Source organism: Eumetopias jubatus, unplaced genomic scaffold (genome assembly GCF_037043125.1).
Source record: "Eumetopias jubatus isolate StellerSeaLion01/CBP00866 unplaced genomic scaffold, mEumJub1_p1.0 scaffold_1, whole genome shotgun sequence".
Lineage (NCBI taxonomy): Eukaryota > Metazoa > Chordata > Mammalia > Carnivora > Otariidae > Eumetopias > Eumetopias jubatus.
Window position 1 is genome coordinate 158,647,104 of NW_028274807.1, and position 144,179 is coordinate 158,791,282.

A 144,179-nucleotide genomic window follows, 5' to 3' on the forward strand; every position below is an offset into this window, starting at 1 on the left:
GCTGAGCTAATCCAAGGTCATGTCCTATTTAAGAACCTTCAATGGCGACCTCCCCCCTTAATTCCATCTGTGTAATCTGCCTCCGTGGCATCTCTATGTGGATGCTTAATAAGCATTTCAAATTTCACACATCCAAAACCAGCCCACTCAACCTTCCTTCCCAACTTGCTTCTATGTCCTTTCCATCTCACTAAATGACACTTAGGGATAAAAACCATCCTGCATGGCTGGAAACAACACTCATTTATTTATCTCATGATCCTGTAGGCCAATAATTCAGATTGAGCCCAGTCGAGTGGCTCATCTGTTGGTCTCCTCTGGGACTTATGCATATGCCTGCAGTCAGCTGCTGACCATCTAGGTGGCTGTGCCTCCGGGGACCAGCAATGCTGAGCCACATGTCTCTTAACCTTCACCAGGCTGGCTCAAAAGCTAGTTCACAGGGTGGGGGTGGTTCCAAGCACAGAGGGAGTGAAAACTTCATGTCCTCTTGAGGGCAAGGCTTGGACCTGGCACAACATCATATCTGTCACATCTTATTGGTCAAAGAAATTCACAAGGCCAAGCAAATTCAAGAGATGTAGAATTAATCTTCATTTCTTGATAGAAACAGTGTCACACATTGAACAGTGTCCTACCTCATTCCCATTCCCTTCATATCTCTGTTGAAATCCCACCTTATCAGAAGGATCTTTCCTGAGCACCCCATAAAAATAATACCTCTCCGATTCCATTCTTGCCCCAAAACAGCATTCCCAATTCTCCAAATGCTTATCACTACATGATATATACTAGACTTATTTACTTGTTGGTTTCCTGTTTTTTTGCCTACTAGAAATTATGAAGGCAGAAACTTCCTCTTGGAAAGTGTCTGGTACATAGTAGGTGCTCAATATATATTTGTGGAATAAAGAAATGGATAAGTGTCTGAATCAGCTATTGATTCAGTGTGATGATAATAATAATGGCAATAGAATCAGCTGGCATAGAGCACTGACATCGCACACAAACACGTGCTGAACTCTTCAGATTCATTGTCTTCTGACTCTCTCAATTACCCTGGGAAGTAAGGATTGTGAAGATTCCACTCCACAGATATGAAAAACTAAGGGTCAGAAAGGTTATACACTTATCCAAAGTCACAGAGTTATTAAGTGACAAACTGAATTTTTGAATACAGGTACATGAAAATGACATTTCATTGTTAATGGAGGTGATTTTATTTTCCTTTAAACCATCTTTGTATTCCTAGGATGCAGACAATTTGGTCATAACGAATTATTCTCTCTATATAGACAAATTCAATTTGTGAGCATATTATTGCAGATTTTAACTATCTTGCCATTTGTGTGTTTGTTCCATTCATTTGGTTCCATGTCTTTCTCAAGTTTGGATACTAGCAACATGATAGTTCTGTAGATAGAATTAGAAAATGTTCATCTTTTTCTATGCACTGGAACATAAGTATGAAATTATTTCTTAGCAGTTAAAGAAAAAAACTTTCCTGATCTGAGCTGAGAGCCTTTGTTGGGGTTAGTGATTAATGCTGGCCCTGGTCCTCAGTTCCCCCACTTCTGGGCACATTGAGACTGAACTTCCTGCTCCCTTGGTTGGGTGAGTCTCTGTGGCTAGCCTGGACTAGATGGTTAGGAGCAGAAGTGACATGTCATTTCCAGTGAAGAGCACTTAAGTGCTGACACAGACTCTCCAAGGCTGTTGTTCCCTTTTCCATGCAGATGCTATTATCTTGGAACAAAGAGCCCCTGGCAATCTGTGATGGACACATAACATAAGTAAGAAACAAGCTCATTGAGTTGTTAAGCTAACCAATCCTGAATGATACAGAAGTAACTCCTTGGTGGCTCTTCTATGTTTTTCTAAAAGTAAACAAATCTGGCCAAGTTCTTTACTACTTCTTGAAAGAATTATAGTAATGTATTTTTTTCCCTAGAAGATAACCCATTGCATTTAGAATTTAGAATGATCAGCATACAGCTTTATTCATTTCGTCAATAAATATATATTGAGCACTGTATTATATATGAAGACTGTACTGGGAATCATGAAGTAAACCAGCTGTGCATTCTGCCCTCATTTTTTTTGCATCCTTTTTTTTATGTTATGTTAATCACCATACATTACATCATTAGTTTTTGAGGTAGTGTTCCATGATTCATTGTTTGCATATAACACCCAGTGCTCCATTCAGTATGTGCCCTCTTTAATACCCATCACCAGGCTAACCCATCCCCCATCCCACTCCCCTCTAGAAACCTCAGTTTGTTTCTCAGAGTCCATAGTCACTCATGGTTCATCTCCCCTTCCAATTCCTCCCCTTCATTTTTCCCTTCCTACTATCTTCTTTTTTTTTTTAACATATAATGTATGATTTGTTTCAGAGGTACAGGTCTGTGATTCAACAGTCTTAGACAATTCACAGCACTCACCATATCACATACCTTCCCCAGTGTCTATCACACAGCCACCCCATCCCTCCCACTCCCCATCACTCTAGCAACCCTCAGTTTGTTTCCTGAGATTAAGAATTCCTCATATCAGTGAGATCATATGAAACATGTCTTTCTCTGATTGACTTATTTCGCTCAGCATAATACCCTCCAATTCCATCCATGTCATTGCAAATGGCAAGATTTCATTCTTTCTGATTCTGCCCTCATTTTTTATAGTAGGCACTCAACAATTTGTTCAATGAACTTTAATATAAACTAGATCTTGAAATTGATTTAATCCACTCCATGAGTCATATGGGGAAGCTAATATTTATCTTGTCCTCACTGAGTGTTAGGCAATTTTCAAAACACTGTGACATTTTATGGATGAGGGGATTGAAGCACAGAGTAAGTTTAGTAACTCATCAAAGGCCAGGATGAGATACATTTATCAAGTCATTCATTCCTAGGTACTTATCAAATGTTACTATGTACCAAGACTGTGTTCCTAAGTGAATTGGTCTTATGCATATATTCTGGGCAAGATTGCTTACTGTATGGAAGGATTTCAATTTGATGCTCTTTGTAGAGTAATGTGTACCCTCATGTCTTTAACAATATATTGTTAAACTCCTTTACCCATTTGAAATGCAGTTTATAAGGGCACTTCACTCCTTGGCCCAGCCCAGAGGACCCCACTGGGTTGTGGTTAGAGTGCCCTCCAGGGACTCTCTGCCCAAGGCACCTTACACATTCCTTTGGGAGAAGCAGTGTTTTTGAAGGATTACTGATGGATGTACAACCCAACCTTGTACCTAAGTGTGTACTCACATAACCAGTTGTTCTCTGGAACGTTCTTTGCTCTTACACTCTCTTCTGCCTGTCTCCTTGGGTACACAAACCGTCTCTTCTTTAGGGTTTGCTCAGGAAGAGCAGTTCACAGGAAAGCACAGGGAATAGTGATGAATTGTTGAGCTTGGAGGGAGAAGGGAAAGGAGTTTCCACCACATACTCTCACATATCCCCCAAAGACCATTTGCCTTAGCCACCAGGGTTCACCTTCCCTACCTTCCCCCTCTAGCATTTGCCAGGTCCACCCACCTCCTCCCTATACATATTTCAAAGACCTCTTCCCTGTATCTTATAGAGCAAGTCTGTGGTCATCTTCTGATCCTGAACAACCCCCCCCAGCCCCTTTTTACCTCATCAGAACATTTCTTCTGAAGAAGTACAAGGGTCTGCCTGAAATGGCTTCTGGTGAATTCTATTTCCTCTTACTCATCATGTTTAGATCAAGTCAGATCAACAGACAGCTATAACTGAGCTTCAGAGTTCATCCACCTCTCCACCACACCCCACTTTAGTTGGAGGAGTATGTAGTGTTCCAACCATGCCACCATGTTGGTCGCCTGGGCTACCAGTGGGTCGACATGTGCTCAGTCTACCTTGGGGGAGGTCATAAGATACAGCAATCTGCAGCTTAATACCCTACTATAAAATAGTATAGGGCAGTGGTCATCACATGATAAAATGTTTGTTTTTTGTTTTTTGTTTTTTTAGGAGGACTCATAAAATGGGTTTCTTTCTGTACTCCAAAAAAACTAGCTGGTTTCTTCTCTCATATGGACTCTGTGAGTTAGATCACAGGTCCGGTTCCCTCACACTCTTGTCGGCTAGAAAGCTCTGAGCTAAATTGTGGTCCAACTTTAAAATGGCATAAAATTTCACAGCATGCAGTTTTGATACGAACCCACACCTGATTTTATCCTTCTGCTGCGTTCCTCTTTGCCCCAATTCACTCATGCATTTTTTTATTTTGTTTATTATATTTCTAAAATGCCTCTAACTCTTCTGTTAACATGGAGAAAGAGAAATGCAGTAAAAATCACAAAAAAACAATCCTGGAGCAAGATGGTGGAGGAATAGGAGACCTAAATATCATCTGGTCCCAGGAATTCAGCTAGATAGTTATCAAACCATTCAGAACACCTATGAACTCAACAGGAGATCAAAGAAAAGAATAGCAGCAACTCTCTGATCAGAAAAATGACCACTTTCTGGAAGGTAGGACGAACGGAGGGGTGAATCCAAGGCAATATACGGGAAGATAGACAGTGGGGGAGGGGGCCTCCGCTGACTGCTACTGGCAAGTGATAGAGCAGCAGAGCACAAAAGTGGAACTTTTAGAAGTTGGCTCCGCTGAGGGACATCGCTCCAGTGGCTAATTGGGGGGTGGAACCCTTGCTGGGACGTGTGGTCTCAGGACCCACAGGGTGAACACTGGGGGTGCCTGAGTGCGGCAGAGCTCCCAGGTATCAGAGCAGGGAAGCCAGCTGCAGAGACAGTGCTGAGGAGTGGGCTGGCAGCTCGGGGTTGCCATAAACCATGATCTGTGGCAGTCGGGCCACTGCTCTTCCAGTGGGGACCCAACAAGCGGCAGATCTGGGGAAACTCCCCTTCCTCCCCCGGGGGGAGCGGTGCGGGAGTGCACTGCAAGGATCTACTGGGTTTGGAGACTCCACGTGTGTCAGAGATAGAAATGCTTGGTCACAGGCTGGGTGAGCATGGAGTGCGGCCAGAGACCAGGGAGACGGGAGTGATTGGCTGCTTTTCTCTGGGGGCTCAATGAGGAGGGGGGCCCCAAGTTCTCAGCTCCTCTGGGGCAGAGATTGGGAGCCCACCATTTTCACTCTTGTCCTCTAAAGCTGTATGGAAAGCTTGCAGGGAACAAAAGCTCCTGAGAGCAAACCCGAGCAGATTACTTAGCCTGGACCCGGCAAAGGGGGGCAATTCCACCTCCAGCAGACATTTGAGAACCACTGCAACAGGCCCCTCCCCCAGAGGATCAGCAAGAACAACCAGCCAGGACCAAGTTTACAGATCAATGAGAACGGCAGAACTCCAGCACTAGGGGAATACCGCACATAGAATTTATGGCTGTTTTCCCCCTGATTCTTTAGTCTTTCAAGGTTAATTAAAAATTTTTTTTCTTTTTCTATTTTTTTAGTTGAATTTTTCTTCTTTCCTTTTTCAACCAACATCTTTTCAATTCATTTTTTAAAATCTTTTTTAATTTTTAATTTTTACAGTCATATTCTATCTCTTCATTGTATTTAACCTTAATATATATATATATATATGAAAGTTTTTTGTTCTTTAAAATTTTGGGATACAGTTTCTTCTAACAGACCAAAATATACCCTAAATCTAGTGTATGACATTGTCCTAGTCTCTTGCTTGATCACATTCTCTTTTTAAAAATTTTTTTTTCATTCTTTTTTCAACCAACTTCTTATCATTTCCTTTTTTAATATTCATTTTTACAGTCATATTCCATTCCTTCATTGTATTTACCCATATTTTTGCATATATATATGTTTTTTTTCATTCCATTTTCCATCCCATTTTCCATTCCATATTCCATTCCTTCATTGTATTTACCCATATTTTTGCATATATATGTTTTTTTCATTCCATTTTCCATTCCATATTCCATTCCTTCATTGTATTTACCCATATTTTTGCATATATATATATACATAACTTTTTCTTTCTTTAAAATTTTGGGAGGCAATATCTTCTACAGACCAAAATAAACCCAAAATCTAGTGTGTGGCTCTGTTATTTTCACCAACTTGACCATATTCTTTCCCCCCCCTTGCTTTTCCCCACAGTTTTGGGTCTCTTCTTATTTGTTTAATGTATATTTTTCTGGGGTTGTTGTTACCTGTTAGCATTTTTTTTTAGCATTTTGTTCTCTCACTCATCTATTCTCCTCTGGACAAAATGGCAAGACGGAACAACTCACTTCAAAAAAAAAAAAAACAAAACAAGAGGCAGTACTGACTGCCAGGGACCTAATCAGTAGAGACATTAGTAAGATGTCGGAACTAGAGTTCAGAATGACGATTATAAGGATAGTAGCTGGGCTTGAAAAAAGCATAGATGATACTAGAGAATCCCTTTCTGGAGAAAAATAACTAAAATTTAAACAAGTCGAAATCAAAAAGGCTATTAATGAGGTGCAATAAAAAATGGAGGTTCTAACTGCTAGGATAAATGAGGCTGAAGAGAGAATTAATGATATAGAAGACCAAATGATGGAAAATAAAGAAGCTGAGAAAAAGAGAGATAAACAACTACTAGATCACGAGGGGAGAATTTGAGAGATAAGTGATACCATAAAGCGAAACAACATTAGAATAATTGGGATCCCAGAAGAAGAAAGAGAGAACGGGCAGAAAGTACATTGGAGCAAATTATAGCAGAGAACTTTCCTAATGTGAGGAAGGAAACAGGCATCAAAATCCAAGAGGCACAGAGAATTCCCCCTCAAAATCAATAAAAATAGTTCAACACCCCAACATCTAATAGTAAAACTCACAAGTCTCAGAGACGAAGAGAAAATCCTGAAAGCAGCTCGGGACAAGAGATCTGTAACCTACAATGATAGAAACATTAGATTGGCAACAGAACTATCCATAGAGACCTGGCAGGCAAGAGAGGACTGGCATGATATATTCAGAGCACTAAACGAGAAAAATATGCAGCCAAGAATACTGTATCCAGCTAGGCTGTCATTGAAAATAGAAGGAGAGATAAAAAGCTTGCAGGACAAACAAATGCTGAAAGAATTTGCGAACACCAAACCAGCCCTACAAGAAATATTGAAAGGGGTCCTCTAAGCAAAGAAAGAGCCTAAAAGTAATATAAACCGAAAGGAACAGAGACAATATACAGTAACAGTCAACTTACAGGCAATACAATGGCACTAAATTCATATATTTCAATAGCTACCCTGAATGTAAATGGGCTAAATGCCCCAATCAAAAGACACAGGCTATCAGATTGGATAAAAACAACAACGACAACAACAAAACAAAGAAACAAAAACAAAAAACAAGACCCATCAATATACTGCCTGGAAGAGACTCATTCTAGACCCAAAGACACCTCTAGGTTTAAAGTGAGGGGGTGGAAAACAATTTACCATGCTAATGGACATCTAATGGAAAGCTGGGGTGGCAATCCTTACATCAGACAAATTTGATTTTAAACCAAAGACTCTAATAAGGGATGAGGAAGGACCCTAAATCATACTTAAAGGGTCTATCCAAAAAGAAAATCTAACAATAGTAAATATCTATGCCCCTAACATGGGAGCAGTCAACTACATAAGCCAATTAGTAACAAAATCAAAGAAACACATTGACAATAATACAATAATAGTGGGGGACTTTAACACCCCCCTCACTGAAATGGACAGATCATTTAAGCAAAAGATCAACAAGGAAATAAAGACTTTAAATGACACACTGGACCAAATGGACTTCACAGATATATACAGAACACTCTATCCCAAAGCAACAGAATACACATTCTTCCCTAATGCCCATGGAACATTCTCCAGAATAGATCACACCCCAGGTCACAAATCAGGTCTCAACTGGTACCAAAAGATTGGGATCATTCCCTGTGTATTTTTGGACCACAATGTTTTGAAACTAGAACTCAATCACAAGAGGAAAGTCGGAAAGAACTCAAATACATGGGGGCTAAAGAGCATCCTACTAAAGAATGAATGGGTCAAACAGGAAATTAAAGAAGAATTAAAAAAAATTCATGGAAACCAATGAAAATGAAAACACAACTGTTCAAAATCTTTGGGATGCAGCAAAGGCAGTCCTAAGAGGAAAGTATACAGCAATACAAGCCTTTCTCAAGAAACAAGAAAGGTCTCAAATACACAACCTAACCCTACACCTAAAGGAGTTGGAGAAAGAACAGCAAATAAAGCCTAAACCCAGCAGGAGAAGAGAAATAGTAAAGATCAGAGCAGAAATCAATGAAATAGAAACCAAAAGAACAGTAGAACAGATCAACAAAACCAGGAGCTGGTTCTTTGAAAGAATTAATAAGATTGATAAACCCCTGGCCAGACTTATCAAAAAGAAAAGACAAATGACCCAAATAAATAAAATCATGAATGAAAGAGGAGAGATTGCAACCAACACCAAAGAAATACAAGCAATTATAAGAACATATTATGAGCAACTCTATGCCAGCAAATTCGATAATCTGGGAGAAATGGATGCATTCCTAGAGATGTATCAACTACCAAAACGGAACCAGGAAGAAAGAGAAAATCTTAACAGACCCATAACCACTAAGGAAATTAAAGCAGCAATCAATGATCTCCCAACAAACAATAGCCCAGGGCCAGATGGCTTCCCAGGGAAGGGGAATTCTACCAAACATTTAAAGAATTAATACCCATTCTTCTGAAACTGTTTCAAAGAATAGAAATGGAAGGAAAACTTCCAAACTCATTTTATGAAGTCAGCATTACCTTGATCCCAAAACCAGATAAAGACCCCACCAAAAAGGAGAATTATAGACCAATATCCTGATGAACATGGATGCAAAAATTCTCACCAAAATACTAACCAATAGGATCCAACAGTGCATTAAAAGGATTATTCACCAAAACCACGTGGGATTTATCCCTGGGCTGCAAGGTTGGTTCAACATCTGCAAATCAATCAACGTGATACAATACATTAACAAAAGAAAGAACAAGAATCATATGATCCTCTCAATAGATGCAGAAAAAGCATTTGACAAAGTACAGCATCCTTTCTTGATCAAAACTCTTCAGAGTATAGGGTTAGAGGGTACATACCTCAATATCATAAAAGCCATCTATGAAAAACCTACATCAAATATCATCCTCAATGGGGAAAAGCCGACAGCTTTTCCCCTAAGGTCAGGAATGTGGCAGGGATGTCCACTATCACCACTGCTATTCCACATAGTATTAGAAGTCCTAGCCACAGCAATCAGACAACAAAAAGAAATCAAAGGCATCCAAATCGGCAAAGAGGAAGTCAAACTCTCACTCTTTGCAGATGATATGATACTGTATGTGGAAAACCCAAAAGACTCCACCCCAAAACTGCTAGAACTCATACAGGAATTCAGTAAAGTAGCAGGATATAAAATCAGTGCACAGAAATCAGTGGCATTCCTACATACCAACAAGACAGACGAGAGACAAATCAAGGAGTCGATCCCATTTACAATTGCACCAAAAAGCATAAGATACCTAGGAATAAATCTAACCAAAGAGGCAAAGGATCTGTACTCAGAAAACTATAAAATACTCATGAAAGAAATTGAGGAAGATACAAAGAAATGGAAAAAGTTCCAAGCTCATGGATTGGAAGAAAAAATATTGTGAAGATATCAATGCTACCTAGAGCAATCTACACATTCAATGCAATCCCCATCAAAATGCCATTCATTTTTTTCAAAGAAATAGAACAAATAATCCTAAAATTTGTATGGAACCAGAAGAGACCCAGAATAGCCAGAGGAATACTGAAAAAGAAAAGCAAAGCTGGCGGCATCACAATTCCGGACTTCCAGCTCTATTACAAAGCTGTCATCATCAAGACAGTATGGTACTGGCACAAAAACAGACATATTGATCAGTGGAACAGAATAGAGGGCCCAGAAACGGACCCTAAACTCTATGGTCAACTCATCTTTGACAAAGCAGGAAAGAATGTCCAATGGAAAAAGACAGTCTCTTCAACAAATGGTGTTAGGAAAATTGGACAGCCACATGAAGAAGAATGAAACTGGACCATTTCCTTACATCACACACAAAAATAGACTCCAAATGGTTGAAAGACCTAAACGTGAGACAGGAGTCCATCAAAATCCTAAAGGAGAACACAGGCAGCAACCTCTCTGACCTCAGCTGCAGAAACTTTTTCCTAGAAACATTGCCAAAGGCAAGGGAAGCAAGGGCAAAAATGAACTATTGGGATTTCATCAAGATAAAAAGCTTTTGCACAGCAAAAGAAATGTTCAACAAAACGAAAAGACAACTGACAGAATGGGAGAAGATATTTGCAAATGATATATCATATAAAGGGCTAGTATCCAAAATCTATAAAGAACTTATCAAACTCAACACCCAAAGAACAAATAATCCAATCAAGAAATGGGCAGAAGACATGAACAGACATTTTTCCAAAGAAGACATCCAAATGGCCAATAGACACATGAAAAAGTGTTCAATATCGCTCGGCATCAGGGAAATCCAAATCAAAACCTCGATGAGATACCACCTCACACCCGTCAGAATGGCTAAAATTAACAAGTCAGGAAACGGCAGATGTTGGCGGGGATGTGGTGAAAGGGGAACCCTCCTACACTGTTGGTGGGAATGCAAGCTGGAAAACAGTATGGAGGTTCCTCAAAAAGTTGAAAATAGAGCTACCATATGATCTAGCAATTGTACTACTGGGTATTTACTCCAAAGATACAAATGTGGGGATCTGAAGGGGTTCGTGCACTCTGATGTTTATAGCAGCAATGTCCACAATAGCCCAACTGTGGAAAGAGCCAAGATGTCCACTGACAGATGAATGGATAAAGAAGAAGTGGTATATATACACAATTATGCAGGCATCAAAAGGAATGAGATCTTGCCATTTGCAACGACGTGGATGGAACTGGAGGGTGTTATGCTGAGTGAAATAAGTCAATCAGAGAAAGACATGTATCATATGACCTAACTGATATGAGGAATTCTTAATCTCAGTAAACAACCTGAGGGTTGCTGGAGTGTGGGGTGGGGTGGGAGGGATGGGGTGGCTGGGTGATAGACATTGGGGAGGGTATGTGCTATGGTGAGCACTGTGAATTGTGCAAGACTGTTGAATCACAGATCTGTACCTCTGAATCAAATAATGCAATATATTTTAAGAAAATAAGAAGAAGATAGCAGGAGGGGAAGAATGAAGGACGGGATATCGGAGGGGGAGATGAACCATGATAGACGATGGACTCTGAAAAAGAAACAGGTTCTAGAGGGGAGGGGAGGGGAGGTGGGGGATGGGTTAGCCTCGTGGTACGTATTAAAGAGGGCATGTTCTGCATGGAGCACTGGGTGTTATGCACAAATAATGAATCATGGAACACTACATCAAAAACTAATGATGTAATGTATGGTGATTAACATAACAATAAAAAATTTAAAGGAAAAAAAAAGAAATGACAGATGTTGGCGAGGATGCGGATAAAGGAGAACCCTCCTACACTGTTGGTGGGATTGCAAGCTGGTGCAGCCACTCTGGAAAACAGTATGGAAGTTCCTCAAGAAGTTGAAAATAGAGCTACCCCATGACCCAGCAATTGCACTACTGGGTATTTACCCCAAAGATACAAATGTAGTGATCCAAAGGGGCACATGCACCCCAATGTTTATAACAGCAATGTCCACAATAGCCAAACTGCGGAAAGAGTCAAGATGTCCATCAACAGATGAATGGATAAAGAAGATGGGGTATATATACACAATGGAATATTATGCAGCCATCAAAAAAATGAAATCTTGCCATTTTCAATGACGTGGCTGGAACTAGACAGTAGTAGGCTAAGCGAAATAAGTCAATCAGAGAAAGCCACGTATCATATGATATGAGGAATTTGAGAAACAAGACAGAGGATCAAAGGGAAGGGAGCGAAAAATGAAACAAGACGAAACCAGAGAGGGACACAAACCATAAGAGACTCTTGATCTCAGGAAACAAACTGAGGGTTGTTGGAGTGGTGGGGGGTGGGAGGGATGGGTGGCTCGGTGATGGACATTCAGGAGGGTAAGTGCTATGGTGAGCACTGTGGATTGTGTAAGACTGATCAATCACAGACCTGTACCCCTGAAACAAATAATACATTATACGTTAATAAAAATATTAAAAAAAATAATAAAGCATCCCTTCTACCACTGTAGGTAAACTCCGAGGGAAAAAAAATCACAAAAAGACAAGTTTATTTCCTCCATGTACCAGTCACCTCCTTGTACCAGTCACTATACGCACCGCCATGATGTTGGGTATTTAGGTGTCTGCCACTGTGTGCCACTTATCCCCTCCACAGATGTTGCCATATCTGCATGGTTGGAAAATGCTCACCACCCTGTCTCCTAGGTCTGCTTCCAGCCAGCCCAGGGGTAGGAGAAGAGGGAGAGCAACAGCATGACACCCCCTTTAAAGGGCATGTTTCTTGGAGTGGCAGGTATTACTTCCATTCACATTTTGTCTGCTAGGTTTAGTTTCATGACCATCACCTAACTGCAAAGGAGGTTGGGAATTCTGTCTTTCTGCAGGTCAGCCATGTGCCCATGTAAAATTTGGGGTTCTATAACTCAAGAAAGAAGGGGATAAAGGAAATGAGTAAACTAATAGTTTCATCTTTGATACTGTGAGATAATAGAAAATGCATATTGGTCTCTGCCCTTGGTTCCTGGCACAGAGCTCCTGAAACCCTTGTAATTTCCTAAGTAAGAACACTAATATTGTCTCTGACCCCATATTTGACAGAGGGTTCCCAAAACCCTTGTAAATTCCTAAATGAGAAGAGCACTAGGAGCATCTTTTATTCTGTTGAGGTGATTGGGGGGGGGCGGTCCTAGATGGCAACTGGTCACCAAAAAGATGAAGCCATGATTAGAAGCTTGGCATTTTCAGCCCCTGCCTCCAACCAATCTCCAGATACAGGAGAGAGGCTAGAAATGGAGTTAATGACTGATCATGACTATGCGAGGTAGAGTCCATAAAAATCCCAGTAGTATGGGGTTTGGAGATCTTCCAGGTTGGCAAAGACATCCACACCCACCCCAACTCCATTGGTACAGAGACTCCTGTGCTCAGGACCCTCCCAGACCTCACCTTATGCATCTCTTCATCTGGCTGCTCATCTGTATCCTTTATCATATCCTTATTATACTGGGAAACATAAGTGTTTCTCTGAGTTCTCTCAGCCCCTCTAGAAAATTAATGTAACTCCAGGTGGGAGTCATGGGAACCTCCAATTTGTAGCCAAATCAGATAGAAGTTGTGGGACAACCTGGAGATCTGCTACTTGTGACTGGCATCTAAAGTGGGTGGGAACAGTTTTGTGGGACTGGGCTCTTAACCTGTGGGATCTGACACTATATCTCTGGGTGGATAGTGTCAGAATTGAGTTAAATTGTAGGACACCCAACTGGTGTCACAGAGAATTGCTCAATGTGGAAAACAAACCCCACATGTGATGACCAGAAGTGTCAGAAGTGAAGTGTTCTGTGTAAAAGTAAAGGAGTCACAACAGGAAAGAAATAGGAGGGGAAAGCAGGGTGGCTTTTCTTATATACTACCTTATAGTTTCAGGAGAATTCTTGAATAGAGGGGAGGCTAAAAAGGTAGGAGCCCAGCCCTGCACATCTAAATCAGAGGTCTCAAGTGGAACTGTAGAGAGGCACCCTGGCTGAAACCAAGCTCTGTGTGTGTGTCTGAAGAGGGAAGAAAAGTGTTTCTTGGCTCTATTTGGGATCACATGTGCCTGTGCTCCACATGTTGCCTGCTCTTCTGCTGGGAAGGGCTGTTTGCAGATGAGCAAACAAATGAGCAAAGCCTGGGCCAGGCCACTCCTAGCACAGCCAGGGAAACTGCAGGGGGAAGAGAAGATCTTCAGATGCCGTGGAGCCCAGAAAGGCAGAGCAGGTGGGCTGGGGGGTTGAAATGCCAACCAGAGAGTGCCATGTGGGGCAAAGTGAGGCAACAGCAGGTAAGTGGAGGTGTAATGTTTGGGACATAGTGGGTGGGGTGAAGAAGGGAAGGCCCCAGCGTCCTGCAGGGTGAGAGGAGAAAGAGAGAGCAAAGTGGAGGGATGGGATGCTGGTTCCAACCCTAACCCTAACCCATCCTGCTTCCTCTGCTCTGCATTTCCCAAGAGTCACCCCACAGATGTCTCTCACACCTAGCTTCATCCTAACTGATGCACACCCACATTTCGCTGCTGCACCTCTCCCCAGGGCACCCTCCTTGGGCAATACACACGAGTGCCTGGACCTGCAGGGCCACCCAGGAACACCCACAGATGGAACGGAGAGACACAGGGTTGCCACTGGCCATAACTTTTATTCACCCTGGGGCCACCTTCTCACCTAGCCAAAGGCCACTGTGATCAGACAGGGTTGGGGATGTCCCAGCGGGGACAGAGGTGCAGGCAGGGGGCTTCCACCAGTGCTTCCAGTGGAGGTGTTGCTTGCTCAGGAGGAGATGAGAGGGCAGGAACTCTGGGGAAGCAGCCTTGGCCTCCCCCTGAGAAGGCAGGCTGGTTCAGGCCTGGTTGTGGAGGGCAAGGACACATTGTGGAGAGGGGAGTTTTCTCGCAGGAGACCTTTCATCAGTACTCGAAAGTAACCGTCTTGACCCGCAGGTACTCATTCAGGGCTGCCTCTCCTGCAAGACAGCACGTACCATGGAGAAAGGTCACACTCACAGCAGCTCCTAGGGCGGGTCCCACACTGTTGCAAGCGCTGCAGCCCTTTTATCTCACAGATCCCTGTAGCAACCGTGTGGGGTCCGCCCAGGCTCAGCCCCAGTTACAGAAGAGAAACCAAGGTCTTGGCAGGTCCTGCATTAGTTGTAGGGTTGGGGGTGATAAGGATTCCACCACAGGCATCGGAATACAGACTAATTGGGGGCAACTGTTCCACTGTTCCAGAAACTTCCCTGCTCTGACTACCTCCTCTAGAGGAACGGCAGCCCCATCGCCCCGAGGGCAGCCAAGAGGCTCTCTGGTGCCCTCCTACTCACCCAGAGGTGCCAGTCCATTGCCTGTCCCCACTGCTGCCCCCCAGCTAATTCCAGGTCATGCTGCTCCTGGGAAAGGGAGTCAGAGGCACCCAGAGTTTGGCTGTGTTCCACAGCTGGTGTGTTTGGCCCCACAACCAGTATGTGGGGCCTGCGGTTGCCTGACATCTCCCCCACCCGCTAAGGTTGACCCCAGGAGCCACGCTTCACCAGCTGGGGCCTGCTGAGGGCTCTGGGCCAAACCCTGATGGGTTACTGGGGGTGACTGGTTTATGTGCACAGGACACAGGAAGAGGGGGCAGCAGAGAGGATGAGCTGGAGCAGCTCAGGGCCAGGGTCATAAGTGACAGACCAGATCCTGGGGACCCGGCACCCACAGCCTCCTGAATAACAGTGGCCCTTGTAGATTCCAGTGGAGGAACCAAGAAGGGGTGGCAGACAGGGAAAAGGGAGCAGGACTGTCCAACATTGTGTACATGCATGTGTGTATGAGTGCGAGTCCCACCTCTGGGTGCTCAGTGTAGTGTCGGGCTTTGGGGGGTGTTGTTGGGGCTTCTTTCACAAGCATCTTTGGGGTTTTCTGCAGGGTATGAAGGATGGAGTGGGGGGAGAAAATGAAATAGCAACCTCTCTATGATCAAGCCTCAGCTCAAACCTCCTTGAGCATCCTGAGCTGGGTTCAGGGATGGAGGCTCTCGGAAACAGCTGCTCTCCCAGACCCTGCCCTCCCTGCCACCACCACGGCTGGGCATCAGAGCTGGGATCCCCAAGTGGAGCCAGTTATCAACTGCTGGATTCCATGGTGGCAGGATGGGGAGAGCAGCGCTCATCCTAAATCATGCAATAGCCCAGTGCCAGATCAGACCTCCACTTCTCCTGGCAGGCCAGGCAGGGCTTGAGCTTGGTTACCCACCTGAGTGACATTGTCTCTACACTGGGGACTCACACTGCCCCACTGCCCTCCATACTCGGCCTCCACAGTTTCCCCTCTTTCTGTGGATGAAGCTCTGACTGCAGCCCCCAGGGCCCTGCTCTCTGGTCCGCCGCCTGCCTCCCCAGCCTCCTCCTCTCCGGACTTCCCCAGCCCTGCCCTCAGGCCCCTCGCTGCAGCTCCAAGACCAAAGCTGGTTCTCTCAGGACCTGCTGTCCTCTCAATTGGGAACACATGTCTTTATATTGCCTCCTCCAGCCACTCGAACCTCAGTGCAGGCGCCACCTCCTTGGAGAGGCCCACCCTGGTCCCCTCTAAAATGACCCTCCTGATCTTCCTGGACAGATCACTCTGTCTTACCCACTTCCTCCACTCTTCACTTCCCAGCTGGATCTTGTTTACTGCCTTAATTATCCCCTGTCCACTCCCAGTGAGAAGTGAGCACTGGGAGCCATCTTGTCAACGCTATACCATCGGTCCCCAGGACAGGGCCTGGCACCAAGGGGCCTTAACAGATGTTCAGGATTAGGTTACCGAGGTCTTTGCCAAAGCCAGACTGCTTGAACCCTCCAAAGGGAGCGGCCACATCAGTCTTGTTGTATGTGTTGACAAACACGGTGCCGGCCTCCAGCTTGTCGCTGACGTACAGGGCCTTGTTGATGTCCCTGGTGAAGATGCCCGAAGCCAGGCCAAACTCCGTGGCATTGGCCCGAGACAGCACAGTGTCCACGTCGCTGTAGGGAAAACCCAGGAAGAACTCTGTGAGGAGCACCATGGGGCCACCCTGGGCATGGGACACAGAAAGACTGGCACCCCTTCCTCCAAGGGGGGTGCCTGGCCCACTGCAAGCTCCCCACCACATAGGACCCTCTGAGCAAACGTGCCAGGCCTACAGCAAGTGTGGAGGAGATAGGGCAGCCAAGCAAAGAGGAAAGAATGACAGAGAGGAGGCAGAGCAGTCAGACTCTTCTGGTCATCATGGGTGAGCCCCTCACTGTGTAGACAGGGGGATGGGAGCCCAGGGAAGGGGGCAGGCTGGGGACCCACCACACATGGAAAGGCATTCCTTGGGCAGCTACACTGGGGGCATCCACAGACATCACAGGCTTGAAACTGAGCACAATGCTTGGTAGATGGGAGAAAAGTATCTCATTCTAATACAATCAGCATGTAAAGAAAATTTTGGTAATTTTTTGATAGTTGGAAATATAGGGTATCTAGGATGAGATGCCATTCTGTAATCTGCTCAAAGGTGCTACTCTGAAAAATAATAGTCAGGAAAAGAACCCATGGTAGAACAATTATGGCCAGCCCATTTCCTCTCCCTTTAAGACAGGTCTGGCCTCAGTGACTTGCTGGACCAATAAGACAGGTGGAAGTGGGCTTCTGGGCTTTCTGAGGCCAACTGATGGTTCTTGAGGAGGCTTGCATCTTCCACCTGCCTTCTTTGAGCTGGGTGCCGAGGAGCAGCTGCCCCGACATGGTCCACAGGAGAGGCGGCCAGCCCCATGGAACCCTGATCAAATTGAAGACTCACAAGTGAATTAAGTAACTTGCTATTCTAAGCCACCAGGGTTTGGGGTGGTTTATTATGCAGCAGTGGATAAGAACAGAACCCAGAATGCTGTGAGAGGCATCAGAGAGACAAGGAAGACACTCTCAGTGGGACACAGCCTTGCAGGTCCCCTAGGGCTCTCCTAACTTCAGTGGTTGAAAAGGACTTGGCAGGAAGCTAGGCTGTATCCACAGCCCCCACCCCATCTGCATTCCCCTTCTGCACTCCCCTCCACAAAGCTCAAGCAAAGACCCCAGTAAGGCAAGCAAGAGGATCAGGCTCTCAAGAGATATAAGCAGGACTCCCTACCCATCAGCAAACCGAGAGATGATCATGATGGGCCCAAAGGACTCCTCCTTGGCTATGAACATGTGGTCCTCCACGTCCGTGAAAACAGTTGGCTCGAAGAAGAAACCTACAGGGGAGACAGAGGTCCATGGTGTGCAGGTGGGTGGTCCTCTCCCCAGCCAGGCCTGGGCCCCACCAGCCACCATGCACACATCCTGCAGTTTGTGACACCTGTGTGGTGGATGCTACAGACGGTGGGTGGCTTTCCTGCCCCAGGCGTATGAGTTCACAGCATCCTCACAACAACCCTTTCAACTAAATACCGCTGAGGAAGATGAGCCGCTCAGTGTTGGTCTGTGATACAGTGGAGATTCTTTACCTAGTGCAGGCCCTCAGATGGCTCTCGATCAGTCCCTGTGGAGTAGGTTGAGCTGGGGGTGGGAGATCCTTGGACATGGGTTTTGATGGACAGGACCTCTCAGGACTGTCTCCCTGATTCCTGGCCCCTCAGTGCAGGTACACGCCCCAGGTGCAAGGGTGACTACTTTCAGGCAGGATACAGCCTCCTGCTATCCTGTCAACACAAGCCCACCACCTCCTCCCATCCAGACTGCTGCCCCTACAGGCCCTGGTTGTAGATGGAACCACCTCTGACAGCAGAAATGCTTCCTCTATTTCTCCTCTAGACACAGAGCCCGGGGACCCGGAGACCTTAATGGACTGAGATGTAATTTAGCCTGACTAAGGGAAAATTGAGAGACTTGAAATTTTCTCTTTCCAGTTTTTAGGAAAGAAATTAACTTTAAAAACAACTTAATAAAGTATTCCATACTTTTCATACATTTATAAATTATATTTTAACATTAACTACAGTTTTTAAAAAGCTACGCTAGATATGAACGCATGTTGATTCATGTGGTATGGCCTGTATTCTCTCAGTCTGCAAACGAGCTGCTGCCTACCAGGTGCTGGAGGCTCTGCACTGGCCGGGCTCTGTCCCTTTTCTATTCTTTCTATACTCTTCCCCTCTCGATGAGGCTCCCTCATCCTCTGATGTCCAGTCGGGTTTGTAGCTTACAGCTCTGCTCCTCACCGGGTTCCAGGAATTCTGCTCCCTCCTCTGGGCCCTCAGGCCAGGGGGTAGTGATAGTGGCTCCCCAGTGTCCTGGTTTTTGGGGGCTGCATCCCCCTAACTGTTCTGCAAACCATGCCTTTACTTCACTCCTTCCCATCAGACCCTGAACTCTGGCCTTATGGAGCCCCTAGTCTACTGAGGGCAAGGAAGTGGGTAGCTGTCAGTGGCCATCAGTGGCTATAAAACTGTCACTGTATGAGGTGCCAGGGAACATCTGTGACACAGGAACACCTATGGTCTGGGCCTGGATGTTATTTGAGCTCGTTGATGAATTTGCCAGTTGAGGAAATGGGGAGGTGTTTGTTAATCAGAGGAGCAGCAGAAGCCCAGGGAGCAGGAAAACATGAGATGTACTCAGAGAGAGTAAAATGTGGCTGGAGCATGGGTCATGGGCAAGCCAGTTAGCTTAGGACCATGGAAGACCCTGGGTATGAAGTGAAGAGTTTGAGCTTGCTGCTGTAGGAGGATGGGTCACTGTATAAGTTGCTTCAACATTGGGGGAGACATAATCAGAATTCTGGCAGCTACCATAGGTAAAGGGTTAGCATGGTACAAAACGTTCCTCAGGAAGCAGATATGATGGCGCAGGCAAAACAAGCTGCAGAGTCAGCAGTATGGCAACAGGGATGCAGGGAAGGAAGACAGATTTTTAATTTAAGAGAATGAGGCAATTAATTTAAAGTAGGGGGTCAAGAAAAGAGAGGAGTCTAGAATTCATTGTTTCCTTCCTTCCTTCCTTCCATCAAATTAACTCAGGTTTGGTATGAGTCTCAGTGCTGGCATGAAGGACCTAATAGTGTAGAAGACAGACATGGTGCCTGTCCCCATGTGGTGGGCAGTCTGACAAGGAAGCATCTCAAACAGTCCATGCCACAGCCCCTGCTCCTCTGGCTCCAGTGACCTGACCAAATGGAAGATTCTAGAGAGGCAAGTGTATGTCTGGGTCAGGACAGTCAGATGATGTGATGGATTTGGTACCCATTCAGTCTGAAGGGCCTGGGGACATGCGGGTGGAGGTGTCTAGGTGGTCAGGATTTCTGGATGAGGAGGAGCCAGGAGACAGATACTTGGGAGGGTGTGAGCCACTGCGGGGGGTGAGATCCTTCAGGGAAAGGGTCTGCCATGAGAATCGCTCCAAGCTCAGGAGAGACTTGGGGATATACCTCCATTTAAGGCACAGGTGGAGAGGGAGGTTCAGCGAAAAGTAACCGCTGAGAAGTAATGCCAAAGACAGAAAGACATGAAAGCCAGTGCCACGGAATCCACGGGAGGAAAGAACTTCAAGGATGCGGAGATGTTCATGGCAAATCAAAGTCCACTATGATACGCATTAAACCAGCACTGACTGGATTTCAGCTCTGGTGTCTTCACCTTGCCAGTACCACACCTGGTCTGGCCGGGGTCCAAATAGCCAAGGCCACTGCAGCCAATGTACCAAATGAGTCCTGAGGTCTGGGAGCCTAACCGTGGCCTTCACATACCTCCAGTTAGAGTGGGGCAGGAGACCAGAGGCCATGCTGCCTGCCCTCCAGGTCACCCCAGTGGGCCATGAGTGCTCTGAGGTGAGCCAGGAGTGCTCTGACTGACCTGGTCGAGGGACTTGACTCCCACCACAGACCAGCGTGGCCCCTTCCTCCACACCACGCTGGCAGTACTCCACCAGCTTCCGCAGGTGGGCTTGGTGGTTCTGTGGCCCGTGGTTGGTGTCCCGGTCTAGAGGGTTGCCGATCTTCATCTTCCTCACCTCTTCTACCTGTGGAGAGTCCTCCCAGTCAGGTTCTGCTCAGGTACTGTGGTTTCTGATGATACTCCCAGCCTGACCCACCTAACGTGTTTGCATGTTCGGTGACCAGCTACTGGGCTGTGAAGAAAGTCCACATGTCCTCAGGATGGTCTCTATTCTGGTTCCAAATCTGCCTCCCAGGCTGAAACCCCAAAGGTATCCAATGTGCAAGGAGACCCAAGCCTAGCATCAGGCAGGCTGAGAAAACGGAGGTGTCCAGGGACAGGGTGAGGGCCAGACATGGGCCAGCAAAGAGTGTGTCCCTACAGTGGTCCCGCACCCAGCTTCATAGGCTGAGAAGCTGAGAGAACATTTGTCTGGGGCCTCCAGAATATGGAATGGGGGTAGGGCAGGGAAACACATGTCTTGCTGCAATGCCCTGGTGACAAGAGGAATAGACTCTAAGTGGAGTGGAGGGGCCTGGGCTTTGAGTCCACCCACTCCTGCTCCTACTTCTTCCTGCTTCAGAGCCCAGCTTCAAGTCCCCCTCCTCTGGGAAGCCTTCCCTGTTGCCTCAGCCAACCTAAAAGTAGGTCTAGGCTTTACCTTGGGTTTGGGTCTCCACAAAAGATGTGCTACATGGTATCTGATGGATTCTGGGGTTGGATGCAGAGTCAGAAAAGCCCCTGAATGTGGGATGCTGTGCTATGGAAAAGAACTCAGATGGCATAACCAGTGGGAGGTAGACATTAGACCTTCTGGGCTCCTGGCTGGAGTTCACCTTTCCTGTTATTGTCACCTATCTGCAGGTTTTTTCCTCGGTTTCTTAAGACCAAACAAGGTCATCTCTACCCTCACTGTGGCTGCATCAAGGTCAGGCCTGACTGGCCTTCTCCTCCTCCACCGAGGCCAGGGCTACTTCACCCCTCCATTCAGGCTCTACACCCCCTAGCCAGGCCTAATCAGAAGACACTCAAGCCCCCAAGGACCACCCCCTGCCCTCTCACCAAGGACCCCTTAGCTCTTCTGTGCTGAAGGGAGTCCTGATCCCCTGCTTTGCTCCCCTTCTCTGCTCCCACTTGGCCACCAACCACCCCCCACCCCCAACTCCATCCTTAGGATGCCAAGAGCAATAATGCTGAGTGTCCTGGATGTGCCTCTCGCTACCTGTATTTGGGAGTTGAAATTATCCTGACAGTTCTCCTGGGATTCTGACCCCTGCCCTCACCCTGTGGGGGTTTGACAACTCCTTTGCAGACTCCTGGAGGGGACTGGGCTTGCCCAGCTATGTTTCCTGCAACTACATCCACTCAGTGAGCTGCTCCTTCATGGGCCCTCCATCGTGACTCCCCATCCATGCCCCAGGTTCAGCCAGTCCTGTACTGGGCTTATAGCAGTGATGGACTCGCTCACCCAGGCTGCCCAGCTCCCAAACTACAGTGGGTTATGTATTGTATTCATTTCTCATCAGGATAGGGTTGGTTTCCCACTCCTTCAATTTGAGCTGGCTTGTGACTTGGCAGAATGTGGCAGAAGCAAACTTTAGGGGTCCCATGAGGCCTCTACACTCCCCAAGAGGCCTCTACACTCCTATTCTCACTCTTAGGAGTCTTGCCATTGGCCCTGCATGTGTCCGAGCACATGCTGCAGGATGAAGGACCCCAGGTACAAAGACAAGCCATCCCAACACAGCCACCAAGTGCCCCCACTGACCGCAGATGCACAAGCAAGCTCTGGTGGACTTGGGCTGGTGCCCACAGTGCCAACCTGCAGGGCTGTGACTGCATGAACTGCTGTTATCCCAAGCCACTAAGTTTTGGGAGTAGCTTGTTATGCGGCAAAAGCTGTTACACTCCCTTCTAGAAACCCTGTTTCCTCACTGCCTTTCATATTTTTACCCGTTATCCAAAACCATCTCCAGAACTCCTTCCTAACAGCTGCCTCGCCTTATACCAGTCCTGCTTTCTCTTTTTTCCTGGCTTCCTAAATATAGTTTTTAAAACCTGCACATAGGGGCTGTGTTCAGCATCCCCTCTCATATCCACTGGGATCAGACTCTGCTCTCCAGGATATGGGGAAGGGGCTCTTGGCTGAAGCTGAGCCAACCAGAGCTCCGTAGGCCCTGCAATCACTGAATGGACCAGCGATAGACCTGGGACCCAGTCACACCAACCAGCATCCTTCCCTACACCCTTTTCCAACAGAATCAGTGGGGACAGAGTGACTTCCTTTCTGGTTCTATGTTGTAAGAATGTAGGAGATGCTGTGAGTACCACACCTCATCCTCTTTACATGTGAGTACCCACCCTGCAGCAGCCGAGAGAGGTGGCTGCTGACGGTCCCAGGTCCCAGGGAGACCTCCTCTAGCCCATGAACACTCATAGCCAACAACTGTTGACAGGGGATAAAAGCCTGGCCCTTGGACCCCAGGGGTCCACCTACGAGGTATCATTCGTGCTCCAGAGCTCCTACCTGTGGGTCAGGCTAAGGCTGGATGTCACTTGAGACCATGTCTTTTCCCTGTCCTCTCCTGGTCCCTCTCACCTCCCAGGCTTCACCTGACAGCTCGCCAATAGTGAGCCACATGCACCTGAACTCCTGGCTTAGGCTTCACTGCTGGGGAGCTGACCTAGGACAGCCCCTTTCTGGTTATGTCAGTTTGAGCTGCAGGGTTACTATTTCTTGCTGAAATAATGAAAACACGTGAAAAAGGATACAGATTTGTGTGAGGGTTTCCTGACTCAGATGGACAGTGCCCAACTCCACCTGACCCAGCCTTGCCTCCCTGCCCCCTACCTCCTACAGCGCAGGTGGCTGTCTCAGTGAAGACTCCGCAGCAGAACTTACCACCTTCTGTACAAACTGGTCGTGGATCGAGTCCTCTACAAAAAGCCGTCCCGCTGCAATGCAGTTTTCCCCTTTGTTGAAGAAGACGGAGCTCATCCCCTTTGGAGAATGGATAAGGATGCTGGCTTACAACCGCTCCCAGGGTGCCAGCCCCCCCACACCCCACCAGGCCCATGTACCCCCTTCTTATAGGGAAGGGGAGGAATGTGTGTGTCCTGACCTCCAGTGGGATGGTGGGCCAGGCCCAGCCAGCAATGGACATACAGCCTCTACTCATTCTTCAGTCACCTCAAGAGGAGAGCTGAATCCCATCCCCTGGGGGGACACCTGTGTCCACATTACAGAGAGTGGAGGACAAGAGGGAGTGGAGTGGAATGGAGTAGAGTGAACCTGGAGACCCTGTATGCCAGCGTGCTCCCTGGGGTGATGCAGGAGGGGTCAGAGTCCACACTCTTGGGGCTGAGCCTGGAGAGTCTGTTAGCTTGGGGCAGGCAGCAGATGGCAGGCAAAGGCAGGCAGGCAGCCCCCTGTCTTGGGAGGGACTGGGTGCCAGCCCAGGCCTCAGAGAACTCCTGGCAGGATTCCAGAATAAATGTCCTCAGAGGCTCAAGGGAGCCTGCATGTTGGACCTGGAAGCCCTATGTGGGGGGCCAAGGGAGGAGGGAAACCTGGTAGCTGGAATTGCATTGCCCAATGACATGGCCTGGGCCTCTGGCCCTGCAGCAATGCCCTTGTCACTGGGGCCAAGACTCTTGGGCTGTTGGATTTGCCTCCCTCAGTTTCCCTATCTGAGGCTGCATTCCCCTTCGTGTCCATGTTGGGCATCACATCATCCTCCAAGGCACAGTGAGACTTAGACGGAATGGGGCATACTTGGACATCTGGTTGAACTGGCTTGCTCTCACACATGTGGAGAGGGGGACCGAAGCATAACAATGACAATGATAATACGAGCTTAAGAACCACTGACACACAGCACCTGCCACATCTAAGCGCTTCAGACTTAATAGCTTGTTGAATCCCTGTAACAACCATAGGAGTATTCTCCTTATGGTATAGGTGAGAACACAAGGCCCAGAAACGTTGAGTAACTTGCCTGAGGCTGCCCAGTGGGTCAGTGGTGGAGCTGGGCAAGTGGACATAGCAAAAAGGAAAAGTCATGCTGATTTCAGAACAGATGGAACCGTGGCTTACATTTCCCATTCTGTGAAGTTGATCTCAGTAATCTTGACAATAATGAAACTTCTTGGGAAGTCTGTTTTCTAGAAGGCATATGTCATCTGTGCCCCAGGCCCCTTCCAGTCTAGGCCAAATGTGTGAGTTTGACTGTAGAATCAGAGATGAGTGCCCCACCTCCACCCCCCAAGGCAGGCCCTCACCATCTGCACAGCCTTGCTGAGGTCACAGTCAGCAAAGATGATGAGGGGCGACTTCCCTCCCAGCTCCAGGGACACTTTCTTCACGTTACTCAGGGCGCAGCTGAAAGGGACAGAGGTTGGTTAGGGCTGGGTCCCTGGGAGATTGAGACACAGGGGCTCCAGGTGTGAAGCTCCAAAGCATGCTTTACTCAAAGAGCAAGCAGGGGGTCAGAAGGAGCTTCTCCCCACTCCCATGCTCATCAGCTTGCCCCACCTCCCTCCCCTTGCCACACTGCGGCCTTACTCCTCTTCCATACCCAGGCCCACACCCACCACAGGCCTTTGCTCTCACAGCCCTCTCTGGATCACTCTTCCTTCAGATATCCTCAAAGCCTGTTCCTCACTTCCTTCTGGCCTCTGCTCCAACCCCTTGTTGGGGTACTTGCCCCGACTGCTCCCTATAAATTGCATGCTCTTGTGCTCTGCACCTGCTGTGCTTTGCTGCACGTTGTATTTGTGTCCAACCCTGCCCATCAAAACATAAGCCCCAGTGGGGCAGGCAGGCATTTGTCTGGTCATGCAGCTGTGTTTGGTAAATATCCAATGAATAAACCAAACACAGAACCATTCTCCAGTTGGGGCAGCTGCATTGCCACAGGGACTCTGGCACCTCAGATTTTTAGTGACAGGTGCAGAGAGAAGCTGGGGATCCTGTGCACGCTGCATCGGTGGGCACAAAGTGGGCTTACTGATACTGTCCTCTCAAGGGACACTAAAGAACTGGGTCAGTGAAACACAGGCATTGCACAGGAGGGGAGTGGAGGGTCTTCTCACTCAGGACTGACCCAGGAAGAGGGCTTCCATCTCAGGCACCAGCCACAGGGGTTTTGGAAAGCCCCCAGAAGATGGCAGTCCCAGAGCCACAGGATGCTTACCCAAGTCCTCCTGCCCTGGACTCCTCAGAGCTGATATTTACTGAGCCCTCCCTCTGGCCTTAACACACATGTGCTCACATATGACTCTCGCCTATCCAGCACAGGAGAGACTAGCTAGCTTTTGAATAAGGACAGGTAAATAAGCGGCTGTGACTACTTGCAGCCACCCTTCCAACTCCCTCTGTCCGTCAGTCCTGCACCACCACCAGCCTCCCTCTCTTCAGTGCTGAGGCTTATTCTCCTACATTCAAAATGCATCAGAACAGCTCCACCTGGCCTGCTCACAGGCTGTGACATCAGCCTCTACTGATCCTAAAGACACGCTCCCCGAGCCACATTGGCTGTAGCTCCTGACCCAGAAGAGGATCTCATGTAAAGCTGCTGAGATCAAGCAGGGTGCCACTCAAGTAAGGGGGCAGGGTCCAGACTGCACCCCAGCTCACAGAGGGGTCGTGGGGCCAAGGGGTGAGAATCCATCTTGTGGTGCACAGAGGGGCCCATGGAGAGCAGGGTCAGAGGCTGCAGAAGAGTCCCAGGGAGAAAAAACACTGCTCTGCATTGGGGTCTACAATGAGATGTTTTAAAACAAGAGAAACCTTTCTCCCCATGGCATTGTCATATCATAGCTGGACTGCCCCGGGAGTTCTCATGCCTGAGTTTTACAACAGAGACAGATGAGGGTGGTCACATGACCTCAGAGAAAGGTGTTAATATGCCCAACAGAAGCCCCAGCTCCTCTCTATTTGTACTTTTCACTCAACTATAGATGCCTGAAACCCACCTCCAGAATCCAGCTTCAGTGGGGTGGGGCTCAGGCATCCCATGGTTGTCTTGGGGAAGCCAGGGCTACAAGGTACTGTGCTGTGGTCCAGCCCTCTCCAAGCTCATCAGCTACATAGACCAGCACCATGGAGCATGCAAACTACCTTTGGGGAAACTGAGGCCTGGAAGGGTCAGGCTTGGCCCCAGTCATATCATGAATTAGTGACAGAGCCAGAAACACAACCCCAGCTGCTTGAGGCAAGTCCAAGGAATAAGAGATGAGAGGATGTTCTAGAACAGGGCTGTCCAATAGACTAGAACAAATGCCTCAAATACCAGCCACATATGTAATGGCAATTCTTTAGCAGCCACTAAAAAACTAAATAAAATTTCTTTTAGTTTTAAGAGAAAACTAAAAAGAAACCAGTGAAATTAATTCTAATATATTTTATTTAACCCAATTAATAAAAAATATTATTTCAACTTGCAATCAACATTTTTTTTAAGATTTTATTTATTTATATGACAGAGAGACACAGTGACAGAGGCAGAGGGAACACAAGCAGGGGGAGTGGGAGAGGGAGAAGCAGGCTTCCCGCAGAGCAGGGAGCCCAATGTGGGGCTCGATCCCAGAACCCTGGGATCATGACCTGAGCCGAAGGCAGACGCTCAATGACTGAGCCACCCAGCGCCCCAATACAAGAAGTTATTAACAAGCCACTTTGTGTACTAAGTTTTCAAAATCCGGTGGACCTTTTACACTTGAAGCACATCTCAATTCAGAGCAGCTCTGTCCCACTTGTGCTCATGGCCCCAAATCACATTGTCTTCAGCAGCCCCCGGTCTGAGTATGCTCCGCAGAGCAGCTGCACCAGCCCCACCAAGGGCTTGTCAGAAACCCAGACACAGAGTCAGAATCTGCATCAACCTCACACACAGCACTGTCCACAACCCAACACTGTGACCAGAGGTAGCCTCAACCACCTACCTCTTCATGATGTGTTTTCCCACCTCTGTGGAACCTGTGAACCCTATTTTCCGCACATCGGGATGGTCTGAGAGTCTCTGGCCAACTAGAGAGCCTGTAGGTAAGAGTGGGCAAGGGGGTCAGGGAGGCTGCCAGGTGCTGAAGGGGAGATACAAGCTCCACCCCCCCACACGTCCATCTTGAGGCCAGAGCTCTGGACTGTGCACCCCAAGTGCTTAGTGCCCTCAGTGCCCAGGGCTTCCTGGGCTTCATTGCCTGCCACAGGTAGAATTGTGTCCCCTTAAAATTCATTATGTTGAAGTCCTAACCCTCAGTACCTCAGATCTGACTGTATTTGAAGACAGGGTCTTTAAAGAGGTGATTAAGTTAAAATGAGGCTATCTTCTCCTTTCTTCAACATACACTTTCTCCTCAGCTGATCTCACCCTGGCACACCTCTTCAAATGCCATTTCCAGACACATCATCCTCTAGATCTGTCTGGGATCTGGATCCATTTGTGATTCCTCTGTTCGGCATCTCCACTTGGATGTCTAACAGCCTCTCAAATTCAACATATTTGAAACCAAGCTCTTAATCTTTCCCTTGATGTGCTTCTCTTCCAGGTTCTCCATTTCAGTAAACAACCTCTCCTTGCAACCAGTTGTTGAAGCCAAGAACCTGGGAGTCAGTCCTGACACTTCCCTTCCCCGCCTTGTCAATTGCCCAGTCCTGGGCTCCTCCACCCACCCAGTCCCTCCATTTCCACTGCTCCCCTGCCTCCGAGCTCATAAAACTGCATGTGCCCAGGTGCACCTGTGAAGATTCTGGTGTAGTAGGTTTGGAGTGGGATACTTGCATCCTTTATATATAGTTAAAGTTCTATATATTGTTAAAGCTCTAAATATAGTTAAAGCTCTATAAGTGATTTTTAAAAGATTTACTTATTCATTTTAGAGAGAGAGAGAGAGAGAAAGTGTGAGTGTGAGAAGGGGCAGAGGGAGAGAATCTTCAAGCAGACTCCCCACTGAGTGCAGAACCTGACACAGGGCTCCATCCCACAACACATGAGATCATGACCTGAGCCGAAACCAAGAGTCAGACACTCAACCGACTGAGCCACCCAGACGCCACAGCTCTGTAAGTGATTTTGATACTAATTCCATTCCACCATTCTTGTTAAAAAGAAAATAACTGTTTGGGAAAGAAATATTTGCAAAAGATATATCTGATAAAGGATTATTATCCAAAATATACAAAGAACTCAACAATAAGAAAATAAACAACCCAATTAAAAAATGGGCAAAATATCTGTACACACACTTCATCAAAGAAGATATACGGATGGCAAATGAATATATGTAAAGATGCTCAACATATATCGTTAGAGATTGCAAATTAAAACAACCACAACACACTTATTAAAATGGCCAAAGTCCAAAATGCTGACAACATCAAATGCTAGAGAGGATATGGAGCAACAGGAATTCTCGTTCATGGTTGGTGGGAATGCAAAATGGTACAACTGCTTTGGAAGACAGTTTGGCCATTTCTTACAAAAGCAAACACAACCTTACTGTAAGATCCAACCATCACACTCCTTGGTATTTACCAAATGAGTTGAAAATTGTCTACATAAAACACTGCACATAGATGTTATTAGCAGCTTTATTCATAGCTGCCAAAACATGGAAGCAACTGAGATGTCCTTCACTATGTGAACAGATAAGTAACCTGTGGTACATCCAGACAATGGAGTATTATTCAGCATTAAAAAGAAATGAGCTATCAAGCCATGAAAAGATGTGGAAGAAATTTAAATGCCTATTACTAAGTGAAAGAAGCCAATCTGAAAAGACTATATACTGTATGAGCCCAACTATATGACATTCTGGAAAAGGCAAAACTATGGAGACAGTAAAAGATTGGTGGCTGCCAGGGACTGGAGGGAGGGAGGGATGAGTGGGTGGAGCACAGGGAAGTTTTAGGGCAGTGACACTATTCTATATGATACCACATTGGTGGAGGCATGTCATTATACATTAGTCATAGAATGTACAACATCAAGAGTGAATCCTAATGAAAATCATGGACTTTGAGTGATACTGATGTGTCAGTGTAAGTTTGTCAATTGTGACAAACCTACCACTCTGGCATAGGATGTTGATAATGAAGGAGGTGTGAGTATATGGGGATATAAAGTATATGGGAATTCTCTACACTTTCCACTCAATTTTTCTGTGAACCTTAAACTGGTCTGAAAAATAAAGTGTATTTAATAATAATAATATTTATAAGAAGGTATCACATATCAAATTAAAAAGAAACTCTCCATTTTAAAGATTTTGTTTTTAAGTACTCTCTACACCCAATGTGGGGCTAGAACTCACAATCCTGAGATCAAGGGTTGCATGCTCCACTGACTGACCTGGCCAGGCACTCCAGAAGTTCTCCATTTTATTTTTATTTCTTTCTTTCTTTTAAAGATTTCATTTATTTTACAGAGAGACTCAGTAAGAGAGGGAACACAAGCAGGTGGAGTGGAAGAGGGAGAAGCAGGCTTCCCACAGAGCAGGGAGCCTGATGCGGGGCTCAATCCCAGAAACCCGGGATCATGACCTGAGCCGAAGGTAGATGCTTAACGACTGAGCCACCTAGGTGCCCCAGGAAGTTCTCCATTTTAGAAAGAAGAATGTTTACAAGCTATTATGGGTTAAATTGTGTCTTCCCCCCATTCATGTGTTGATATCCTAACCCCTAGTACCTCAGAATGTGACTTTATTTGCTATCTAGTTTGTGGTACTTTATTATGGCAGCTCTAGCAAACAAATACACAGGCCATATTCTCTAATCATGACATAATAAAACTAGAAATAGAAGAACAGAATTTTAGAAAAAAACTTGGTGAGTTTTTTAGTCTTCTTACTTGCTGGGTCAGAGAAGATATCAAAACTACAGTTGCATGTTATTTAAGAGTAATAAAAATAGAGGAGGCAAGATGGCAGAGGAGTAGGGGACCCTGTTTCAACCAGTCCCCTGAATTTAGTTGGATATCTACCAAACCATTCTGAACCCCCATGAAAGCAGTCTGAGATGTAAGAATATATATCTGGATCTCTACAAGCAGAAAAGCACTGCTTTTTGCAAGGTAAGACGTGCAGAGTCATGAATCTGTGGGGAGATATAGGGAGATAAACAGAAGGGGGAGGGAGCCTCCATAAGCTGGCACCTGGAAAGTGATATAACACCAGAGCACAAAATTGGAACCCTTAGAAATCTGCTCTAGGGAGGGACATCCCTCTCTGAAAGTGGCTCTGGAAATGAAAAGGCAGAACACAAACAATCCAGTCAGGAAATGGGCAGAAGACATGAACAGACAGACACTTCTCCAAAGAAGACATACAATGGCTAACAGACACATGAAAAATGTTCAACATCACTAGCCATCAGGGAAATACAAATCAAAACCACAATGAGATACCACCTTACACCAGTTAGAATGGCTAAAATTAAGAAGGCAGGAAACAACAAATGTTGATGAGGATGTGGAGAAAGGGGAATCCTCTTACACTGTTGGTGGGAATGCAAGCTGGTACGGCCACTCTGGAAAACAGTATGGAGGTTCCTCAAGACATTAAAATTAGAGGTACCCTATGACCCAGCAATTGCACTACTGGGTTTTTACCCCAAAGATACAGAAGTAGTGAAAAGAAGGGGCATATGTACCACAATGTTCACAGCAGCAATGTCCCAAAAGCCAACCTGTGGAAAGAGCCAAGATGTCCTTCAACAGATGAATGGATAAAGAAAATGTGGCTCATATATACAATGGATATTACTCAGCCATCAGAAAGGATGAATACCCACCATTTGCATTGACATGGTTGGAACTGGAGGGGATTATGCTAAGTGACAGAAGTTAAGCAGAGAAAGACAATTATCATATGGTGAAAACTCATATGTGGAACATAAGGAATAGCATGGAGGACCATAGGGGGAGGGAGGAAAACTGAATGGGAAGAAATCAGAGAGGGAGACGAACCATGAGAGACTCTGGACTCTGGGAAACAAACTGAGGGTTCTAGAGGGGAGGAGGGTAGGGGGATGGGTTAGCCTGGTGATGGGTATTAAGGAGGGCATGTGATGTGATGAGCACTGGGTGTTATGCAACTAATGAATCACTGAACTTAATAAAAAAATTAAAAATAAAATAAAAATGTCAGCTTAAAAAAAAGAATAATAAAAATATGAACACAATAAACTCAAAAAGTATGAGGTTGGAGTCACTTCTGAAGGCTAACATGAGGAGCCTTGTTGACAATTCCTAGGGAAATAAGTATAACTGGTGAAAATCATTAAAAGAAAACATTTAAAGTCAATGGAAATTTCCCTAAATTTCCATATAGCAAGCGAAGAAACATTTATTCAAGTAAATCTAGTAACTCTCAGGCAGAACAATGAGAGTCTGTGGTACTTGAGCCATGAACAATTCTCTCCCTCCACATCTTCCCTCTCCCACCAATTAATGGAAACTCCACCCCAGGTGGGGGTGGTCAGGAAGGTATTGTTCCTCTCCTCAAGCTCCCAGTCCAGGGATATGATATCTTTTTCATCTCCTCCAACTCTGAGTTTTAGAGGCTAAATTCCTGGTGAGTATGGCTTCCACCCAGTCCCCATTCAGAAAGTGAGGGCTCTAACCTGGGTGTGGCAGGTTGAGACTACTGGGACCTCATCCGCCTAGCCCCAGCTTCCTCACAGGGCCCAACACCTGATGCAGTGGTTCTGTGATTTTGGGCAGGGGGAGAAGCTTTCTATAAGAACAGAGATACTGACTTTATTTGAAACTGTGGGAAAGTTCAATTCTAAGGGCATTCTGAAAAATGATGGAGATTTTGGGGGTGAGCAATTAAGGGAAGGCTGACAGCTCTATGACAGCAATGAGGTAAACTGCAGGTCAGTTAGTTTACCAGAGAGAACCAGGGAAGAGCTCTCTGGGTAAGAACAAACCTCAAAGGATGTCCTCAAAAATTACCCCTGCAAAGGGGCCCAAATTTAATTGGATCAGATTGTAGAGCAATTTATGACCCAGGGCATTGTTGAAAACAATAGAGCAAGCAGACTGTAGTTAGTGGAACTGAACTGTTGAGTGTGATACCAAAGGAGGCAGAGAGCTTAACAGGGAAACCAGGGAAAAGGAGAGTCAAAGAGAGCCCCACTAAAACTGCTGTCATCTTGTGCTCAAGGCTGTGCTCCCTGAGAAGTGACATCACTGGCTATACACCACAGGGAAAACAGACTTCACTTATAGCCTAGCCAAGTCAATAAAGACAGAAACAAGCAAATAATGAAAACAAGCTTGGAAAGGGAAGACGAAGATCAGTATCCAGAGTTGGTACAATATATTACCTAACTTATCTAACTTTTAACAAAGAAAGCTATGATGCATGCAAAGAAATAGAAAAGTGTAACCCATCACAAGAAAAAAAAAAAAAGAATCAGGCAATATAAGCTGAGAGGGTCCAGATGTTATACTTAACAAAGACTTCTAAGCAGCCATTATGAATATGTTCAACGAACTAAAGGAAACCATGCATAAAGGAAGCTATGATGGCAATGTCTCATCAAGTAGACAATAAGCAATAAATTAAAAAAAAAAACAGGTAGGAATTCTGGAACTAAAAAGTACAGTAACTGAAATAAGAAATTCAGTAGAGTGGCTCAAGAGTAGGTTTGAACTGGCAGAAGAAAGAATCCATGAACTTGAGGATAGTTAGAGATTATGCAATCTAAAAAACAGATAGAGAAAAAAATTCAATGAAAAGGGCCTCAGAGGAGAGTAGGTTACCATTAAACATACTAACATATGTGTAATGGGAGTACCAGAAGGAGAGGAGAAAAAGAAAGGAGCAGAGAAAAATGTTAGAGTAAATAATGGCTGAAAACTTCCCAAATTTGATGAAAAACATTAGTCTAAAAATCCATGAAATTCAATAAATTCCATGTAAAATAACCATAAGGAGATCCACTCCCAAAGGCATCTTAGTAAAAATGGTGAAAAACAAATACAAAAGAAAATTTTGGGAGCAGTAAGAGAAAAATGACTCATTGTATATAAAGGGACCCCAATAAGATTAATAGTTGACCTCTCAGGAACAATAGAGGCAGAAGGGAGTGAGATAATACATTTGAAATGCTGAAAGAACAAAACTGTCAACCAAGAATCTTATATTCAGCAAAGTTATCTTTCAAAAAATAAAAACATTTCCAGATAAACAAAAACTTAGATAATTTGTTGCTAGCAGACCCACCTTAAGAGAAATATACTGAAGGAAGTTCTTCAAGCTGAAAGCAAATGACATAGGCAATAATTTGAATCCACCAGAGAGCACCAGTAAAGGTAATTATATAATTACAAAAGAAAGCTTAAATGAATATTTCCTTTCCTTTCTTAACTGATTTAAAAAGCAATTATATAAAATAATATGTATATAACTGTATTGTTGGATTTATAACAAATACAAATGAAATATATTTGACAATAATAGCAGAAAGGAGGGGCGGAGCAAGATGGCGGAGGAGTAGGAGACCTAGATTTCGTCTGGTCTCAGGGATTCAGCTGAATAGGGATCAAACCATTCTGAACACCTACGAACTCAACAGGAGATCGAAGAGGAGAGTAGCAACAAACTCTCTGAACAGAGAAGCAACCACTTACTGGAAGGTAGGGCGTGCGGAGAAGTGAATCCGAGGCGATATTCGGGAGGATAGACGGCGGGGGAGGGGCCTCCGTCGGCCGCTTCTGGCAAGTGATAGAGCCGCCGAGCACAAAATCGGACCTTTTAGAAGTTGGCTTGGCGGAGGGACGTCGCTGCAGTGGCTAAGAGGGGGGTGGAATCCTCCCGGGACAGTGTGGTCTCAGGACCCTCGGGGTCACAGAAAGACCGGGGGTGCCTGAGTGCGGCAGAGCTCCCGGGTATCGGAGTGGGGAAGCCGGCTGCAGAGACAGAGCAGAGGCGCGGGCTCTCAGCTCGGGGTTGCCATAAACTGTGATCCGCGGCCCAGTCGGGGCACGGCTCCTCCAGCAGGGACCCAACAAGCGGCAGATCCGGGGAGACTCCCTTTCCTTACTGGGAAGGAGCGGTGCGGGAGCGCACTGCAGGGATCTGCTGGGTTTGGAGACTCCGCGCAGGGTCGGGTGCCAGAGATAGCAACGCTCGATCACAGGCCGGGTGAGCACGGAGTGCGGCCGGAGACCGGGGACACGGGAGTGACTGCTTTTCTCTGGGGGCACACTGAGGAGCGGGGCCCCGAGTTCTCAGCTCCTCCGGGTGGAGATTGGGAGGCCACCATTTCTGCCCTGGTCCTCCAAGGCTGTACCGAGAGCTTGCAGGGAACAAAAGCTCCTGAGAGCAAACCAGAGCAGCTTCCTTAGCCCGGACCGACAAGGGCGGGGCAATTCCGCCTCCTGCAAAGACATTTGGAAACCACAGCAACAGGCCTCCCCCAGAAGATCAGCACAAACAGCCAGCAAGCCAAGACCAAGTTGATCGATCAAGGAGAATGGGAGAACTCCAGCGCTAGGGGAATACTGCACATAGATTCATGGCTTTTTTTTTTTTTTTACCATGATTCATTATTTCATCAAAGTTAATTTTTGTTGACTGTTTTTTTTTTTTTATTTTTCTTTTTCCCTTTTTCAACCAACATCTTATCAATCCCTTTTTGAAAAAAAAACAAAAAAACATTTTTTATTTTTCATTTTTAGAGTCATATTTTATCCCTTCATAGTAGTTACCCTTATTTTTGGCATATATATATATAAGTTGTTCTCTCTTTAAATTTTTGAGGTACAGTTTCTTCTAACAGATCAAAAGATACCCTAAATCACTAGTGTATGGCTTTGTTCTAGTCTCCTGCCTGATCACATTCTCTCCCTTTTTCCTTTTTTTTTTCTTAAATCTTCTTTCTTTTTTCAAACAATTTATCTTACCAAGTCCTTTTATAAAATCTTTTATAATTTTCATCTTTACAGTCATCTTCCATCCCTTCATTGTATCAACCCTTATTTTGTACATATATGTCTTGCTTCCTTTAAAATTTTAGGAGGCACTTTTTTCTAACAGACCAAAATACGCCCAAAATCTAGTGTGTGGCACTGATCTATGCACTAGCCTGATCATATTTGATCATATTCTGCCTTTTTTGTATTGTTTTGTTTTTGTTTTTATCTTTTTTTTTCTTTTTTTTTTTTTCTCTTTATTTTTTCTTTCTTTCCCTTTCTTTTACCCTGGTTTCAGGTCTTTTCTGATTTGTATACAGTATATTTGCTGGGGACATTGTAAACCTGTTAGCATTTTGTTCTCTCATTCATCTATTCTCCTCTGGACAAAATGACAAGACGAAAGAAATCACCTCAGCAAAAAGAACAAGAGGTAGTACCGTCAGCCAGGGACTTACTCAATACGGACATTAGTACGATGTCGGACCTAGAGTTCAGAATCATGACTTTAAAGATACTAGCTGGGCTTGAAAAAAGCGTGGAAGTTATTAGAGAAACCCTTTCTGGAGAAATAAAAGAACTAAAATCTAACCAAATCGAAATCAAAAAGGCTATTGATGAGGTGCAATCAAAAATGGGGGCACTAAATGCTAGGATTAATGAGGCAGAAGAGAGAATCAGCGATATAGAAGACCAAATGATGGAAAATAAAGAGGCTGAGAAAAAGAGAGAGAAACAACTACAGGATCACGAGGGCAGAATTCGAGAGATAATTGATACGATAAGACGAAACAATATTAGAATAATTGGGATCCCAGAAGAAGAAGAGAGAGAGAGAGGGGCAGAAGGTATATTGGAGCAAATTATAGCAGAGAACTTCCCTAATGTGAGGAAGGAAACGCATTAAAATCCAGGAGGCACAGAGAACCCCTCTCAAAATCAATAATAATAGGTCAACACCCCGACATCTAATAGTAAAACTTACGAGTCTCAGAGACAAAGAGAAAATCCTGAAAGCAGCTCGGGAGAAGAGATATGTAACCTACAATGGTAGAAACATTAGATTGGCAACAGACCTATCCACAGAGACCTGGCAGGCCAGAAAGGACTGGCAAGATATCTTCAGAGCACTAAACGAGAAAAATATGCAGCCAAGAATACTATATCCAGCTAGGCTATCATTGAAAATAGAAGGAGAGATAAAAAGCTTCCAGAACAAACAAAAACTAACGGAATTTGCAAACACGAAACCAGCCCTCCAAGAAATATTGAGAGGGGTCCTCTAAGCAAAGAGAGAACCTAAAAGCAGCAAAGAGCAGAAACGAACACAGACAACAGACAGTGAACAGTCACCTTAAGGTAATACAATGGCACTAAATTCATACCTTTCATAGTTACCCTGAATGTAAATGGGCTAAATGCCCCAATCAAAAGACACAGGCTATCAGATTGGATTAAAAAACAAGACCCATCAATATGCTGTCTGCAAGAGACTCATTTTAGACCCAAAGACACCCCCACATTGAAAGTGAGGGGGTGGAAAACCATTTACCATGCTAATGGACACCAAAAGAAAGCTGGAGTGGCAATCCTTATATCAGACAAACTAGATTTTAAAACAAAGACTGTAATAAGAGATGAGGAAGGACACTATATCCTACTGAAAGGGTCTATCCAACAAGAAGATCTAACAATTGTAAATATCTATGCCCCGAACATGGGAGCAGCCAATTATATAAGGCAATTAATAACAAAAGCAAAGAAACACATTGACAACAATACAATAATAGTGGGGGACTTTAACACCCAAGTTATGTAATTTATTCCAGAGCACATATCTACATACAAAAAAATGGAAAACATTTGGGGAAGCATCTGAAAGCAAGAACACTTCCAGGTGTATGTCTCTCCCATCTCTCTACCAGGCTGGCCACCCCCACTGGATCACTCTGTCCCCAGTTGCTCTGTCCCACTAGAGTATATCATGTAGCAAGCCCTGTTCTGACCAAGTGCATCTCCAGCTGCCTGGAGCCCTGGCGCCCCCAGATGCCCATGTCCCCATCCCTTACCAGATCCCGGGAGGATATTGACCACACCCTTGGGAATGTCAGCCTTCAAGGTCAACTCTGCAAACTTCAAGGCTGTGAGTGGGGTCACCTGAGGAGGCAGGAAAGAAGACTGGGTCAGGAGGGATTGGGAAGTGGGGTTCTTCCTCCTCCCCCAGCAGCCTAGGTAGCAAGCAGGGAGGAAGTCATGGCAGGAAGCCCCTCCAGAGGAAGCCCCATCATAGCGGGTATTGCCAACCCAGCCAGCTTCCCCCACAGCTCCAGTGGAAAGCTGGGAGGAAGGCCTGCTACCTCATGTACCTTCTAGTGCCTTCTCCTGGCAGGCTCCTGCCATGTGGCCAGGCCTGGCCCCTTCCTGAATGTTCATACCTCCTTCACTCAGGGAGTGTGAGTCCCAGGACTGCCTGGAAGCCCCTCGTGCCACGCAGTGGTCTGTGCAAGATCTGGTTACCGCCTCACTGCTGGAGGCCGTTCCTCTCCCCTTGACCTGCCAGCAGCCATTCCTCTTCAGGCCCAGGTAATTTTCCTTGTAAAGGTTGGATTGTGCCCCACCCACCACCAGGCCTCAGAGCTGACACATCTGTGGGGTGCTGGCCCTGGGAGGGCACAGGCCTGTCAGGTGCTCTCCAGAGACAATCGCCTGGATCTGTGTGCAGCACCCCCATGCTAACGGGGGAGGTTATGGGTCATCTGAGGGTTGTTGAGATGCTCAATAAGCAAATATATGCAAATTTTTAGTGTAATTTGTTATGTATTAAAATGCTTTAGGAGTGCCTGACTCAGGATGAATACTGTAAATGTCAACTATTGTTGTGGTTGGTTTTTATATTTTAATACTTTGGGAGCCAAATTGCCCCAAAGTGGCCAGGGGAGCAAGAGACCTCCTGGGCACACTGTCCAGAGCCAAGTGATGGAATATCTTGCCTTCAGTTCCTAACACCCCTGGGGGCAGGCAGGGGAGGGGCTGCTACTGCCACTATACAGAGCAAGAAGCTGAGGCTCATGCAGGGGCTGTCCTCATCCCCGGGGGACCCTGCTCAGGCCCCTCCAGCCTGTCTGAGTGACCCTGACATCCTACCTCTGTAGCTTCTCTATGAGGGACTGGGTTTCAGTCTCAGAGCATGAGGCCTGGACAAGGGTTACCAAACAGGGTTTCTGCTCCCCCAAGCCCAGAGTGCTGGCATCTGTGGAGAAATCTCTGACTGCTCACCAAGCAGCTGCAAGTACAAGGTCAGCTAACGTGACTCAGCCACCCTACTGCTGAAAGAACAGACCCCCCTGCTGCATGCCACCCCTACCATTGTGAACAGGGCCCACAGAAGGCCAGCCCTCATCAGCAGTACCCCTCCTCCTTGAGGAGAAACCAGTCCTGGGTGGGTAAAGGGGCCAACGGGCCACCTGTCTCCTTTATAGGGTGCTTACTGATACCTTCTACAGCTCACAGGCCCTGCCCGGAACACACCCACACCCACCTGGGCAGGCTTGATCACCACTGTGTTCCCAGCAGCCAGGCAGGCAGCCGTCTTCCAGGAGAGCATCATCAAGGGGTAGTTCCAAGGGATGACAATGCCACAGACCCTGCCATACAAAATAAAGGGGACTCCGTCTCTCCAAACAGCCTCGGGGCCAGAGTGCACCTGGCAACGGTGTCCTCGTTCCCAAACCTGACACCCACTCCGGTTCCACTCCACTCCACTCCACAGCACTCTACTCTGTTCTACTCTGCTCACTCCACTCCACCCCACTCCACTCCACAACACTTCACTCTGTTCCATTCTGCTTACTCCACTCCACTCCACCCCACTCCACTCCACTCCTCTCCACTCCACAACACTCCACTCTATTCCACTCTGCTCACTCCACTCCACTCCACTCCGCTCCACCCCACTCCACACCACAACACTCCACTCTGTTCCACTCTGTTTACTCTACTCCACTCCACCCCATTCCACTCCGGGCTTCCTGATATGGAGCCAAAGGTCCCCTGAGAGATACCTCATGCCTGCCTTTCCAAAAGTCCCTGATGGGGCAGTATGTTCAATCTGGCAGTAGCCCCTCTTCCCAGCAGGGCATCATGGCCGGGAAGTTTCTGATGGGAGCTGTGAGACATGCCTAGGGACAGTTGAGTAGGGCATGACACCAGGCAGTGGGGGAGGTGACAGCAGGCAGGGCTTGGGAGAAGGCCAAGGATCACACGGGCAGTCTGAGAATGTATGGGAGAGGGTTGGGATCACGCGGTGGGCCAGGAGGAAGCAGGTGAGGGTCTTCCTAGGCATGAGGCCAGGGGTCAGTCCCATGGAGAGAAGGAAACAGTCAGCCTGGGAGGCCCGATAGGCTTGCTTCCTTTGCATTAAGAGATGGTACCCAGTGTCAGTGTGCCCCTCGGCCCCAGAGAAAGCCTGTGCTGAGCAGTGTCTCCCTCAAGGGGAGACCCCCCCCCACAGTCCTGAGGGGCCTAATGATGACACATGTGGTCCTAGTAGGCATGTGACCCTGCTTTCCCCTGATTCCTGTAAAATGCAGGGCACTATCTTCGTCAGTGTCAGACAATTAATGAGCCCATCCACACAAGAACTCCGCACGGGCTACGTGACTTGTTTTCTTCATCATTATCATTTTCATGATCATCATCACCATGGGAACGTTTCTGAAAAAGATGACTTCTTAGCTAAACCCAGGCAGGGGGAAGAGTGTGGACAAAGGCTGAGGGCAGGACAAACTGGGGGTGGCTGGCACATCGTTCTGGGAGCAATGGGGTGAACTGAGGGGTTAGGAAAGCCGCTCCCACTCCCAGTACACCCAGCAGGGTGAGATGGCTGAGGGAGCACAGCGAGTGTTTCCAGGGAAGGGGATGAGGTCATCAGGGTTGTAAGGGCTCCAAGAAAAAACAGACATCAGGGAAGTCCCACTGTCATGGCTGATCTGTACTCCCCAAAATTCACATGTTGAAATCCTAACTCCAGAACATCCTTATTTGGAATTAGGGTCATTCCAGATATAATTAGTTAAGATGAGGCCTTACTGGAATAGGGTGGGTGCCTAACCCAAAATGACTGATGCCTTTATAAAAACAGGGCCATGTGAAGAGATAGACACACAGAAGGAGGACACCATGTGAACATGAGGGCAGAGATTGAGAAACACCAATGATTGCCGGTAAACCCCCAGAAGCTAGGGGAGAGGCCTGGAGCAGATTCTCCCTCACACCCTCAGAAGAAGCCAACCTTCTGACACCTGAATCTGGAACTTCCAGCCCCAGAATGCCGAGACAGTAAATGTGTGCTGTTTGAGCCTCCTGGTTTCAGTACTTTGTTACGACGGCCCTAGCAGACTCATACACCTGCCGATATAGGGAAAACCTCCCCGTTCCTCCAACTCACTGGGAGGCTCAGCACCAGGGTCCTCCTCAGTCTGACAGGACAGACTTCCTGAGAGGCGTCTGGATGATCAGTGATCTTACAGACTCATGTGACTGGCAGCCAGTGTTCATCTGGGCCCTGGTCCCCTTGCCCAGCCCCTCTCATAGCCTGAGCCAGAGGAAGGGGCTCCCAGCACTCCAGCCCTGCAGGACTCTCGCTTCACACTCTGACGCCTTGGCTGGGTAGTTCTTTGTTTTGGGGGGCTATCTTGGAGCATTCCCTCCATCTCGTGTCCTCTGGGGGAAAGGCTGGGTGGGCACCGCTGTCCTAGAGTCCGTGACATCTCTCCCCAGCCTTGCCCCTCTCTGTGGCCTACAGGAGAGGGTTTACTGTGTCCACAGCCCACTCTCCCGACAGGAGCCTCCTTTACCAGCAGGACGGTCCTTCAGGACCTGGTGTGTTCATTCATCCGTGCTCATTTCTGTTGATCCAAATGACACTGGAACCCATTCTCCTTCTAAAACACTCCTGCGTTCTCCAGGAAACGGAGTGCCTCTGACCACCATCCATGGGGATGTGAGGTCCCTGCTGGTGGGTCACGGTGTCCCCACACTGTAAGGGGCACAGAGCAGGTGGGAATGCCTGCTGGGTGCTGACCACACTGGGCCTCTGACCCATTTTAGATGATTTTAGAGGACATTCCTCAGTGTGCTCTCCTCATGCAAGTTTCTCTTGGAGCTGTTCCCTGGGGTCCCCCTAGCTCTGCCCCACGCCTTCGCATAGCTGCACTCCATGCCCTGGTAAGGATGCTGCATGAGCGCAGCAGGGGCTGTGCTGGGTTCTAGCACCGGGGCCCCAGCACAGCTGCTGTGAGCACCCTCGGGCTGGTCTCCTGGTACACCTGTGTCAGTGAGCCACCATAGCTGTGCCTTGTGGCAGGGGTGCATTTGGGGACTGAACAATCACTGCCAAGCTGCCTCTCACAAGGGGGGACCCCCTCCACCGCCCCCAGGCAGTGTGAGGGGGCTCCTCTCTCCCTAGGCCATCGGGCCATCTGATGGTGAGGTGAGGCCCCTCACTGCTGGGTGTAAATCATTTCCCCAATCCCTAGTCTGTTCTGTGTGGAGTGGACACTTGTCTTTCTCCTGTTGAGCACTGGTTCTTATCCTTTGCCTATTTATTATTTTTTTCCTGTTCCTTGGTGCTGTGTAGTTCTGTTTTTATGCACACATTCATCATTATACTCTTTTCAGATAAAAATTTTCAGGTGCACCCTCTACGAGCCTGACTGCTGCAGGGTTATTGAGGGGATTAAGTAAAATCATACTTGTAAAGTCATTAAAACAGTGCCTGGCACAGAGCAGGTACTTTGGAAGCAAAAGCTGTTTTACTTGCTAGAATGTAGTCCCCTGAGGATAGGCATTCTCATCAGTTCTGATCATTGCTGTATCTCCAGCACCTGAACTGTCTGGCATGTAGTAATTGGTGAACAGATAAGACATTGGATAGATATGTAGAAAGGGGATGAGCGCCCACAGAACAAACCACATTGAAAAGCACCCATTGTGTGGCGAACGTTCGCCCTGCGCTATGACTCACCCGATAGGCTCCTTCCTGGTCAAGGTCAGGTTGCGGTTCGGTCTGGCATGGTTGATAGGGATGGTGGAGCCCTGGAAGAAGCACGGAGTGGGGGGGTCACTTGGGAGGGGCTCCATTGTTTCCTCACCCATTCCCCCTGGGCAGCCAGTCTGTGCCTGGAGCTCAGAATTGAACAGAGTCTTGTCTGTGTCCTGAGGCCCCCATGAATCAGACAGGTAAGAGACCCAAACCTTCCAGATTATGTATGACAGGGGCATCTGAAGACTCCAGATAGAGGTGGAGTGGGCAGCCAACAGGCGCAAGGTGCCTGCTGCACTGAGCCTGGCACAGACCTCAGATGGGAAGTTGGTCCTGGTACAGGAAAGACCTCTGGCTTTGACACTGAGGCAGGGAAGTGGGGAGTGGGGGGCCACGTTGCCTCTGGAGGCCATGCTAGCCCAGGAGGCCCTGGGCGGGGGGCAGCTCCAGCCAGCAGAGATGCAGCAGCAGGAAGAACAGAAGGTGCACCTTCCATCACACCTGCACCCCTCAGCCCCATGGAGAGGACAGACAGCGTGAAGCCCAGATCTGGCAGAGACCCCACAAAACCCTCGCTGGTGGGTGTCCCATCACTGCCTACGGTGGGCAAATCTCTGAAAATGGCTCCCATTGTCACACTCTGATCCCTGGGATCTGGGAGATGGTGAGCTACTCCTTCTGCAAAGATGTAGAATGGCACAGTTGACCTTAGGAAGGGGAGATGATGCAGGTGTCCCCAGAACCACCTCAGGAGCCCCCCAAAGGCAAAGTTTTCTTCAGTTCATGGCAGAGGGATGTTAAGCCTGAGAATGGCAAGGGGATGGAGCACTGGGGCAAGGGCCAGAGCAAGGCCTGCAGTAGCTGAGAGCAGCCCTGGCCAGCAGCCAGCAACGACCCGGGCTTCAGTCCTGCATCTCTACCAATACCTGAAGGGGCCTGCAGGCAGGGTCTCCCCAGAGCCTCCAGCTAAAGTCCAGCCTGGGTACACCTTGACACTGTCCTTGTGAAACCCTGGCATGGAACCCAGCCCAGCCTGCCTGGACTTCCCATCTGCAGAAATGTGAGCTGATAAATGGGGTTGTTTTAAGCCAGTAAGCTGTGCTCATTTGTTATGCAGCATGCAGCCTAACGCACTGCCCTCAGAGTTTCCTGCTGGGCCCAGCCTGCTTATGTGAACTCACTTGGTGGGCAGGAGCCTCAGCCTCACCTGAATTTTGTCACACCAGCCAGCGAAGTAGCGGAAGGTCTGGATGGACATGCCCACATGGGTCTTCAGGGCCAATGTGTAGACAGCACCTGCATCTAGAGCCTCGATGGTGGCCAGTTCTTCCTGATGCTGCTCCATGAGGTCTGCCAACCTGGCCAGGGGGGGTGGGTGGGGACAGGAGGCAGATGGGTTCAGGCCTGGAACAGCCTTGCCTGCTCTTTCAAGGCCCTTCTTCAATGAGTCAGGGGCCCGGCCCTGCACTCCCAGCTCTGCCACACTCCGATGTGCTGACCCCAGTTTCCCCATCTGTGAGATGGGACAGTAAGGTTTCCTTTGTTGGGTGAGTGTGAGAAATGGTGCCCTTCTGTCCCTCTCTCCTCTCCTCTCTTTTCCTTTCTTCCTTCCTCAAATATGGATGGATTAACTACTTTATAATAATGCTTACAAATAATCCTGCAAAAACAGTCCCTCTGCCTCTGTTATAAGGAGGTCACCATTCCAAAAGGCCACCCTCTCCGTCTTGGACAGCCTTGACCAGGGGAAAGCATGTCTGGCTTCAAGCACCAGCCGATCCAGCGGAGTGCACCCCCACAGATGGCATCTGTGGGGAGTTGAGGGGGGATGATGGGAAAGATTCAAGGGAAGGTTCATCTACACAGCCCTCCTTAAGTGTGAGCACTCTGACAGCCAGCTGCCCTCCCGTGCTTCTGGTGGGTATGCTGCTATGGGCAGCCTGGGAATTAGGACTCTGCCCCCTCCCTGATGTAAGGGAGCTCAGGGAGCAGGGTACCCAGGGGGCAGGGTGGGCAGGGGAAGGTGGAGACCACAGATCTAGAGCAGCTCTCAATCTTGTACATGGGGGGCTCTAGCCCAGAGACGAGTCTGGGGCCAAAGCCTGCTGAGCTGCTCCTCTCTGCACACAGCCATGGCATGTCTTAAACCCCCAGCTACACACTCACACTCTCTGGGAAGCCAACCCTCAGCCCACACCAATCATATCTCCCTGCAGTGTCCTCCTAGCACCCTCCATCTTTCTTCAAACCCGCCCGACTATTATAGATACCCGCTTAGACAAGTATTCTAGTACTATGTGCCTCTCTCTGAGGGCTGGGATGGTATTTGTTCTCCTGCTCCTTCCTGGACCTCCTACACCTGCCAGGCACACAGTCAGCATGCACCACAAGGCTGGTGGGTGAAAGTGGACCAAACAGACACAAACAACTTAGGGGCAGAGCCACACTGTTACCTCAGAGATGGTGATATACCCAGGTAATTCTCTAGTTAAGAACAACAAAGGTGTAAATCACTTTTTGAGAACTATTCTAGACCAAATAAGGGAAACACTATGTTGTGGCATTTCAAGGCCTAGGGTTTCATCAACTAGAAAAACAGATGTGCCAAAGGCATATATCTATATTATAAATAAGCCAAAGTTGGCTTCTGTGTTGTTGTTCACATCTTCATTGCAGGGTGAGACCTGTCAGCTCAAAATCTTGCTGGATACATGTTAATGTATCCAATTATTTTTAAAATAGTCCAAACAAGCAGACTTTTAGCCATTTAGAGTCTTGTTGCTTTGCATTCTCCAGGAACCTCCCTTTACACATTGGTTATTGACACATTACCATTGGTTAGATGGACCATGCAGTTGTAACTGCCCCCTTTCCCAGCCCTCTGACCCAGAGACTCCTGTTCTGCTACTGAGCAACAGTGCCGGGACATGGGAGCCCCCTCCCTGACCCCCTGACCCCGAGAGTTCCCTTGCACCCCTCCCATTCTGAGACCCCCTGACTACAATCTCTGGAGGGTCTCCCACTGTGGGGGCAACCATGCCATGAAGGCCGTTGCGTGTTACTACTTCTCATGGTCATATCTTTTTCCTTGATCAGCCCCAAATCCCTCCAAATCTGCCAGACAATGTCACGTGCATGTGATGTGGCCATGTCATAAATCCCTAACGTAACTATCACCCAAGCACACCATTTGGGAAGCTCTTCCAGGAAAACCGAGTGGGATTGTTCTACTGTCAACTTTGTTAAGCTGCAGCTCTGCCTCCCAGAGTCCTGCCCCCAGAAAGTGCCAGTGGGAAAGCAGAGGAAGCAACCTCCATCACCCCCACAGGTCTGCAGGATAGACGTGAGGAAGGGCAAGTGTGGGGTGCCAGGCAGGCTCAGCCTTGCTCCCCCTGGCTCCCTAACAGCAGCATGGGCCACCACCACATTCTTGGCTGTGAACGTAAGGAAGTGTCTGAACACAAGGTTACAGCTTCCCACAGACTCTCCCACCAGCTCTTGGTGGTCCTGCTCTGGCAGCTGGGAACACTGGCTCTCCAGGTTCCTGAGAAGCTCTATCTTGTCCCTCAGTGGTTCTTGGGAGCTGTCTAGTGACTTTCTCTAACATTCCTTTCTGGATCTTTCTTCCCAACTTATCCCTACAATGCATTCCATAATATCTATCCATGGTGGTCCTGTTTTCCTCATTTAACAAGGGGCTGCTCCCTCCTGGGCCAGCAATGGGCACACCTCCACCATGGGGACTGGGAGATTGCATGAGGCAGGGACCGGGTTATTAGGAGCTCTCAGGCCTGGCCTTGAGATGTGTGTCCAAACAGTCCAGGTCTCTACTTAGAGCTGCGCAGGGACAAACCCCTCCCTGTTGTGTTGCTAGTGGTATTATTATGGCATGTGCCACTAGATGGCAGCAGAGCACCTCAAGGAAAAAACCTCTTCTGGGCCAGCACCATTTACCACTAGAGTCCCTGCTTCAGGGCCAGAAGGCTCAGCACCATAAGCCTGGGCTTTCACGTTTCAGTTTTGCCTAATCTGGGGGCTCTAGGAAGCCAATGGCTTCCTAAAATTGATGGGCTCTTCAAGGGGTCTTGAAACTAACTTGAGTTACGGCAGGCTGGGTGCACCCTGGTCTGCCCCAAACCCCACCATCTCTATTCCATTTCAAAACCATACAGGACCCCCTCTCTGGTTCGCTGTGCTGGGGGCTATCTTGGTGTGTCTGGCCTCTGGAATAGAAAAAAATGGCATTCTGACTGCAAGGCCAAGATGGGGCCTCTCTCCCACCAGATGACAAGCACATTTGGACCACATCATGACTAGGCTGTATGCCTGACAGCTTCCCCAGGACCCAGAAAACAAAAGCCAGGTTCCTAAAATCAGCTTGTTCACCAGTCTTTTCATCACTGCTTAGTTCATCTGCCCAGCAGCTCCCCTTCTGGAAATATCACCCCACTTCCTTGGGGGTGGCTGCTCCTCCCCTATTGGGACCACTTGGTTCTAAGGGAGCAGTATCTCTCCTTCAGGCCTCACTCCCACCCCATTCTCATAAGCTGGAGCAACCCCAAGTCCTTCCTTCAGATTTCTGATAGAACTAAGGGGAGAGAGTCCCTTCTGCCTTGGTTTAAAAAAAAAAAAAAAAGGGAAGTGTGAGATTCTAGCAGTCAGGGTCAAGCTGAGCAAGGACCAGCAGACAGAACAGGCTCCATCCTTCCTTTGCTGGCTTCTGCATAAAGTAGCCCTGATCCCACCTCCAGTCCAGGCCACTCCAGGTAAATGCTGTACCTGTCTGAGTCTGCCCAGGACCATGTGTTAGCTTTGCCAGTTTGCTGCTCCGATCTGATTAGCACCTTCACTTTTGTACCCTCTCATCTTCTATAACACTGTCCCTTCCACCGAGGACACCTTTCCCTTCAAGGTTACTTGTGTCTGGTGAAATCCCCCCTGTCTCTCAAGCCACTTCTGAGAAACCTTTTCTGAGCCTCAGGCCTTGGTCACACAAAGGTGTCCAGGACCTCACCTCCTCCTGGCAGGACCCAGGCATGCAGCCCCAACCCAAGCCAAAGGTCAGGTGGCTGACAGGTGGTTGTGGGCCTCTCACCTGTACAGGAGCCGGCCCCGGTCCCGTGCACTGATCCTCCCCCACAATCCATTCTCAAAGGCGTCCTTAGCTGCAGCCACTGCCTTGTCAACATCGCTGACCTGGGCCAGGGACACCTGGCAGATGACCTGTGGTGGATCAGAGCTGTGAGGCCCTCCCTGGACTCCATGTACACAGAAGCCCCACACCACCCCACTCTCCTGGCCACCTGGAAGGGCTCAGAGGGGATGGTTGGCCAATGGGAGGGCCCTGGAAGGGTGTGCACAATTAGGAAAGGCAAAGGCTTTCAGAGAGACCTATTTGTGTTTCCACATACCAGGATCCTTCTTTTCACTTGCCACTGAGCCCAAACAGGGCAACAGACTCAGGCTGCAGCTACAAGGCTGAGGATCAGCTTAGTGTTTTCAAGCCAAGAACAGAAGCTCATTAATTCAGTGAGTCCCAGGTGGAAGGTTTATTTTTAAGCGAAATAGTCTAGACATTGACAGTGGCAGAACCATTCCTGTCCCCCATCCTTGCTCTGCATCCTGACAGTGCCCACATACACTACAGGGCAGGCTCCCACACTGCCTGCCACCTCGGCTTGACCAAAGGGAAAGCCAGGAGGAGACAGAAGTGGGACAGGCGAGGCCAGCACCTTGCTGGTCACCACAGGTAGGGTGTACCCTCCCTGCCCAAGGCCCTAGCACCCAGGCAGCCCTGTCCACACAACCTCCCTTCTGGGATTCTCGAAATAGGCCTCTAGGTGGTAACAGCTCCCAATTTTCTGCCTGAGGGCACTGCACCCCCTTGTGTGTGTCCCCACTCCCTGTCCACCCCTTTGTCCATCACTTTCTTTAAACTCCCCTCAAAAGACTCATTTTGAGTGAGCTATCTGTTTTCTGCAGGCCCTGAGGGATGCTATAGGGTGGGGCAGAATGGAAAACTATCAGTATGCACCTGTAAGAGTAAGTGTTGTTTCAGGTAGGTGTGTGCATAAGAGAATACAATATATGTGTACTGGGTCATGACATAAGAGGGTCACTGTCAAGACAGTCTGACAAACATGGGATTCAAGAAGAATTTCCCAACAGTGGGATGCACACATATTCAAGAAGATAGGGGCTATGCTAGGGTTATTGTTGAAGTGTGGAGGAGGAGGGAATGGCTTCATTTCCTCTTTGGAGCGGGGTGTGGGGGGTCGTTTAACTCTGTTCCCATTCTCTGAAGCAGGCTCCAGACTTTTAAAGTCCTCCTGACTCCCTGCCATTTCCCCCCTCTGGGCCATTCCTGTAGGGAGGACTGGAAAATGATTGCAACCCTTTTGCGTCCAAGCAGAGGCCCTCCTGGGCCAGAATCCCCAGATGCCAGGTGGTGGAGTAGATGGGAGAACAGGCTATGGGGTAAGTAGAGGGGAGAGAGGGTAGGAGGGGGTTCTAGGCCTGCACTCACACTTCCATCTGTTGGGTTGATGGTCTCATAGGTCTTGGCACCCTCGGCATCCACAAACATGCCCCCAATGAAGAGCTGGTGGGGCATTCGGAGGGTCAACTTGTTCATTGCCTTTTCCACCTGGGAAGGGAGTTTTTGCAGGTGTTAGTTGCAGTGTGGATTCTTCACATGGTGCATCAGTGACAGATACAAACCCACAGAGAGACACAGGAAACACTCACAGACAGATGGTAACCACTTGTGCACACACCACACACACACAAACACACATGCACACACTGCCAAAGGGGCCAGGGCTCAAGGCCCCTCAGCCTTCTCAGGTCTCTTTTGCCAAATCTGGTCCTGCTGCCTTCCTTGGCCCAATGAGCTATTATGTGCACAGTGGTGGCAGCTGGGTGATAAGAAGAGATGGCACAGAATCTGAGGCCAGACTGCTTGGGCTACAACCCCAGTCCTGCCATTTACCCATTGTGTGACCTCAAGCTGGTTGCCTGGCCTCCACACGTAGGAAGTGCCAGCTGGTAGACAGACACTTGTGAGTCACCAGACATGATGCCAACTCCATTGCTCACTTCCCTATAGACCTGAAATTTCACATTGAATGGCATCCTTTTGGATGTCATTCTCTCCTGAAATTTGTTCATCAATCATTTGTCCACAATCCCAAGGTCAACGTGGTGTTCATCTGGCCACCTGGCCACTTCATCTTTTGTTCCAAACCAATTATCCCAATGCTGAGTCCTATGGGAGCTGGTAGCCTACCAAGACACCTCAGGATGACTTTTCAAGAGTTTTTTTTAAAAATAAATTTGTGGGGTCCCTGGTTGGCTCAGTCGGTTAAGCATCTGCCTTCAGCTCAGGTCATGATCCCAGCATCCTGGGACTGAGCCCCGTATCAGGCTCCTTGCTCAGTAGAGAGTCTGCTTCTTCCTCTCCATCTACTGCTCTCCCTGCTCATTCTCTCTCACTCTTTCTCTCAAATAAATAAATAAAATCTTAAATATATATATATATAATTTGCAGTTATATCATTACACTTCCATATATACAAATTGAATGTATAGGATCACTTGTTTTGCTAATAGGAAAATATTCCCAATTCCCCATTCCCTCTCTCCCTTTTCTCTTTCTCCCCTTTACCTCCCTCTCTCCCTTTCTTTCTCTCCCTCTTTTGGCATTTCAACAAAAGCAATTTAATGCAGGAAATTGGTTTCACAGGTGATGAAAGAGCTGAGAGGCCATGAGTCAACCCAGAGATTGACAACAGCAGGCAGTCCCAGACATTACTAGACTAGAAGGACAGGAAACTGGTGGGACCAGAACTAGGGTCTAGAGTCCTCCAGAGGAACTAGAGTCTTGGCAGGGTGATCTGGCAGGGGCTGGAGCCACAGCAGAGATGAGGCCACTACTGGGAAAAACCACCAAAGGAGGAGGGTGAGAAGTACACTGTAAAAGTCTCTCTCTTTTTTTAGATTATTTATTTATTTATTTGTCAGAGAGACAAAGAAATAGAGAGAGAGAAAAAGCACAAGCAGGGGGAGAAGCAGGCAGAGGGAGAAGCAGACTCCCCACTGAGCAAGGAGCCCAGCTCAGGACTCAATCCCAGGACCCTGGGATCATGACCTGAGCCAAAGGCAGACACTTAAACGACTGAACCACCAGGCAACCCAGTCTCCTCTTAATACCATAGTCTCAGGACCCCTGGGTGTCTCAGTCTGTTAAGCATCTAACTCTTGATTTTGGCTCAGGTCATGATCTCAGGTCATGAGCCCTGTGTCTGGCTCCACGCTGGGTGTGGATCTTGCTTAAGATTCTCTCCCTCTCCTTCTGCCCCTCCCCACCACGCTGATGCTCAATCTCTCTCTCTCTCTCTAAAAAAAAAATTTAAAATAAAAAAATATATCCTAGTTTCATGTCTCGGGGGTCAGAATTTGTTCTGTACATAACAATTTCCTCTGTTGTGTTTGCCTAACTGCACTGGCACCCTCAGGGTATCCAGGGTTACCAGGGAGAGCTTGGGACACTGAAGGTGGGCTCTTAGGTGCCCTGGCTTCCTGATGTCCAGATTTCCCCCATGTGTCATTGTGGATCCACAGATGTGGGTGTCTGTAGGGCCAAGCCCATGTGGAGGGCCCAGGACTCACATAGTCAATGATGCACTCGTGGCGTTTGTCATCCCCTCGTAGTTTTCTCACTAATAGTTGGATGAAGTCCCCAAAAGTGGTTGCCATGTAAACATCTTCATTTTCTAATTCCAGATCATCACACAGCTCCTTCACTTCCTCAACCAGTCTGGAGAAAAGAAGATGGAAAAGTGGGAGCATGGGAAGAGGCTTGGCAAAACTGCATCATTGTAGTTGCAGAGGTTATGGTGCCAAACAGTTTCCTAGAATGGACCTTCATCTCAACACCCAAAGTGTGAGTGTTAGTTTAGAACTGGGGTTCAGAGCCCAGTCCATGGATTCAGAAGGTCCCAGTTTTGAGTTCTGGTTCCACCACTTACTAATTTGTGACCTTGGGCAAGTGAAAAACTCCCCTGCACCTTAGTTTCTTTGCTGCAAAACTGGAATAGTAATAGCTCCTTCACCATTTTCTGATGAGTAAATGACACAATCTACATGCTGATGATAATAATCAATATGAGATTAATAATACTCTTTGAAAGACATTGTTAAAAGAATGAAAAGACAAACCACACATTAGGGGAAATATTTCCAAATAACGTATCTGATAAAGGACTTGTATTCAGAATATATAAAGAACCCTCAAATTTCAATACTAAGAAAAAAAAAAACAATCCAAGTAAAAATGGGCAAAAGATTGAACAGATGTTTCCCCAAAGAAGAAATACAGATGGCAAAAAACATATAAAAATATGTTCAACATCACTAATCATTAAGGAAATGAAAATTAAAACAACAATTAAATATGTCTACACACATACCAGAATATCTAAAATTAAAGTCCGACCTCAGGGGGAGGAGAGATGGCAGAAGAGTAAGGGGACCCTAGGTTTGTCTTGTCTCTTCAATATAGCTAGTCATCAAATCATTCTGAACACCTGTGAAAGCAATCAGAGATCTGAGAAAAGAAATGCTGCAACTGTACAAGTAGAAAAGTGACCACTTTTTGGAAGGTAGGAGGTGGGAAGACTTGAGCTGGGGTGATATATCTGAGAATACAGTGGAGGGGAAGGAGCCTGCTTAAGGAGGCTACTGCAAAGTGTTATAAGTAGCAGAGAGCAAAATCAGAGCTAGGATTCTGCTACAGTGGGGTATGTCCCTGGTTTAAAGGTGCTCAGGTGGTGAAGCAGAACAGAATCCCAGGTGGAAAAGGATGGTCTCAGGATCCCCAGGGTCACAAGAAGAACACGGGTGTCTGTGTGTGACAGAGTTCCCAGGCACAAGAGTGGGGAAGCCGGCTGAAAACAGTGCTCTGTGTTGCCATTAACTATGAACTACTGCATGGTCATGTGACCACCTTCCTGGCAGGGGTCCAGCAAAGGCAGAAACATGGTGAGACCCCCTTCCATCCCCTGGGAAGAACAGCATGGTCTGTGCTGCAGGAGTCTGTAAAACTTGCAGTTTTGAAATTCAGTCATGTGCCTGAGATAAAAACGCTCAGTCACAGGTCTGGTGAACACAGAGTTTGGACTGAAACTGGGGAGAGAAGTGATTGACTGCTTTTCAGTGAGAGCTCACTGAGGAGTGGGGGGTGTGAACTTTCAGCTTCTTTCTTATTTTGGGATCTAGTTTCTTTTAACAAGCACACCAAAACATACCCAGGATCCAATTTGTTGTTTTGTTTTTTGTTTGTTTTTGTTTAGTTCTGTTTTTGTTTTTGCTTTGTTTCTTTTGTTTTTTCTTTTGTCATTGTTGTTTCCCTTTCTTTCTTATTTTCTTTTCTAGACCAAATGACAACACAGAGAAATTCACCCCAAAGGAGGTAGTACTTATTGACAGAGATTTAATCAATACGAATATAAGTAAGATGTCTGAATTACAATTTAAAACAACAATAATAAAGATACTAGCTGGGCTTGAAAAAAGCAAACAAGACACTAGAGAATCCCATACTGTAGAGATAAAAGAATTAAAACTTAGGCCAAAATTAAAAATGCTATTACTGAGATGCAATCCCAAATGGAGGCTATAAAAATGAGGATGAATGAATCAGAGAATAGGTGATATAGAAGGTAAATGATGGAAAATAAGGAACTTGAAGAGAGAAAGAAAACTATTAGATCATGAAGGGAGACTTAGAGAACTCAGCGATTCCATAAAGCAAAATAATATCTAAATAGTGGTCCCAGAAGAGGAGGAGGGGGAGAAAGGGGCAGAAGGCTAATTTGAGCAAATTGTACCTGAGAACTTCCCTAAACTAGGGAAGGAAACAGGCATTCAAGTCCAGGAGACACAGAGAAACCCCCTCAAAATCAATAAAAATAGGTCAACACCCCAACATATAATAGTGAAGCTTGCAAATTACAGAGATAAACAGAAAATCCTGAAAGCAGCTTGGTACAAGAGGTACTTAACCTACAATGGTAGATACATAGGCTGGTAGCAGACCTGTCCACAGAGACCTGGCAGGCCAGAAAGGATTGGCATGATGTATTCAGTGTGCTAGATGGGAAAAATATGCAGCCAAGAATACTTTTTTAAAAAATTTTATTATGTTATGTTAATCACCATACATTACATCATTAGTTTTTGATGTAGTGTTCCATGATTCAATATTTGCATATAACACCCAGTGCTCCATTCAGTACATGCCCTCTTTAATACCATCACCAGGCTAACCCATCTCCCCACCCCCCTCCCCTCTAGAACCCTCAGTTTGTTTCTTAGAGTCCATAGTCTCTCATGGTTCGTCTCCCCCTCCAATTTCCCCCCTTCATTTTTCCCTTCCTACTATCTTCTCTCTCATAATGTATGATTTGTTTCAGAGGTACAGGTCTGTGATTCAATAGTTTTACACAATTCACAGTGTTTACCATAGCACATACCCTCCCCAATGACTATCACCCAGCCACCCCATCCCCCCCACCACCCACCACTCCAGCAACCCTCAGTTTGTTTCCTGAAATTAAGAATTCCTCATATCAGTGAGATCATACGATACCTGTCTTTCTCTGATTGACTTATTTCGCTTGGCATAATACCCTCTAGTTCCATCCACATTGTTGCAAATCAGCCAAGAATACTTTATCCAGCAAGGCTGTCATTCAGAATAGAAGGAAAGATAATGAGTTTCCAAGACAAACAAAACCTAAAGGAAACTGTGAACACAAAGCCAGCCCTGCAAGAAGTATTAAAGGGGATCATCTGAATGAAGACAGAGCCCAAAAGTAAATAAGACCAGAAAGGAACAGAGACAGTCTATGGAACAGTGGCTCTACACATAATACAATGGCATTAAATTAATATCTTTCAACAATTACTCAGAATGTAAATGGACTCAAGACTCCAATGAAAGGACATAGGGCATCAGAATGGATAAAAAAATAAGACCCATCAATATGCTGCTTACAAGAGACTCATTTTAGACCCAAAGAAACCACCAGACTGAAAGTAAGGGGGTGGAGAACCATTGATCATTCTAATGGAAATTAAAAGAAAGCTGGAGTAGCAATCCTTGTATCACACAAACTATAACTGTTTATTATATCAAACAACTTGGTTGATTTTAAACCAAAGACTGTAATAAGAGATGAAGAAAGACACTATATCATAATTAAAGGGTCTATCCAACAAGAAGATCTAACAATTGTAAATATTTATGCCCCTAATGTGGGAGCAGCCAAATATATAAACCAATTAATAACAAAATTAAGAAACTCATTGATAATAGTAAAATAATAGTAGGGAACTTTAATAGCCCCCTCACAGCAATGGACAGATCCTCTAAGCAGACATACAACAAAGAAACAAGGACTTTGATTAACACAATGGACCAGATGAACTTTAGATATAGTTAGAGCATTTCATCCCAAAGCAGCAGAATACACATTCTTCTCGAGTGCACATGTAATGTTCTCCAGAAGAGATCACATACTAGGTCACAAATCAGGCCTCAACTGGTAAAAAATATTGAGATTATACCATGCTACAATGTGAAGTCAACCACAAGAAAAAAATTGGAAGGACCACAAATACATGGAGGTTAAAGAACATCTTACTGAAGAATGAATGGGTCAACCAGGAAATTAAAGAAGAATTTTTTAAAAATTCACAGAAACACGATTCAAGGAATCGTGGATCACTACATCAAAAACTAATGATGTATGGGGGGAGGAGCAAGATGGTGGAGGAGTAGGAGACCTAATTTTTTCTGGTGCCTGGGAATTCAGCTAGATAGGGATCAAACCATTCTGAACACCTACAAACTCCACAGGAGATCAAAGAAAAGAATAGCAGCAACTCTCTGAACAGAAAAGCGACCACTTTCTGGAAGGTAGGACGTGTGAAGAAGTGAATCCAAGGTGATATTCGGTAAGATAGATGGCGGGGGAGGGGGCCTCTGTCAGGGGCTACTGGCAAGTGATAGAGCAGCAGAGCACAAAATCAGAACTTTTAGAAGTTGGCTCCACTGAGGGACGTTGCTCCAGTGGCTAAGTGAGGGGTGGAACCCTCGCGAGACAGTGTGGTCTCAGGACCCTCGGGGTCACAGGAAGACGGGGGGGGGGGGGGGGGGCGGTGCCTGAGTGCAACAGAGCTCCCAGGTGTCAGAGCGGGGAAGCTGGCTGCAGAGACAGAGCCGAGGAGTGGGTTCTCAGCTCGGGGTTGCCATAAACCATGATCCGCAGCACAGTCAGGCCACTGCTCCTCCAGCAGGGACCCAACAAGCGGCAGATCTAGGGAGACTCCCCTTCCTCCCCAGGGAGGAGCGGGGTGGGAGTGCACCGCAAGGGATCTGCTAGGTTTGGAGACTCCACACCGAGTTGGGTGCCAGAGATAGGAATGCTCGGTCACAGGCCAGGTGAGCAAAGAGTGCCGCCAGAGACCAGGGAGATGGGACTGACTGACTGCTTTTCTCTGGGGGCACACTGAGGAGCATGGCCCCGAGTTCTCAGCTCCTCCGGGGCGGAGATTGGGAGGCCGCCATTTTCACTCTCGTCCTCCAAAGCTGTATGGAAAGCTTGCAGAGAACAAAAGCTCCTGAGAGCAAACCCAAGCAGATTACTTAGCCTGAACCCGGAAAGGGTGTGGCAATTCCGCCTCCAGCAAAGACATTTGGGAACCATGGCAACAGGCCCCTCCCCCAGAAGATCAGCAAGAACAGCCAGCCAAGACCAAGTTTACCGATCAATGAGAACGGCAGAACTCCAGAGCTAGGGGAATACTGCACATAGAATTCATGGCTTTTTTTTACCATGATTCTTTAGTCTTTCAAAGTTAATTTTTTTAACTTTTTTTAATTTTTCTTTTTCCCTTTTACAAACAACATCTTATCAATCCCTTTTTAAAAATTTTTTTTTTTCATTTTTAGAGTCATTCTATTCTTTCATAGTAGTTACCCTTATTTTTGGTATATATATAAGTTGTTCTCTCTTTAAAATTTTGAGATACAGTTTCCTCTAATAAATCAAAATAGACCCTAAATCTCTAGTGTATGGCTTTGTTCTAGTTTCCTGCCTGATCACATTTTCTTCCTCTCCCCATTTTTTTTAAATCCTCTTCTTTCTTTTTCAAACAACTTCTCATCTTATCAATTCCTTTTAAAAAATCTTTTATAATTTTCATCTTTATACTCATATTCCATCCTTTCATCTTATTTACATATATGTTTTTTTCTTTAAAATTTTGGGAAGCACTTTCTTTTAATAGACCAAAATACACCCAAAATCTAGTGTGTGGCACTGATCTATGCACCAGCTTAATCATATTTGATTATATTCTGTTTTTTTGGTTTTGTTTTCTTTTTGTTTGTTTTTACCTTTTTCTTTTTCTTTTTTCTTTCTCTCCCTTTCTTTTCCCCCGGTTTCAGGTCTTTTCTGATTTGTTTAGTGTATATTTTCTGGGGACGTTGTCACCCTGTTAGCATTTTGTTCTCTCATTCATCTATTCTCATCTGGACAAAATGACAAGATGGAAAAAAATCACCTCAACAAAAAGAACAAGAGGCAATATGGACTGCCAGGGACCTAATCAATACAGACATTAGTAAGATGTGAGAAGTAGAGTTCAGAATGATGATTTTGAAGATACTAGCTGGGTTTGAAAAAAGCATGGAAGTTATTAGAGAAACGCTTTCTGGAGAAATAAAGGAACTAAAATCTAACCAAGTCGAAATCAAAAAGGCTATTAATGAGGTGCAATAAAAAATGGAGGCTCTAACCGCTAGGATAAATGAGGCAGAAGAGAGAATTAGTGATATAAAAAAACCAAATGATAGAAAATAAAGAAGCTGAGAAAAAGAGAGATAAACAACTACTGGATCATGAGGGCAGAATTCAAGAGATAAGTGATACCATAAGATGAAACAACATTAGAATAATTGGGATCCCAGAAGAAGAAAGAGAGAGAGGGGCAACAAGTATATTGGAGCAAATTATAGCAGAGAACTTCCCTAATGTGAGGAAGAAAAGAGGCATCCAAATCCAGGCAGCAGGGAGAACGCCCCTCAAAATCAATAAAAATAGTCAACACCCTGACATCTAATAGTAAAACTTATAAGTCCCCTCAGAGACAAAGAGAAAATCCTGAAAGCAGCTTGGGAAAAGAGGTCTGTAACCTACAATGGTAGAATCATTAGATTGGCAGCAGACCTATCCACAGAGACCTGGCAGGCCAGAAAAGACTGGCATGATATATTCAGAGCACTAAATGAGAAAAATATGCAGCCAAGAATACTGTATCCAGCTAGGCTGTCATTGAAAATAGAAGGACAGATAAAAAGCTTCCAGGACAAACAAAAGCTGAAAGAATTTGCAAACACCAAACCATCCCTACAAGAAATATTGAAAGGGGTCCTCTAAGCAAAGAGAGAGCCTAGAAGCAACATAGACCAGAAAGGAACACAGACAATATACAGTAACAGTCACCTTACAGGCAATACAATGGCACTACATTCATACCTTTCAATAGCTACCCTGAATGTAAATGGGCTAAATGCCCCAATCAAAAGACACAGGCTATCAGATTGGATAAAAAAACAAGACTCATTGATATGTTGTCTGCAAGAGACTCATTTTAGACCCAAAGACACCCCCAGATTGAAAGTGAGGGAGTGGAAAACCATTTACCATGCTAATGGACACCAAAAGAAAGCTGGGGTGGCAATCCTTATATCAGACAAATTAGATTTTAAACCAAAGACTGTAATAAGAGATGAGGAAGGACACTATATCCTACTTAAAGGGTCTATCCAACAAGAAGATCTAACAATTGTAAATATCTATGCCCCTAACATGGGAGCAGCCAATTATATAAGGCAATTAATAACAAAAGCAAAGAAACACATTGACAACAATTGAATGATAGTGGGGGACTTTAACACCCTTATCACTGAAATGGACAGATCATCTAAGCAAAATATCAACAAGGAAATAAAGACCTTAAATGACACACTGGACCAAATGGACTTCACAGATATACTCAGAACGTTCCATCCCAAAGCAAAAGAATACACATTCTTCTCTAGTACTCATGGAACATTCTCCAGAATAGATCACATCCTAGGGCACAAATCAGGTCTCAACTGGTACCAAAAGATTGGGATGATTCCCTGCATATTTTCAGACCACAATGCTTTGAAACTAGAACTCAATCACAAGAGGAACGTTGGAAAGAACTCAAATCCACGGAGGCTAAAGAGCATCCTACTAAAGAATGAATGGGTCAACCAGGAAATTAAAGAAGAATTTAAAAAAAAACTCATGGAAACAAGTGAAAATGAAAACACAACTGTTCAAAATCTTTGGGATGCAGCATAGGCAGTCCTAAGAGGAAAGTATATAGCAATACAAGCCTTTCTCAAGAAACAAGAAAGGTCTCAAATACACAGCCTAACCCTACACCTAAAGAACCTGGAGAAAGAACAGCAACTAAAGCCTAAATCCAGCAGGAGAAGAGAAATCATAAAGATCAGAGTAGAAATCAATGAAATAAAACTAAAAGAACAGTAGAACAGGTCAATGAAACTAGGAGCTGGTTCTTTGAAAGAATTAACAAGATTGATAAATCCCTGGCCAGACTTATCAAAAAGAAAAGAGAAATGACCCAAATAAACAAAATCATGAATGAAAGAGGAGAGATCACAAGCAACACCAAAGTAATACAAACAATTATAAATAATATTATGAGCAATTATAGGCCAACAAATTAGGCAATCTGGAAGAAACGGATAAATTCCGAGAAACATATAAACTACTAAAACTGAAACAGGAAGAAATAGAAAACTTGAACAGATCCATAAGCAGCATAGAAATTGAATCAGTCATCAAAAATCTCCCAAAAAACAAAAGCCCAGGGCCAGATGGCTTCCCAGGGGAATTCTACCAAACATTTAAAGAAGACTTAATACCTATTCTTCTGAAACTGTTTCAAAAACAGAAATAGAAGGAACACTTCCAAACTTGTTCTATGAGGCCAGCATTACCTTGATCCCAAAACCAGACAAAGACCTCATCAAAAAGGAGAATTATAAACTAATATCCCTGATGAACATGGATGCAAAAATTCTCACCAAGATACTAGCCAATAAGATCCAACTGTACATCAAGAGGATTATTCACCATGACCAAGTGGGATTTATTCCTGGGCTGCAAAGTTGGTTCAACATTTACAAATTAATGTGATACATCAAATTAATAAAAGAAAGGACAAGAACTATATGATCCTCTCAATAGATGCAGAAAATGCATTTGACATATAATGCAGCATACTTTCTTGATTAAAACTCTCCACAGTGTAGAGATAGAGGGAACATACCTCAATATCATAAAAGCCATCTATGAAAAGCCCACAGAGAATATCATCCTCAATGGGGAAAACCTGAGAGCTTTCCTACTAAGGTCAGGAACACGACAGGGATGTCCACTCTCACCACTGCTGTTCAACATAGTACTAGAAGTCATCAGTCAGACAACAAAAAGAAATAAAAGGCATTCAAATTGGCAGAGAAGAAGTCAAACTCTCACTCTTCACAGATGATATGATACTTTATATGGAAAACCCAAAAGACTCCACCCCAAAATTGCTAAAACTCATACAGAAATTCAGCAACGTGGCAGGATATAAAATCAATACACAGAAATCAGTTGCATTTCTTTACACTAACAATGAGCCAGAAGAAAGAGAAATTAAGGATTGGATCCCATTTACAGTTGCACCCAAAACCAAAAGATACCCAAGAATAAACTTAACTGAAGAGGTAAAGGATCTATTCTCTAGAAACTATATAACACTTATGAAAGAAATTGAGGAAGACACAAACAGATGGAAAAACATTCCATGCTCATGGATTGGAAGAATAAACATCGTTAAAATGTCTATGCTACTCAGAGCAATCTACACATTCAATCCAATCCCTACGAAAATGCCATCAATATTTTTCACAGACCTGGACCAAATAATCCTAAAATTTGTATGGAACAAGAAAAGACCCTGAATTGCCAGGGGAATGTTGAAAAAGAAAACCAAAGTTGGTGGCATCACAATGCCAGACTTCAAACTCTATTACAAAGCTGTAATCATCAAGACATTATGGTACTGGCACAAAAACAGACACATAAATCAATGGAACAGAATAGAGAACCCAGAAAGGGACCCTCAACTGTATGGTCAGCTAATCTTTGACAAATCAGGAAAGAATGTCCAATGGAAAAAAGACAGTCTCTTCAACAAATGGTGTTGGGAAAATTGGACAGCCACATGTACAAGAATGAAGGTAGACAACTTTCTTACACCATAAACAAAAATAAACTCAAAATGGATGAAAGATCTAAACGTGAGACAGGAATCCATCACAATCCTAGAGGAGGGGCACCTGGGTGGCTCAGTCAGTTGAGGGTCTGCCTTCAGCTTGGGTCATGATCCCAGGGTCCTGGGATTGAGCCCCGCATTGGGCTCCCTGCTCTTGGGGAGCCTGCTTCTCCCTCTCCTCTCCACTTTCCACTCGTGCTCTCTCTCTCTCTCTCATTCTCTCAAATAAATAAATAAGTAAAATCTTTAAAAAAAAATCCTGGAGAAGAACACAGGCAGAAACTTCTTTGACCTCAGCTGCAGCAACTTCTTGCTAGACACATCTCCAAATGCAAGGGAATCAAAAGCAAAATGAACCATTGGGACTTCATCAGGATAAAAAGCTTTTGCACAGCAAAGGAAACAGTCAACAAAACTAAAAGGCAACCTACTGAATGGGAGAAGATATTTGCAAATGACATATCAAATAAAGGGCTAGTATCCAGGGCACCTGGGTGGCTCAGTCATTTAAGCATCTGCCTTCAGCTCAGGTCATGACCCCAGGGTCCTGGGATGGAGTCCCATGTCAGGCTCCCTGCTCAGCAGGGAGTCTGCTTCTTCCTCTCCCTCTACCCCTCCCCCTGCTTGTGCTCTCTCATGCTCGCTCTTCCATGAGTAAATAAAATATTTATTTTAACAAAAGGGCTAGTATCCAATATCTATAAAAAACTTAACAACTCATCATCAAAAAAACCAAAAAATCCAGTCAAGAAATGGGCAGAAGACACGAACAGACATTTCTCCAAAGAAGACATACAAATGGCTAACAGACACATGAAAAAATGCTAAACATCATTCAGCATCAGGGAAATACAATCCAAAACCACAATGAGATACCACCTCACACAGGTCAGAATGGCTAAAATTAAGTCAGGAAACAACAGATGTTGTCAAAGATGCAGAAAAAGTGAAATGCAAACTGTTGGTGGAAATGCAAACTGGTGCAGCCACTCTGGAAAACAGTTTGGAGGATCCTCAGAAAGTTTAAAACAGAACTACCCTATGACCCAGCAATTGCACTACTAGGTATTTATCCAAAGGATACAAACACAGTGATTTGAAGCAGCATATGCACCCTAATGTTTATAACAGCAATGTCCACAATTGCCAAAATATGGAAAGAGCCCAGATGTCCATTGATAGATGAATGGATAATGAAGATATAGTATATATGTGTGTACACACACAGGAATATTAGCCATCAAAAATAATTAAATCTGGCCATTTGCAATGCCGTGGATGGAACTAGAGGGTATTATGCTAAGTGAAATAAGTCAGTCAGAGGAAGACAAGTACCATATGATTTCACTCATATGTGGAATTTTTTATTTCAATTCAATTAATTAACATACAGTGTATTATTAGTTTCAGAGGTAGAGTTCAGTGATTCATCAGTCTTATACAATACCCAGTGCTCATTATATCATGTATCCTCCTAATGTCCATCACCCAGTTACCTCATTCCCCGACCCTCCTCCCCTTCCTTCCTTTACGATCCTCTGTTTTGTTTCTTAAATCACATGTGGAATTTAAGAAACAAAACAGATGAACATATGGGAAGGACAGAAAAAAAGAAGGTAAAAACAGAGAGGGAGGCAAACCATAAAAGACTCTTAACTCTAGGAAACAAAGTTTCCTCATTGCTGGAGGGGAGGTAGGTGAGGCGATGGCATAACTGATGATGGGCATTAAGGAGGGCACTTGATGTAATGAGCGTTGGGTGTTAAATGCAACTGATGAATCACTAAATTCTACCCCTGAAACTAATAATACAATATATGTTAACTAAACTAATTTAAATACAAAATGTAAAAAAAATTAAACTAAATTAAAGTGTGACCATACCAATTATTAGTAAAGATGTCGAACAACTGAACTCTCATATATATGATTGTTTAAAATGGTACTTTGGAAATCATTTTGGACAACAGTTGGCCGCTTCTTAAAAATTAAACATATACTTCCCATTTCACTCTTAGGTATTTACTCAGGATAAATAAAAACCTACATATAGATAGAAAATGGTAGAGTTGAAGTTCCAAAGATCCATTCCTCCACCTAAACAACTATTGACCTGGCAGAATTGTTCAAATCAAATGTTCTGGAACCCTAGGGTCTAGTCAAACACTTGCACATCCAGAAAAGAACATGATGAAGAGGCTGTAAACATCAATAATTTCAATTTTTCATGATGTATTACTCCCCATCTTTGTGTTAGGAGGAAGTGGGGAAGCTGGCCTTGTTCCTGGTGCAGCTTTCTGGAGCCAGGGTGGGCAATAAGGACCTTGTCTTCTGTATATCTATACTGTGTGCTCTGAGTGTTGATGCTCTTTTTGATCACTGAGGGGCCAGCACAAAGGCTGGCAGGCACAGTTTTTAACCCCCACAGGTTGAGGCAGCTTCCAGGGGATTTAAAGAGATGGTATTTTCCCCCTCTTTGGGGACTCAGATATTTAAGAAAATCCTTGTCTGGCCACTGGCTGACCACAGAGATAACAGGACAGAAACTTTAATTTCTACATACAACAAAGAATACACACTTTGCAAAAAAAGAAGAAAAAAGTTTGGAAAAGTCACAAATGTTTGGCTCCAACCCCCCACAAGCAAGATTTAGCAATCACTGAGGAGTGAGACAATTACATTTTCAGAATTACCACAATACAACATGCAAAATGTCCAGTTTTGAACAAAAAATGTAAAACATACAAAGAAACAGGCAAATATAGTTGATTTACAGGAAAAATAAAAGAATTTGGAAGAATCACTCTCTAGGAAGACCAGATATTAGAATTAGTCATCAAAGATGTTAAGTCAACTGTATTAAATATGTACAATAATTTAAAGGAAACCATGGACAAAGAACTAAAGGAAATCAGGAAAATGATGTATAAAAAAATGAGAATCTCAATAAAGACATAAAAAGTAAGCCAAAGAAATTCTCAAGCTGACAAGTACAATAACTAAAATAAAAAACACCCTGGAGAGGTTCAACATCAGATTTGAGCAAGCAGAAGAAAGGACTGATGAACTTGAAATTATCCAGTATGAAGAAGAGAGGGAAAAAAGAATGAATGAAAATGAACAGAGTCTGAGGGACACCATCAAACTTATCAACATTCTTATTTTAGGAATTCCAAAGAGGAAGAGAGATAGAAAGGGGCAGAAAAAATATTTGAAGAAATAATGTCCCCAAAGCTCCCAAATTTGAGGAAACATGAATAAGCACATCCAAGAAGCTCAATGCATTCCAAGGAGGATAAACTCAAAGAAATTTACACCAACACACATTACAGTCAACTTGTTGAAACCCAAAGACAAAGAAGGAATTTGGAAAGCAGTAAGAGAGAACTAACTCATCACATACAAAGGATCCTCTGTAAAATTAAAAGCTGATTTCTTTTCAAATGCCATGAAGGCCAGAAAGCAGTGAGATGGCATATTTAAATTCTTGAATGAATGTTAACTATGAATTCTATATCTGTCAAAACTATCTCTCAAGAATGAAGGAGGAATTAAGACATTTCAGGATACACAAAAGCTGAGGGAGTTAGTTCCTAGTACACTTGCCATACAAGAGACACTAAAGAGAATTTTACAGGTTGAAATGGTTGGCTCAGTTGGTTAAGCATCTGCCTTCCCCTCAGGTCATGATCCCGGGGTCCTGGGATTGCGTCCCTCATTGGGCTCCCAGCTCAGCGGAGAGTCTGCTTCTCCCTCTCCCTCTGCTGTTCTCTCTCTCTCTCTTTCTGTCAAATAAATAAATAAAATCTTAAGAAAAAAAGGAAGAACACTAAAGAGTAACTCAAAGCTGTAAGAAAAAAAATAAAGAACACTGGTAAAGGCAACCACATGGGTAAAAATGAAAACCAGTGTTACGGTACTTTTGGTAGGGTTTGCAACTTCTCTCTTTTTCCTATATAATAGCCAAATGCAGAAAACAATAATTTTAAACCAATATTAACGGCTATACAATGTATAAAGATGCAATCTGTGACAATAATAGCTGGGGGAGGAACAGCAGTGTATAGGATTAGAGTATATACTATTGAAACTAAGTTGGTATTATTCAAATTACATTGTTACAAGTTAAATATGTTGGGGCACCTGGGTGGCTCAGTGGGTTAAGTGTCTGTCTTAGGCTCAGATCATGATCCCAGGGTCCTGGGATGGAGCCCCACAACAGGGTCCCTGCTCAGAGGGGAGTCTGCTTCTCCCTCTCCCTCTGCCCCTCCCCTCAACTTGTGCTCTCTCTCACTCTGCTCTCTCTCTCTCAAATGAATAAATAAAATCTTTAAAAAAACTAGTTAAATATGTTAACTGTAATCTCTAAGTTAATTAAGAAATAACAAAAAATGGGCAGGAAACAAAGTAGTACACTACCCTCCCCCCCAACAAAGGGGCAATAATAGAGAAACTGAGGAACAAAAAGCATAAAAGACATACTGAAAACAAATTGATAAATAGCAGTGGTAAATCCTTTTCTTTAACAATAATCTGGTTAAATGGTAATGGATTAAACTCTCTTATAAAAACATAGATTGGAAGATTGGATAAAAATTATCATTCATCCACATGTTACAAGAGATTCACTTTAGATATAAGTACACATAAAAAAATTCAAAGCAAACGGATGGAAAAGGTATCCTATGCAAAGGGTGACCAAAAGAGAGCTGGGTTGCTATATTGTCAGAAAAAAAAATAAGACTTTAAATCAAACAAGGTTATGAAAAACAAAGACTACTAATAAAAGGTTCAACACAGCAAGAGGATATAACAATTATAAACATACAGGCACCAACAAGACAGGCTCCCAAAAATATATAGCAAAAATTCTATAATAATAGCTGGAGACTAAAATGCCCAACTTTCAATAATGGTTAAAACAACCAGGGAGAAGATAAAGAAACAGAGTAATTAAACAACACTATAATCCAACTGTATGTGTACAGAACAGACATATACAGAACACCTAAGAATAGCAGAATTCACATTCTTCTCAAGTGCACATGGAATATTCTCCACAATAAGCCATTTGTTAGGCTACACAATAAGTCTTAATAAATTTTTTAAAGATTGAAATTTTATAAAACATCTTTTTCTGATCACAATGGAATGCAACTAGAAATCAACAGTGGAAGAAAAATTGGAAAATTCACAAAAATATGGAAGTTAAATGGCACACTCTTAAACAACCAATGGGCAAAAAAAGAAATCACAAGGGACATACCTTTAGTCAAAGAAAAACAAAAACATAACATAACAAAACTTATGGATTGCAACAAAAGTGCCAAGAAGGAAATTTATAACTGCAAGTGCATACATTAAAAAGAAGATCTCAAGTCAATACCCTAACTGTATACCTTAAGGAATTTTTAAAAAGAGCAACCTAAACCCAAAGCCAGCAGAAGGTAGGAAATAATAAAGATAGAGCAGAAAAAAATAAAATAGAGAATAAAAGAACAATCAGGAAATCAATGAAACCAAAGTTGATTCCTTGAAAAAAAATCAATAAAATTGACAAAACTGACTGACCAAGAAAAAGAAAAACAGAAAAAAACTCAAATTACTAGAATCAGAAATGAAAGTGATTATACCAATTTTGCATAAATAAAAAGGATCCTAATAGAATACTTTGATAATTTATACACCAACAAATTTGATTACCTAGATGAAATGAACAAATTGCTAGAAAACATGCAATCTACATAAACTCATGAGGAAACAAAAAATCTGAATAGACCCATAACTAGTAAAGAGATTGAATCAAAAATCACAAAACCTTCCAACAAAGAAAAGCTCAAGGCTGAATGGTTTCACTGGTGAATTCTACCAAACATTTAAAGAAGAGTTGACACCAATCCTTCTCAAAATCATCCCCCCCACCAAAAATGAAGAAGAAACACTTCCCATTAATTCTATGAGGACAGAAATACCCTGATACCAAAGCCAGAAAAAGTCACTTCAAGAAAAGAAAACTTTAAGCCAATATTCCTGATCAATATAAATGCAAAAATTCTCTCAAAAATAATAGTAAGTCAAATTCACTGTCACCAAGTGGAATTCTCAATTGCAATGGTGGTTTCTCTTATGGTCAAAGGGGCAAGGTTTCAGTTATATAGGATGAATAAGTTCTAGAGATCTAATGTACATCAAGCTGACTTTAGTTAATAATACTGCATTATATAGTAGAAATTTCCTAAAAGAGTAGGTCTCAGATGCTCTCACTGTCAAAAAATAAAACTAACTATGTGAGATGAGTATGTTAATTAGCTTGACTGTAATAATCATTTCACTATGTATATCAAAGCACACTATTACACACCTTAAATATTTACATTTTTATTAAATAAAGGAAAAATAATAAAATTGCCTTTAAGCTATTAATCAAGAAAAAGAAGTGAAGGAGGAAGAAAAGACTTATTTGCTCATTTAAGAAGCACAGTTGGGTTATATGCTGAGTGTCTCCTTGCATGGTCACAGCATATTATCCCCAGACTTTTGGTTTAAAGCAGAGATCAGTTAATGACAGCCTATTTTGTAAATAAAGTTTTATTGGAACACACACACACACTCAAAGATTTCACACCAAAAAAAGAAAACCCTGACATATTATAATTTTTTAAAACCTGACATATTATTGGAGCTAATAAGCAAATCCAACAATGTTGCAGGGTACAAAACAACACAGGAAAATCCATTGCATTTCTACACACTAGCAATGAACACTACAAAACAGAAAGTAAGAAAACAATTCCATTTACAATAGCATCAAGAGGAATAAAATGGCAATAAAGTAACCAAGGAGGCAACAGAGTTGTACACTGAGAACTGTAAAGTATTGCTGAAAGAAATTTTAAAAGGCCTGAATAAAATGAAAAAAAAATCCATTTACATGAATTGGAAGATTTAATATCATTCAGATGAAATACTACCCAAAGTGATCTATGGTTTCAATGATACCTCTATTAAAATCCCAATATTTTTATTTGTTTGTTTGTACATACCCAGGTCCACTGATCCACCAAGAGAACTCACAGCACTCATGTAGTCATACTCCTGGCTTTATTTATTTATTACAGGGAAAAGAGACAAGGGAAAACTAGTAAAAGAAGGCATATGTTCAAAGACAGGAGGAAGCCAGATAAAAGCTGCCAAGGGTTCTCTCCCAGTGGAGTCACACAGGACATGTTTATTTCTTTCAGCAATGAATTGTGACAACACAAGTCTTTACATTGTGTCTACCAGAGACTCAACACCTAATGTTTTCCCTTAGGGCTAGTCACGTGGACACCCTCTGCCTTGCACTTACCTAGAGGACTCCCCAAAGCAAAGTAAGTGCTCAGCATAAGCCACATTGTTTGCATGATCTAGAGGCAGTTAATTGGTAGCCTTCCAGATTTTGGACCAGCATGTAAAGAGTTTGGAGGTCATCACTCCCATTCTCACAAGAAGAAAAAAGCTGAACAAGGTGAAAATCAAAACTCTTCTTAGATCTACATGAAAATTGAGGTCACAAGGCAAAGTGCTGCCCCCAAAACTGGGGAGACAGATACAGAGATTCACAGCTTACTTGAGCAGAAACACACAAGTAGAAGTTGCTGACAGGAACACTTTAAACTGAACTGAAGAACTGCTGGAGGCACAATGTGAACTAATAGAGAATTAAAATAATTGAGAACTAAATAAAACTAAATTGAGAACTAGTTGAGAATTAAAAACTCCTGGGGGTCTGGTCTTACTGAGGAGACCCCAGGCTTTTGTGAATTTTACCTCTAGGAGTCCCATCAGGTTCTCAGGGGAAAGACTGGAGGAAAATCCCTTAGTACACACTAGCAGGAAGAGGGGAAAGTAGCCCTTTTGAAATACCTTCACAACATTCTGTTGTTAACAAGGTCTGTCCTCGGGCGCCTGGGTGGCTCAGTTGGTTAAGCGACTGCCTTCGGCTCAGGTCATGATCCTGGAGTCCCGGGATCGAGTCCCACATCGGACTCCCTGCTGAGCAGGGAGTCTGCTTCTCCCTCTGACCCTCTTCCCTCTCGTGCTCTCTCTCACTCTCTCTCAAATAAATAAATAAAATCTTTTAAAAAAAATAAAAAAACAAGGTCTGTCCTCAAGAGAAACTACTTAATTAGAGGTTAGCCAACCTGAGGGAGGGGAAATAACCAACTCTGGCCCCCTCTACCTTGCCCACAACACCAAAGTGGAGAAGGGACTGAAAGACACTTGTGAAGGTCATAGCCCAGGGTACAGGCTCACTAAAAGACTGAGTCCTAATCATAGAACTATTGAATGCTTCCCTTCCTCCCATTCCTTAACACTAAATCAATAGGGCTCCTGTACAATAATAGGTGATTACAGTTAAAAGAATTGGAGACCTCAGATTCTTTTTAGTTAGTCTCTAGGAAAATCCAAAGACAACAGAGGACACAAAAGCAAAGACTCTAGAAGTTTTATTCTTTGACCCCTACAGCTATAATACAGCCTAACCCCTAACCAGATAAACATAAAACCTCACACTAAAAGCCTATCTACTCTAGTTCCCATTATGCAATACATTATGTCCAGCTTTCAACAAAAAATTATAAGACATACTGAAAGCTAAAAACAGCAGTCAGAAAGGGACCAAGCAAACATCAGACCCAGACTCAGATATGGCAGATATTTTGGAATTATTATACTGGGGAATTTAAAACCAATATGATAAGGGCTCTGATGGGAAAAGTGGACAACATGCAAGAAAGGAGTAGTAATGTAAGCAGAGAGATGGAAACTGTAAGAAAGAATTAAAAGGAAATGCTAGAAATAAAAAGCCCAGTAACAAATGAGGAATGCCTTAAGAGGTTGATCAGTAGACTGAATACAAGGAAGAAAAGAGTCAGTAAGTTTGAAGATAGGTCAATAGGAACTTCCAAAACTGAAATGTAAAAAGAAAAAGGAATGAAAAGGAACAGAATATTCAAGAACTGTGGGAAAATTAATAAAGGAATAACATAAATATAATTGTAATAATGGAAGGAAAAGAGAGAAAGAAATAGAAGAAATATTTGAAGTAATAATGGCTGTGAATTTTCCAAAATTAAAGACAGACACTAAACCACAGATACAGGAGGCTCAAAGAACACTAAGTAGTATTTTTTAAAAACCCTGCATAAACATATCATATTCAAACAACAGAAAATCAAAGATAAAGAGAAAATCTTGTAAGAAATCAGAGGGAAAAATGTCTTATAGAACAAGGATGATAATTACATTGGACTTCTCTTCAGAAACCATGCAAGTAAGAAGAGAGTGAACTATCTAAAGTAATGAAAGAAGAAGTCAACATAGAATTCTGTATCCAGCAAAATTATTATTCAAAAGTGAAAGAAAAATAAATACTTCCTCAGAAAAACAAAAATTGAGGAAATTTGTTTACATTTCTTGCTTTGTCTTGGAGACCCCTGACACACTCATGCTTATAGACACAGATATACTATAGATGGGGGGGAGAGATACATATATATATGTGTGTGTGTGTGTGTGTGTATATATATACACACATAAGTATAGATAGATGATAGATCATGGATGGATAGATAGATGATAGATAGATAGATGATAGATGGTAGATAGATAGATAATAGACAGACTATAGATATATTTTCTGCTCTGTCAGCTGGGCTAAGAAGCAATGAAACGCAAGTAGAAATGAGCACACCTAGCACCCACATCTTGGTTTCTAATACCATTTTCCAATAAAAGGAAGCAAGGATCCTAGGAGAAATCCCTGATTTTAGGGCTGTGGCAGGGACTGCACAAGAACATCTTGTAGTGCCACAAAGTAAGGAAGAGCTTATAAAAGGATGGTGGCACATCAAAGGTGTACAAAGTCTCACTGAAAGAGCTGTGTTTTTTTTTTCCAGTAGACAAAGCTTAAACAATCTGAGCAACAAAACCAATAAATTACTATTGGATTTAATCCAAAGTATAAGATAAATATCCATGACTCTATATGATAAAAATAAATGATTGAATGAATAAATAGGAGGAAAAAAGACAACTGTCCATGCAGAAGAATTTCAAATCATTGTAGGTAGACACTCTGTTCTCAGGAGGTAAAGCGTAACACAGGAGTGTGGGCTGCACAGAATGACTTCCTTCCAAAGAATACAGTATGGGAATGGAGGGAGGGAGGAAGGGAAGAGACACTTCACACTGGAGAAACCTGACAAATATGACCTCAGTCAGGTGATCAAGGTCAACATCAACAGTGATATGTCATGTTGACAACATGCTCCTTTGATATGATGTGATGAGACTTTATCTCTGTACTTCCCCAAACCCATAACCCCATTCTAATTATGAAGGAAAACATCAAATAAATCCCAACCAATAGACAGACTACAAAATACCTGACAAGTACTCCTAAAAAATGTTAACATCAACAAAATCAAAGCAAGTCTGAGAAACTATCATAGTTTAGAAGAGACCTAATGACTAAGTGTAATGTGGTATCCCAAAGGTACTGAGACAGAAAAGGGACATTACACAGAAAAATAAGAAAATCTGAATAAAGTAGATCAATTTTAATTAACAATAATGTAGCAATATTGGATTACTAATTGTGGCAAATGTACCATACTAATGTAGGATGTTAATAATAAGATGACTGAATGTGGAGTATATGGGAATGCTCTGTACTATCTTCACAAGGTTTTTAGAAATCTTAATCTATTATAAAATAAAAAGTTTATTAAAAAATAGTTCTCTACTACTTTGTGTGGTGAGTAAATGTGGCAATTCATATAATAACAAATGTAATTTTATTTATTTATTTATTTATTTATACATACATGTATACATACATACTGGCTGCTTGGAGTATATTTTCCACTTGGTGCAAGGCACATGGTTACAGGGTGTCAGGAAGGCTTGCATGTGGATAGTAAGAGTGGGGTTCTCTGAACTTCCTTTTTGGTGTTTTGCTGTTTTGATATAAAAGAATCCACTGCTTCTTGCTGCATCCTGCCTAGTCTACAGGGAGGGGAGGGAAGGAGTTTTAATGAGTTTAGCACCTCCTGAAGTCTGGTGGCTGAGGGTGGCCACCCAGGATTGGGGCCCGGTATTGGCTTTGCCAGGCTGGCCACCAGGCTGCTTCCTCGTGGCTTCCAGAGCCAAATCACAGGTGACCGTGCCATTGGAGGCCTGGGGAGATTCCAAGCATTCTGGGGACTCCAACACTGTAGCCATGAATGGGAGAGTGGACTTCCCAAAAAAGAAGCTTGTCCACCAGTGACCTGGGTCGGCCTTGGGAAGACCAGTGTAGTGAGGTATGGCTTCCCCAGGATATTTGGCACTTATGCAAGATCTGTTACTGGAATAGAACCCAGGCAGTGCATACCACCCTGAACACACCTGATTTCATCTGATCTTGGAAGCTAAGTAGAGTCGGACCTAGTTAGTACTTGGATGGGAGACAAGTGTAATTTTAATTGTCTATTTACTTTGTCTTCCCCAAAGCACTTATAGTCTAGGAATTATATCTATTTTGTCCCCTGCTATAATCCTAACTCCAGCAGTGACTTACTAATAGTAAGTGCTCAATAAATATTTGTTAATGACACAAGTGAATACATGACCTCACATTTTGTGCTCCTCATTCACATAAATTCTGAGCCACATCCTCCATCCTCCACTTCTAGCAGGGATTTGGTTTTTTCTGAGCTCCAAAGAGGACCTTACATTGGTTTTGGATACATTTCATCTGATTTCAAGAGGCCAAAATTCCAGCTTCACAGAGGGTCTTTACTCCCTGATTTTTCCATCCAGTGTATTCCCATCCCTCCCAGCTTTACTGTATTCCCAAAAGGGATTAGTTTGCTATATAGCACACAAATGTAGCAGCGTTGAATAGCTGAGTGTCAAGGACAGAGCCAAGAGGACACAAGCAAGCCTTGCACAGAAGTTGGCATCTAGTCATTACTCTACATGTTTTTGGTAGTATTAATCATCCAGTAGTGGATCTTTTATTAATCCATCCTGGGCACAAGACATCCAAGGTGTATTTTTTTATAGGCTTATTGCAGTCCAGCTCTCTCAGTGAGCTGTATGTTTTCCCTTTACCTCCCCATAACCCCCTTTTTCATTCTCCTTTATCTTGTGTCCTGGGAGGCTGGATTTTGTGGACTACATTAAAGTTGCATATGCTATAAAGTCACTTTCCTTTGGACTTCTGGTTTTATTTGGCCAACAAGAGATACTGGTAGGAGATTGGAGGATAAGAAGAAAGAGGTTGGGGTATTTATCCTCTTGCTCCCTCACTCCTGATTTATAGGTTGGTAAGGCTGTGTTTCCATTCCAATGTTCACAGCTCCTATCATGCAGTCCTCTCTAAAAGCTCCAAGCCCCCAGGTTCCAGTTCCTCTTCTTTCCTCTTCAGGCCCAGGTTCCCAGCTCTTGTGAGTCCCAAGGTACCTTGACATTCTTTGTTGGTCCTCCCTTCCCCTCCCCTCGTGTATAGACCCCTCATTAAACTTTCTTCAGTTGTCCAGCTAGATTGTGCCATCTGCCCAGGGTTTCTGACATCCCCTAAGCTGCCTGCCTGGAGACCCTGCTCAAAGAAGAAATGGGGATGATCTTAAGTTTCTTGCTTCTGTTCTTAACAATGTATTTCGGAAGCAGGCCAAAGAGTTCCATAAGCTCCTTGGTCTACAAATTGAATAGTTTACATTAATTTCTCCTTTTCATTCTTTTTCTTTTCCTCCATCTCTTCTTTCTCTTCCCTTTCCCTCCTCCTGTTTTTTCTTATTATTTTGAATTGGGATATTTCCCAGTATTCCAGCCCAGAATCACAAGCCAAACTTGGCCAGTTCAGGAGAATGAGCTTTGTCTGGCTCATGAGCTGGGTCTCTGTCCCCATCAAGGGGACACTAGTGTGGGTGGAAAAGATGGAGGCAGAATAGAAGGTGAAGAATCAACTTTCTTAATGTTTTTGGAGTAACATCAATAAGATGGCAGAATAGAAAGCTTCAGACCCTTCTTCCTCCCAAAGAAACACCAACTCAACAATACATGGACCAATCCCTTTTATGAGAAATCTAGAAACAGCTAAAAGTCTCCTGCACCCCCTCCAACAAGTGTAAAACTGGCTGCATTGAAGCCAGTAGGAAAATTTGTGGCACCCTCTTGCCATGGTCTCTGCTCCCTGGCACAGCACTATGTGATTGGGAAGAAATTACAAGCCCTCAGCTTCTTTCAGGGGAGGGAAAGGCAAGAATGGACTGCATGTCCAATGTTCTGATCTTTCAGGAGGGTTGCCCAAGGGACTGGCTTTTGTCACACCAGTCTCAGAGTACTGATGGGAACTGGAATATTCCAGATGCTTGAGAGTCACTGAGAACAAAGCATTTGGGTGATGTGCCACTGCTCCAGAAGATCCACAGTACAGGAGCCAAAAGCAAATATAGTTCAGCAGCCTCTCCCTCTCCCTCAAGAGGGAAGAGAAGAGTGGAACATGGAATATGCATTCAATACTCCAACTTTTGTGGGGTTACTCAATGACTGGTCTCTGTCTATCCCGACTTGGGTACTGATGGGACCCAAAGTACTCTAGATGACTGAGGCTGCTGAGAACAACAAAAGAGCCAGGCATTATGCTCCTTCAGAGTACTTGTGATATGACAGATGGACACCATAGGGAGCAAAAGATTATGAGCTCCTAAAAAACAAAAACAAAAACAAAAAACCATCAGATTTATCTAATTAGGAATCTACATGTACAAGTCCAAAGAAGGCATATCCACAGAAAAGGTTTGAGAAGCTTCCAGAATCTTTTGCCAGCCTTATTATCAAAGGTCTTTTCCTGTACAAAGTCAGTCTATAAAGACTTGGAGGGGTGGTTATTTTTTTCAAATGCACAAATATGAACCCAAAGTTACAAGAAACACAAAGAAATTGCCCCATCAAAGAAACAAAATAAAAGTCCAGAAATTGACCCTGAAGAAACAGAGATATCTCTGTTTGAGATGAATTACCTGACAATGCATTCAGAATAACCATCACAAAGATGATCAACAAACTCAGGAAGATGTATGAATAAAATGAGAATTTCAGCAAGGAGATAGAAAATATGAAAAAGAACAAAGCATAAATTTGGGGGCTGAAGAATGCAATAAATCAAGTGAATGATTCACCAGAGGGGTTGGTTCAACAACAGACTTAATCAAGCAGAAGAAAAATCAGTGAACCTGTAGACAGGTAATTTGAAGTGATCAAGTCTATGGAGCAAAAAGAAAAATTATTAAAAAGGGAGAAGAAAGACTAAGGGATTTATGGGAGACCATCAATGGACCAACACATACAGTATGAGAGTTTCAGAAGAAGGAGAGAAAGGAGTAGAAAGCTTATTTAAAGAAATAATGGCCAGAAATGTCCCAAATCTAGGGAAGGAATCAGACAACCAGATTTAAATCCAAATAATTCCCAAACAGGATGAACTAAATAAAGTCCACACCAAGATATTATAATCAAATTGTCAAAAGTCAAATACAAAGAGAAAATTTAGAAAGCAGAAATAAATAAGCAACTCGTCTCATACAATGGATCCTCCATAAGAGTATCAGTAGATTTCTAGCAAAAACACTGCAAAAGAGAAAGGAGTGGCATGATATATTAAAAGTACTGAAAGAAAAAAACGCTGCCGACTAGGAATACTGAAGCTATAAAAATTGTCCTTTAAAAATGAAGAGTTACTTTCCTAAAAAAACAAAAGCTGAGGAAGTTCATCACCAAGACACCTTTCTTATAAGAAATGCTAAAAGGAGTCCTTCAAATTGAAATTAAAAGATGCTAAAGAGCAACATGAAAGCATATAAAGATATAAAGCTCACTGGTAAAGGTAAATATATAGACAAATATAGAACACTGTAATACTGTAACAGTACACAAACAACTTTTAATTCTGGTATAGAAATTAAAAGACAAAATAATTTTAAAAAACTATAACTGTAAAATATATTAATGGACCTATAATATAAAAAGATGTAAGTTATAACATCAATAACATAAAGTGTGAGAAGGAGAGGTAAAATTGTGGAGTTTTTGTATAAAATTAAACTTCATTTGTTATCAGCTTAAAGTAGATTGTTTTATATAAACCCATGGTAACTCCAAAGAAAATACTTATGGAAGAGACACAAAAGAAAATGAGAAAGAAATCAGAGCATGTTACTACAAAAAAAAAATCAATAAAACATAGCAAGAGAGGAAAAAAAGAGACAAAAGAGCTATAAGACAGAAATCAATTTTTAAATGGCCACAGTACTCCTTTCCTATGAACAATTACTTTAAGTGAAAATGGATTAAATTCTCCAATCAAAAGATAGAGTGGCTGAACGGATTAAAAAGAATAAAAAGGAAAACAAAACACAACTATGTGCTGTCTAGAAGAGACTCACTTTATGTTTAAGGACACACATAGGCTGAAAGTGAAAAAATGGAAAAGATATTCTATGAAATGGTCACCAAAGGAGAGCAGAGGTGACTATACTTACATTAGACAAAATAGATTTTAAGTCAGAAACTGTCACAAGAGAAAAACAGGGACATTATATAATGATAAAAGGGCCAATTCACGAAGAAGATATGATTATAAATATATATGAACTCAACATCAGACCACCCAAATGTATGAAGCAAACATTAACAGAACTGAAGGAAGAAATAGAATCTCAAAAATTGTAGGAGATTTCAATACCCTACTTTCAATAAAGCAGGAAGCATCCAGACAGAAAACCATTAAGCAAACATTAGACTTAAACAACACTACAGACCAAATGGACCTAACATACATATGCAGAATAGCTCACCCAAAAGCATACGAAACATTCTCCAGGACAGATCACATGTTCGGTCACTAAGCAAGTGTTGACAAATTTAAGAAGACTGAAATCATACCAAATATCTTTTCTGACCACAGTGGTATGAAACTAGAAATAACTGAAGGAAGACTGGAAAATTCACAAAAATATGGATATTAAACTACAGACCTCTGAATAACCAAGAATAAATCAAAAGAGAAAAAATGTCTTGAAACAAACAAAAATGGAAACACACACACCAAATCTTATGGGACAGAGCAAAAACAGTTCTTAGAGGAAAGTTTATGGTGATAAATGCCAACATTAAGGGGAAAAGAACTCAAATAAACAACCAAACTTTACACCTCAAGGAACTAGAAAAACAAGAATAGATGAAACTCAAAGTTAGCAGAAGAAAGAAAATAACAAAGATCAGAGCAGAAATAAATAAAATAGAGACCAAAACAACAACAATAACAACAAGACAATAGAAATGATCAAACAAAACTAAGAGCTGTTTTTTTTGAAAAAATAGACAAAATTGACAAATCTTTAGCTGGGCTAACTTAAGGAAAAAAGAGAGCAGAATCAAATAAAATCAGAAATGAAAGAGAAGACATTATAAATGATACCACACAGGGCACCTGGGTGGCTCAGATGGTTAAGCGTCTGCCTTCGGCTCAGGTCATGATCCCAGGGTCCTGGGATCGAGTCCTGCATCGGGCTCCCTGCTCCTTGGGAGCCTGCTTCTCCCTCTGCTTCTCTCTCTCTCTCTGTCTCTCATGAATAAATAAATAAAATCTTTAAAAAAAATAAAAATAAATGATACCACACAAACAAAGGATTATAAGAGACTACTATGAATAATTAACATATCAACAAATTGTATAACCTGGAAGAAATGGATAAATTCCTAGAAACATAATCTACAAGGCTGAATCATGAAGAAATAGAAAAGTCTGGGGCATCTGAGTGACTCAGCTGGTTAAGTGTCTGCCTTCAGCTCAGGTCATGATCCCAGGGTCCTGGGATTGAGTCCCAAGTTGGGCTCCCTGCTCTGCAGGGAGTCTGCTTCTCCCTCTGCTCCTCCTCCCACTCATTCTCTCTCTCTCTGTCTCTCTCTCATAAATAAATAAAATCTTTAAAAAAAAAAAGAAATAGAAAACCTGAACAGACCAATAATGAGTAAGGAGTGAATCAGTAATCAAAAACTTCCCAATAAAGAAAAGCCCAGGACCAGATGGTTTCCCTGGTGAATTCTACCAAACACTTAAGGAAAAACTAATGCCAATACCTCTCAAACTCTTCCAAAAAACTGAAATTTTTTTAAAAACTGGGAAACCAAACTTAACAGCACATTAAGGATCATACACCATGACCAAGTAGGATTCATCCCTGGGATGCAAGGATGGTTTGACACATGCAAATCAATAAATGTGATACACCACATTAATAGCATGAAAGATAAAAATCACATGATTATCTCAATAGGTGCAGGAAAAGCATTTGACAATATTCAACACCTTTTCATAATAAAAACACTCAACAAACTTAGGAATAGAAGAAAATTACTTTATACTTTAACATTATAAAGCCCAGATGTGAAAAGCCCATAGCTAACATCATAATGGTGAAAGACTGAAAGTTTTCCCTTGGAAAAAAGGCAAGGATGCCCATTCTAGCCACTTTCATTCAACATAGTAATGGAAATCCTAGCCAGGTCAATTAGGTGGGAGGAAGAAAGAAAAAGAAAAAAAGAACAAGAGCCATCAGAATAGAAAAGAAGAAGTAAAATGATCTCTATGTGTAGAACGCATGATCTTCTAGGTAGAAAGCCCTACAAATTCCACAAAAATACTGTTAGAACTAGTAAACTAATTTGGTAAAGTTTCAGGAAACAAAATCAATATATAAGAATCAGTTGCTTTTCTATATCTAAAAAGGAAATTAAGCGGGGCCTGGGTGGCTCAGTAAGTTAAGCGGCTGCCTTTGGCTCAGGTCATGATCCTGGAGTCCTGGGATCGAGCCCCACATCTGGCTCCCTGCTCAGGGGAGAGCCTGCTTCTCCCTCTCCCTCTGCCTACTTGTGCTCTCTATCTCTAAGTCAAATAAATAAATAAAATCTTTAAAAAAAATAAAAATAAAAAGGAAATTAAGAAAATAATCCTATTTATATAACATCAAAAAGAATAAAATACTTAGGAAAAAATCAAGGAGATGAAATACCTATATACTGAAAACTATAAAATACAGCTGAAAGAAATTGAGGAAGACACAAATAAATGGAAAGACATCCCAAGGTCATGAATTTGAATATTGTTAAAATAATCATACCATCCAAAGTTAGTTACAGATTCAATGAAATATTTATCAAAATCCCAATCCTTCTAACTGGTGTAAGGTGGTATCTCAATGTGGTTTTGATTTGAATTTCCCTGATGGCTAATGATGATGAACATTTTTTCATGTGTTTGTTAGCCATTTGTATGTCTTCTTCAGGGAAGTGTCTTTTCATATCTTCTGCATATATACAATGGAATATTACTCAGCCATCAGAAAGGATGAATACCCAACTTTTACATCAACATGGATGGGACTGGAGAAGATTATGCTAAGTGAAATAAGTCAAGCAGAGAAAGTCAATTATCATATGGTTTCACTTATTTGTGGAACATAAGGAATAGCATGGAGGACATTAGGAGAAGGAAGGGAAAAATGAAAGGGGGGGAATCGGAGGGAGAGATGAACCATGAGAGATCATGGACTCTAAGAAACAAACAGGGTTTGGGGTGGGGGATTGGTTAGCCCGGTGATGGGTATTAAGGAGGGCACATACTGCATGGAGCTACTGGGTGTTATATGAAAACAATGGATCATGGATCACCACATCAAAAACTAATGATGTATCGTATGGTGACTAACATAACATAATAAAATTTTAAAAAATTTTTTAAATAAAAAAAGAATCTAAAAAAAATCCTATTTTTTATAGAAATAGAAAAAAACAATTCTAAAATTCATATGGCACCACAAAGGACTCTGAATAGCCAAAACAATCCTCATACTTTCCAATTTCAAAATACATTACAAAGCTACAGTAATCAAAGCAGTGTGGTACTGATATAAAGATAGACATATAGACCCATGGAACAGAATAGAAAGTCCAGAGATAAACTCTTGCATAGATGGGTAACTAATCTTTAGCAAAGGTGCTGCTAATATACAATGGGAAAATTTCTTTAATGGTGTTTGGGAAACTGAATATCTACCTGCAAAAGAATGAAATTGGACCTTTATTTTATGCCATATTTAAAAATCAACTCAAAATGGATTAAAGACTTAATCAAAGACCTGAAGTTACAAAACTCCTAGAAGAAAATATAGGGAAATTTTTCATAAAATTGGTTTTAGTGATGATTTCTTGGATATTATATCAAAATCATGGCAACAAAAGCAAAAACAGACAAGTAGAACTACATTAAATAAAAATCTTCTGCACAGCAAAGGAAACAATCAATAGAGTGATAAGGCAACCTATAGGAAGGGAGAAAATATTTGCAAACAATATATCTGAGGGGTTAATGTCCAAAATATATAAGGAACTCCTACAATTCAACAGTAAAACCCCCCAAATAATCCAATTTAAAAATGGGCAAAAGACTTAAATAGACATTTTTCCAAAGATACATACAAATGACCAACAGGTATATGAAAAGATCCTCAATATCACCAATCATTAGGGACATGAATGTCAAAACCACAATGAGATATCACCTCACAACTATGAGGATGGTCTTTTCTTAAGTGCTAAAAGAGAAACTGGAACCCTTGTGCACCAATGGTAGGAATGTAAAATGATGCTGCCACTATGGACAGCAGTGTTGATATTGCTGAAAACATTAAAAATAGAACTACCAAGGGCACCTGGCTGGATCAATCAGAGAAGCATATGACTCTTGATCTCAGGGTTGTGAGTTCGAACCCCACATTGGGTGTAGAGATTACTTAAATAAATAAATAATTTAAAATATTAGAACTACCATAAGACCCAGCAATCCCACTTTTGGGTATTTACCCAAAAGAAGTGAAATCAGGATCTCCAGGAGATAGCTGCACTCCCATATTCATTATTCACAAGAACCAAAGGCAGAAACAACCTAAATGTCCACCAATGGATGAATAAAGAACATGCGGTGTAAATATACAACAGGATATTATTCAGCCTTAAAAAAGAAGGAAGTCCTGTCACATACTACAACACGCTTAAACCTGATTATGCTGTGAAATAAGCCAGTCAAAGAAGGACAAATACTAAATGATTCCACTCATATAATGTATATCAAGTAATCAAACTCACAGAAGCAGAGAGTAGAAAGATGGTTGCCAGGAGCTGGGCGGGGAGTTGCTGTTCAATGGGTATAAAATTTCAGTCATGAAAGATTAAAAAGTTCTGGATATCTGTTGTACACCATTGTGCTTATAGTTAACAATACTGGAATGTACACTTAAAAATTTGTTAAGAAGGTGGATCTCATATGTTTTTTACCATAATAGAAACAAAAGGATATATGCTCTTAAGTATTCACAAAACAAAAAAAGAATCAGTTTTATCTGCATCCTCCAATTGACCTCAGCTCAGAAGCTCTAGGCAGCTCTGGCTTGTCCTCAGGACATCATTTGCTCAGGTGTCTGAAATTCTTCTGAGCAGTATTAAAAAAAAAAAAGCAAACATTTATTTTATTCTTCATACTGACCACACACATAAATCAGAATGAGATATAAGAGACCTGTAGTGTCCAAGGTTTCCAAGCACACAGGCCCATTTCAGCACTTTTATATGTGTGGTAGGTTGCAAAACTGGCTACAATGCTCCACCCCTTCTGTAGTCCCAGCCTTTAGAGCACCTGCCATTAGAAGGTGGTGTCCATTTCCTTACTCCTTGAAGCTGGACCAACTCCATGACTTGCTTTGGCCAATAAATGCAGCAGATATGATGTGCTTTCTTAGACCCTCTGCCTCCTAAGACCCTCTCACCATCGCATTAACAAGCCTGCACTGGCCCTCTAACGGGGCATCCTAGACCAACCAGCCCGCAGCGGACCTGGGAGCTGACCACAAACACTTAAGTGAGCCCAGCTGACATCAGTCTGGCCCAGATCAACCGAGCCCAGCCCAAACTGTTGACTCACAGAGCCATGAGCTTAAAAAATGGTGGTGTTTTAAGCCACTATATTTTGAGGTGCTTTGTTACACAGCAAAAACTAACTGATAGAATACATATCCCCAATTCTTATGATCATATTTGCTCTTCTAAATCAACCCCTTTTCAGATCCTCCCCAGGATCTCCTCCAGGTACACAGCATGGATCTCTTCCTCAAACTACCATTTGCATGAAGCTTTTTATTATAATATCATTAAAATAAAGGAGAGAGCCCTGTCATCAGGATGACTTGTCATTACTCAATTCAGCCTCAGGTGGACTTTTCAATTTGGTCAGACAGCAACTTCATTCTTGGCTCACCCCAGAGCACAAATGTTAGCCTCCTCCTTGTTTTTTTTCCCCCAAAGTTCTTGGAAGCAAGTAAGTCTTCCTTTGCATTCACAGGGGACTAGATTTCACATATCCTAGTTCACTCTGGATCCCTTTCTCTCATCAGTGCACTCCTCTGATTGGCACTCCCCACTCTACAGCTCTACTGAAGGAACCCAAATGCAGAGCTCAGTTGAGTGTTTCTGACACTCTTCTGCACACTGTATCAATAGCACACACTTCCTTCATTTCACACAGGAATTTTTCTCTACTTAAGTGAGCTCCACAGAATTTCCTTTGCATCTTCCTGAAGCACAAGAAACCTCTCCCCATGTGTGGTACACATCTTTGCTTCTGCCTTCACAACACCCACTTCCCCTGCTTCTGGGAACAGCATTGACACTTTCCAAGGGAACAACTTTCTCCTCTCTTTTAGAGATGTGGATTGAATGTAGTCCCCTCAACCCTTGGCTCCAGAGGTGGGCATGTGACCCAGCTCTGGCAGGTCAGAGCATGCCTCCTCCTGGCCAGCAATTGATTCTTACTGGGGCACATGACTCCATCAGAACCAGTCAAATACAAGCCTAGGACTCATGTGGAAACTGCCAGAGACCAACCACCTTTTGACTGGAAATGCTGATAACACAAGAAATTAGAACAGAGCTGCTGGGCAGCCATCTTGTCACTATGAAGAGAAATCCTGCCCCAGAATGAAGCAACAGACAGTGACAATGTTAATGACATAATTTGAGTCTTTGGAGTAATCAGCCATGCCTAAAGAAAGCTATCATGATCCTTTTGACTTTTTTGTTCCTTTTTGTTTAAACCAGACTGAACTAAGTTACAGTTGCTTGCAAACAAAGATGTTCTACTACATCCCACATCTTTCCCTTTATACAAATTAGAACTTACCACTGTTAAATGGAAAGCAGGACGATTCATATGAAGTTGAAGAATGGGTAACCTAGTCTATGGTGATCCCTACCAGCCCATTCCCTTTCCCTATACACCTTGGCTTTCACTGGGGATGTTGGAGCTTATGGCAGTTTTAAGTTGGAGCTGCACATTGTTTGATCCTCCTCCCACTGAGGGCTGTGTCTCAGTGCCCCAGCTCTTGCCATTGAATCTGGACAGGCTTGTCACCATGGAGGACAATCAGGTCAGTGGCAGTGATGCCATGTGACCTTCCAGGCTTGGTCTGCATCTGCCTTGTTTGCTGGCACCAGCATGCTCAGAGCTATAAACCACCACCTACAATGCCACCAAATCCCAGAGCAGCCAGTCTGGGGCTGCAACACATAGGTTCCTAGTTGGCAGTGCCACCTCAGCAGATGCCAGCCCTCCAGGCCCAATGGCCAGACACAGCAGTGAGAAGCCACCTTGGAGGACGATACCCCTTCCCTGCTCTTCCAGATCCTGCCAGTCTACCGACCCATCACCATTCAAGGTGATCCCCCAAGGCCTATACACATGGGTCCTTTCTGGATCCCGGATCTGAATGATCCACAGACATAACAAATGGAGGTTGTTTCCTGCCACTCAGTTTTAGTGTGGTTTGTGACACAGCCACAGACACCTGGGACCGGACCCCTCCACTCCTGGCCTTACCTCACAACGTCCACTGATGCAGCCCCTGACTTGAAGAAATCGGTGGAGTCTTCCACCTCTAGGACACTGGGGAGAATCCGTTTCCAGGCACTCTAAAAAACAGATGCAATGAGAAAGGGTTCACAGGGGAGCTGGGAGCAGGCACCTTCTGGGTGAGAGCAGCCCCTGATATGTGTTCGGACCATCTATTGCCAGTCTGGGCTTTCTGCCCACTCCAAGGCGCTGCTGCTCTCAGGAGCCTCATGGTAATGGAGCAATTGCCTCCTTGGGGAAGTAGAAGCCCAAAGAGCTCAGCTATTGTCCTCCTGCCCATCTCACCTTGACCCCAACTTCTTTGGGATCCCCATACCAGTTCAGGGGCAGCAGGAAGACCGGACATAGAGAGCTCAGGGCATGGCTATGAACCAGCTACTCCCAAGCCCACCTCATACCCAGCCTTACCTGGGTGCTGTCATCCAAGGGAGGTCCCCAGAGTGACACTCGTATTTGGGTATGTTGCATTGTGGAAGGGAAAGCAAAGTGTGGGGGTGGTTCTCAAGGTAAAAATGAGGCACATTGATGGGGCTCAGGAGGCCTGGGTCTTCTCACAGATAGCTGGTTCTATGCCCCTCTGTCCTGGGGCCTGTGGAGGGCAGCAGTGCCCACCAGCCAGCCCCATGGATGAGCATGGAAAGGGCAGTGCCAGTGGCCAACACCATCCAGAATTCTAAGACCATCCAGTGGGTCAGGATGGGATTGCTGTTCTCTGGCTGGGTTCCCAGCTGGGCTTCTCAGGACAGAAGAGGATGCCTCACACTCTGTCTGAACTTCAGGTCTGGCTGGTCACTGGCCCAGATGGAGGTGGGAAGGCCCAGTTAGGACCAGCCCTCTGGCACCCCTTAACCCAACCTCTCCTTGGCTCTTTCATTCTTGGAAGGGTGTTGTGATTTTCCCTTCCCATCCTCAGTGTGACTGTCAGCAGCCATGCTGAGCCACTCCCTATCCCCACTGGACTACTGCCTGCTCTTGGGCCTCTGCCTGGGTCTTTGCCCACCAGTGATGCCCTTCTCTGAACCACAGCTCATGTTTAAATCCTGGGCATCCTCTGGGGCCAACTGCCGTGTCACTTCTTCCCTGAAATCTTCACTGACTGCTCTGTTGGCAAGGGCTACCCTCTTCAGACTCAAGTGGCCTGGGTGTACATGTACACCCAGGTGTACATGTACACCATATATGGGTGTACCACCCTATGATGCCTACGAGATGCACTGGCCCTTATAAGATACGTATGGAACCTCTGAGAGGTAGTGCACCCCAAAGCCGCACTGCCTCATTCAGACCCCAGCTTGGCTCCTAACACGCCATGGAGATGTAGACAGCCCCTCAGTGCCTATTTCTTCATCTGTGCAAGAGGTTGATAATGGCTATGGGGGATGTCTTGCCTGAGGCAGGAAGAGCATTTGGTGTACAGAGGAGCTCAGCAAATGTGACATTTGTGCCACCTGCAGTGCTCTGCACAGCCCTGGCTCAGGAGGGTGTTTGGCTGGGCTTGTTGCCCACGGCCCACTCCAGCCCACGGCATGCACTTGGTGAGGTCTGCTGAATGGAGAACACAGCTGACCCTTGCTGGGGCCACCAGGCTGGGCTCTCTCCATCAACACCAGGGCCACAACCGCCCCACACTGCCCTGTCCTCCCTGGCTATCTCCCCTCCCCCGCAGTCGCCTCCAGACCAGGCATTCTGAAAGGGCCAGCCCAACTGTGACCAATAGGTGTCATGATAACAATGCTAAGGATGACAGAGGCCATGTGGCAAGCAGCACAGCAGTGGAGGCCAGGACTCTAGCCCTACCAGCTGGGCTGTAAGCCCAGGCCTGTGCTCATCTGCTGTGATCCCACCTCGGGCCTCAGGTCCTCGGCTGGGAGATGAAGGTAATAATAACACCTGCTTCATGGAGTTATTACAGTAATTAAACACACTACCATTCCTGAAGTGTTTAGAACATGACACGGGTACACACTCTGCAAATATGTGCGTCTTTTGATGACCAGGCTCCCTGCCAACATTTATTGAGGTCCTCATAGGTGCTGCTGAATGGACCCTCTCCATATGTGTTCTCTCCTCTACCACTCACAACACCCATGGGCGTGGGGTTTATTCTTCCCAGTGCACAGATGAAGGACACAGTTGTAGCAGCTTTTGACTCAGGTTTAACATACAACTTTAGCCCACCCCAAATGCCACTCAACTGGAAACTCCAGAAGGCCAATTTGTCCAGCAGCTGGTCCAGTAACCCCCAGTGGGCACAGGGCTGGGGCCAGAGCAGTGGCTCCAAGAATATTTTTGAATAAACAGGCTTTTTTTTCTCTTTTTTTTTTTATAGACATTCAGAATGTTCAGCTTTCTACTAAGGAAGTGCTCAGTGCCCTCTGGAGCAGGACCAGCTCCTCATGTCCCTCCCTTGCTGAGTCTTGTCCCCTGCACTTGTCATCAACACCCATGGTCACCACTGTGGCTGCAAACTGGCCCACCTTCACTCAATACATCTATCCTTCCCCCAGAACTCTCTCCATTCACCTCTCAGGGCAAACCTCCCCTCCTCCTGCCCAGGGGAGACTGCCTTGATTATTCCTTCTGAAGTCGTCCTCCAGCCTCTAAGGACCTCGTTTCCATTACCCTGTTATTTCGCTCATGGCACTTCTCTTTGTCTGAAATTATCTTGTTCATGTTTGGCTGTTCATTGGCTCTCTTCCCCATGGAAAGGGACACTTCATGACAACAGGGACATTGCTTATTGTCATATTCCTAGTGTCTGACTTAGCACCTGGTATTTGATAGGAGCTCATATGTATTTCTTAAATAAGTCACTAAGTACATTACTGAATGAGTGAAAATTCATCTAACGCCTCTCATTCAATAAGGCTAAATGCCATCAATACCATGCCTCCCAAGGAGAGAGAGATGAGTGGGGGGAGCAGGAAGGACGAGGAACAACTCTGGGAGGTGACCACTGATTTGACTTGTGGTGGAAGGGACTGGGTCTCAGAGAAGGAAGTGCTCTCTGGCATCATGCAGGGCAGCTGGACTGGAGTCCAGGTCTGCCTGACTATGATGCCCATGCTGGTCACAGTGCAAGATACTCCTTCTCAGGGAGTTTTCTGGAAGGTTACAGTGCACACATTCTCATCAAAGCGTCATGGATTTGGCATCTGCCTTTGTCATCTATCCAGGGGATTCTTGCTTCATTTGTCCACCATTGACAAGGAGTCCTTAGGAAAGTCAGACCCAGCCAGCCAAATCCCAGTGCTTCAGTGACAGAAGAAGAGAGTAAGGGGACATCAGAAAGCCCCAAGACAGGACAGAACCATCACTGTGCCTGGGGTAAGCACATAAATCCATAGAGGGTGTATACACCCAACTCCAGGGAGCATGAGTCAAAAAACACATGTGCAGTGCACAACCTGCACAATCAGACAGAATCCCTGAGGGGTCTCTTACCCTCACAGCCTCTGCCATGACCAGCTCTTCCTCGGTCAGCTCAAGGGCATTGCTGTCCGATCCCTTGAAGAAGTGGGAGGCTGGGATCATCTTGCCATCCTCCAGCTGGATGTTCTTCACCAGCAGCTGCAAAAAGAAGTTTTCACAGCACCTGAGGTTGCCCTCCTCTCAGGGAAAAGAACAATTTTACACAGAGCACTGTGCTGGGCACCCCACACACTTCATTTCCAACCCTCACCACAAGAAAGGCACAAGATTAATGACGAAGAGAGATGTTCAGAGTGGGCGTGCTGGCTATCCTAGGGACACGGAGGGAATGGTAGAGCTCACATCTCCCAGTCACCCACCCCCACCAAGCTCTCACTTCTTTTTAAGTGTAATGACTTTATTATTTCTATAAAAATGCCTACTTATTAGACAAAAATAATTAATCACAACTTTGAAAGTCAATCAAGTAAACAACTAATACCCCAATAGTCCAGCTCCCAGAAACCCCATGGAAACATCTGGTGAAGGTCATCTGATGTCCCATGGGGCCTAGAGGTGGGAAGAGGAGCAGACGAGGACATCTGTGCTTGACAAGAGTGGCTTATAAGAATGGCACACTCTATATCCACTCTGCTATAACTGGAGCCAGGTTCCCTGCCTGATCTCCACCCTTTTGCCTTTTGGAAATATTAGGGAGTTTCTGTGAGCTAAAGCCCAGCCAGACTCAGCTAGAAGTTTCTGAAAGATGCTTCAACCAAGGGCCTCTGCCAAGGCTGCTTCCTTTGCTTTGCTGTCCTGTGGACATCATGGAAGGTACAGTTGGTGCCCCCCTATCCAGAGCTCCTCTTGGATGGTGTCCCCATCCTCCAGCTGCTGCATGGGTGAGCCATTAGCAGCCTACATCTGCATCTTCCTACTCCATGGCTCTTGCCGGATAGACACAGCTACAGACAGAGAGGCCCAGGGGCTTATGCCTCATTGCCAATCCCCTTCCCCAGGGGCAGCAGAAACTGAGGACATAGTGATGTGAGCATGCAGGGGCATAATCAGCAGATGCAATTCACACTGTATGAGATAAAGGCTGGAAGACTCCAGAACCCTTATATCTTTGCTTAGCATTGTCCTCTGCTCCAACCTAGCCCTAGGTTGTATGGGATTTTCCAAGAGTACTCCCTCGATAAATCAGATGCACAAGAACTCCTATCTCAGATGCTGCTTCTAGGGAACTTGACCCAAGATAGATAGCATATTTCAACTGAATGTATCAAGCGTGAATACCTAAAACACCCGATCACTGTAAATTGTGGACACTGATGGCAGCCTCAAGCCCTCCAATGGCAGAGCACAGCAGGGTGGGCACCCAGAGTGAGCTCACACCAAGCCCCAGCAAAGCTGCTCCACTCTCCATCTGGCCTATACACACCGATGCAGCCAATGATTCAACATCCACAGGGTTAGTTGAAATCCCCAAAGTGCTTGGAGACCCCTGCCTGTACTCCTTCTCTGCTCCCAGTATCTTAAGGTCCAGACTTGTCCAACCACTGAACAGAGTATTAGTGGCCAAGAGGTGGGCCTCAGAGCCAGAATTTTAGGGCTTGAATCCCGCTCTGCCACAAACTAACTTGGTGATGTTAGGAGGGTTATTTAAACCTCTTTGCTTCAGTTTTCTCTTCTGTAAAATGAGTATAATACATATCTCATACAGTTGTTGGGAAAATCAAATTTAATAAATTGTTTTAAAATAGTGCCCAAGCACACAGAAGGCATTCCATCAATATTAGCTGTTACTCAGAGTTGCAGAGTCTGCTAACATGAATCAGGGCATGTAGTGTGCCCAGCATGGCTTCCAGGGTTCTTCACTGTGATGTCCCTGTTCAGAAAGAAGGAAACTAAGGCACAGATTCAGTGACCACACTCAGTGGTACCTGGACACTCTGCTGGACTAAAATGAGGCTCCAACTTCAGGGCCCCTGAGACAGGGCCTCTTCCTGATTCCAGTACCCTCACAGGGCACCCAGCTCTGGCTGAGGAGCCTGGTCAGGAAGAGCAAGGAAGGGCCAGCCTGCCCAGAACAGGAAAGTACAAGCATAGGGTTTTCCAGACTCCTGGAGCCTGCAGTCTCATTTTCCCCTGTTTTCTCCAGAGCAGCCTTGGGGTCTAACTTCCAAGCCTGAGCCCCTGGAGCCTACAGTACAGACATGTGACTGACAGCATCACCATTACCATTCTGTCATCATTCCCAAAAAGGATGAGTCCCACTTTGGTGACTACCCCCGGCCGATGGGCTCCCGGGATGGGTAAATCTTCTCCCTCAGGCACCAAGCCTGCAGTGTTCAGCGTTGAGTTGAAGAAAGTCAGCTTCTGTTGAGGACAGGAAAACCAGAAGATGGTGGATGAAAAAGGCTCCCACTGCTCGCAACCCAGGCAAGTCTGAGCAGAGCTAAGGGGATGAAGGGGGGCCAGGCAGGGCCAGGGCAGCCATAACACAAGAACTGCAACCCCAAGGACTCTGCTTCTAGGGGCACAAACAAGACCTGGAGGAGCATTAGAGACCACATGGAGCCCTCAAGCCCTGGATGCCCCTTAGACCCTATTAATTGGCCCTTGGCCTCAGATCTCAGGCAGACAGACACCAGGACAAAATATGCTCAAGGCATCACAGAGTGCCCTGGGGATGCCACAAAGCACTGGTCACTTTGCAAAGACTCTTGTGGTGATGAAGGCAGGAGAAAGACTCCTGGACAGAGTTTGGGCAGCTGGACAGCAGTCAGGGGTTTGGACAGTCTGAAGCTTTGTGGAGGACAGGACTGCCCTCTGTGGGGAGCAGATGAAGGTCCCCACTCACAGTCCTGCCAACAACTCCCAGTGCCTCTCAAGAGCCTGTGAGCCCCAGGGTTCACCATCTTCAACATCTGAAGAATGCCACTGCCCAAACCCTGGCCTGAGCATACTGCTCCTCTCCACTAGGGCCAAGTCAAAGTCAGAGCTGGATTTGGGATCTCTGTGAGCCCAGGGGTGGGCTATATTTTACAAGCAATACAGCTTGAACTCAAAGTTGCTGCAAGGACCTGGAGGACTTGAGCTGTCCTGGACCTTTATCCTTCAGCCACCAGATGGTGAACAGGTCTCATGGTCCTGGGGGAGGGGTTGAGGTGACTGAGGGCACTTGGGTGGGGTTGGGGGTCAGGGCAGTGTCTATTTGCCAACCAGTTCAAACATATTTTGATAGTTTTACAGCCAGCAGGGCACACCAGGGCATCTAGCCCAATCCCAGCCATGCACAAACATACCTGCCCACAGGCCTCTGTCCAGGCGCCCGGAACCTTGTCATTCCCTCGGATCCAGTTATGAATGGTCTCTGCTGGCTGCTCCCAGTTGATCTGTGGGGCAAGACATGTGTGCTCAGCCAGTATCTTCCCTACTCCTTGGTCATCCCCTGGCATTCCCCCACCTCCCCTCAACCCCCCACCTCCCAGCCACCTCCCACCCCACCTGTGCCCTGATGACCCTTGACTGGGTGGAAACAAACCTTAGGATGATAGGGGAAGACAACACTCTGTTAAGATGGCCAAAGCCTTACACAACCTCCCCAATACAGAGTGCAGGCCCATCCCAAAGGCACCCCGACAGCTTCTCCTCACCCGCAGGACTCACATAGATCCCTATGCACCTCATAAGCCCTGAGCAGAGGTACAGCCCATAGGTCCCGCCCAACCCCCAAGGCTACAATAGCTCCAAGAAACTGAATAACCTCTCATACCCCATCTTAGAGACTTCCAGCCCTATGGCTGATTTTTTTACACACTGCCCTACCCCAGCTCTTTTCCCTGGGGACACTGCCTGCCCATTCTTCCCTAAGGGAACAGAGAAGAACTCAGAACATACCCTGCTCCCTGCCAGTCGAGGTGCCACATGAGTTTTGCTCATGCGTCTCCTGCGTGGGCTGCTCTCTCTTCAGGCCTTAAGCAATTACAACTTGGCCATTCAGCTTGAACCCCAGCTTCCCTGGGACACCCTCTGCACTCCAGCCCATGCACAGGCAAGCTTCAGGGTGGGCAGGGCCCTGCACTCACCTTGGCTGTTTCTTTCTTCTGAATGCCCTCATAGGTGGCTCCTTCCTCAGGCTGAGGGAGTCTGGGGGCTTTGCCCTCCGCAATCAGCCTCACAGCCTGCACCTGGGGAGACCAGGTGAGTTGGCATCCCCAGCATTACCACCCTCCCCTTACTCCCAGTCCCTGGGTTCACCATGAGCCTGGACACAGCCCCACACCAACCAGACTTGCCTGGCCCCACACCTGGTACACAATGGGCACCCAAAGAATATCCATCATAGGAATGGGTACAGTTAGCCTGAATCTAACTCCAGTCTGAACAATGAGTACAAAATCTTGCCCTCTCTACCACACACAGTTTTAGAGAATTATATAGGAGATCTTGTACTTTCTGAGATCTTAGAAGACTATATAAACTACAGAGCCCTGTAGAGGTATAACAAACACGAATTCCCATGTTTTTGTCTAAAGCTTTTCCTATCTTTTAAGGACAATGGATCCTGAGCCCCATGATGTGTTTGGAAGTCTGAGATTAAGCAGGAAGCAGTTTCTTTGTTAAAGAAAGGGGAAGGTTGTGGAAGAAGGAATCAGGGAAGTGAAGAGGAGAGCCAGGGAGGCTGGGCCCATCCTGAAGGGGTCCTGGGGGGAGAGCCCCAGAGCCACCCAAACCAAGAAGTGATGAGCGTCAGAAATGTCTAAAGCAGGACTGCCCCACAGAATGTTCCGTGGTGGTGGACATGTTCTGTGTCAGAACTCTCCAATACATCGGCCATGCATAGTTCCTGTCCTGGGGATGTGAAAGGTAGCTAGTGGGACTGAGGAACTCAATTTTTAATTAAAATCCAATTTAATTAATTTAATAGCTGCGTATGACTAGCAGCTGCCATATTGGACAGTGTAGCCCTAAAGGATGTTTTTAGTTGTTTCCTGTGGGATGTGCCTGATAACCCCCTTCTCTGTCTCTCATATCAAATCTCCAGCAAATCTACTCTGTTCACTACTTTTTTGAGTAGGGGAATTCCTTGGGAGAGAATACAAGAGGCATCTTGTTTGACACAATGTGAAAAATAAAAGGTGGCTGGCAAGAAGCAGGAGCAGAGGGGAAGGGGATGGCTGACATATGGGCAGTGGTGAACACTCTCAGTCATTGCAATGCTTATTGCTACCTCCAAACAGGGTCTGTTCTCCCATTCGATATGGCCTCCTGTCTGACTCCTGCCTCCTACTGGTATCAATGGGAAGCTCCAGTGTGTCTGCCTTTGGCCAACCCTGGCTGGCCTCTTCTGGCTCCACCACCAGTAGCCCCATAGACACAGCAGTCCCTGGGGGGCGAGGCCCCACAGGGCCTGCCTGCTGTGCCAACCACAACTGTGTCTAACTTCAGGCCTTTTTGTCTGTCTTGCTCTGATGACAGAAACCTCTCTCTGCAGACAACTCAGCCTGCATGACTACAGTCGGCCTCTCTGATTTTTCATTCATGAATTCTGTGAGAAAAGGAGTTTTTCTGCCTTTGGAATCAAGAGGTATAAGCCTTGAGCCACCAGTGACTCCCTTTCCTCCCATTTGAGGGCAGTCCACCTGCAGGTGAAGCTAATCAAACAAAAAACTAGAATCAGTACGAAGACAGAGATACAGAATCCTATGACATGGCTTATGTCTCTGGACTCAGCCATGCTTGATACCACCCTTGCCTTTTGTCTTCTATAGTAAATGGACCAAAAATATTCCCTTTTTGGATAAAGCTTTTTGAATTGGGTTCTGTCAGTTGTAAGCAAGAGTCTCGCCTAACACCATACATTGTATGTCCTAATCCTGCCTCTTTGAGACGTTGACATGAGAGCTCTCTCTCTCCAGAATCCTGGAACTGGGGGAGCAGCCTGCGTAGGGGGTGCAGGCCAGGCCTAGCAAGGGTACCAGCACATGTGGAGGCCCACATGTGGCATGGCCTGCTCCCAGCCCTTACCATTCCTTTGATGCCTTCAGGGAAGAGGAAGCGGTTGTACAGAGTGCTCACGGTGTCGTCCGGGAGGATCTCACACTCCTTCTGGAGCAGAAGGTCCCCAGTGTCCAGACCATCATCTGCCCAGAAGATGGTAAACCCCCCTTTCTTGTCTCCATGAATGAGGGTCCTGGGGAGCACAAATATGAAAGCCTGAGTCCAGGAGGAAGGACCAGGGAGAAGGGCAAACTGGGGACAGCTCCTGTGGCCCCTGGTCACCCTCCAACAACCCCCTTCATGCCCCGCCCCTGAGAGGACCGATACCTGCTCTGGTGAGACCTGGAAAGAGAAGGTATTTACTGACACCAACCACATGCTAAGTGTTGTGGTAAAAGCCCTATATGCCTGATGTGACATAATACCCCAACAGGTGTCACAGGCATTATATGCCCCTTTTGCAGATAAGGAAACTGAGGCCCAGAGAAGTTAAGAGATGTAACCAGAGGTCAGGAAGCCTGAATCCCAGTCTGACTACAAACCCACTCTTTTCCCAGCTCAGATGTCTCCCCTTGCTGATCACCCAACTAAACTGCACCACCCATCAGTCACATCATCCCGTTTATTGTCTCCTGAGTGCTTATCATGTCAAACTATCTTGTTCAGGTGCCCCTTTACTTCTTCTCTATCCCTTTCCAAGTGGGATGCTACCATGTACTGGCAATGGGTGTGGGTTAAAGCAGGCCTCTGGCCACGCAGCCTGGGTTGGTACCCTTGGGTGAGCACCATAACCCACTCTGTCCTGGTGTCCCTGCTGCAGGATGGGAACACTGAAGTGCTCCCTTCACAGTTTACTGGGGGAACACAGAGCACTTGATGATGCCTGTCCCCGGTTCTCTCTGGCACTCTTGATCACCAGTCAGCTGTGTGGATGCCATCTGGCAGCACAGGACAGGTCCCTGCATGATGCCTGCTCTGTGGCCCCAGAGCAAAGCTCTGGGCTAGGGAAGGATGACTTCTGGACAGATGGGGGGTGTTTTTGCCCTGTCTCACCAGTTGATGGCCGAGGCCCCTCGGTGCCGGGGGAGCAGACTTGGGTGGTAGATGATGGAGCCATGGCGGGGGGCACTGATGACCTCCATGGGGATGAACTGGCTGCAGAAGGGCAGGACGTTGAGCTCGGCACCCAAAGCCTGGTATTTCGCCACCACATCAGGCAGAGCCTGTCCTTTTACCCGCCAGCGGGGGAACTTGAACACTGGCACTCCATCCTTCTCAGCTTCCAGGCCTGTGGGACAGCAGGTGAGAAACCGGCCCCTCCCTGCATGCACCCACCCACAGCTACCGCTGCCTTCCCAGCAAAGTGACTCCTGCATCTTCTCTCCCAGTCTGTCCCGCCTGTCCTTCCCCACTGTACAGCGGGGCTCCGCTGGGCAGCACAGAAGGGACAGCACCAAGGGGATAGCACTGCCCAAGGGCAAGTTTGCAGGGACTGCTCCGCATGGACGGACTGCTGCTGACCTCCAAGACATCTAAGGTCTCCCTTGCCCAGACTCCTGTCTGGCCCCCAAAGACTGAGCTCTTCTCCTCAACCCCTCCCACAGCCTCGTCATGCTGTCCCCAAGTTAATGTCCTCCATCCTTCTACTGCTCTCTGGGATGGCAGCTGGGACCCTGCAAACTACATTCGTTTCATCAGCTGCCTGCCAAGCACTGCTGATAAGGGGTGCTGGAGGGAGACTAAAAGGCTGAAGAGAAGGGGAAAGAAGGCAAGGGGGCAGGGCTCGCTCCTTTCAGTCAGGTTCCTGTCCTGAGAGTTCTCCACCCCCTGCCTCAGTTCCTCACCCTAGAAGCAGCATTGTCTTCCCAGAGTAGCAGCTGACTTAGTTTGCTGTTTTCCCAATATCTGCAGAATTAGCCCCAATGTACACCTTCCTCCCACTATGTCTGCCCTCTGAGGTCTGGGTCTCAGTTTGCAGGCACCCCACCCCACCTAGTTACCAGCACCTATGAGCAGCATGCTCAGTCCTCACAGGTCTGAATTAGAGCCTCAAGCTGCCAAGTCGTAAGAGTTAGAGCTTCCCTCTGTTGCCCCAGCCTGAGAGGCGGTAGCTGCCATTGGCAGTCACTACGCCAGCAGGTTGGAGTTCTCTTTTGCCTGCCCTCTGCAGCACCTAACAAACACATGCCTGTACTGCGTTCTCTGTTGGAACAGCCAGCATGAGGACTGGCCTCTGACTGGACCTGACCTGCTCTCTAGCTCCCTCTGCCTCTGCCCTGCATTCGGGGGTATTAAGGGAGGGTGGGATCAAAGCAAGCAGACTGGACACTGTGTTTGAAAAAGCTGTCCATGTTGTGATCAAAGGAACACTTCCACAAGACATCCAAGGTCAGGGTCAAGTCCCAGCTAAGCTCTGTCTGGATCTAGGCTCAGAGATTAGTATCAGTGGTCACTTAGTGGCTGAGGGCAGGGCTCAGGCTGTGGTGAGGTCAGGCTATATCATGGGTCACACTGGGGTCAAGTGTAAGACTGAGGCCTGGTTAGCATTGCTGTGGTGCGGGAGCTGGGTCCAGGGGTCAGCTGTGCTTCTCTGTCTAGGGCGATTCATTATTCCTATGAACCATGCCCCTGTGCTTGGCCAGCCCCACAAGGCTCTTTCTCAATCTGGCCTTCCATTTTAAGCCCTGCTTTATATTTTGCATCCATCTGGCCTGAGAAGGACTTGAGTGATCCTGGAGGGTCTGTTCACTTGAGCTGAGGGCCCTTGCATCCTGAAGTGCTGCTGAGGCTCCCAGCCTAGAGGCCAGTGATTCTTAAACTGTACTCTTCCTAGAGCCAGATGTATCAGCATCACCTGGGAACTTGTTAGAAATGCAAATTCTTAGACTCAACCCCATCCTTTTGAACAGAAACTCCTAGGGAAGGACTCAGCACTTTGCATAACAGGCACTCCCACTATTGGGGACACCCTGCACATTCACATTTGGGAACACTGACCTGCAGTGTCTCCCATCTAGCAGCCCTTTCAGAGCGTGGTGCTGGGGTCAGAGGAGCCTGGAATGGTCAGACAGCAGGGTCCTGGGGGCAGACTGGGCTTCTCCCTGGCCCTTCTCCAGGACACAAATTCCATCCTATGATCAGTTGGGGAAGGGGTCTCTGTTTTGTTCTAGAAAAGCAGAGCAGCTGGTTGGCACCTGAGCAGGATTCAAGGTGGACCATGTAAGCCTGCTTCCTGGGATGCCCATGACCACCACAAGACTTCTGCTCCACCCATTGCCCACTGCTACCTGCCTGCCTGGGCACCCCCTTTCCCTGTTCCTGGGCCATCCACTCACCCAGGGGATCTGCCTTCCCATCCTTGTCTGGGACAGTGAACACGCCCACGACCTCATGACCCTCCTTCCTGAGGTGGCAGTAAACTTCCTGGCCGAACAAGCTCTGCCCAATCACTGCGATCTTCATGGCAGAAGGGATGGGTCAGAAGGATCTGGGGATGGAATAAGACCATAGTGTTAGACAGGACTCACTGGCCTCAGGGAGCTGGCCTTAGTCCAAGTGGACAACTGCACAGCACCTTGCCCGCCCTGCCCACCTCAATCACTTGGGGTCACCTCTGGGGCTCCCTGAGCATCAGATCTCTGCATAGAACTGCTACTGTAAAAGGGTCAGAGAAGAAGGTTTTGCAAGGGAGGGATTTTAGATGCCACAGTGGGTGATTATAATAGAGATTATAGAATTAGGGATTCCTCCCTGAAACCCTCCAAATTGACATGGAACACTGAGAGTCAAGACCTCTGAGATGTATTTGAGCGTATTTCTGTAACTAACCAGTTCTGTGACCTGGTTACATCAAGCCTCAGTTTTCTCAGATGCTATGTCCCTCAGATGGCTTTCAGCCTGCATATCAGGCTTATTTCCCTGAGCCAGAAAGCAGCAAGGGAGCCTGGGCCTAAGGACCTGTTTATCTCGGCCTCACAGAAAAGAAGGCCTGGGTGGATGGGCCCTGAGGACTGAAGGTGGGGCCAGGGGGAATGAAATGGGGTGCCACTGGGCTGGCCAAGTAGAAGGAAGATATGTGAAATAATGAGTAGTTACATCATGCAAATGTCTCCAAAGTTTGGTCACTCAATTACCATGCTCATATATGTAACACCAATTGTTCACTTGATATATTTCTTTAAATCATCCATTTGTAAAAATATACATGTCTTTTGGAAAATTTTATTGACGTATTAACATGCTTCATACATACAGAAAAGTACAAAATTATAGGTATGTAGTTCAGTGAATTTCACAAACTAAGCACACCCCAGTAACTGGCACTCAGAGAAAGAAATACTCCAGCAGTCCCCATATATGTATGTTTGTATTTATATAAATAGAATCATGCAGTGTAATGTTCTGTGGATTTTTTTCCACTCAACATTATCCACACTGTTACATGTAGTTGTACTGTGTTCATTCTCATTGCTGCATGGTATTTCACTGTGTGAATGTAAATAAATACATTTATTCATCCATTCTACTGTTGGGCATTTGGGTGGTTTCCAGTTTGAGGCTATTACGATAGGGATGCTATCAAGATTCGGGCACACGATTCTTACTGTATATAGATATGCATTTCCGTTGGGCAAATTCCATTCCTAGGAATGGAATTTTGGGGTCAGAGACATGAAAATGTTCAGCTTTAACAGATTCTGTCCATTTTCCAAAGTGGTTGTACCAATTTCCAAGCCATGTACTTGGCATAGGCCTTGTGTCTTTTTCCTTTCAGCTATTTTGCTAACGTAAAATATAGCCATGTCATTGGGGTTTAATTTGCAATTCCTTGATGACTACTGAGTTTGAGCACCTTTTTCTATGTTTATTGGCCACTTGAACATCTGTTTGTGGGAACTGCTTCTTTAAGCCTTTTGTCTTTTTTAATTAGATTGCCTTTTCCTTACTGATTTGCAAGAGGGTTTTTTTTGTTTGCTTGTTTTGTTTTATTTTGTTTTTTAATAATCTAGACTATCAATCCTTTGTCATATATATTTATGAAACATAACTTCAATTCTGTGGCTTGATTTTTCACTGTCTTATGGTGTTTTTTAATGAACACAAGTTCTTAAACTTAACATAGTATACTCATCAAAATTTCCCTTTATGGTTAGTGGGTTTTGTAATCTATTTAAGAAATTGTTGCTTATGCCAGTTCACGAAGATGTCCTCTCTGTGTCCTAAAGTCTTTATTGTTGGTCAAAGGAGCAAAGTCAATAAAATAGAGCAAAAATAGTTTTTCAACAAATGGCACTGGAACAACTGAACATCTGCATGCAAAAATGTGAATCTAGACACAGATATTACACCCTTTACAGAAATTTTCTCAAAATACATCACAGACTTAAATGTAAAATGCAAGATTATAACTTCTAGAAGATAACACAGGAGAAAATTTAATGACTTTGTGTATGCAGTGACTTTTTAGATACAACATCAAAGTACAATTCATGAAAGAAAAATTGATAAGCTGGACTTCATTAAGATTAAAAGCTTCCATTCTGCAAGGGAGAATGAGGAGGTAAGCTCGCAGACTGGGAGAAAATATTTGCAAAAGACACTGATAAAGGACTGTTATCCAAAATATACAAAAAAACTCTGAAGACTCAACAATTACAAAACAAAAAAACCTGAATAAAATGTAGGCTGAATTCCTGAACAGACATGTCAGCAAACAAGATATACAGATGACAAATAAGTATATGAAAAGATGCTCCACATCATAGGTAATCAAGGAAATGCAACTTAAAAGAACAAAGGGATACCACTACTACACACCTATTAGAATGACTAAAATCTGGAACACTGACAATATGAAGTGCTGGTGAGAATGTACAGCAACAGGAACTCTCATATACTGTTGATGGGAATGCAAAATGACATGGTCACTTTGGAAGACATTTTGGCAGTTTCTTACAAAAGGAAACATATTGTTACCATATGACCCAACAATCACACTCTTTGGTATTTACTCAAAGCAGTTGAAAACTTACATGCACACAAAAACCTGCACATGGCTGTTTATAACACCTTATTCATAATTACCAAAACTTGGAAGCAACCAAGGTGTCTTCCAGTAGGTGACTGGATTGATAAACTGTGGTACATTCAGACAATAGCACTGAAAATAAATGGCTGTCAGCCATAAAAAGACATGTAGGAAACTTAAATACATATTACTAAGTGAAAGTCAATCTTCTAAGGCTACATAATGTATGACTCCAATTATATGACGTTCTGGAAAACACAAACTATGGAGACAGTAAAAAAATCAGAGGCTACTAAGGGTGGGAGTAGGGAAAGGGATGAATAAGCAGAGCACAGGATTTTTAGGCAATGAAAACACTCTGTGTGATACCATAATGATGGATACATATCATTATGCTTTTGTCCAAACCCATATAAGGTACAACACCAAGAGTAAACCGTAATATAAACTATGGACTCTGGGTGATACTCTATTGGTGTAGGTTCATCAGTCATAACAAATGTATCACTCTGATGGAGGAAGTTGATAACAGAGGATGTTTTGTGTGGCAAGAGGCACTGGGTGTATAAGAAATCTCTGTACCTGCCCCTTAATTTTGCTGTGAACTTAAAACTACTCTAAAAAATAAATTCTTAATCTTAAAAAGAGAGATATTAGGAAAAAACTTCATTGTTTTGCTTTTTTATTTTTCATTGCATGCAATCCTTCTGGAATTGAATTTTTGTATGACATAGAAGTCCAGAGATATTTTTCCAGTACCATATAAGGGTAAATGTCTATGGACTTGTATTCTGTTCCATTGTCAGTTTGTCTATCTTTGAGTTCATTATAGCCTAAAAAATTTGTTGGAAGAACAAATATTGTGAAGATGTCAATGCTACCTAGAGCAATCTACACATTCAATGCAATCCCCAACAAAATACCATCCACTTTTTTCAAAGAAATGGAACAAATAATCCTAAAATTTGTATGGATCCAGAAAAGATCCTGAAGAGACAGAGGAATGTTGAAAAAGAAAACCAAAGCTGGCGGCATCACAATTCTGGACTTGCAGCTCTATTACAAAGCTGTCATCGTCAAGACAATACGGTACTGGCACAAAAACAGGCACATCGATCAGTGCAACAGAATAAAGAGCGCAGAAATGGTCCCTCAACTCTATGATCAACTAATCTTTGACAAAGCAGGAAAGAATGTCCAATGGCAAAAAGACAGTCTCTTCAACAAATGGTGTTGGGAAAATTGGACAGCCACATGCAGAAGATTGAAATTGGAACATTTCCTTACACCACAGACAAAAATAGACTCAAATGGTTGAAAGACCGCAATGTGAGACAGGAGTCCATCAAAATTCTAAAGGAGATCACAGGCAGCAACCTCTTTGACGTCAGCTGCAGCAACTTCTTCCTAGAAACATCGCCAAAGGCAAGGGAAGCAAGGGCAAAAATGAACTATTGGGATTTCACCAAGATAAAAAGCTTTTGCACAGCAAAAGAAACAGTCAACAAAATTGGAAGACAACTGACAGAATGGGAGAAGATATTTGCAAATGACATATCAGATAAAGGGCTAGTATCCAAAATCTATAAAGAACCTCTTTAAACTCAACACCCAAAGAACAAATGATCCAATCAAGAAATGGGCAGAAGAAGGGGTGGAGCAAGATGGCAGAGGAGTAGGAGACCTGGATTTCGCCTGGTATCAGGAATTCAGCTGAATAGGGATCAAACCATTCTGAACACCTACGAACTCAACAGGAGATCGAAAAGGAGAGTAGCAACAACTCTCTGAACAGAGAAGCGACCACTTACTGGAATGTAGGACGTGTAGAGAAGTGAATCCGAGGCGATGTTGAGGAGGATAGACGGCGGGGGAGGGGGCCTCCGCCGGCCGCTTCTGCCAAGTGATAGAGCCGCGGAGCACAAAAATCGGACCTTTGAGAAGTCGGCTCCGCTGAGGGACGTCGCTCCAGTGGCTAAGCAAGGGGTGGAATCCTCCCGGGACAGTGTGGTCTCAGGACCCTTGGAGTCACAGAAAGACCAGGGGTGCCTGAGTGCAGCAGAGCTCCCAGGTATCAGAGCGGGGAAGCCGGCTGCAGAGATGGAGCCGAGGCACCGGCTCTCAGCTCGGGGCTGCCATAAACTGTGATCCATGGCCCAGTCGGACCACTGCTCCTCCAGCAGGGACCCAACAAGTGGCAGAGCCAGGGAGACTCCCCTTCTTCCCCTGGCAGGAGCGGCGCGGGAGCGCACCACAGGGATCTGCTGGGTTTGGAGACTCCACACAGGGTCGGGAGCCAGAGATAGAAATGCTCGGTCAGAGGCCGGGTGAGCACGGAGAGAGGTGGGAGACCAGGGAGACAGGAGTGACTGCTTTTCTGTGGGGGCGCACTGAGGAGTGGGCCCCGAGTTCTCAGCTCCTCCAGGTGGAGATTGGGAGGCCACCATTTTCGCCCTGGTCCTCCAAAGCTGTACCAAGAGCTTGCAGGGAATAAAAGCTCCTGAGAGCAAACCGGAGCAGCTTGCTTACCCGGACCGACAACGGCGGGGCAATTCAGCCTCCAGCAAAGACATTTGGAAACCACAGCAACAGGCCCCTCCCCCAAAGGTCAGCACGAACAGCCAGCAAGCCAAGACCAAGTTTACCGATCAAGGAGAACGGGAGAACTCCAGCGCTAGGGGAATACTGCACATAGAATTCATGGATTTTTTTTTACCATGATTCATTAATTCATCAAAGTTAGTTTTTTTTAACTGTTTTTTTTTTAATTTTTCTTTTTCCCTTTTTCCAACCAACATCTTATCAATCCCTTTTTTAAAAAAATTTTTTTATTTTTCATTTTTAGAGTCATATTTTATCCCTTCATAGTAGTTACCCTTATTTTTGGCATATATATATATATATAAGTTGTTCACTCTTTAAAATGTTGAGATACAATTTCTTCTAACAGATCAAAATATACCCTAAATCACTAGTGTATGGCTTTGTTCTAGTCTCCTGCCTGATCACATTCTCTCCCTTTTTTCTTTTTTTTTTTTTTAAATCTTCTTCTTTCTTTTTTCAAACAACTTCTTATCTTATCAATTCCTTTTATAAAATCTTTTATAATTTTCATCTTTACAATCATCTTCCATCCCTTCATTGTATCAACCCTTATTTTGTACATGTATGTCTTTCTTCCTTTAAAATTTTAGGAGGCACTTTTTTCTAACAGACCAAAATATGCCCAAAATCTAGTGTGTGGCACTGATCTATGCACTAGCCTGATCATATTTGATCATATTCTGCTTTTTTTGTATTGTTCTGTTTTTGTTTTTATCTTTTTTTCTTATCTTTATTTTTTCTTTCTTTTCGCCTGGTTTCAGGTCTTTTCTAATTTGTATACAGTATATGTGCTGGGGACGTTGTTAACCTTTTAGCATTGTGTTCTCTCATTCATCTCTTCTCCTCTGGACAAAATGACAAGACGAAAAAAATCACCTCAGCAAAAAGAACAAGAGGTAGTACCGGCAGCCAGGGACCTACTCAATACAGACATTAGTACGATGTCAGACCTAGAGTTCAGAATCATGACTTTAAAGATACTAACTGGGCTTGAAAAAAGCGTGGAAGTTATTAGAGACACCTTTCTGGAGAAATAAAAGAACTAAAATCTAACCAAGTCGAAATCAAAAAGGCTATTGATGAGGTGCAATCAAAAATGGGGGCATTAACTGCTAGGATAAATGAGGCAGAAGAGAGAATCAGTGATATAGAAAACCAAATGATGGAAAATAAAGAGGCTGAGAAAAAGAGAGATAAACAACTACAGGATGACGAGGGCAGAATTCGAGAGATAAGTGATACCATAAGATGAAACAACATTAGAATAATTGGGATCCCAGAAGAAGAAGAAAGACAGAGGGGGGCAGAAGGTATATTGGAGCAAATTATAGCAGAGAACTTCCCTAATGTGAGGAAGAAAAGAGGCATCAAAATCCAGGAGGCACAGAGAACCCCTCTCAAAATTAGTAAAAATAGGTCAACCTCCCGACATCTAATAGTAAAACTTACGAGTCTCAGAGACAAAGAGAAAATCCTGAAAGCAGCTTGGGAGAAGAGATATGTAACCTACAATGGTAGAAATATTAGATTGGCAACAGACCTATCCACAGAGACCTGGCAGGCCAGAAGGACTGGCAAGATATCTTCAGAGCACTAAACGAGAAAAATATGCAGCCAAGAATACTATATCCAGCGAGGCTCTCATTGAATATAGAAGGAGCGATCAAAAGCTTCCAGGACAAACAAAAACTAAAGGAATTTGCAAACACAAAACCAGCCCTCCAAGAAATACTGAAAGGGGTCCTCTAAGCAAAGAGAGAGCCTAAAAGCAACAGAGATCAGAAAGGAACACAGACAATATACAGTAACAGTCACCTTACAGGCAATACAATGGCACTAAATTCATACCTTTCAAGAGTTACCCTGAATGTAAATGGGCTAAATGCCCCAATCAAAACACACAGGCTATCAGATTTGATTAAAAAACAAGACCCATCCATATGCTGTCTCGAAGAGACTCATTTTAGACCCAAAGACACCCCCAGATTGCAAGTGAGGGGGTGGAAAACAATTTACCATACAAATGGACACTAAAAGAAAGCTGGGGTGGCAATCCTTATATCAGACAAATTAGATTTAAAACCAAAGACTGTAATAAGAGATGAAGAAGGACACTACATGCTACTTAAAGTGTCTATCCAACAAGAAGATCTAACAACTGTAATTATCTATGCCCCTAACATGGGAGCAGCCAATTATATAAGGCAATTAATAACAAAAGCAAAGAAACGCATTGACAACAATACAATAATAGTGGGGGACTTTAACAACCCTCTGACTGAAATGGACAGATGATCTAAGCAAAAGATCAACAAGGAAATAAAGAATTTAAATGAGACAATGGACCAAATGGACTTCACAGACATATTCAGAACATTCCATCCCAAAGCAATGGAATATACATTCTTCTCTAGTGCCCATGGAACATTCTCCAGAATTGATCATATCCTAGCTCACAGATCAGGTCTCAACTGGTACCAAAAGATTGGGATCATTCCTTGCTTATTTTCAGACCACAATGCTTTGAAACTAGAACTCCATCACAAGAGGAAAGTCGGAAAGAACTCAAATATATGGAGGCTAAAGAGCATCCTACTAAAGAATGAATGGGTCAACCAGGAAATTAAAGAAGAATTAAACAAATTCATGGAAACCAATGAAGATGAAAACACAATTGTTCAAAATCTTTGGGATACAGCAAAGGCAGTCCTGAGAGGAAAGTATATAGCAATCCAAGCCTTTCTCAAGAAACAAGAAAGGTCTCAAATACACAACCTAATCCTACACCAAAAGGAGCTGGAGAAAGAACAGCAACTAAAGACTAAACCCAGCAGGAGAAGAGAAATAATAAAGATCAGAGCAGAAATCAATGAACTAGAAACCAAAAGAACAGTAGAACAGATCAACAAAACTAGGAGCTGGTTCTTTGAAAGAATTAACAAGATTGATAAACCCCTGGCCAGACTTACCAAAAAGAAAAGAGAAATGACCCAAATCAACAAAATCATGAATGAAAGAGGAGAGATGACAACCAACACCAAAGAAATACAAACAATTATAAGAACATATTATGAGCAACTCTAGGCCAGCAAATTAGATAACCTTGAAGAAATGGGTGCTTTCCTAAAGATGCATCAACTACCAAAACTGAACCAGGAAGAAATAGAAAACCTGAACAGACCTATAACCACTAAGGAAATTGAAGCAGTCATCAAAAATCTCCAAAGAAACAAAAGCCCAGGGCCAGATGGCTTCTCAGGGGAATTCTACCAAACATTTAAAGAAGAATTAATACCTATTCTCCTGAAACTGTTCCAAAAAATATAAATGGAAGGAAAACTTCCAAACTCATTTTATGAGGCCAGCATTACCTTGATCCCAAAACCAGACAAAGACCCCATCAAAAAGGAGAATTACAGACCAATATCCTTGATGAACATGGTTGCCAATATTCTCACCAAAATACTAGCCAATAGGATCCAACAGTACATTAAAAGGATTATTCACCATGACCAAGTGGGATTTATCCCTGGGCTGCAAGGTTGGTTCAACGTCCACAAATCAATCAACGTGATACAATATATTAAAAAAACAAAGAAAAAGAACCACATGATCCTGTCAATAGATGCAGAAAACTCTCACTTTTTGCAGATGATATGATACTGTATGTGAAAAACCCAAAAGACTCCACCGCAAAACTGCTAGAACTCAGACAGGAATTCAGTAAAGTAGCAGGATATAATATCAATGCACAGAAATCAGTGGCCATTCCTATACACCAACAACAAGACAGAAGAGAGATAAATGAAGGAGTCGATCCCACTGTGGAAAAAGCCAAAATGTCCACTGACAGATGAATGGATAAAGAAGATGTGGTATATATACACAATGGAATATTATGCAGCCATCAAAAGGAATGAGATCTTGCCATTTGCAACGATGTGGATGGAACTGGAGGGTGTTATGCTGAGTGAAATAAGTCAATCAGAGAATGACATGTATCATATGACCTCACTGATATGAGGAATTCTTAATCTCAGGAAACAAACTGAGGGTTCCTGGAGTGGTCGGGGGTGGGAGGGATGGGGTGGCTGGGTGATAGACATTGGAGAGGGTATGCGCTATGGTGAGCTCTGTGAACTGTGCAAGACTGTTGAATCACAGATCTGTACTTTTGAAACAAATAATGCAATATATGTTAAGAAAAAAAAAAGAAGAAGAAGATAGCAGGAGGGGAAGTATGAAGGGGAGTAAGTCGGAGGGGGAGATGAACCATGAGAGAAGATGGACTCTGTAAAACAAACTGAGGGTTCTAGAGGGGAGGGGGTGGGGGGATGCGTTAGCCTGGTGATGGGTATTAAAGGGGGCACATTCTGCATGGAGCACTGGGTGTTATGCACAAACAATGAATCATGGAACACTACATCAAAAACTAATGATGTAATGTATGGTGATTAACATAACAATAAAAATTTTTTAAAAAGTGGATGGCATTTTGATGGGGATCCCATTAAATGTGTAGTTTGCTCTAGGTAGCATTGACATCTTCACAATATTTCTTCTTCCAATCCATGAGCATAGCACGTTTTTCCATTTCTTTGTGGCGTCCTCAATTTCTTTCATGAGTAATTTGCAGTTTTTTGAGTACAGATTTTTTGCCTCTTTGTTTAGATTTATTTCTAGGTATCTTATGCTTTTTGGTGCAAGTGTAAATGGGATCGACTCCTTAATTTCTCTTTCTTCTGTCTTGTTGGTGTATAGGAATGCCACTGATTTCTGTGCATTGATTTTATATCCTGCCACTTTACTGAATTCCTGTATGAGTTCTAGCAGTTTTGGGGTGGAGTCTTTTGGTTTTCCACATAAAGTATCATATCATCTGCAAACAGTGAGAGTTTGACTTCTTCTTTGCCAATTCGCATGTCTTTGATTTCTTTTTGTTGTCTGATTGCTGTGGCTAGGACTTCTAATACTATGTTGAATAGCCGTGGTGTTAGTGGACATCCCTGCTGTGTTCCTGACCTTAGGGGGAAAGTTCTCAGTTTTTCCCCTTTGAGAATGATATTCTCTGTGGATTTTTCACAGATGGCTTCTATGGTATTGAGGTATGTACCCTCTATCCCCATACTCTGAAGAGTTTTGATCAAGAAAGGATGCTGGGGGGCGGAGCAAGATGGCGGAGGAGTAGGAGAGCTAGATTTCGTCTGGTCTCAGGAATTCAGCTGAATAGGGATCAAACCATTCTGAACACCTACGAACTCAACAGGAGATCGAACAGGAGAGTAGCAACAACTCTCTGAACAGAGAAGCGACCACTTACTGGAAGGTAGGGCGTGCGGAGAAGTGAATCCGAGGCGATATTCGGGAGGATAGACGGCGGGCAGGGGCTTCCGCCGGCCGCTTCTGGCAAGTGATAGAGCCGCGGAGCACAAAATCGGACCTTTTAGAAGTTGGCTCGGTGGAGGGACGTCGCTGCAGTGGCTAAGCGGGGGGTGGAATCCTCCCGGGACAGTGTGGTCTCAGGACCCTTGGGGTCACAGAGAGACCGGGGGTGCCTGAGTGCGCCAGAGCTCCCAGGTATCAGAGCAGGGAAGCCGGCTGCAGAGACGGAGCAGAGTCGCGGGCTCTCAGCTCGGGGTTGCCATAAACTGTGATCCGCGACCCAGTCGGGGCACGGCTCCCCCAGCAGGGACCCAACAAGCGGCAGATCCGGGGAGACTCCACTTCCTACCCGGGGAGGAGCGGTGCGGGAACGCACTGCAGGGATCTGCTGGGTTTGGAGACTCCGCGCGGGGTCGGGTGCCAGAGATAGCAACGCTCGATCACAGGCCGGGTGAGCACGGAGTGCGGCCGGAGACCGGGGACACGGAAGTGACTGCTTTTCTCTGGGGGCACACTGAGGAGCGGGGCCCCGAGTTCTCAGCTCCTCCGGGTGGAGATTGGGAGGCCACCATTTCTGCCCTGGTCCTCCAAAGCTGTACCGAGAGCTTGCAGGGAACAAAAGCTCCTGAGAGCAAACTGGAGCAGCTTCCTTAGCCCTGACCAACAAGGGCGGGGCAATTCCGCCTCCGGCAAAGACATTTGGAAACCACAGCAACAGGCCCCTCCCCCAGAAGATCAGCACAAACAGCCAGCAAGCCAAGACCAAGTTGATCGATCAAGGAGAACGGGAGAACTCCAGCGCTAGGGGAATACTGCACATAGATTCATGGCTTTTTTTTTTTTTTTTCCATGATTCATTATTTCATCAAAGTTAATTTTTGTTGACTGTTTTTTTTATTTTTATTTTTCCCTTTTTCAACCAACATCTTATCAATCCCTTTAAAAAAAAAAAACATTTTTTGTTTTTCATTTTTAGAGTCATATTTTATCCCTTCATAGTAGTTACCCTTATTTTTGGCATATATATATAAGTTGTTCACTCTTTAAAATTTTGAGGTACAGTTTCTTCTAACAGATCAAAATATACCCTAAATCACCAGTGTATGGCTTTGTTCTAGTTTCCTGCCTGATCACATTCTCTCCCTTTTTCCTTTTTTTTTTTCTTAAATCTTCTTTCTTTTTTCAAACATCTTATCTTACCAAGTCCTTTTATAAAATCTTTTATAATTTTCATCTTTACAGTCATCTTCCATCCCTTCATTGTATCAACCCTTATTTTGTACATATATGTCTTTCTTCCTTTAAAATTTTAGGAGGCACTTTGTTCTAACAGAGCAAAATACGCCCCAAATCTAGTGTGTGGCACTGATCTATGCACTAGCCTGATCATATTTGATCATATTCTGCTTTTTTTGTATTGTTTTGTTTTTGTTTTTATCTTTTTTTCTTTTTTTTTTTTCTTTTTCTCTTTCTTTTTTCTTTCTTTCCCTTTCTTTTCCCTTGGTTTCAGGTCTTTTCTGATTTGTATAGAGTATATTTGCTGGGGACGTTGTAAACCTGTTAGCATTTTATTCTCTCATTCATCTATTCTCCTCTGGACAAAATGACAAGACGAAAGAAATCACCTCAGCAAAAAGAACAAGAGGTAGTACCGTCAGCCAGGGACTTACTCAATACGGACATTAGTACGATGTCGGACCTAGAGTTCAGAATCATGACTTTAAAGATACTAGCTGGGCTTGAAAAAAGCGTGGAAGTCATTAGAGAAACCCTTTCTGGAGAAATAAAAGAACTAAAATCTAACCAAGTCAAAATCAAAAAGGCTATTGATGAGGTGCAATCAAAAATGGGGGCACTAAATGCTAGGATAAATGAGGCAGAAGAGAGAATCAGCAATATAGAAGACCAAATGATGGAAAATAAAGAGGCTGAGAAAAAGAGAGAGAAACAACTACAGGATCACGAGGGCAGAATTCGAGAGATAAGTGATACGATAAGACGAAACAACATTAGAATAATTGGGATCCCAGAAGAAGAAGAGAGAGAGAGAGGGGCAGAAGGTATATTGGAGCAAATTATAGCAGAGAACTTCCCTAATGTGAGGAAGGAAACAGGCATTAAAATCCAGGAGGCACAGAGAACCCCTCTAAAAATCAATAATAATAGGTCAACACCCCGACATCTAATAGTAAAACTTACGAGTCTCAGAGACAAAGAGAAAATCCTGAAAGCAGCTCGGAAGAAGAGATATGTAACCTACAATGGTAGAAACATTAGATTGGCAACAGACCTATCCACAGAGACCTGGCAGGCCAGAAAGGACTGGCAAGATATCTTCAGAGCACTAAACGAGAAAAATATGCAGCCAAGAATACTATATCCAGCTAGGCTATCATTGAAAATAGAAGGAGAGATAAAAAGCTTCCAGAACAAACAAAAAATAACGGAATTTGCAAACACGAAACCAGCCCTCCAAGAAATATTGAGAGGGGTCCTCTAAGCAAAGAGAGAACCTAAAAGCAGCAAAGAGCAGAAACGAACACAGACAACAGACAGTGAACAGTCACCTTACAGGTAATACAATGGCACTAAATTCATACCTTTCAATAGTTACCCTGAATGTAAATGGGCTAAATGCCCCAATCAAAAGACACAGGCTATCAGATTGGATTAAAAAACAAGAACCATCAATATGCTGTCTGCAAGAGACTCATTTTAGACCTAAAGACACCCCCAGATTGAAAGTGAGGGGGTGGAAAACCATTTACCATGCTAATGGACACCAAAAGAAAGCTGGGGTGGCAATCCTTATATCAGACAAACTAGATTTTAAAACAAAGACTGTATAAGAGATGAGGAAGGACACTATATCCTACTTAAAGGGTCTATCCAACAAGATCTAAAAATTGTAAATATCTATGCCCCGAACATGGGAGCACCCAATTATATAAGGCAATTAATAACAAAAGCAAGGAAACACATGACAACAATACAATAATAGTGGGGGACTTTAACACCCCCCTGACTAAAATGGACAGATCATTTAAGCAAAAGATCAACAAGGAAATAAAGACTTTAAATGACACACTGGACCAAATGGACTTCACAGACATATTCAGAACATTCCATCCCAAAGCAAAGGAATACACATTCTTCTCTAGTGCCCATGGAACATTATCCAGAATTGATCACATCCTAGGTCACAAATCAGGTCTCAATCGGTACCAAAAGATTGGGATCATTCCCTGCATATTTTCAGACCACAATGCTTTGAAACTAGAACTCAACCACAAGAGGAAAGTCGGAAAGAACTCAAATACATGGAGGCTAAAGAGCATCCTACTAAAGAATGAATGGGTCAACCAAGAAATTAAAGAAGAATTAAAAAAATTCATGGAAACCAATGAAAATGAAAACACAACTGTTCAAAATCTTTGGGATACAGCAAAGGCAGTCCTGAGAGGAAAGTATAGAGCAATCCAAGCCTTTCTCAAGAAACAAGAAAGGTCTCAAATACACAACCTAATCCTACACCAAAAGGAGCTGGAGAAAGAACAGCAACTAAAGACTAAACCCAGCAGGAGAAGAGAAATAATAAAGATCAGAGCAGAAATCAATGAACTAGAAACCAAAAGAACAGTAGAACAGATCAACGAAACTAGGAGCTGGTTCTTTGAAAGAATTAACAAGATTGATAAACCCCTGGCCAGACTGATCAAAAAGAAAAGAGAAATGACCCAAATCAACAAAATCATGAATGAAAGAGGAGAGATCACAACCAACACCAAAGAAATACAAACAATTATAAAAACATATTATGAGCAACTCTATGCCAGCAAATTAGATAACCTGGAAGAAATGGGTGCATTCCTAGAGATGTATCAACTACCAAAATTGAACCAGGAAGAAATAGAAAACCTGAACAGACCTATAACCACTAAGGAAATTGAAACAGTCATCAAAAATCTCCCAAGAAACAAAAGCCCAAGGCCAGATGGCTTCCCAGGGGAATTCTATCAGAAATTTCAAGAAGAATTAATACCTATTCTCCTGAAACTGTTCCAAAAAATAGAAATGGAAGGGAAACTTCCAAACTCATTTTATGAGGCCAGCATTACCTTGATCCCAAAACCAGACAAAGACCCCATCAAAAAAGAGAATTATAGACCAATATCCTTGATGAACATGGATGCAAAAATTCTCACCAAAATACTAGCCAATAGGATCCAAAATTATATTAAAAGGATTATTCACCACGACCAAGTGGGATTTATTCCTGGGCTGCAAGGCTGGTTCAACATCCGCAAATCAATCAACGTGATACAATACATTAACAAAAGAAAGAGCAAGAATCATATGATCCTCTCAATAGATGCAGAAAAAGCATTTGACAAAGTACAACATCCTTTCTTGATCAAAACTCTTCAGAGTATAGGGATAGAGGGTACATACCTCAATATCATAAAAGCCATCTATGAAAAACCTACAGCGAATATCATTCTCAATGGGGAAAGGCTGAGAGCTTTTCCCCTAAGGTCAGGAATGCGGCAGGGATGTCCACTCTCACCACTGCTATTCAACATAGTATTAGAAGTCCTAGCCACAGCAATCAGACAACAAAAAGAAATCCAAGGCATCCAAATCGGCAAAGAGGAAGTCAAACTCTCACTCTTTGCAGATGATATGATACTGTATGTGGAAAACCCAAAAGACTCCACCCCAAAACTGCTAGAACTCATACAGGAATTCAGTCAAGTGGCAGGATTTAAAATCAATGCACAGAAATCCGTGGCATTCCTATACACCAACAACAAGACAGAAGAGAGACAAATCAAGGAGTCTATCCCATTTACAATTGCACCCAAAACCATTAGATACCTAGGAATAAATCTAACCAAAGAGGCAAAGGATCTGTACTTAGAAAACTATAAAATACTCATGAAAGAAATTGAAGAAGACACAAAGAAATGGAAAAACGTTCCATGCTCATGGATTGGGAGAAGCAACATTGTGAAGATGTCAATGCTACCTAGAGCAATCTACACATTCAATGCAATCCCCATCAAAATACCATCCACTTTTTTCAAAGAAATGGAACAAATAATCCTAAAATTTGTATGGAACCAGAAGAGACCCCGAAGAGCCAGAGGAATCTTGAAAAAGAAAAGCAAAGCTGGCGGCATCACAATTCCGGACTTCCAGCTCTATTACAAAGCTGTCATCATCAAGACAGTATGGTACTGGCACAAAAACAGACACATAGATCAATGGAACAGAATCGAGAGCCCAGAAATGGACCCTCAAGTCTATGGTCAACTTATTTTTGACAAAGCAGGAAAGAATGTCCAATGGCAAAAAGACAGTCTCTTCAACAAATGGTTTTGGGAAAATTGGACAGCCACAAGCAGAAGAATGAAACTGGACCATTTCCTTACACCACACACAAAAATAGACTCCAAATGGTTGAAAGACCTAAACGTGAGATAGGAGTCCATCCAAATCCTAAATGAGAGCACAGGTAGCAACCTTTTCGACCTTAGCCGCAGCAACTTCTTCCTAGAAACATCGCCAAAGGCACGGGAAGCCAGGGCAAAAATGAACTATTGGGATTTCATCAAGACAAAAAGCTTTTGCACAGCAAAAGAAACAGTCCACAAAACCAAAAGACAACCGACAGAATGGGAGAAAATATTTGCAAATGACATATCAGATAAAGGGCTAGTATCCAAAATCTATAAAGAACTTACCAAACTCAACACCCAAAGAACAAATAATCCAATCAAGAAATGGGCAGAAGACATGAACAGACATTTCTCCAAAGAAGACATCCACATGGCCAACAGGCACATGAAAAAGTGCTCAACATCGCTCGGCATCAGGGAAATCCAAATCAAAACCTCAATGAGATACCACCTCACACCCGGCAGAATGGCTAAAATTAACAAGTCAGGAAACGACAGATGTTGGCGGGGATGTGGAGAAAGGGGAACCCTCCTACAGTGTTGGTGGGAATGCAAGCTGGTGCAACCACTCTGGAAAACAGTATGGAGGTTCCTCAAACAGTTGAAATTAGAGCTACCGTTCGATCCAGGAATTGCACTACTGGGTATTTACCACAAAGATACAAATGTAGGGATCCGAACGGGTACGTGTACCCCAATGTTTATAGCAGCAATGTCCACAATAGCCAAACTGTGGAAAGAGCCAAGATGTCCATCGACAGATGAATGGATAAAGAAGAGGTGGTATATATACACAATGGAATATTATGCAGCCATCAAAAAGAATGAGATCTTGCCATTTGCAACGACGTGGATGGAACTGGAGGGTGTTATGCTGAGTGAAATAAGTCAATCAGAGAAAGACATGTATCACATGACCTCACTGATATGAGGAATTCTTAATCTCAGGAAACAAACTGAGTGTTACTGGAGTGGTTGGGGGTGGGAGGGATGGGGTGGCTGGGTGATAGACTTTGGGGAGGGTATGTGCTACGGTGAGCGCTGTGAATTGTGCAAGACTGTTGAATCACAGATCTGTACTTCTGAAACAAAGAACGCAACATATTTTAAGAAAAAAGAAAAAGAAGAAGATAACAGGAGAGGAAGAAAAGGGGAGTATGTCAGAGGGGGAGACGAACCATGAGAGATGATAGACTCTGAAAAACAAACTGAGGGTTCTAGAGGGGAGGGGGGTAGGGGGATGCGTTAGCTTGGTGATGGGTATTGAGGAGGGCACGTTCTGCATGGAGCACTGGGTGTTATGAACAAACAATGAATCATGGAACTCTGTACCAAAAACTAATGATGTAATATATGGTGATTAACATAACAATAAAAAATTAAAAAAAAAAAGAAAGGATGCTGTACTTTGTCAAATGCTTTTTCTGCATCTATTTGGAGGATCACATGGTTCTTCTTCTTTCTTTTATTAATGTATTGTATCACATTGATGGATTTGTGGATGTTGAACTAACCTTGCAGCCCAGGGATAAATCCCACTTGGTCGTGGTGAATAATCCTTTTAATATACTGTTGGATCCTATTGGCTAGTATTTTGGTGAGAATTTTTGCATCCATGTTCATCAAGGATATTGGTCTGTAATTCTCCTTTTTGATGGGGTCTTTGTCTGGTTTGGGGATCAAGGTAATGGTGGCTTCAAAAACGAGTTTGGAAGTTTTCTTTCCATTTCTCTTTTTTGGAACAGTTTCAGAACAGTAGGTATTAATTCTTCTTTATATGTTTGGTAGAATTCCCCTGGGAAGCCATCTGGCCCTGGGCTTTTGTTTGTTGGGAGATTTTTGATGACTGCTTCAATTTCCTTAGTGGTTATAGGTCTGTTCAGATTTTCTATTTCTTCCTGGTTCAGTTTCGGTAGTTGATGCATCTCTACGAATGCATCCATTTCTTCCAGATTATTGAATTTGCTGGCATAGAGTTGCTCATAATTTGTTCTTATAATTCTTTCTACTTCTCTGGTGTTGGTTGTGATCTCTCCTCTTTCATTAATGATTTTATTTGGGTCCTTTCTGTTTTCTTTTTGATAAATCTGGCCAGGGATTTATCAATCTTATTAATTCTTTCAAAGAACCAGCTCCTGGTTTCATTGATCTGGTCTACTGTTGTTTTGGTTTCTATTTCATTGATTTCTGCTCTGATCTTTACTATTTCTCTTCTCCTGCTCGGTTAGGCTTTACTTGCTGTTCTTTCTCCAGCTCCTTTAGGTGTAGGGTTAGGTTGTGTATTTGAGACCTTTCTTGTTTCTTGAAAAAGGCTTGTATTGCTATACACATTCCTCTTAGGACCACCTTTGCTGCATCCCAAAGATTTTGAACAGTTGTGTTTTCAGTTTCATTGGTTTCCAAGGATTTTTTAAATTCTTTAATTTCCTGATTGACCCATTCATTCTTTAGTAGGATGCTCTTTAGCCTCCATATATTTGAGTACTTTCGACTTTCCTCTTGTGATTGAGTTCTAGTTTCAAAGCATTGTGGTCTGAAAATACGCAGGGAATGATCCCAATCTTTCAGTACTCGTTGGGACCTGATATGTGACCTAGGATGTGATTTATTCTGGAGAATGTTCCATGGGCACTAGAGAATGCGTATTCTGTTGCTTTGGGATGGAATGTTCTGAATATATCCGTGATGTACATTTGGTCTAGTGTGTCATTTAAAATCTTTATTTCCTTGTTGATATTTTCCTTAGATGGTCTGTCCATTTCAGTGAGGGGTTTGTTAAAGTCCCCTAGTATTACTGTATTGTTGTTGATGTGTTTCTTTGCCTTGTTATTAATTGCCTTATATAATTGTCTGCTCCCACGTTAGGAGCATAGATATTTACAATTGTTAGATCTTCTTGTTGGATAGACCCTTTAAGTAGGATATAGTGTCCTTCCTCATTTCTTATTATAGTCTTTGGTTTAAAATCTAATTTGTCTAATATAAGGCTTGCCACCCCAACTTTCTTTTCATGTCCATTATGGTAAATGATTTTCCACCCCCTCACATTAAGCCTAGAAGTGTCTATGGGGTAAAACGAGTCTCTTGGAGACGGCAGATCGATGGGTCTTGTTTTTATCCACTCTGATACCCTGTGTCTTTTGATTGGGGCATTTAGTCCATTTACATTCAGGGTAACTATTGAAATGTATGAATTTAGTGCCATTGTATTCCCTGTGAGGTGACTGTTCTTGTATATTGTCTGTGTTCCTTTTTGATCTACGGTACCTTAGGCTTTCTCTTTGCTTAGAGGACCCCTTTCAATATTTCTTGGAGGGCTGGTTTTGAGTGTGCAAATTCCTTAGTTTTTGTTTTCCTGGGGGCTTTTTATCTCTCCTTCTATTTTCAATGACAGCCTGGCTGGATATAGTATTCGTGGCTGCATATTTTTCCATTTAGTGCTCTGAAGATATCATGCCAGTCCTTTCTGGCCTGCCAGGTCTCTGTGGATAGGTCTGTTGCCAATCTAATATTTATACCATTGTAGGTTACAGGTCTCTTCTCCCGAGCTGCTTTCAGGATTTTCTCTTTGTCTCAGAGACTTGTAAGTTTTACTATTAGATGTGGGGGTGTTGACCTATATAGTATTATTGATTTTTAGGGGGTTTTTCTCTGCCTCTTGTATTTTGATGCCTGTTGCCTTCCCCAAATTAGGGAATTTCTCTGCTATAATTTGCTCCAATATACCTTCTGCCCCTCTCTGTCTTTCTTCTTCTTCTGGGATCCCAATGATTCTAATATTGTTTCATCTTATGGTATCACTTATCTCTTGAATTCTGCCCTCATGATCCAGTAGTTTTTTATCTCTCTTTTTCTCAGCTTCTTTATTTTCCATCATTTGGTCTTCTATATCACTAATTCTCTCTTCTCTCACCTATGAACTCAACAGGAGATCAAAGAAAATAACAGCAGGAACTCTCTGAACAGAAAAGCACCACTTTCTGGAAGATAGGACAGGCGGAGAAGTGAATCTGAGGCAATAATCGAGAGGATAGACAGCGGGGGAGGGGGCCTCTGTCAGCTGCTTCTGGCAAGTGATAGAGCAGTGGAGCACAAAATCGGAACTTTTAGAAGTTGGCTCCGCTGAGGGATTTTGCTCCAGTGGCTAAGCAGGGGCGGGGGGGGGGGACCCTCACTGGGACAGTATGGTCTCAGGACACTTGGGGCCACAAAAAGACCGGCGGTGCCTGAGTGCTGCAGAGCTCCCAGGTATCGGAGCAGGGAAGCCAGCTGCAGAGACAGAGCTGAGGATAGGGGTCTCAGCTCAGGGTTGCCATAAACCATGATCCTTGGCACAGTGGGGCCCCTGCTCTTCCAGCAGGGACCCAGTAAGCGGCAGATCTGGGGAAACTCCCCTTCCTCCCCCAGGGATGAGCGGTGCGGGAGTGCCCCCTAGGGATCTGCTGGGTTTGGAGTCTCTACACGGGATTGGGTGCCAGAGATAGAAATGCTCGGTCACAGGCTGGGTGAGCACGGATTGTGGCCAGAGCCCGAGGAGATAGGTGTGACTGACTGCTTTTCTCTGGGGCCTCACTGAGGAGTGGGGCTCTGAGTTCTGGGCTCCTCTGGGGTGGTGATTGGAAGGCCGCCATCTTCACTCTCGTCCCCAAACCTGTACGGAAAGCTTGCAGGGAACAAAAGCTCCTGAGAGCAAACCCGAGCAGATTACTTAGCCTGGACTGGCAAGGGTAGGGCAATTCTGCCTTCAGTAAAGATATTTGGGAACCAAGGCAATAGGCCCCTCCCCCAGAAGATTACCAAGAACAGCCAGCCAAGAACAAGTTTACTGATCAATGAGAACGGCAGAACTCCAGCGCTAGGGGAACACAGCACACAGAATTCATGGCTTTTTTCTCCTGATTCTTTAGTCTTTCAAAGTTAATTTTTTTTACTTTTCTTTTTCTGTTTTTTCTTTTAATTTTTCTTTTTCCCCTTTTCAATCATCATCTTATCATTCCTTTTTTTAAGAATCCTTTTTATTTTTCATTTTTAGAGTCATATTCTATTCCTCCATAGCAGTTAACCTTATTTTTGGTATACATATAAGTTGTTTTCTCTTTAAAATTTTGGGATACAGTTTCTTCTAACAGACCGAAATATACCCTAAATCTCTGGTGTATGGCTTTGTTCTAGTCTCCTGCCTGATCACATTCTCCCCCATCTTTTTTTCTTTTTTAATTCTTCTTTCTTTTTTCAACCCACTTCCTTTCTTATTAACTCCTTTTATAAAATCTTTTATAATTTTCATCTTTATAATCATATTCCATCCTTTCCTTGTATTTACCCTTATTTTTGTACATATATAAGTTTTTCTTTGTTTAAAATTTTGGGAGGCACTTTCTTCTAACTGACCAAAATATGCCCAAAATCTAGTGTGTGGCATTGATCTATGCACCGGCTGGATCATATTTGATCATATTCTTCTTTTTTTTATTCTTTTTCCTTTTTCTTTCTTTTTTTTCATTCCCTTTTTCCCCCCCCACCCCCCGGTTTCAGATCGCTTCTGATTTGTTTGGTGTATATTTTCACGGGGTCGTTGTTACCCTGTTACCATTTTGTTCTCTCATTCATATATTCTCCTCTGGACAAAATGACAAGATGGGAAAAATCACCTCTATCCAACAAGAAGATCTAACATTTGTAAATGTCTATGCCCCTAACATGGGAGCAACCAATTATATAAGGCAATTAATAACAAAAGCAAAGAAACACACTGACAAGAATACAATAATAGTGGGGGACTTTAACAATCCCCTCACTGAAATGGACAGATCATTTAGCAAAAAATCAACAAGGAAATAAAGACTTTAATGACACACTGAACCAAATGAACTTCACAGACATATTCAGAACATTCCATCCCAAACCTTGGAATGCACATTCTTCTCTAGTGCCCATGGAACATTCTCCAGAATAAATCACATCCTAGGTCACAAATCAGGTCTCAACTGGTACCAAAACATTGGAATTATTCCCTGCATATTTTCAGACCACAATGCTTTGAAACTAAAACTCAATCAGAAGAGGAAAGTCGGAAAGAACTCAAATACATGGAGGCTAAAGAGCATCCTACTAAAGAATGAATGGGTCAACCAGGAAATTAAAGAAAATTAAAAAAATCCTTGAAAACCAATGAAAATGAAAACACAACTGTTCAGAATATTTGGGATGCAACAAAGGCAGTCCTAAGAGGAAAGTATATAGCAATACAAGCCTTTCTCAAGAAACAAGAAGGGTCTCAAATACACACCCTAACGCTACATCTAAGGAGCTAGAGATAAAACAGAAAATAAAGCCCAAACCTAGCAGGAGAAGAGAAATAATAAAGATCAGAGCAGAAATCGAAACCATAAGAACAGTAGAACAGGTCAACAAAACTAGGAACTGGTTCCTTGAAAGAATTAACAAGAAATAGAAACCCCTGGCCAGACTTATCAAAAAGAAAAGAGAAATGACCCATTTCAACAAAATCATGAATGAAAGAGGAGAGATCACAACCAACACCAAAGAAATACAAACAATTATAAGAACACATTATGAGAATTATATGCCAGCAAATGAGATAACTTGGAAGAAATGGATGCATTCCTAGAGGCGTATCAACTACCAAAACTGAACCAGGAAGAAATAGAAAACCTGAACAGACTTATAACCACTAAGGAAATTGAAGCATTCAACAAAAATCTCCCAACAAACAAAAGCCCAGGGCCAGATGGCTTCCCAAGGGAATTCTACCAAACATTAAAGAAGAATTAATACCTATTCTTCTGAAACTTTTCCAAGAAATAGAAATGGAAGGAAAACTTCCAAACTCATTTTATGAGGCCACCATTATCTTGATCCCCAAACCAGACAAAGACCCCATCAAAAAGAAGAATTACAGACGAATATCTTGATGAACATGGATGCAAAAATTCTCACCAAAATACTAGCCAATAGGATCCAATAGTACATTAAAGGGATTATTCACCACGACCACGTGGGATTTATCCCTGGGCTGCAAGGTTGGTTCAACATGTGCAAATCAATCAACGTGATACAATACATTAACAAAAGAAAGAACAAGAATCATATGATCCTCTCAATAGATGCAGAAAAAGCATTTGACAAAGTACAGCATCCTTTCCTGATCAAAACTCTTCAGAGTATGGGGATAGAGGGTACATACCTCAATATCACAAAAGCCATCTGTCAAAAACCCACAGCGAATATCATTCTCAAAGGGGAAAAACTGAGAACTTTCCCCCTAAGGTCAGGAACACAGCAGGGATGTCCACTAACACCACTACTATTCAACATAGTATTAGAAGTCCTAGCCACAGCAATCAGACAACAAAAAGAAATCAAAGGCATCCAAATCAGCAAAGAAGTCAAACTCTCACTCTTTGCAGATGATATGATACTGTATGTGGAAAACCCAAAAGACTCCACCCCAAAACTGCTAGAACTCATACAGGAATTCAGTAAAGTGGCAGGATATAAAATCTATGCACAGAAATCAGTGGCATTCTTATACACCAACAACAAGACAGAAGAAAGAGAAACTAAGGATTTGATCCCATTTACAATTGCACCCAAAACCATAAGATACCTAGGAATAAATCTAACCAAAGAGCTAAAGGACCTGTACTCAGAAAACTATAAAATACTCATGAGAGAAATTGAGGATGCCACAAAGAAATGGAAAAACGTGCCATGCTCATGGATTGGAAGAACAAATATTGTGAAGATGTCAATGCTACCTAGAGCAATCTAAACATTCAATGCAATCCCCAACAAAATACCATCCACTTTTTTCAAAGAAATGGAACAAATAATCTAAAATTTGTATGAAACCAGAAAAGACCCCGAATAGCCAGAGGAATCTTGAAAAAGAAAAACAAAGCTGGAGGCATCACAATTCTGGACTTCCAGCTCTATTACTAAGCTGTCATCATCAAGACAGTATGGTACTGGCACAAAAACAGACACATAGATCAACGGAACAGAACAGAGAGCCCAGCAATAGACCCTCAACTCTATGGTCAACTCATCTTTGACAAAGCAGGAAAGAATATCCAATGGTAAAAAGACAGTCTCTTCAACAAACGGCGTTGGGAAAATTGGACAGCCACATGCAGAAGAATGAAACTGAACCATTTCCTTACACCACACACAAAAATCGACTCAAAATGGTTAAAAGACCTAAATGTGAGACAGGAGTCCATCAAAATCCTAAAGAAGAACACAGGCAGCAACCTCTTTGAACTCAGCCACAGCAACTTCTTCCTAGAAACATTGCCAAAGGCAAGGGAACCAAGGGCAAAAATGAACTATTGGGATTTCATCAAGATAAAAAGCTTTTGCACAGCAAAAGAAACAGTCCACAAAACCAAAGACAACCAACAGAATGGGAGAAGATATTTGCAAATGACATATCAGATAAAGTGCTAGTATCCAAAATCTATAAAGAACTTATAAAGTCAACACCCAAAGTACAAATGATCCAATCAAGAAATGGGCAGAAGACATGAACAGACATTTTTCCAAAGAAGACATCCAAATGGCCAACAGACACATGGAAAAGTGCTCAACATCGCTCAGCATCAGGGAAATCCAAATCGAATCCTCAGTGAGATCCCACCTCACACCAGTCAGAATGGCTAAAATGAACAAGTCAGGAAATGACAGATGTTGGCGGGGATGTGGAGAAAGGGGTACCCTCCTACACTGTTGGTGGGAATGCAAGCTGGTGCAACCACTCTGGAAAACAGTATGGATGTTCCTCAAAAAGTTGAAAATTGAGCTACCATATGATCCAGGAATTGCACTACTGGGTATTTACCCCAAAGATACAAATGTAGTGATCCAAAGGGGTACATGCACCCCGATGTTTATAGCAGCAATGTCCACAATAGCCAAACTTTGGAAAAAGCCAAGATGTCCATTGACAGATGAATGGATAAAGAAGATGTGGTATGTATATACAATGGAATATTATGCAGCCATCAAAAGGAATGAGATCTTGCAATTTGCAACGACGTGGATGGAACAGGAGGATTTTATGCTGAGTGAAATAAGTCAATCAGAGAAAGACATGTACCATATGGCCTCACTGATATGAGGAATCACAGGAAAGAAACTGAGGGTTGCTTGAGTGGGGTGGGGCGGGAAGGATGGGGTGGCTGGGTGATAGACATGGGGAAGATATGTGCTATGGTGAGTGATATGAATTGTGCAAGACTGTTGAATCACAGATCTGTACCTCTGAAACAAATAATGCAATATATGTTAAGAAAAAAAAAGAAGATAGCAGGAGGGGAAGAGTGAAGGGAGCGGAATCGGAGGGGGAGACGAACCATGAGAGATGATGGATTCTGAAGAACAAACTGAGGGTTCTAGAGGGGAGGGGGTGGGGGGAGGGTTTCACCTGGTGGTGAGTATTAAAGAGGGCACATTCTGCGTGGAGCACTGGGTGTTATGCACAAACAATGAATCATGGAACACTATATCAAAAACTAATGATGTAGTGTATGGTGGTTAACATAACAAAAAAAATTTAAAGAAAAAAAAACACTTCACAGGGTAGGGATAGAGGGAACATACATCAATATCATAAAAGCCATCTGCAAAAAGCCCAAGCAAATATTCTCAGTAGGGAAAAACTGAGAGCCTTTCCCTTAAAACCAGGAACACAACAGGGATGCCCACCCTCACCACTGCTGTTCAACATAGTAGTAGAAGTCGTAGCCTCAGCAATCAGACAACAAAAAGAAATAAAAGACATTCAAATTGGCAAAGAAGAAGTCAAACTCTCACTCTTCACAGATGACATGATACTTTACGTGGAAAACCCAAAAGACTCCACCCCAAAATTGCTAAAACTCATACAGCAATTCAGCAATGTGGCAGGGTATAAAATCGATACACAGAAATCAGTTGCATTTCTTTACACTAACAATGAGACAGAAGACAGATAAATTAAGGAACTGATCCCATTTACAATTGCACCAAAACCCATATGATGCCTAAGAATAAACCTAATCGATGAGGTAACAGAGCTCTGAAAACTGTAGAACACTTAGGAAAGAAATTGAGGAAGACACAAACAGATGAAAAACAGTCCATGCTCATGGATTGAAAGAATAAATATTGTTAAAATGTCTATTCTACCTAGAGCAATCTACACATTCAATGCAATCCCTACCAAAATACCATCAACTTTTTTTTCACAGACCTGGACCAAATAATCCTAAAATTTGTATGGAACCAGAAAAGACCCCAAATAGCCAAAGGAATGTTGAAAAAGAAAACCAAAGCTGGTGGAATCACAATGCCAGACTTTAAGCTTTATTACAAAGCTGTAATCATCAAGAAATTATGGTACTGGCACAAAAACAGACACACAGATCAATGGAACAGAAGAGAGAGCCCAGAAATGGATCTTTGATAAAGCAGGAAAGAATGTGCAGTGAAAAAAAGAGTTTCTTCAACAAATGGTGTTGGAAAATTTGGACAGTCACATGCAGAAGAATGAAACTGGAACATTTCCTTACACCACACACAAAAATAGACTTAAAATGGATGAAAGACCTCAGTGTGAGACAAGGAATCCATCAAAATCCTAGAGGAGAACACAGGGAGCAACCTCTTCAACCTTGAATGCAGCAACTTCTTCTAAACACATCTCCAGAGGCAAGGGAAAGGAAAGCAAAAATGAACTACTGGGACTTCATCAAGATAAAAAGCTTTTGCACAGCAAAGGAAACAGTTAATAAAACCAAAAGACAACTGACAGAATGGGAGAAAATATTTGCAAATGACATATCAGATAAAGGGCTAGTATCCAAAATCTATAAAGAACTTCTCAAAGTCAACACCCAAAGAACAAATAATCCAATCAAGAAATGGACAGAAGACATGAACAGACATTTTTCCAAAGAAGACATCCAAATGGCCAACAGACATATGAAAAAGTGTTCAACATTGCTCGGCATCAGGGAAATTCAAATCAAAACCTCAATTAGATACCACCTCACACCCGTCAGAATGGCTAAAATTAACAAGTCAGGAAACGACAGATGTTGGTGGGGATGCAGAGAAAGGGGAACCCTCCTACACTGTTGGTGGGAATGCAAGCTGGTGCAGCCACTCTGGAAAACAGTATGGAGGGTCCTCAAAAAGTTGAAAATAGAGTTACCCTACAACCCAGCAATTGCACTACTGGGTATTTACCCCAAAGATACAAACGTAGGGATCCGAAGGGACACCTGCACACCAATATTTATAGCAGCAAGGTCCATAATAGCCAAACTATGGAAAGAGCCGAGATGTCCATAGACAGATGAATGGATAAAGAAGCTGTGGTATATATATACAATGTAATATTATGCAGCCATAAAAAGGAATGAAATCTTGCCATTTGCAATGACATGGATGGAACTAAAGGGTATTATGCCAAGGGAAATAAGTCAATCCGAGAAAGACGAGTATCATACGATCTCGCTGATATGTGGAATTTGAGAAACAAGGCAGAGGACCAGGGGGAAGAGAGAAATAAATAAAACAAGACAAAACCAGAGAGGGAGACAAACCATACAAGACTCTTAATCTCAGGAAACAAACTGAGGTTTGCTGGAGTGGTGGGGGGTGGAAGGGATGGAGTGGCTGGGTGATGGACATTGGGGAGGGTATGTGCTATGGTGAGCACTGTGAATTTTGTGAATCACAAACCTGTACCCCTGAAACAAATAATACATTATATGTTAATAAAAAAGACACAATTTACCAAAACTTATATAAGGAAAAATAGAAACAGGCTTATATTTATTAAAAGCGTTGAATCAATAATTAATACCCTTCCAAAATGAAAACACCAAGCTTCACTGGGAAATTCCACCAAACATTTAAGATTCAAGTTCAATATCCAAATATCAATTAATGTAATAGCTTACTCCAACAGGACAAAGAAGGAAAATCATATGAACACATAAATAGATGCAGAAAATGTATTTGACAAAATCCAACACTCATTCATGATAAAAATTCTCAGCAATCTAGGAATGGAGAGGAAGTTAACCTAATAAAGAACATCTACAAACAAACAAACCCTTTAACTAACATCACACTTAATTGTGAGAAACTAGAAACTTTCCCACTAAGATGAGAAACAAGTCAAGGGGGCTCCCTTTCATTACTTCTGTTCAAAATCCTACTGGAAATTCTAGCAAAGAAATAAGAAAAGGTGATAAAAGCTATACAGATTGGAAAGGAGGAATCAAACTGTTTGTGTTCACAGATGACATGATTGTCTATGTAGAAAATCTCAAAGAATCAACAAAAAACTACTGAAACTAATAAGTTCAGGTTACAGGAAGGTTACAGGAGAGAAAGTTAATATGCAAAAGTCAATTGCTTCTTATATGCCAGCAATAAACAATTGGAATTTGAAATTAAAAACACAATATCATTTACATTATCACCCCAAATTGGAATTATTTATGTGTAAATATAACAAAATATGTAAAAGAGCTATGTGAGGAAAACCACAAGACAAATTAAGGAAGTGAAATAAAACCTAAATAAGTGCAGATATTCCATATACATGGTTAGGAAAACTCAATATTGTCAAGATATCAGTTCTTTCCAAGTTGACCTTTGGATTCAACACAATCTCAGTGAAAGTCCCAGCAAGTTATTTTGTGGATAACAACAAACTGATTTTAAAGTTTATACTAAAGGCAAAAGACCTGGAATATCCAACACAATATTGAAGGAGAGGGCAAAGTCAAAATATTGACACTACCCAACTTTGGGATGATGCTACAGTAATGGAGCTACAGTAATCAAGACAGTGTAATTTTGGTAAAAGAGTAGACAAATAGAAGATAGACTCACACAAAAAGTCACCTGATATTTGGCAAAGTAGTAAAGGCAATTCAATAGAGAAAAGATAGACTTTTCAACAAATAATTCTTGAATGAATAGATATCCACATTAAAAAAAACCCCTCAAATCAATACATCAATCACATGTAAAATTTACATTTAGATAAAACTATAAAACTCCTGGAAGATAACATAGGAGAAAATCCAGATGACGTTGGGTCTGACTTTTTAGATAGAACAACAAAACCATGGAAGAAAAAAAGAGATAAACTGAACTTTATTAGAATTAAAAAACTGCTCTGCAAAAGACAAGCCACAGAGAGGGGGGAAAAATCTGCAAAACACACATCTGATAAAGGAGTAGTATCCAAAATATACAAAGGATTCTTAAAACTCAACAATAAGAAAACAATTCAACTAAAAATTGGGGGAAAGATCTGAACAAACACCTCAGCAAGGAAGCAGTACCAATGGGAAATGAATATACGAAAAGATGTTCAACATCATATGTCACTAGGAATTGCAAATTAAAACAACAATGAGATACCACTGCAAATCTATTAGAATGACTGAAATCCAAAACATTAACAACACAAAATGCTGGTGAAGAAGTGGAGCAATAGGAACTCTCATTCATTGCTGGTGTGAATGAGAAATGGTACAGTCACTTTGGAAAATAGTTTGGTAGTTTCTTGAGAAAACTAAACACACTCTTACCATACAATTCAGCAATCACACTCCACAGTCTTTATCTAAATGAGTTGGCAATTTAGGGCCACACAAAAACCTGCACATAGATGTTTATAGCAGCTTTATTCATAATTGCCTAAACTTGGAAGCAACCAAGATGTCCTTCAGTAGGTGAGTGGGTAAATAAACTGTGGTCTACCCAGACAATAGGATTTTATTCTATACTAAGAAGAAGTGAGCTATCAAGCCATGAAAAGATACAGAGGAATTTTAATGCCTATTGCTAAGTGAAAGAAGCCAATCCTAAAAGACCACATACTGTATTATTGTAACTATAATGACAGTCTCAAAACTAGGGAGACAGAGGGGAAAAAAATTAGTGTTTTACAAGAGCTTGGAGGAGGGGGGAGAGGAATGAACAGGTGATTTTTTTCAGTTACCTACTATCATGGCAGATGCAGGTCCTTATACATTTGTCAAAACCCACTGAATATATAACACAAAGAGTGATGTGAACTGTGGACTTTAAGAATATTATATCAATATCCACTCCTCAGGAGAAACAAGTGTGCCACACATTAGTGCTAATGCAAGGTGTTAATAATATATTTGGGACAGTGGAGGAGCATGGGGGCTGAGGGAGCATGTGGGAACTCTGTATTCTGCTCACTTGTTCTGTAAACTTAAAATTGTTCTAAAAACTAATTTAAACAAACAAACAAATCTAGGTCTACAGTTCACATTCTTACTCCAAAATGCAGTTCAACTGGGTTAAGATAAATATTTTAAAAATCAAATATAGGAAGAAAACATCATGGGCTTTAGAAACTTGACTCTAAAGGAAAAACATAAAGGAAGCATGTGATAAATTTTCATGCAGGGAGATTTTACATGTATCTGAAGCAATTTGCCAAAAGAATAAAAACCCACTGCCAATAGATGAATAAAAATGTGTTCAAATTACAATTAATCAAATAAATACATAATAAAACAAGGGGCTGTTTTTCTCCTATAAAATTGGAAGGCACTTAAGACGATATAAATATCTGATGTTGTCTAGGTTAAGGGAAAATGAAGACTCTCCTGTCTCACTAGTGGGATAACAAATTGGTGCAAATTCTCCAAAGGAAAATTTGGCAGTAAATATAAAAATCCTAGAAATGGTTCTTTTCTTCTGACTCAGCATTTTCACTTCTAAATTATGTTTGGGTGAGCAAATAAAGGCATGAGTACTGTAAAATTATGATACATTCACACTGGGTGGGCCATGCAGCCAGTTAGGGTAACACACTTTGCTTCACCATCAGGAATATGTAGGCCACAACACCCCAACAGGTAACAAACCACCATGATTTTTAAAAGCGCTGTGTGTGTGTATGTGTGTGTACTTACAGCGCAAAAACCTGGGAGGATTCACACAGAAATGTTAAAAGTCACTGAGTAAAGTGTTTTGGGTTTGGGGGATTTTTCAATGACAGTAATTATCTTTTTTTACCAGAATGTTCTGGCTTTTTCTATCCTGAGCATATATTACTTGTGGGAAAGTAAAGCAGTACAAAAAAGATCCCTTTGGAAGCAGGGAGGTGGAGTCAGGGTAGCCACCAGGGGGGCTGTTGTCACAGTCCAAGGAAGCTGACCTTGGCAGGGACAGGTGCTCTGGGAGGGGCCTCAGCCAATCTGGACCTTTGGCCTCGGAAAAGATCAGGAGCCACAAGGGGGCGGAGTCAGCGAAGGGACTACAGAGCTGTTGCCCAGCAGCTGGGCTGGCTGGCAGGCAGCCTACAAGCCTCTTCCTCCTTCCTGAGTTGGCATGCTCAGCACCGTTGCCCCCGGCATTGCGTGGGTACACTCTGGGGCTGCCCTGGCAGCAGGAGGACTGTCAGGGCTTCCCAGGCCTCCTACCCCAAGCACCCAGCTCAGACCTCTCTCCTTGCTACTGAGCAAGTGATATTTCCTTGCTACTTAGAGCTCATTGCCAAGTCCTTGAAACAGGCAGAGTGGCATTCCCCTAGTGACTTCACTGCCTGGACGGTGACACTTTGTTAAGGGCAAAAGGCAATCTTAGCCTGACCTCCAGGACCCTGTAAGTCTACTTTAACATATAAAAATTCCTTTGGAAACTTCCTTTATCTCTACCCACCCCAAGATACATGTTGGCAATCATCCCCCACGTATATGACCCACAGATATACATCTGAAGGGTCTCATTAAGGGACAGGCTGGGCTAGGTAGGGAGAGATAGATCAGGGGCCATGGGATCAGGCTCACAGAAATCCCAAAAATGCAGAGTTGTAAGAAAACCAGAGATAAGGGAACAAACAAGACCACCCTGCCCCTAGGTGTCAGAAGTGGGGTCTTGTTACAACAGTCATTTGTGACCAACAAAGAATTACCAGACCCTAAAAAGGAAGTAAGTTGTTAAAGGTGTAATCACTAGTCCTTATTGAATGGTGCTATCAGTAGAGATACTAAAAGGATTTAAGTTACCTGGTTAGTCTTCAATAAAAAAACAACCCTAAAAGCCCTCCATGGCAACACTTGTAAGGACCCCTCTCACTCCTGAGAAGTTTTTCTGTATCCTTGCTTAATAAAACTCTCTTTACTCACTCTCCTTTCTCCTCGAGATTCATTCTTCGACTCCGTGAGACAAAAACCTCACTCCCCCGCTTCACCAGGACCCGGCTCTCAGACCCTGCCCAAGCTGGGTGGCACTGCAGGAGCAGCAGCTCTGCGCCACCTGTTCTCAAGCTGTGGTCCTGGGAGCCTGCAGAAGAATGCAGCTCTAGTAGGGGGGAGAGGCTTAGCCAAGCTGCAGGGCACAGCCACCAGCTGCCTTGGGTGCAGCGGCGGGGGGGGGGGGGTGGGGGGTGGGAGCGGGGGGGGGGAGAGGCAGGGGAGAGCAAAACTGACTCCTCTCCCACAATCAGTCTGCTCCATTAGGCACCTGGCAGGGAGGCTACTGTGCCCCTCCCACAGCAGGGTCCCTGGGGGGTCCTGTTTCATCTGCTGTCTTTCCCATTATCCTGTGCACGGGGGCTGGCCATAGTACAGGCTCCCCAGACCACCTGAGCCTGCAGACCTGTAATCAACCTTAAGGAATCGCTTTCAACTCTTAAGGCTCAATTTCCTTGTCTCCAAACGAGACGTCACAGGATTGTCTCCCAACATTGTCCTGAAGGTTAATACTCGTAGAAGGGACAGCAGCCCACATTCACAGAAGGTCTCCTAGGTCCAAAGTGCATAATCTCATGTCATTCTGAAGCAACTTAGTATTTATCCCTCCACCCCAATTTTAGCCAAAGAAACTAAGAGTCAGAGTTTGAGAAACTTGACCAAGATCACTGAGAAGCGAGGGAGTAGGGAGAAAATAGTCACCTGAAGCCAAAGTCCACCACCCTTAACTCAGCGTCTGAGCATACTTGTTAAATTCTGTCTCCATCTGCACCTAAGGAATATTCCTGCCTCTTCTAGGGAGGTGACAAATGAGGAACCTGCACAGGTGCGGGGGGGGAGGGGGGCGGCGGGGGCTGGGCTCTAAGTAGCGCGACCCCAAGTGACCCCGAGAACCGTGTTGGGGTCAAGCTGGGGCCCAGGGGTCAATGCTCTTGTGCACTAGGGACGGCGGAGGGGGAGGTGGTGGAAACTCTCCAATCACAAAAGGCCCTTGTGCCCGGCCCCCAGATTTGGCCAATGGGGGGGGATATTTTCCACTCCCGAGAATGGGGTGAGGGACTTAGCCCAGGAGACCGAGGGCCCCTCCGCCACGGACCAGCCCTGTCACCTTCGACTTGTCCCTTTCTTTCTCTGATCCTCAGTTTTCTCTTCTGTAAGCCAGGCAGATAACGCCCGCCTCACAGGGCTGAGCGGGCTCGGTAAAGAGCCCTGGCCACCCGACCCGGCTGGATCCTCGGCGAGTCCAAACCCCACCTCTTGGTTCTTTAGCGTGAGGACCCCTGGCTGGGCTGGAGGCTCGGCTGCCCCAGGGGGAATCCCGGACCCGGACCCCAGGCCCTGCGTCCCCGCAGCAAAGCTCGTGCGTCCACCAGGCGCCCTCCTGGGGGACCCGAGCCCAGAACCCCTGGAGTCGCGAGCTGGCAGCCTCCTTCCCTCAGAGGGTCGGGGCTTGGGGCCGGGGGGTGGGGGGAACTCACCAAGTGCGGGAAGAGGCACAGGCGTCGCAGGCCAGAAGGGACCTCTGAGAGCCTCGGTCGAGGGACAGGGGCTGGCGCAGGCCGGCCCAGGGAGGCGGAGAGGTGGGACCCGCCCCTGCCAGTCCCAGAGCCTCCGCCAAGGCCAGAGCCTCAGAAGGGAGGGGCCCCCGGCTGAGGCGAGAGGGGCGGGGGCGCGGGGCGGGCGGAATGTCTCCCTGGGCAGGGGTGGGGAGGGCTCTCACTGGCTGTGTGAGTGTGGCCTGGGCGTGTCACTCACCCTCTCTGGACTTGCTTGCATTTACAGGCGAGAAGCCTTGCTATGGACCCTTCAGAATTCACAGGGCTTCGAAAAGGCTCAAGTGTCTGGTGGTTAGGGATATCTGCAAGGCTGAGTTGGTGGGAGGAAACTCGCCAACCCTGATAATTTCACTCATTCACTCACTCATTCAAGAATAACGTGCCAAGTTCCTACCGTGTGCAATGGACAAGGGCAGAGCCAAAGACAGTAACTGCGTCCAGGTGAATAATGGGGTTTCTGCCTGCCCGGCGCTCTTCCTGCCTGGTGCAGCCCCAGGCCTCCCTCTAGACAATTCCTCTTCTCTTTGCTCCCTTCCACCTAGTCCGGTGCCCCTGATGCCTCCCCTGTCTCAGGCAGGGTTATCTGTCCCACTCTGGGCCAAAGTCCAGAAAAGAGAATACAGAGGAAGATAAATCTGCACACTGTTTTCTGACTGCGAGCCTATGTCCAGTGGCTCCTGGACAAGTCACCAAGCATGCCCTTCTTGCCACACCTGCTGTTGGACTCTGCTATGGCCTTCTTAGCCTCACTCCTTCTGAGGTTCTCTCTACCTGAGCTCAGCCACCTGGACCTCTACACAGTGCCTGAACACTCGAGTGTGTTCTGGCCTCAGGACCTTTACACTGGCCCTTGCCAGAATGTTCCTCTCTCAAATACTACAGAGGCACGCCCCTGCCTTCACATCGTAGCTGATATATCCAATATCTGATGCAGAGCCTTAGAGAAGCTTTTCCAAGTCACACAATCTAAAGAAGTTTCTCAGCCAGTCCCCATCACTTCACTCTGTTTTATTTCCTGCACAGCACTTACTGCATATCTGACATTTTTTAGTTCATCATTTGGTTATTAATCTAACTCTCCAGCTACTACAACTCTTTGAGGACAGGAAACTTGTAGAATGTGTTCACTGTTGTCAGGGGCCTGGACTGGGAAAATAGCATGAGCAGAGCTTTGAGGCTAGAATAGAGAAGGCAGAAGGATAGGTGACCGGAAATCCTGAAAAAATGGGCTTGGGAGACTGGACACCCTTAAAAGTGTCAGGAAGTCAGGGAAGAACCTATAGCCTTAGCAGTGCATGGAGCTGGAGGGGAGGGGAGTTTACACAGAAAGTTTACACGGTCACATAGAAAATAGAAAATGCGCCGGATGAACCGGATGGTCTGGCTAAGATTTCCAGGCAGAATGTTGAAGGTGCCTCCTGGCTTCTTATTGCTGCTTATACTAAAATGTGAGAGAAGAGAAATAAGCCAAAAGAGAGACTACTAAATAAAAAAGAATGCTGATTTTGAAAGTTCCCAGATGTCAAATGATGCTAAAATTAACAAATGGTTTCCCAGCAAAGATGTAATGCGGGGCCATGCCAGGAAGAGATGGTCTCAAGATAAAGCCAAGAGGGTGGCTAAACATCCTTTGTTAAGTCTTCAAAAGGATCAAAAGTGGCACTTCAGAGTATTTGGTTAAACAGTAGGACTTCCACGACACTTGAAGTTGCCATTCAGCAGAAGACCAAGGTAGAGCAGGGTTTATCTCAAAGACATGTGTGGGTCTGCCAGTTGGCTAAAGGAATAAACCTCAATAAGATTCACAGAAGACACAAAGTTTTCAAAAGAATTACATCGACAAAACAGTGCCAACTTGGACTGAAAGGATCAGAGATAGTACTAAATGAAAAGAAACTTCTAGAACCCCCTCCTCTCAAATTCTACTGGCAAGAAGCAGCCTGAGAAAGCACACAGACGCAAACACAGGCTATATTTCATGGAAACAAAAGGACAACTTGGAGAGCAGAATGAAGAGTTCAAAGGGTGGAACCAAGAGCACAGAGAATCGCATTCAGGCCAAAGTTGGCTTAAGTGCTAATCAAGGAACTTCCAACTTCTGCCCAGCTAGGGTTCAGAACTGTACAGACTGGAGATGACTGTGTGCCTCCCATCCCCATCCCCTTGGAACAAGGATGTCTGTGGTGGTCATGCTGTGCCTGTCCCACCATTATATGTTGGGTGTGGGCAGGGGGGAAGGGGTGCAGACAGCTTGTCCCTTGAATCCACAGTTCTTCAGATAGTGATTGTACTCAAGGAGCTCCATGGAAGGAAATATGCCCAAGGAGCCTCTTCCACATCAGGACCTGATTTAGATGCAAAGTCTAGGCTCTGAGCTGATTCTGTAATAGCATGGGACTTTTGGTGGGGGGGTGTTTGGAAGAGTGCATATGTTTTGCATGTGGGAGGTCTGTAAATAATCTGTGGCCACTGGGTGGACTGTGGACTGGGTGGACACTTCCTGCATTCAAGAGGAGGAGTGCAATTCCTTAAGCCCTGGAGCATGGACTGGATTCAATGACTTGCTTCTAACAGAGAGAACACACAGTGGAAATGACAGCATGTGACTCCTAAATCTATACTATCATAGACTAGAGAGAGAAGCAAGGCCTGAGTTCACAGTGGCAGAGCCAGCTCTTCTATACCCTAAAGCGATGATACTCTCTGAATGAGTCATACTGAGCCCCCCTCTGCCAGTTCTGTTCAGTGTGCCAGGAATGCCCGTTCACTTCATCTCTCTGAGCCCCAGTTATGCTTTGGGGATTGGTCTGTGCATTATCTCTTTTGGGAAGCCTTCCCCAACCCTCATCCCTTGGGAATTCCCACACTCATAGCCCAGTTCACAGTCTAATATAATTTCCCTTATGTTTGTCTGTCTGTCTCCCTGTCTTTCAACTGTAAGACCCCTGAGGGCAAGGGCAGGGTCTACTTCATCTGTGTATGCCAGAGACTTGCACAGGACCTCAATCAGAAAAGGTACCAGTGTGTGAGTGTAGATGGAGGGTCCCAACAGAGAGACCCTCTCCCTGAGCTTTCTGCCAGTCCCTCAGTGACTGGGAATATAGTGAGTACTTGCAAGCCCTGTGCTGTGGGTAAGGGGATTTGCAAGCCCTACACTGTGGGTAAGGGGATGGAGCTACTGCTCCAATCCTGAGGCAGTTTAGGAGGTGGGTCTGGCTCAGGGCTATACAGAAAGGTGATGAGATGGATAAGGAGATGGATTCTCTTTCTGTTGTGTAAGGATGATTCAGCTTATCTTTTGGGAACTCAGTAACTGAGTGCCCTGTGTATGTTGCAAAGGAAACATTAATTTGCCAAGGCTGTGGCCTATTGGAAATCAAAGCTGGCAGGGTGCATGGCCTGAACTTTCTTTTCAAATCTGGAGCTAGTGCTCCACTTTGCTGAACTCCTAAGGCCTCCAGTTCAAATGCAAAGTGAGACCATCCCACACTTCATCCCACCTTGTGAATAGCACATGGTGTCATATGATGTCCTATCCCTTAGAATCTCTCCCCAGTGGGAGCTGAGAACTTAAAAGGGTTTTCCTCGATATTCCCTCTTAAAATGGCCAACCTGTGATTTTACATATTGTCATAGTTTGTTCCAGCTGCTATAGCACAATGCCAGACCAGGTGGCTTATAAACAACAACAATTTATTTCTCACAGTTCTGGAGGCTGGAAGTCCAAGATCATGCCAGCATGCTCAGGTGAGGGCCCTCTTTGGGGAACTTCTTGTTGTGTCCTCACATAGTGGAAGGGGCCAGAGAGCTCTGTGGAGTCTCTTTCATAAGGGCACTAATCCCCTTGGTGAGGGCTCCACCCTCATTACCTGATCACCCCCAAAGCCCTACTTCTAATCCTATCATCTTTGGGCGTTAGGATTTCAACATATGAATTTATAGGGGGGGACACAAATATTCAGACCATAGCATGTATAGAGGCAAAAATATGAGTTAGCTTTAATACAACTTAGGCCTTGAACCACGATCCATCTAAGGACCTGGAATACAAACAAAAATGTTTCTGAAGAGCTAAGCTGATGGTCAGGAGGTTCACAGCCATCTCCTATGAGGACCTTGCCAGTGTCCAGCAGAACCTGTTAACCCCTGTGTTAAATCAAACCTTGGGATTGTTTTGTGGTTGTATCCCAGTGCCCAAGTCAGTTCCTAGCCTGAAGATAGGAGCTCATGGCACAGGAACGAATGAGAATGGAGGAGAGGCAGGTGAAGTCTTTCTCAGGTGCTTAGAGCCTAGTGTAGGACATGAATGTGCAGACACAGTAGAAATCAAAGGTGGGGAAATGATGTGACAATATGACTGGCAGACTAGGATGAATTTTACTAGGAAAAAATGAGAAAGATTCCAGCCAGAGAGAAGAGTAAGAATGAATGCAGGGGTTGTGGAGGTGGGAGTATGAGTGTAAGTGGTTTCTAAGGAAGAAAGAGAAAGCATGACTTACCGTGTAGCTGGTTAAGCCAGACACAGAAGGACAAATACTGTGTGATTACACTTATCTGAGGTCCCTAGAGTCAACAGATTCCTAGACACAGAAATGGTTGTAGGGTCTGAGCAAGGGGAATGAGGAGTTAGTGTTCAATGGGGACGGAGTTTTAGTTTGGGAAGATGAAGAGTAGATGGATTGTTGCACAACAACATCAATGTACTTATTGCCACTGAATGGGACACTTAAAAATGCTTGAAATGGGGAATTTTATGTTATTTTACCACAATTAATGTTTTAAAAGTAATTTCCATTGGTCTTCATCTTAATTTCATTTAAAAAAAAAAAAGGCTATTCAGCATCAAAAAGCTTAAAGGAACAATGGGCCTTGTTGGAAACTGCAGCTTATGCAGGTCCTGGGCCTGGCATTTAGGAAGCAGCCTCTGGCTGTAGGACCAGCAGTGTCCACGTTTGAGAAACATGAGTTAGAGAGACTAGAAGGTAGGAGACCAGTGAGAAGAACATGACACTGGTCCCAGGGAGCACAGGTGGTGCCCAGGGCCAGTGACAGTGGAGGTGTTACCACCTCTAGGCCCTCAGGGGTTAAGAAAGAGGGCCAGGGAGCATTTGCTGCACCCAGTGGAGGGTGCTGTGGAAAGAGGACTGTTTAAGAACAGTAACCTTGGGCAAGGACACAGCCAGCCACCAACAGAGCCCAAGGAATAAGCACCCATCTCACTCTCCTCCTTCTTCTCCATCTCCTTCCAGGACTCTCTAATGGTTAAATCCATTTTAGTAAAAGACAAAGAAGCCAGTGGATGCATTCTATCAAGTCAGACCCCTGGGCAGCAAACAACAAGGGAAGGGTGGAGAGTAGACCTAGAGAGACCAATAGATGAGCTGGTACTATCCAGTTAAGAGAGAGCCCACCAAAGTTCAATAGTGGGAACTTAATATATGGTTACAAAAGCATTAGAAGAGTTGAGAGTGCAAACATGAAATGGTGAGGCAGGCCAGAGATTAGCAGCAGATAGGAAGCTGACACTGCCCTAAAGCCAGATGGACACATGAAGGGAAGATGAGGTCACCAATGCCTTTCGTGTTGCCAAACCTAATGCACACACTTTGTCCCCATCTTGACCCCTCCATTGTAGTCAATACTGCTGGCCCATGTCAATCCATGGGCTTGGTTGCTCAAATCCTTGTCCTGTTCTGGTCCATTATAGCAGGCTCTGAAGTTGGAGTCACTCAGCGGAAGAAAAAAAACATAAAAGAAGACCACTCAGAAACTGGGACTGGCAGGGCTGCCCAAGGGGAGTTGGATCAAGGAAGAGATGCAGCTACTCCTAGAGATTCTGCCTGAACCAGAGAGAAGGGGGAAATACCCTGGCTTTGGCTCACTCTCTTCCCATCTCCCACGAGGGCTTCCCAGTGCCTCAATGAACTGGAAGCCACTCACTTGGCAAGGGAGCCTGAGAAATGTGTTTTTTGGGAGCTGGGCACTTGCAATGTGGAGCAGAGGAGGAAGAGAAAAGGAGCAGATCTGAGAGCAACCAGGCACATGGCTGACACAGGGGGTCAAGGGTATTGACTGTTATGGAGAGGTCAGGGTGGGTGGGGGGAAGAAAGCATGTGCATTAAGTTTGTCAACTTAAAAGTCATTGGTGACCTCAGTGAGCACTGTGTAGAGTGACAGGACAGAGCCAGCATGGAAGGAAGGAGAAGTTAGAAAGCAGTGAAGACATGGACACAAGCACTTGTTAAGTGTTTGACTGTGAAGGGAAAGATAATGAGAGAGGGCATGATTGACAAAGACCTGGAAGTCAGGGAAAGGTTTTTAATGAGAGGGACTTAAGAGTGTAAAAGGCCAGGGGCAAGGATTCAGCTGAGCAGGAAAAGTTGAGTAAAAAGAAAGAGAAGAATTATTAGTGTCTGAGTTTCCTGAAAAGGTGGGAAGGGAAGACATCTAAAAACAGATTTGGGAGTGGCCTTCAATGACACTATAACCAGAGGGAAACAAGGCAGGCAGGCAAGATGGATGGATGGATTGGATAGATGGATGGATGGATGGATGGAGGGTAGATGAATGGATGGAGGGAGATGGGAGGAACAGATATATAGCTGGATAGATGATGGATGGGCGAATGGATGGGTGGGTAATTGGATGAATGGTGGATTTGACTGTGTTTCTTGTTGGTATAAGATGGTAGATCTCACCTCACAGCTTTGCTTCTCTCTCTAAAGAACAAGGTGAAACTATCTGCTGAGGTGGGATAGAGGAAAGGGGGTTGGTTTGGACAAGTGTGAGTAGCCCAGGCAGTACTGAAGGTTCATTTGATATTAGTGGTCATGAGTAGAACCAATCTATACTGTTTTGAGACACTCTGTCAGCAGGACCAGCCTACTCAAAGAGCAAGCACTAAGGAAAAAGAAACAGGTCTTTAGATTCATCCAAGGCTGAAAATTTGCTCAGATGGTTTCAGTGAAAAGCAAAGGGCAGTAGTGAACTTTAGAATCTCAGCTGGACAAGGGAAATGCTGGTGGGTGCGGGAAGTTAAAGATGTCAGTGAACTAGAGGTCCCATTAAGATCGGTGAACGGTCATCCTGGAGCAGCTAAACCAGAGACTGAGAGGACATGTGTACAGAGAATGGGAGGAGAGGGATGCCTGAATCAGTGGTTTGAAGCAGAGAGGTCCCAGGTGACATAGTTCTAAGCAAGTGTCATGAGTAGCTGTGAGGGCCCATTTCAGGCTGGCAATTCAAAGAGCCCCATTTTTGTATTCCCTGTAATTAATTGAAGTTTGCCTATTCCTGGGCCAGCAGCCAAGTTTTCTAATTGCTGTAGCTTTCTAGCTTTATTATTCAATTTATTTTATTGAAAATTAATCACAAACCCTGTGACCCAGCCATTTCACTCCCAGATATTTTACCCAAGAGAAGAAAAACATATATCCACACAAAGACTTAAACAGTGTTCACAGCCGCCTAATTCGTGATAGCCAAGAACAGGACACAACCCAAATGCCCACCAATAGGAGAAAGAGGAAGCAACTTGTGATATATTTGTACAGTAGTATGTGGCTTATCAATGAAAGGGAAGGAATTGCTCCAATGAAGCAACTTTATGTTAAGTAGAAGCCAGACTCAAAGAAGTACGGGCTGGATGTCTGAGATGAACAAAACCAGTCTCTGGTGGTACAAGTCAGACAGAAGTTGACTAGGTCGGGAGTTGGCTGGAAAGGGACACCAGGAAACCCTCTGAGATAATGCAAATGGCAGCTGCGCAAGTTATGCAGTTACCAAAACTCATTAAACTGAACACATAAGATCTGTGCATTGAAATATTAAAAAGCTAAAAAAATAATACAAAATTAATGTATGCTCAGTATAAAATGCAAAACAATTCAGAGGTAGTTAAAGAATAATCCCCCCATACACATGCACCCACACCCCCTTTGGACTTTTCTGACATAGCTGATACTACGATGGTTGATTTTACAAAATTGCAGTCACATGACTATGTTTGTTACTCTGCAATGCCTCTTGTCATTTGTTTTTTTTTTTATTTTAATTTGTTTATTTGAGAGAGAGAGAGAGCATAAGTGGAGAAAGGGGTAGAGGGAGAAGCAGACTCCCCAATGAGTGTGAAGCCCCATGGGGGCTCGATCCCAGGATCCTGAGGTCCTGATCTGAGCCAAAGGCAGATGTTTCACCCACTGAGCCACCCAGGGGCCCCAATGCCTCTTCTCATTTAAAAATGTGTCACAGATATCCCTAGAAGTCAGCAGATATGAAATTTAACTAATTTTTGCCCTGTAAAATGATTTTATAGAAACTGTGTGAGTGCCTTTGTTACCATTATGGTGCCATTGTCAAGTCCTTAACACTTTTCCAGAGCTCATCATCTTCAAGTCAAAGGGAAATACAGCAGCCTTAAAATCTGTGGTGTCACTAGAAAATTTGTCCTAAGCTGCAAAAACCCACTGCATCACATTGATGGGTTTATTTAAAATCCTTCTGCAAGTGTATATTCATAATTTGTAGAAAAATATTGTAGAATGCTACTACTTATTGATTGCTTTTTCAAGTGCCCTTTAAAATCTTATTTTTTAGGAGATTCAATAGTTAAAAAAGCATTGGCCTCAGAAATATTTACTAAATGTGTGTTTAATGTATTTGCCTCCTTTTGGTTAAATTTTTATTATGGAATATTTTAAATATATACTCCCACTTCAAAATTATCAGCTCATGGCCAATCTTGTGTATTTGTACCCATTTTCTCCTCCCCAACATTAGCTTATTTTGAAGCAAAACCCAGACATCATGTCATCCCATTTGTAATATTAAGTATGCATGTCTGAAAGATAAAATTATTTTTAAGAAACAGCCACATCCATCACAACTAAAATTTAACAATAATCTTTCAATATCATCAAACATCCAATATGTGTTAAAAATTCCCCCAGTGGTCAAATATAGTACATTTAGTAGGTCTGAGTCAGGTCCACACGCTGCAATTTGTTAAATCTCTTTAGTCCCTTTCAATCTCCCCTCCCCCTCCCTTCTCCCCCCCTCCCCCTTCCCCCTTTCCTCTCCCCCTTCTTTCTTTCTCCATCTCCTTCCCTCTTCCCCTACTCCCTCTCCCCTTTCCTCTTTTCCCTTCCTCCCTCCCTCTTCTCTCTTTTCCCTTCCCCCTTCCCTCTTTCTCCCTCTCCGTTTCCCTATTTCCCCCCAACCCCATTCCGTCAATTTTTTGCAATTCACTTTTTGAAGAAACAAAGTGGTTTTCCCTGTAGAGTTTCCTGCTGGATTTTCAGGTTACATCCCTTTGTTGTACACCTGTAGCTGGAGCTAGAGGCACTGTCAGACCTGGGTTTGATTTGTTCATGTGTTTGTTGGTGAGAACGCTTCTTAAGTAGTATTGTTACTTTCATCAAGAGGAATGTGATATCTGATTGTGTCTCTTTTTTTTCCCCAGTGAACCAAGACATTTTTTATTGTTATGTTAATCACCATACATTACATCATTAGTTTTTGATGTAGTGTTCCATGATTCATTGTTTGTGCATAACACCCGGTGCTCCACGCAGAATGTGCCCTCTTTAATACCCATCACCAGGCTAACCCATCCCCCCACCCCCTTCCCCTCTAGAACCCTCAGTTTGTTTTTCAGAGTCCATCATCTCTCATGGTTCGTCTCCCCCTCCGACTTACTCCCCTTCATTCTTCCCCTCCTGCTATCTTCTTCTTCTTTTTTTTTCTTAACATATATTGCATTATTTGTTTCAGAAGTACAGATCTGTGATTCAACAGTCTTGCACAATTCACAGTGCTCACCATAGCACATAACCTCCCCAATGTCTATCACCCAGCCACCCCATCCCTCTCATCCCCACCACTCCAGCAACCCTCAGTTTGTGTCTCTTTTTTTGTCTTATTTATCATCAGTGTTGATAACCAGGATCCATTATTTCATTTTATGAGGTTCACTAGCATCTCTAATAGTGACCAATAATTTTTCTTAACCACTATTATGGCCTCATGGAATTTGGTATATTTTCTGTACTCTTATTTTTGCAGTTACTTTTCATTATTTCCTATTGTTCAAATGTCCTATCTTCAGCCAGTGGAACCAATTAAGTGGGCTCCTGGGCATGGCTGCCATGCCTCCTGTGGTATTTGAAAGTTCTTGTTCTCTGATATGAGAGGATGTGGAAGGTTCATTTTGTGCATTTCCTACCCCAGACCAGGAATTAGTTATTTCTCAAAAGACCTGCACCCCCCAAATTACAAAATTAGTATGTGCTCAGTACTTGTGGTCATAGGAAATACTTTCAGTAAGATAAAATTTATGAAAAGTTCATACTGAAACTTTCCATTCAAATTTAGGCTTGCAACATTTTATTTAGCCCCTTTGATCTCACATCTGTATCACTTTCCTCCTATGCTGAAAATCCCTGATCCCGAGGACCAATGGTCATACCCACTTTCTTTATCCCACACCATACAACAGTGTAGGAATAACTGTTCTGACACTACCTCTGATGATCTGATGACTGAAAATATTTGAATTGTTTCCTTTTAGTATTCTTCTGTGTATCTCCATAGGACTCCCTTGAGTGTGTGTACCATCATTTATCCACAAACTCACAGCTGGGGGACATGGGCTCATTTGCTAAGGAATGCACATAGGTGTCGATTGGTGTAGTCAGCCATTCTGATGCACATCACCCTGGTTCCATATCCAATCCTCCCAACAACCAACAACATTGTAGGAAATATCTTTATATGCTGGAACTTTTTCTGCAGGATAGTTTTCCGAAACTTGAACTACTGAGTTAAAAGGTATGGATAGTTTTGATCTTCATAGATATTACCAAATTTGCTTTTTTAAAATATAACATTTTACCGACACTTCCAGCCCAGTGTAAGAAAGCAGTGACTAGGCAGTCCTGGATGTTATCATACTTTTTCATTTTTGCCGTTCAGACTTGTGAAACTGGAATCTTCTTTTTAAATTTTTTATTGTTATGTTAATCACCATATATTACATCGTTTGTTTTTGATGTAGTGTTCCATGATTCATTATTTGTTCATAACACCCAGTGCTCCATGCAGAATGTGCCCTCTTTAATACCCATCACCAGGCTAACCCATCCCCCTACCCTCCTCCCCTCTAGAACCCTCAGTTTGTTTTTCAGAGTCCATCACCTCTCCTGGTTCGTCTCCCCCTCTGACTTACTCCCCTTCATTCTTCCCCTCCTGCTATCTTCTTCTTTTTCTTTTTTCTTAAAATATGTTGCATTATTTGTTTCAGAAGTACAGATCTGTGATTCAACAGTCTTGCACAATTCACAGTGCTCACTGTAGCACATACCCTCCCCAATGTCTATCACCCAGCCACCCCATCCCTCCCACCCCCAACCACTCCAGTAACATCAGTTTGTTCCTGAGATTAAGAATTCCTCATATCAGTGAGTCTTTCTCTGATTGACTTATTTCACTCAGCATAACACCCTCCAGTTCCATCCACGTCATTGCAAATGGCAAGATCTCATTCCTTTTGATGGCTGCATAATATTCCATTGTGTATATATACCACTGCTTCTTTATCCATTCATCTGTCGATGGACATCTTGGCTCTTTCCACAGTTTGGCTATTGTGGACATTGCTGCTATAAACATTGGGGTGCACGTACCCCTTCGGGTCCCTACATTTGTATCTTTGTGGTAAATACCCAGTAGTGCAATTGCTGAATCGAATGGTAGCTCTATTTTCAACTGTTTGAGGAACCTCCATACTGTTTTCCAGAGTGGTTGCACCAGCTTGCATTCCCACCAACAGTGTAGGAGGGTACCCCTTTCTCCACATCCCCGCCAACATCTGTCGTTTCCTGACTTGTTAATTTTAGCCATTCTGACTGGTGTGAGGTGGTATCTCATTGAGGTTTTGATGTGGATTTCCCTGATGCCGAGCAATGTTGAGCACTTTTTCATGTGTCTGTTGGCCATGTGGATGTCTTCTTTGGGAAAATGTCTGTTCATGTCTTCTGCCCATTTCTTGATTGGATTATTTGTTCTTTGGGTGTTGAGTTTGATAAGTTCTTTATAGATTTTGGATACTAGCCCTTTATCTGATATGTCATTTGCAAATATTTTCTCCCATTCTGTCGGTTGTCTTTTGGTTTTGTGGACTGTTTCTTTTGCTGTGCAAAAGCTTTTTATCTTGATGAAATCCCAAGAGTTCATTTTTACCCTGGCTTCCCATGCCTTTGGCGATGTTTCTAGGAAGAAGTTGCTGCGGCTGAGGTCGAAGAGGTTGCTACCTGTGTTCTCCTTTAGGATTTTGATGGACTCCTGTCTCACGTTTAGGTCTTTCAACAATTTGGAGTCTATTTTTGTGTGTGGTGTAAGGAAATGGTCCAGTTTCATTCTTCTGCATATGGCTGTCCAATTTTCCCAACACCATTTGTTGAAGAGACTGTCTTTTTGCCATTGGACATTCTTTCCTGCTTTGTCAAAGATAAGTTGACCATAGAGTTGAGGGTCCATTTCTGGGCTCTCGATTCTGTTCCATTGATCTATGTGTCTGTTTTTGTGCCAGTACCATACTGTCTTGATGATGACAGCTTTGTAATAGAGCTGGAAGTCCGGAATTGTGATGCCACCAGCTTTGCTTTTCTTTTTCAGTATTCCTCTGGCTCTTCGGGGTCTCTTCTGGTTCCATACAAATTTTAGGATTATTTGTTCCATTTCTTTGAAAAAAGTGGATAGTATTTTGATGGGGATTGCATTGAATGTGTAGATTGCTCTAGGTAGCATTGACATCTTCACAACGTTGGTTCTCCCAATCCATGAGCATGGAACGTTTTTCCATTTCTTTGTGTCTTCTTCAATTTCTTTCCTGAGTATTTTATAGTTTTCTGAATACAGATCCTTTGCCTCTTTGGTTAAATTTATTCCTAGGTATCTTATGGTTTTGGGTGCAGTTGTGAATGGGATCGACTCCTTGATTTGTCTCTCTTCTGTCTTGTTGTTGGTGTATAGGAATGCCACTGATTTCTGTGCATTGATTTTATATCCTGCTACTCTACTGAATTCCTCTATGAGTTCTAGCAGTTTTGGGGTGGAGTCTTTTGGGTTTTCCACATAAAGTATCATATCATCTGCAAAGAGTGAGAGTTTGACTTCCTCTTTGCCGATTTGGATGCCTTTGATTTCTTTTTGTTGTCTGATTGCCATGGCTAGGACTTCTAATACTATGTTGAATAGCAGTGGTGAGAGTGGACATCCCTGCTGCATTCCTGACCTTAGGGGAAAAGCTCTCAGCTTTTCCC

The 144,179-nt window shown here is 43.9% G+C and overlaps 1 protein-coding gene across 2 annotated transcripts; it reads right to left on the minus strand.

The window, feature by feature from the left end:
- Nucleotides 1-14,690: 14,690 nt before the first annotated feature.
- Nucleotides 14,691-97,025, minus strand: ALDH1L1 (aldehyde dehydrogenase 1 family member L1). Of its 2 annotated transcripts, XM_028101735.2 has the most exons (22): nt 96,896-97,025; nt 94,614-94,848; nt 93,588-93,753; nt 91,646-91,747; nt 90,863-90,952; nt 89,796-89,933; nt 87,585-87,710; nt 84,108-84,199; nt 51,311-51,458; nt 49,167-49,286; nt 47,736-47,863; nt 43,848-43,998; nt 42,623-42,693; nt 39,137-39,242; nt 37,668-37,755; nt 27,623-27,716; nt 24,959-25,058; nt 23,580-23,678; nt 20,597-20,762; nt 17,896-18,001; nt 16,566-16,765; nt 14,691-14,746 (listed from the first exon to the last, which is right to left on the minus strand). In XM_028101735.2, exons 1-22 carry the CDS (start codon nt 97,020-97,022, stop codon nt 14,691-14,693), a joined length of 2,709 nt encoding a protein of 902 aa, XP_027957536.1. In that variant the 5' UTR covers nt 97,023-97,025. The 2 variants fall into 2 exon arrangements, with proteins under 2 accessions (XP_027957536.1, XP_027957537.1); XM_028101736.2 differs by lacking the exons at nt 91,646-91,747; nt 93,588-93,753 and having other exon boundaries at nt 90,863-90,928; nt 94,625-94,848; nt 96,896-97,022.
- Between the last annotated feature and the right edge of the window lie 47,154 nt (nt 97,026-144,179).

Coding starts and splice junctions, on each gene's coding strand:
- ALDH1L1 (XM_028101735.2), bottom strand. CDS start 97,022: ATGAAGATCGCAGTGATTGGGCAGAGCTTGTTCGGCCAGGAAGTTTAC. Junction 49,287..51,310: donor ACGAGTGCATCATTGACTAT/GTGAGTCCTGGG, acceptor CTCCCTTCCCAG/GTGGAAAAGGCAATGAACAA. Junction 37,756..39,136: donor TGGTGATCAAGCCTGCCCAG/GTGGGTGTGGGT, acceptor CTGCCTCCTCAG/GTGACCCCACTCACAGCCTT.